The following is a 144,179-nucleotide window of genomic DNA, read 5'->3' on the forward strand; positions in this document are numbered from 1 at the left end:
AAAAAAAAAGAAGACTGAGAAAATTTGCAGGCTGCTCCAACCTTCTAGGCTCTGGGAAGCATCTTTGGTTCATTTTTTCATTTGTGGCATGGATGCAAGTCAGGAATCTGGACAGTCTCCCTCAGAGACAGTGGTGTAGGGTGTAAAAGAATAGCTGTGACCCTCTGCCTGCAGCCCTTCTGCTCATCACAGTCCCTCTCTCTCCAGGGTTCAGTTCTGGCATTTTCTGTCTTTGAAGCAAGAACTTGAATTTCACAGTTCAGATTTTGGTCAATCTGTAGCTGGAAGCATGTGAAATCCCGGTGTTTATCTTTTTCTTTTGATACAAAACAACAAATTGGCTCCACTTCATTCATAACTTGCCTCAGGTTTAATCAAAAGACTCAAACCTTTTGACAAAACATGGGCAGGATACTACATCTGTAGGAGAAGCAGCAAACAGCTGAATTTTACTTTGCTTTGCGTTTCCCAACAAACATTTCACATTGCTCCAAAGTAGACTTGTCAAGAGTTGAAGGGATCATCCTGAATAAAGGTTAAGGGCAAAGAAAGTATATGACAAGCTTTGTTACCTCCTGCCATTTCTATTTATGTTTGTATTCAAAGGCTAGGGAGAAAGGAGTAAATGATACAGTAAGAACATACGGTTTCTAAAAGGAATCCTTTTAGAAAGCAATGTATTAGCTAAATAGAACTGTATCTTGCCAAAATGACATTATTATAACATCATCCCTTACAATTACTAGCACAGCTGAATCAATAATGTGGATAGTATAAAGAAAAACTGGCTACAATGGAACTATAAATTCTGCAGAAATTATTGTAGCAATTTTCTAGTGGTTTGGAATAAGCTTCCTAAACCTCTCAGCCATTTCAGTAGATTGTCCGCCCCATGCAACAATACCATTAAAACTAACGTTTGCTTGTGGCAACATTTTTTAGCTAGTAGACATGTGCCCAGGGAATTTGCATCCCATGGAAATATAACTATGTCAGGAAAAGGTCGCTTTTGCCTGCAACTTGCATCTATTGGCTTAAAGTATCCTAGTAGACTTAATCCTGGTTTTCTATATATATATGGGTCAAATCTGCATTGTGTGACAGATCTTTAGCTTACATGAATTAGCAAAGAACAACTGAAATTAAAAAGAGTAATGTCACTTAACCCTAGCTGAGGAACTATTCCCTGTTTTGAGCTATGTGCTATTTCATTTCTGTTTTGCATGCCACAGTGAATAAAATTGTGAACATATTAAAATTAATTGCTTGAATATATTTGGTCAATAAAGTTAGACTGACAATACAGTAATTCTTTCCAACACTTCTTGCTGTTAATTAGCATGCCGGTAGCTCAAAGAAATAGTATTTTACTGCATTTACTTCTTGGGTAGATGTTGTGGTTTAACCTGGCCAGCAGCTAAAACCACCACAGAGCCTTTCACTCACTCTCCCCCTCCCAGTGGGATGGAGGAGAGAATCGAAAAGGAAAAAAAAAAAGTAAGACTCGTGGGCTGAGATAAAGACAGTTTAATGGGACAGGAAAGGAAGATTAATAATAATAATGAATATACCAAACAAGTGATGCACAACACAATTTCTCACCACCTAAAGCCGATGCTCAGCTAGTTCCTGAGCTGCCCCACCCCCCGGCCAACTCCCCAGTTATATACGGAACATGATGCCATATGGTATGGAATATCCCTTTGGCCAATGTGGATCAGCTGTCCTGGCCGTGTCCCCTCCCAGCTTCTTGGGCACCCCCCACCTTCTCGTTGGCAGGGCAGTATGAGAAGCTGAAAAGTCCTTGACTGCGTGGCAACAACTAAAATATGAGTGTGTTATATCAACATCATTCTCATCCTAAATCCAAAACACAGCACTATACCAGCTGCTAGGAAGCAAATTAACTCCATCCTTGCCAAAACCATTACAGTAAATAAACCCCAAATATAAGGGATTAAATAATAATCAGTTCCAAAAACATGAATGTTTTCAGATCTGTAAAGAAACTGATTCTGTTTATGAGATTGTATTGGTCTGGTTCATCTAATGGCAGCACACACTGGCTCATAGCTAATTGTGAACTGAAAAAAGTGACATGATTTTCAGCTAGTGCAGAACTCCACCATGCTCCCTGTGCTTCAGTGGAGTTGCAAACGCTCAGCACCTGTTTCATTAGGCCAACAGATGGTCTCAATTTAAGGACACCCATAGGCGAAATAACCTTCATTTACTTCAGGCTCTCATGATGTTCCACATTGCTGTGCTTGCCTTAAATGTTTTGTGGACGAAGAAACTATTATGTATTATATAAAATAAGCAATGTATGCTGTGTTAACAGATCAGAGCACACAGATTCACTTCAGTGCACTTATTATAAGCCTAGTTAAAACCTGTTGAAACTGACAGAAAGATTCCCAGGGTCTGTAACTTGGCTTGGATCATGATCTATGGGCAGATCTGGCATTAATATTGGTCCTTTTAGTCTGTGGACTTCATGAGACTGGGCCTTTTACACAGGTTCACAGATTGGTAGGGGATGGAAGGGACCTCTGAAGATCATCTAGTCTAACCCCCCTGCTAAAGCAAGATCACCTAGAGCAGGTTGCACAGGATCGTGTCCAGGCAGGTTTTGAATCTCTCCAGAGAAGGAGACTGCACAGCCTCTCTGGGCAGCCTGTCCCAGTGCTCGGTCACCCTCAAAGGGAAGACGTTTTTCCTCATGTTCAGATGGAACTTCCTGTGTTCCAGTTTGTGCCCGTTGCCCCTTGACCTGTCACTGGGCACCATGGTGAAGAGTCTGGCCCCTTCCTCTAGACATCCACCCTTTAGATATTTATAAGCATTGATGAGATCCCCTCTCAGTCTTCTCTTCTCCAGGCTAAACAGACCCAGCTCTCTCAGCCTTTCCTCATACGAGAGATGCTCCAGTCCCCGAATCATCTTTGCAGCCCTCCGCTGGACTGTCTCCAGTAGGTCCCTGTCTTTCTTGAACTGGGGAGCCCAGAACTGGACACAATATTCCAGATGTGGCCTCACCAGGGCGGAGAAGAGGGGAGGATAACCTCCCTCGACCTGCTGGCCACACTCTTCTGAATGCACCCCAGGATACCATTGACCTTCTTGGCCACGAGGGCACACTGCTGGCTCACGGAGAGCTTGTTGTCCACCAGGACTCCCAGGTCCTTATCTGCGGAGCTGCTTCCCAGCAGGTCAGCCCCTAACCTGTACTGGTGCTTGGGGTTATCCCTCCCTAGGTGCAGGACCCTACGCTTGCCCTTATTGAATTTCATGTGGTTCCTCTCTGCCCAGCTCTCTAGCTTGTCCAACCGCCACTGAATGGCAGCGCAGCCTTCTGGTGTGTCGGCCACTCCTCCTAGTTTAGTATCATCAGCGAATTTGCTGAGGGTACACTCTGTCCCCTCATCCAGGTCATTGGTGAATATGTTGAACAGGACCAGACCAAGCACTGACCTTTGGGGCACACCGCCTCCAACTAGACTCTGTGTCGCTTAGTCACAACCCTCTGAGCTCTGCCATTCAGCCAGTTCTCTACCCACCTCATTGACCACTCATCCAACCCACACTTCCTAAGCTTGCTAACGAGGATGTTATGAGAGACAGTATCAAAAGCCTTGCTTTTTGTTGAAATACCAGGTGATGTTTGGGCACTGTACCTCCCTCTGCTTGTTTGTGATCCCATAGTGCATACATTGTTCAGGTCATCTAACCTAAATGCAATGGCAATTGTTTTATTTTTAAAGTAGATCAATTTCTTGATACGACAATGGGTAATGGTTTTAAACTAAAAGAGGGTAGATTTAGGCTAGATATAAGGAAGAATTTTTTTACAATGAGGATGGTGAAACACTGGAACAGGTTGCCCAGAGACATGGCAGATGTCCCATCCCTGGAAACGTTCAAGGTCAGGCTGGATGGGGCTTTGAGCAACCTGATCTAGTTGAGGATGTCCCTATTCATTGCAGGGCGATTGGACTAGATGACCTTTAAATGTCCCTTCCAACCCAAATTACCCTATGATTCTATGATTCTTGATCCACATCACACTGCAGGTACAAGTACGCTGTCCAGTAAGAGCAAAAATGAGCAATAGAAATAGAGACAGTTGGCAATAGATATTAACTGGAAACAAAAATTACTATAACATAATCTTTTAATGTGTTTCCCAGTTTCTGAATGGAAAAAATTATTCATAACTACAAACTTTACTCAGAGGTGATTCTATATGCTTACATATGGTTATCCCATAATGATATGCAAATACCATGCTTTTCATTTCTTTATTTCATGAGTAATTATCTACATTATAACATCTGAAATCTGAGTTGGGGCTATCTATTGTATCATTGTCTCTACAGCTTAGAAGATCTAACTCTTTTACTTTAGAATAAAAGTCCTACTTACAATTCAGATGAACACGGGCCATCATGAATTGTCAAGGTTGAGTTCCTCCTGCTTCTTTCATGCTGTCTAATTGACGTGACTTTTGACATTGTGGTAAAATATGCTCATATTTTGGGATTGAAATAAAAAGGACAGTGGATCTAGTGGGTGGAGGAAAAGCCCTCCAGTGGAGCAAGTCTCAGGATTCATTACACTCTATAAACAGTGACATTTCCGGATCAGCAGTGCAGGAATGTTAGGGCATATCATATATTTGTCTGCTGACATGAGAAGATTAGACTCAACAATCAAATTAAAGAATTGTCAGTCCCACAGTTCTCTGTTACCCATGGATATAACAATATAATTGTTTTTTCTCTTACACATTCCCCCTAAGCAACCCATCTGAATACAGCAGAAAGATTCAAACAGACTTTTTTCTCCACTAAAATATAAAGATGTAAGTAACTGATACAGTGCTCCACAGTGTTTGATAATGATTTATATTGGTAGTAGCGGGGATTCATATTTAGGAAAGGGTATTGAAAAGCTTTCATGCACACATGAATATCAAATAAACAGTCACGACCCTTCAGGCAAACTGGTTAGGTTGGTGAAATGACACTTTATACAGTTGGACAGACCACTGCTTGCTTTACGAGGCTTCCTAGGAGTCCCAGCCAAGATGAGGATCTGGATGTCTGTGTGATCCTCCTGGGTCAGAGACACCAGGGCCCCTCTCACAGAGTTCAGAGCTGGTGGGTAGGAGGCTTCCGAGGACACTGTTGGAAGTCTACTTGCTTAATTAGGTAGTGTCTGTCATGGTGCCCAATGGCTACTGGCAAAAGGATATAGAAAGGGGCTTCAGTTTCAGTGACAGAAAGGGCAAAGAACTGGTAGGTGTGAGAAGACCCACAAAGATGCCTGAAATGAAAGAAAACATTGAACCCAAGACCATTCAATGCCAGGGCACCTATACATTCTGTTTGGCGATAAGGAAACACCTTTGACTGATGTTTGGAAAACAGGGTCCATTAATGCAAACACCAATATGTTCCAGGGGTGTCACTGTGTAGGTGATGGTCCTTCACACATAAAATTGACAGGAGTCAATATTTAAATTGCTTCAATTCTTGTGACGAAAGCTGTGTTTTACCGCATTTTTATATGATTTTATAATTCTTTAGAAGATGGAAGTTATGAAACGTTTAGTCATTTTTGCACAGACCTGAATTAAATTTCTACCACGAGGTTAAGTATTGCCTATTTGTTACTATGATGACAACAGGAACATCTGTCTCTTTAAATCATAGTTATCCAAAGGTAGGTAGCATTCTAATGCTCTGTAAAACTAAAAGTGACATGGCATTTTCTTATGAGAGGCTCTTAATGAGCATCCTAATGAGAGGCTTTTAGTGAATCTTGGATCTTAGCAGGTCACACATGGTCAGACCTCTGTACTATGTATCTATTTCTTGGCTAAATTGTACCTGTAGTTTAAGTAGGTTCTCAGTTTCAGTTAAAATTATCTTTCAGCTTTGTTCATACTCAGACTGGTCAGATGTTATGCTAAAGTTGACTCTGAGTCATGTTACCTTGGCACAGAACTGATCTAGAATATCTGTTAGGATGTAATATATGCCTTTTCCAAAGAGATAATGATGACTGAGATCCTGTGTAGACCAGGAAACCAATAGTAACGTTTCCTTCCTACCACATGTGCACCCAGACATTCGCTGAGTTCCCTTTATGAAAGCAATCAAACTATGATTCTATTCATAGTAAAAATAAAAAAGGTTGTAGAAACCTAAGGTGCTAATAAACAATAAATACTGGGTCTATCACTTATTCCAATGTAATTGAGCAAGATATAAATAGGTCTTTTCTTCAGGACTGAGATACGATATCCATTGACGCTAATAAGAAATAAAGTTGTGACGACTTCAGTAAGCATAGGATCAGACTACAGATACATAAAAAATGAGTCCTCAAAGGTAGAAAATTTGACAGAGATAATGGACAAGCAAGGCACTGACCAAGAGCTCTCCTTGGAAGCTTGCTGGCACCTTTGGGACCCCAACATTTCCATTAGAACTATTGTGATTTACAGATTGAATATCATTTCTTCCTTCCTCTAGGTCTGGGTTTGTCACGTGCTTGTCCATGAAAGAATTTTTTTCTTGTATTCAAAAGACTACTAATCTTCTCCCTCAAGATATTCCCAGACCTTTACTCATCCTGATTAGATTATTGGATAAACATCTTTCATAAGGACAGAAGGGAGCATTATGACCAGCTATTGTTATGTTATGAATAATACAGGAGACACAATATTTATCCTGCAGTTCCTGCACAGAACTTAAATATTACTCTCATGATCATTCTTAGGAACATGTCTTTCCTTAGTCCTTTCTGATATGACTTTCAAAGAGAGGTTGAAGGCTGAAATATGTCTTCCATAAGTTATGTCTAGTGCATGTAGACACTATAAAGAGGTATTTCTACTTGTCATATGTGGGAAGAAGGAATTTCACCTAGGAAAATAATTTCAACAAAATAATTTTATTTATTAAAATATGCCTCCCAAGTCAATCTCTTTTTTTTCTTTTCATCATTGATGGTTGAAATGATTCTGTTTGTCTGTACTCATTTGTGCATCAATTTAGTAAAAGGGCATACTGGTTCCTGTCCTGCCTGGCCTTTTATTGAAGTAAAATTAAACAATTTCAGGATTCAATTATTAATACCTTCCATCTATAAACCATGTCTTCATCTATAAACCATATTGACATTCAGTCTAGACATCTCAAGAGGGGATTCACTTCATGAATATCAATAAACAGGTTGTAAGGAGATTGGGAATATTAAATTATTTCAAAGTGTTTGACAGTTGACAATGTTAATACAATAATTAAAAGCTCACATCCCTTAAAAAAAAAAAAAAAAAAAAAAAGCTGCTCAGCATTTCCATGTAGGAAGCAGCAAAGTCCTTAAAAGGTGTAAATCAACATAGGTGTGTGTGCTGTCAGTACTGGATCTGTGTGGATTTCCACCAACTCCTGCACTACCTTCACAAAAAAGAAATATTCTTTATGCCCCAAAGGTGGCTTCAAGAACTCGCTTAACCTCAGTTTATGCCCAGTTTGGCATTAACTTTTCAGCCAGAAGGAGGTAAAAAATAATTTGAAAATGAAAATCCTATCCTGCATTAGACCTCTCCTTTGAAAAGGAAGCGGTAGGTAACCCAGTACACTGAAGACTTGGCTCCCCGCTCTAGATGCAGTTTGGAAAGAATTGAGTTGGAAAGCAAATGGTAAAAATTCACAGTAGAGTCTTTCTGCCTCTCTTGGTGCAGCATGTGTAAAGCTTCCCTGGGTAGGAATCCATCAACTCAGAAAAGCTAATGATGAAAGACAGCAGATTTCTGTCAGGCATTTGTCTTAGCAATGACCTTCTGTGAGAAAATAGAACAATTGACCACAGGAACACAAATCATGTCGGGGGCTTCTTTGAAATTGCTTCTTGAGGTGGCTGGAACCTAATATCAATAGTCTACGTGTTTGAAAACAGGGAAGGCAAAAAAAAAATATCATAAAGCATTTATGGTTCTTAAAAAAAGGTAATGCAATAAATATAATCCTATTCATAGTATCCCACTATGTTTTAGTTTATTCTGCTAAAATACCACTAGCTTAACATTCATCCAGATTTTCTTGTGTAACGGACTGGTGATGCGATCACTCAGTGTCTCCCTACTGTTTGGACTGGAGGCAGACTAACAATTTGGCTGTACTTTTTGGACAGGAGTTGGCCAATTATATGGATAACAAAGATTCAGAATTACTATTGTTAATACTAAATAAATCTTGGGAGAAATGCTCAGTCTTAGGTAGTGGTTAAGATGTTTCTCACTTCAGTGGGATTAAAACCTGATGACATTTAATTTGAGTGAACTGAGAGCTTTTCAGCCCCCGCTGTTGTAACCTAAACTTGCCATTATGCAACACGTTAATTAAAACTGGCTTTAATATTTGCCTTTTGGAACTTAATTAACAAATATTGAAGACAATGCCATGTGTGCTTATTTTGCATGTAAACCACACCTCCTGCAAAAGATCGCTGATAATTTCAGTTGTAACCCGTGGGTGCACGAAAATGAAGTGGGTTGTATCCCTAAACTGATGACACTTTAATAATGTGCGGAAATAGCCTGAGGTGTGAACTCACTCCCACAGAGGAGGCAGCTCAAACCCAGGATGAAAGGTGCGTTCAGGCTCACCTCTGCTGTTAAGTCAGTGCACCCCAGGCTCCCACTGCTGCCTCTTTGCCTTCCCACCAGCCACCCACCACTGCCTCCCTGATGCTTCCCTCCTCCTCCCTCTCTTCCACCCCACTTCCACCTCCCCATCAGTGACAGCAGGAATGCCAATACAGAGCCCAACCTAATCAGCTTAGCAGTTTGGGCTTTGCGCAGGCCTCTGTTTCACAAACAAAGTTGCTGTGTCCTGTGGATGAGGTACACTTCAGGACCGCCTGACCTAGCCCATGAAGTTCATAGCCAGGCTATGCATGACTTGAGGACCTAGGCTGAAAGGTTTTTAACCACTTGCCCAGCCTGATGCTTGTGAGCGGACATCAGCAGGATCTTCGTGTTCCTCTTAGATGGGTGTTAAAGTGGAGACAGAGATGACCTCTGATGTGACTCATATGAATGAATATGCGTGTAGCAGTGGCTTGGCTAGAAAAGGACTAAAACAAATGAGTGCCTGCAGCATCTGGCAGTACCAATCTCTTCATGAAATACCACTGATGGTCAGTGCAGGATTTACCATCTGCTGCAAACTACTGGGTGACCCTCAAGATCCAGGCACTCTCCCCAGTAGCCTGTGCCATGCCATGGAGCCACTGGCAATTGCCTGCTGCATGGGAAGAGCCTCTTGCAAGAGGATGGCTGACATGCCATTCCCCAGAGGGACTGGGCAGCACTGTGTGAGAGCAGCCCTGCAATGTCAGTGGTGCCCCTAGGTCTTGTCTGGGGTGCTCACCCATCCTTCTGCCTCCCCTTCTCTAGCAAAGGGATGCCAAACATGCACCACTGGCCTCTGATGCACTGGCATCTGCTTTCAGATCAAGAGCTAGATGTATGCCTGCTTCTCCAAACTCTTCATGGGGTTGATTCAGATTTCCATCTTTCCGGGGTGCTTTTATTGGTCCTGTACAGTTGAAACATACTAATTATTGTCCTAGCATCTGCCTTCACTGCCGACAAATCATTACTCATTGTGAGAGAAATGCTGCCCTCCAGCTGTCAGGGCAAGTTATTTGTAATCCTGACCAATTTCATACTTTTAACAAATGCGCTTTATAAAAAAAGTATCAGAAGGAATAATGAACACTGCTCATAAACAGTAGTCAGTCAGGATTAAAAATTACTTTCACCAAAATATTCAGGGGGTGATACCGGCTTTTGAGGTGATTGTAAGACACCATCTCTGGATACACTGGTTTTCCTCTAGACAATGAATGTAAAAGACTCTCAAAAATGTAATTGTAAAGAAGAGCTAAAGTGTATTTGAGATAAAAATTACAGTACATTTGACAAGGCACACTTCAATTTTATTCTGTCTGGGGCTGTTTTTCATTCTGGTTTTAACAGAATTTAGGTGAATGCTCATTTTAGAATCAAAGATATTTTCTTTTAAGGAACTGCATCCAGTGGAGCATTGACATAGCAAATGGTTGTATGCTTGTTGCATATATGTCTGCATCTGCACATTTATTTCAGATGTGTTAGACTAAAAAGTGCCCCTTTTTCTTGGTGCTGGTCAATGTAGGTATGTACATAGATGATGCTGAGTGAGAACACCAGCTACTGAAATGCAGAATTGAGTCAGAAACATGTGCAGCGTGCTTACTGGCTCCTTATTATTCTTCCTACACTGCTTCCCCTTTCTTTTGCATGCACTCACTGAATTACTCATGGAAAAGCATGTCCTGGGAGATATTTTGATGATTTAGGAACTTTAATACTACCCTATAATTTCTTAGCCATGTTTTTCCCACTTTGCTTTCCCATATAAGACAATAAGGTTAAGAATAATTTGCACACTTAAATCCTTTCCCCTTCAATTTACATTTCCACTTAAACAAAGCTGATAAATCACTCTGTAACCAGCAGTCAGTGTGAGTATCTTCTGCCATCAGGCTCTCCTGTGACTCTCCTATGCTAACAAAAAACAATACGTCAAGGTCCCTGTCACTCTTCTTGGCTGCTGTAGTGTACTGACAGCATCCAAATGTCTCCTTGGATTGACTGCTGGCAAGCGTGGGGCTGGTGAAGGGCTTTGCTCAGGATGCTGGGGCAGTTCAGAAATCTTTTCACAAGCCTTTTACATTCTCTCCAATACAGAGAAAATCCTCTTGTAGTGTAGATCAGACTATTTTTCTTCAAGTCAGTAGAGAACTGTCAGCTCCTCCCAGATTTCAATCTGAACCATGATGTTTATAAGTTTTCTGGTAGAAGGAAGGATGGTGTTCAGTGGTGCTGTAGGTGGTGGAAGAGTTCCTAGTTTATATGCTGCTGTAATTGAGCAGGGGAGAATTTACACACACTTTCTTTTCGACCCATTAGGAGACACAACTCTTTCTATTTGCCTCTGATACATTGAAGGACATTGCTAAAACATCGGAAGAATAGTCCTTCTCTTCTATAATTTTATACCAACAGGTAAAACCCCAAACAGGCAGAAATTCTGTGCTAGTTTACATATCTCGCACTCCCTGATTTGCCATATTTACTCTGACTAGTACATAAGATGGATGCAAATAACTTACATAATAGTTAGCTAAAATCTTACTGTGATTAACAGGTACTTGGTTTCTTCCTTGCAAAACACCTCTGAAACCAATATGGGATGATATTAGAGATAACACATCATTTTGGGAGTGTTAAAGCCTATGTGCCTATCAGTCAAAAAACTAGCACCCAATATCTTGAGATTAGGAATTAGACAGTAAGGGAAGCACATTGCCTTGGAATTAAGTAGCAATTTTTTGAAATGCTTTAATTCCCAAAGCACTTCAGAAAACTCTGAGTCGTATCTCAGTACCAACTGCACAGGGACTGGCTAGACCAGCAGACTGTATATGTGACTAAATTTTCTGGAACCCATAAACTTTTCAAAACAGTTTTAATTGCTTAAAGGAGGAAGAGTAGTATTTGGGAGAGAGAAAGCTAGATCATATTTTCTGAAGGTAAGTGTTTTCTCACAGTCTCAGCAAATCAGAGCCTTTTTTTGTTTGTCTGTTCAAACTCCCTGCCTTGGTTTGGAACAAGACAGTCAATTAGGGTAGGTAGGTAATCACCAGGGATTAGATCCACTTGTAATTGGGAACATTAATTTGACAGGAAACACTTTCTTTAGGGGAAAAAGAAAAAAAGAAAAAAGAAAAAAAAAAGGAAAGAAAAAGAGAGTGAGCAGTGCTGAGCTTTTTCAGTGCCTGGAGCAGAACATGTCAGTGTCTCGGTTCCAAGGGTGGGGAAGTCCGTAAATCAGAGGGATCGCTGCTCTCTGTGGGAATACTGAACCTGTGCTTCAGTGACGCATGTGAGAATTAAAGAATCCCAGAAGACTTCAAATTGTTTTCAAAAGGTGCACAGAGCTTAATTACTAGAGGGGTTGTTCGTTATCAACCCTGAAAGGCTCCGTGTTGATCTTTTTGTGGGATATGATGTGAATATTAAGTGTCAGACACTCTGTATATCAGACTGCCAGACCTTCTGGGCAAAACATGTTGCTTTTTAGCAAGATGTCTCATCGGAGGCAGGTTTTACCTCACAGTTTACACTTGCTGTGGGGTACCTGCTACCAACTGAGCTTTCACACTGTTCAGCTGAATGCAGTGTGGTGCGTTTTCACTCCAGGGCTTGTCTCCTGGAGAAGTTAATGGGCTGAAGGGTAGGATGAGCATTTACAAGCTACAATTTGGAAGAGGAGTAAGTTACCTCATACTTTCTGTGCACTAAGAGCATCTACAATAGACCATAAGCGCGCTGTAGCTGGCATGTGGCAAATCCCAACCCCAAAGTGCTGCACCAACTCTGAAAGAGCTCTTTATGAAGACAGGTTTGCAATGATGTATTTCTATGAAGCCTTGAGATCAAGTGATGCAAACTTTGCCACTCTGCTACAGTTCACGGGTACTTGGCAACAAGAAAAGTGGGCAGAAGGCACAAAACTCCCAAAATGCAGTGACCTTTTCATTTAAAGATATTAATTTTTTTCTCTGACTATGAAGCAAAATGAAGCTTGAAAGTCCCTGTACTCCTGGGCTGTACTAGGCAGGGCATTGCCGGCAGGTCGGGGGAGGTGATCCTTCCGCTCTGCTGTGCCCTGGTGAGGCACATCTGGGTTCCAACTTTCATCCTGAGGAAGTTATGAGCTGGGCTCACCAGTACAATAGAGACATGGATGCACTGGAGATCAAAAAGATGATTAATAGAATCATAGAATATCTCAAGTTCGAAGGGACCCATAAGAATCTTGTCTAACTCACTGCTCCTCACAGGACTACCTAACACTAAACCATATGACTAAGGGCATCATCCTGACACTCCTTGACCTCTGACAAGCTTGGTGCCATTACCACTTCCCTGGGGAGCCTGTTCCAGTGACTGACCACCCTCTCACTGAAGAACTTTTTCCTAATGTCCAATCTGAACTTCTCCTGACACAGCTTCATTCCATTTCCTCATGTCCTGTTGCTGGTCACCAGAGAGAGGAGATCAGCACCTACCCCTCTGCTGCTCCCCTTGAGGAAGTTATAGACTGAGATCAGGTCACACCTTAGCCTTGTCTTCTCCAAGCTGAACAAACCAAGTGACCTCAGCCACTCCTCAGAAATCTTGTCCTCAAGGCCTTTCACTATTTTGGTCACTCTCCTCTGGACACACTCCAATAGTTCGATGCTGTTCTTATACTGAGGCACCCAAAACTGCACACAGGACTTCAGGTGGGGCCACATCATTGCAGTGTAGTGGGACAATGACCTCCCTCAACCAGCTAGCTACACTGTGCTTGATGTGCCCCAGGACACGGCTGGCCCTTTTGGCTGCCAGGGCACACTGTTGACTCATATTCAACTTGCCATCAACCCAAACCCCCAGATCTCTTTCCATGAGGCTGCTCTCCAGCCTCTCATATCCCAGCTTGTATGTATAACCAGGGTTATCCTGCCCCAGGTGGAGAATCTGGCACTTGTTCTTGTTAAATTTCATATGACTGGTGATTGCTCAGCTCTCTAGTCTTTCCAGATATTTCTGTAACGCCTCTCTACCCTTGAGGGAGTCCACAGCTCCTCCTAGTTTAGTATCATTGTCAAACTTAATATACATTCTATTCTGTGTCCAGATAATTTATAAAAAATATAAAAAGTTCTGGCCCTAAAATTGAGCCCTGGGGAACCCCACTGGTGACTGGCCACCAGCCTGATGTAAGCCCATTTACTATAACTCTTTGAGCCCGACTCATCAGCCATTTGTTCACCCAATGTATTATGGACTTGGCTAGCTGTGTGCTGGACATTTTGGACATTTTGTCCAGAAGGATACTGTGAGAGACAATATCAAAAGCTTTGCTAAATCCAAAACTACTGCATCTACTGGCTTCCAGTGGTCAACTAAATGTGCGACCTTGGCATAAAAGGAAATTAAGTTGGTTAATCAGGACTTTCCCCTCATGAACTCTTGCTGGCTATGACCAATGACTACATTGTTTCTCAAGTGTTTTTCAGTAACTCCCAGGATAACCTTCTCCATAATTTTATCAGGCGCTGAAGTGAGACTGACGAGGATGTTCCTTCTTCTTGAAAACTGGGACAACATTTGCCAACTTCCAGTTGACTGGAAACTCTCCAGATTCCCAAGACCATTGAAAAATAGTGGAGAGAGGTCCCATGATGACATTGGCCAGCTCTTTCAGTACCCTGGGCTGTATCCCTTCAGGCCCCGTAGACATGCGCTGGAGCATCGAGTCTTGAACAAGTTCAGAGTTGGCTGGGAGTTTATCATCCCCCCAGTCATGGTCTTCCTACACAGGGCTCCAGGGGTCCCAGAGCCCATCATCAGTGTTAAAGGCAGAGGCAGAGAAGGCATTGAATGTCTCCACTTTGTCTACATCCCTCTTTGTGAGGTGACTGACCTCATCAAGTAATAGACCAATGCTATCTTTGATCACCCTTTTGCTGTTAACATATTTAAAAAGCTCTTTTATTGTCCTTCACAGTGCTGGCCAGCTTGAACTCTAATTGAGCTTTTTTCACATGAATTTTCTCTCTAGAGTGGCAAACAGCATCCCTGTAGTCCTCCTGAGTCACCTGTCCTTGCTTCCAATGCCCATACATTTTCCTTTTCTGCTTAAATCCTAGAGGAAGATCCTTGCTCAGCCAAGACAGCCTTCTGCCCCACTTGGGGTGTCTTTCATACAAAGAGAGGCTGAGAGAGCGGGGCCTGTTCAACCTGCTGAAGAGAAGGCTCCGAGGGGATCTTTTTATTTATGTGGATAAATACCTGATGGGAGGTAAGGAAGGCAGGGGAGCCAGAACTTCTCAGTGGTGTCCAGTGACAGGGCAAAAAGCAATGGACACAAAGCAAAAAATAGGAAATTATATTTATCATAGAATCATAGAATGGTTTGGTTTGGAAAGGACCTCAAAGATCATCTAGTTCCAACCCCCCTGCTACAGGCAGGGACACCTTCCACTAGACCAGGTTGCCCAAAGCCTCACCCAACCTGGCCTTGAACACTTCCAGGGATGGGGCCTCCACAGCTTCTCTGGGAAACCTGGTCCAGTGCCTCACCACTCCAACAGTAAAGAATTTCTTTCTACCATCTAATCTAAATCGACCCTCCTTCAGCTTAAACCCATTACCCCTTGTCCTGTCACTACACTCCCTGATAAACAGTCCCTCTCCAGCTTTCCTGTAGGCCCCTTCAGGTACTGGAAAGCTGCTCTAAGGTCTCCCCGGAGCCTCCTCTTCTCCAGGCTGAACAACCCCAACTGTCTCAGCCTGTCCTCACAGGAGAGGTGCTCCAGCCCTCTGATCAGCTTCGTGGCCTCCTCTGGACTCGCTCCAACAGCTCCATGTCTCTCCTGTACTGGGGGCCCCAGAGCTGGACGCAGTACTCCAGGTGGGGTCTCACAAGAGCAGAGTAGAGGGGCAGGATCACCTCCCTCGACCTGCTGGTCACGCCTCTTTTGATGCAGCCCAGGACACGGTTGGCTTTCTGGGCTGCAAGCGTTCACTGCCGGCTCATGTTGAGCTTTTCATCAACCAACACCCCCAATTCCTTCTCCTCAGGGCTGCTTTCAATCCATTCCTCACCCAGCCTATAGTCGTGCTTGGGATTGCCCCAACCCACGTGCAGGACCTTGCACTTGGCCTTGTTGAACTTCATGCGGTTTGCACGGGCCCACCTCTCAAGCCTGCCAAGGTCCCTCTGGATGGCATCCCTCCCCTCCAGCTTGTGGATGGCCCCACACAGCTTGGTGTTGTCGGCAAACTTGCTGAGGGTGCACTCGATCCCACTGTCCGTGTCACAGACAAAGATGTTGAACAGTGCCGGTCCCAGTACCGACCCCTGAGGAACGCCACTCGTCCCTCTTCTCCGCTTGGACATGCAGCCGTTGACCACAACTCTTTGAGTGCGACCATCCAGCCAATTCCTTATCCACCGCGTGGTCCATCCATTGAATCCATGTCTCTCCAATTTAGAGACAAGGATGTCATGCGGGACAGTGTCAAATGCCTTGCACAAGTCCAGGTAGATAACATCTGTCACTCTTCCCTTGTCCACCAACACTGTAACCCCATGATAGAAGGCCACCAAATTTGTCAGGCACAATTTGCCCTTAGAGAAGCCACCACTGGCTGTCACCAATCACCTCCTTATTTTCCATGTGCGTTGAGCATGGTCTCCAGCAGGATCTGCTCCATGATCTTGCCAGGCACAGAGGTGAAACTGACCAGCCTGTTCCCTGGGTCTTCCCTTTTTCTCTTCTTAAAAATGGGGGTTATGTTTCCCCTTTTGCAGTCAGTGGGAACTTCGCTGGACTGCCAGGACTTCTCAGATATGATGGAGAGTTGCCCGGCTACTTCATGCGCCAGTTCCCTCAAGACCTGTGGATTTAAATATAAGAAAAATCCTTTTCACTGTGAGGTGCTCAAACACTGGCACAGCTTGCCCAGAGAGGTTGTAGAGTCTCCATCCCTGGAGATATTCAAAACCCAACTAGACATGGTCCTGGCCAGCCAGGTCTAGGTCACACTGCTTGAGAAGGAGGGTTGGACCAAATGCCCTCCAGAGATCCCTGCTAACCACAACTACTGATTTTGTGATTGTGTATCATGATCAAAGGGAAGCCCTGCATGTCCTGTTCCCAGATGTCCAGGGCTGGTTTCCTCCTGCCTTTTCTCATCTTTCCCAGCCACAGGTCCTGGCAATGTTATGCTTTGTATCCTTACCACAATGACCTTGCAGATGCTGGTAAATGCTATCAAGTGTACTGATGTGCCCTGCCTTGTTCTGTCCTGCCTCCTCACCCTTCTTTTAAGCCCTTTATATGGTCCTGCAGGATCTCGCAGAGGTGACTGAAATGAAAAGAGTGTCCCAGCGTGAGAGAATGTTGCCTGCTCTTATAATCTTTTGCTTTGTCTTAACTGAACCTAAAAGCTTCATGGCAATCATGGAATGAGCAACAGTTATTTTTTTCCCCATTCTCTGGAATGACAGGGAAAGGCATCATTTTCCCTAAAGATAAATTAGAAAGTTATGAATTACACTGATGCAATGCTGAAACTACCATCTTTCCTTGTGCAGGTGCAGGTTGTGATGATAACAGTGCTTAACCTCTTGAGTTAAAAAAAGTCCATGTCTGCAGGTGATTGTTGCCTGTTTTGCGTGCCTGCCTGCTTTGTGCATGCAGCTGGTTCCCACTTTCTTCCTGAGGGAGCTGTGACTCAGAGCTGGGAGTGACAGGAAGATAGTGGATCTCTGAGGGAGAAAGGTGCTACCACCGAGGGGGTGGCAGAAGCTCCAGCCTAACCAAGGAAAGAGATGATAAATGACTCAGGTGAGGGAACAGCAGCCATGGCGAGCAGAGTGGGTGATCAAAACAGCAGAGAAAGAGACCATGCTGGTGATTTCAAAAGGATATCAGCGTGGTCCTGCACTCCTCTGAGGCTCGTATTAGATCTGGGTTAAGGGATTATGCCTGCAGCAGCCCTTTGGTCAGAATTTTTGTGCAAAAAGACTCTCAGCCAGCTTCAACAGCACAGACATATGTTTCATTCACTCCATTCCTGTTAGCTGTGGCAATGCTAGAAGTTTCTTCATTTCTGCTTTGGTCCCATAACTGCCTGTTAAAAAATGCTTACAAGATGTGCAGACACGCAACAGGTACTTTCAAGAGTTGTGCAAAAGGTACTCAGCGCAGGGATCGTGACTGTTCAAACATCCCTGCAGCCTGGAGCATGTGTGAGCTGCTGTGGCTTGTGCTGGCTCCACTAACCTGAGTTTTCAAAAGACATTGCTGAGGAGCACTGACAGCAGGAGGAATGCTCTAGGACAAAACTGGGACAAGATTACTGTTCCTGCTTGCTTCACATTGATTCAAAGCATTTGGCAGGAGACACAGTGAATCACTAAGCTTGCCACTGTGCAAGAATTACACTGGCGTGATGATGCCTGATGGTTCTTGATGCTATTGTTCCTTTATAAAAAGTCTCCTCCCCATACCAAATACAAAGAAACCCAAATCTGTGGTACACCAAATGTGATGAAAGCTAAGGATCGAAAAGCGGTGCCTTAACAAGAATGAGAAAGAGGTTTGTCAAGCAGTGGAGTCTGTTCCCTCAGGAAAACCTTGTGTTGCAACACGAGTTTATCTCTTGCTCCAGATGCTTCTCTGCACAAAACACAACATGCCCCTAGTGTGCATAGCATTTGCTTAGCTGGGTACAAACTATTCCAAAGGTGTAGTTAAAGTCTGAGAAAGAGGAAATGTGGTTGAATGCCTGAAGCCAGAGGACACAGAGTCCCAATTCTTTGGTGGTACAAAGAAAGAGAAATTCTCAGTGGTAATGATCTACCAATTTCCATAAACCAGGACAATTTCCTCTTGAAACCTCAGTAATTCAAGCCTCATCTATTAAAATCAAAACATTTCTATTAAGTTTTCCCCAGATTAAAATGTTTCTAATATATTATTGAAGCTAAATCAGAATGTTTCTTTTTTTAATAAGCCATGTTTTATTTTGTATCAGTGCAATAAATCATTATACTTCATTTCCCTATACTGATCGCATACTGAGTTATGTGAGGTGTAATCTAAGTCCCCCTTCAATCCTATTGCCTGGGTTCCTGGAGCACTGTGTTTCTCACAACACACTGTGGATTTCCTGTGACTCATGGGTGGTTACTCAGATTTCTAAGAAGAATGAAAAATTAAGATTCCCTGGTACTAGCTTCTTCAAGGCATTTTACCACTATGGGAAATGATAGTGGTGAATACAATACCTGGGGAAAAAAGTATTTAAAATTAATTAATTAAAAGGAAAACATTTACATTTTATGAATACTAAAACTTTTCATCTCACCCAGAATATCACAACAAAAAAGTTGATGTTGCAAATAGAAATTCTAAAAAAATATAGCAACAAAAGTTTTGAAAATTTCAGAGTTGTGCTCTGATTTGAGACAAAACCAAAATCTTGTGTACTCCAGGACCGGTCCAGTGTTCAGTTTTGATCCTTGTTCTATTTCATAGAATCATAGAATGGTTTGGGTTGGAAGGGACCCTAAAGATCATCTAGTTTCAACCCCCCTGCTATGGGTAGGGAACAACTAGACCAGGTTGCCCAAAGCCCCATCCAACCTGGCCTTGAACACTTCCAGGGATGGGGCATCCACAACCTCTCTGGGAAATCTGTTCCAGTGCCTCACCACTCTCACAGTAAAGAATTTCTATCTTTCATCTAATCTAAATCTACCTTCTTCTAGCTTAAACCTATCATCCCTTGTCCTGTCACTCCATGCCCTTGTAAACAGTCCCTCACCAGCTTTCCTGTAGGCACCTTCAGGTACTGGAAGGCTGCTATAAGGTCTCCCCGGAGCCTTCTCTTCTCCGGGCTGAACAACCCCAACTCTCTCAGCCTGTCCTCACAGGAGAGGCGCTCCAGCCCTCTGATCAGCTTCGTGGCCTCCTCTGGACTCGCTCCAACAGCTCCATGTCTCTCCTGTACTGGGGCCCCCAGAGCTGGACGCAGTACTCCTGGTGGGGTGTCACAAGAGCAGAGTAGAGGGGCAGAATCACCTCCCTTGACCTGCTGGTCACGCTTCTCTTGATGCAGCCCAGGACACAGTTGGCTTTCTGGGCTGCAAGCGCACACTGCCGGCTCATGTTGAGCTTTTCATCAATTAACACTCCCAAGTCCTTCTCCTCAGGGCTGCTCTCAATAATATTTGCTGATTTAAATGCTGGTTCAATCACAGAAAGATTAGTGGGAACTCATAAAATAGAATGATGGAAAAACATATGTGTCTAGAATAAGATGCATTAAAGCTTGATCTATTTTCAATGAACTTATAGTCTTTCTGTAATATGTCTACTACTAATTAGATTATTAATTGTTTTCCAAATATTTGGATGAAAAAGATATATCTTAGCTTAAACATATGATATTGTGACTCTTACAGTCCCAAATCTTTCTAGACTATTTTGTCAGGAGTAAAACCACTTGTCCTTTTAAAGTCTTCCACTCACTCTTGAATGGCATTTCCCAGGTACCCTATTGGAGAGAAGGTCACCTGCTTTGCTAAACTCTACCATCTACCACATTTACAAATAATTTTAATTTGGCCAGGATGTAGTTATACTAACAAACACAAATTGGGTTTTGCCTGTATAATCCAGATCAAAATAATTTCATAACTCATTAGGGAACTATATGACAGCTTTAAAGAATTGCAATTGTAGAATAGTTCCTTTGGTCATGATGTTAATACGATCTGGTCTGCTGCACACAAGAAAAAAAGAACATCTGAAGTGAGTGCACCGTAATTTGATTTGTAATTATGGTGTAAGCAAAGCCAAGAGGAGCAGAGCAGGAGTGGTGTTCCATCTATCGCGCAGGAAATTCTAGGTGAAGCTAAGGTGAACTTAGGACACCTTCAACTGTCCATTTTACATGTTGCTACCTGCTATTTGTTATATGAGAACACTCAGTATCTAATATTCCTGGCACTCTTTGTTTAAGGGAAGACAGCCACTGCACCAAAAAGCATCCTGAACAGAAAGAACATAGAATTATTTTTTAAAGATATTCAACAAGCGATCGTCCTGTTTTGTAGAACTAGAAAGTCATCTTGTAACAGAACCAGAATACTAAATCTAATTGCAAATATCTTAAGGTCATTGCTGAATTATGAAATTCAGGCTCAGCTATACCTAGTATGTGAATGTCTGTTTTGTTTCCCAAGAGAAAATGCGGATCAGAGCAATACACATTCTTACAAAAATAAGAGCAAATGCTGAAATGTCTTCATCCTTATTTCAGGTCAAGGTCTAACAGTAAAAAGCACAGGCTGACAAGATTTGTATTGTCAGTGTAGAAATGTTAGAGGAACAACTTGGGACAACTGCAGAAGGGACAAGATAATTGTTGCTGAGTTCATTTTCTGTCTCATTTACTGTATGAATGTATTATGATGAAAGCTTGCTCTTTCTATCCAAGAAATTGGTATATTTTATATGGACGATTAACTGGACTGCAAGTTATCTGCTAAAAATCAAATAACCTTGGAGGAGAATATGCTAACTTCAACAAGAGAAGTGGCAACAGCTGAAGTGTTTTCTTTACATGGACTCATTGTCATAAGACTTATTCTTTTCAGTACATCAGTTGGCTTCATTATAGTGTTCTTGATAGTATATTGTGATTAAACTGCAGGATCTACAAATGGTTCAGCAGTAGGGTTATAGAGTACTAAATTGTGAAGGACAGAGTGTTAAATCTATCAAAAGATAAAGGAGTAAAAATATCCTTTTATTATAAATTAACAATGAGATGTTAAACATTAGATCTGCCTAGAAAAGCAAATCAGGCACACTGGGAGGCATATTAAATAGATATAGCCCACTTTAACGCAGCCCTGAAACATGGCAAGTCAGTGTGTCGTCTTTGCCTGGTAGGGAGTCTGGATAACAAATGTAAATGAGGAAAATGCTAAATTTGCTGTAGATTTGAAAGCTAGATTTTATTTTTTGAGGTTTAAGACAGATAATATTATTTGCAAACTAGGTAACATTTTGTTTAATTTAAATTTCCAGTAACAAACAGGTATTGATTACAGGCTGTAGGTGTCCTGTCAGCATCAACTATGAATTCAAAACAAGCTGAAACAGTTATGTCTCTAATTTTGCAAATACTCATACACATGATTAAGCACAAGGATAGTCCAGTCCTATTCATGTCAGGGAAATATTCTCAAACACACTGGACTGATAATCAGTAAGATCTTTGTGAAGCAGATATACTGTAATGCATTCTGATCTGGAAAAATGAAGACCGTGGGTACATCTTTCATGAGAAATACTCTGAAATATGGGATCACAATGGAAGACTCACCTGGAAAGCAATTATTTTTTGTTGTCATGATTATTAATTATTGCTGTTAAGTGTTATAGGAGATGCAAAGGTCAGAGAGTTCTAGAGAGATTCCACTCTGAAAGATTATGCCTTGCTTAACAATGGGGATAAAGATGTTATATGTGTTTCACTGAAGAGGTTTTGTTTTGTGAGAGTTAATCTACATATGTGGTATTATCAAAAAAGTGCCAAGCCATCCAAAAAATATAGCCTTGGACAGTTTGTGTCCAAAGCCAATGTTAATCATGGGTAGGAAATTTCCTGTCACAGTATTTCTCACTCCATTATCTGACCATTTTATTGTAATAAGAATTGTATGAACAAAAACAATCACATATTTTAAAAAATATGTTATTATAACTTCACCCACGCACGTAATTAGACCTCACTTTATAGAGATAGACAATTTGGCTACTCCAAACAGATCACATTTTTCCCAAGGGAAAAGAAGTTTCTATAGATTTATATAATTGTTTCTAAATTAACTCAGTCATTTTCAAGCCTATAGCATTAAGATTCTCAGGATAAGGTGTTTTAACTGCAAGTTGCCGGTATACTTATAAGGCTACAAATAGCATAGCATGCTTAAAAAAAAATAAAAATAGTTGGTTTTCCTAAATAATATTTGAAATTTCTGAAGGATCTATTGCCAGACCTGCTCACAGCTTGATTTCTCTCAGTGCTGGAAAAATTCCAGCCTAATATCCACCTCCTTTTACATAGGATTGAAAATGGCTCAAGAAAACTTTTGAACATCAAATTCAGGGCTTTGAAGTGACCTGTTCATCTATCTCTTCCACACCAACAGGTAGTCCAGAGGATTAACCAGACATATTAGTGATTATACATAAAAAGGCCCATAATGCTTTTAATTCACAAGCAATTTGTGTAAGCTCAGACCTTGTCCAGGTGACTTGTTTTGATGATATCAAATTCACTATTACACTTATGCCTTATGAAAATAAGATCTCATTGGAGTTTAAATCATGATAGTTAACACTGAAGATCCATATACAAACAGCTGACAGAACTGTCTTAACAAGCAAATAAACCAAAGAAAATTAGGAAAAAAAATACATTTATAAAAAACAAAAGTGATTTTTTTCCTTTGCAGAGAAGTGAGCATTTCAACCAACCATTTCAACCAAAAAACAGAAAAAAAAACCAAACCCAATTTTGATGTGGAAGTAAACTTTAGAGGATTTTTTTTTTAACCATAATTTCCTTCTAGAGGAAAAAAAAAAAACAAACTCATCAATATCAGCATCACTGAAACAAGCTTTGGGGAGCCTATGGTGTGGGTTTCTACAGCCACAATACTAATGGACCAGGCTCTCAAACTGGGGCTGTAAGATCCCAGATTTCCCATGAATGAGAACCAGAGGAAGAGAACCAGCTCAAATGGTTTACTCAGGCAAAACGCCTTTATTTAAATAGGGCAGTTAACGTGCATGAAGTGTGGAAGCAAATGAAGGGTATTGTGGGACCGGGAGAACAGTAGGGGTGCTAAGGAGTCATTTTGCTAAGCTTTTCAGTACCAAAACTTTATAAGGATCTCAATAAATATGTTTAGGAATTGACCATCAGCCTTTAAAAATAATGTCATAGGATATTTTAATAATATCTTATATTCTAAACATATAGTATCCCCAGTACCCTCTTTGGCTAACAGGGTCTCTGAGAGAGGGGAATTGCAAAGGCAAAAGTAAAAATTAAATTTCATTAAGAAATTAGCACACCAGCAGATCCATTGCCCCCACTGGACTCTGCCTAATGCTGCTGGCATGCACAGAGCTTCGCTTTGTGCTGGACTGAAATGGTTTTTAAAATTTCTGAACAAACTACAGTTCACATTAGTGACTGACATGTTACTCAGACATGCTCTGTTGGGGGTTTCTTGTGTTTTCATTTTTGGGGGAAAGGTGAAGGATTAAATCTCTGTGGAAGGTACCGTAACTAATTCTCATACATAATTGCATATGCATAGAACAAGCGAGAATCCCTCTCACAGAGCAGAAATTGGATTGAGAGAGACACCTAATAAAATTACATGTGATTATTGAAATCTTGAGTATTTAATTACAATTTTTAACCCATGGGCTCTCAGACTTCCCCCATGGAGCTATAATGAAACTGCGTCCATACTGGGGGAAAAACCCCAGCATTCGTAACAAACAATATGACAGCAGCAAATGGTAACGGGTTTTACAAGAAATGCCAACGTGAAAAGTCTTGGGGACTCTATAGCAAGAGATAAATACCTTGCAAGACCAGGATGTCTAAATACTTTAACTATTTCTCTGCTGCAATGCATTTTACTTGGTCACACTTTCTGGTTAAATTTTGTTCTGGCACCATTCAGATGGCAGGGTTGTTAGAGCTACAGTCTGACATCGCAGTCTCAACTTTGTCTTTTTTTGGGTGCAGGCGGCTGGGCTCAAATCCTCTGGAAATGCTGGGGTGCGGAGCCAAGCTGCCCTTTCAGTCTCCAGGCTGATACTATCCAGGCTCCGTGGATACTAAAGCAGGAGAAAGGATCAATCATTTTCTCTGTTCTTTCCAAAAAATGGGAAAGAGGTAAGTGTGCTTCCTGAAAGGGCAGCATCTGCAAGGGAAAAGGAACGGTTAGCCTTAAACTGAGAAAGCTGGAGATGAAGAAATAGTCTCAGACCAGCGGTAGGAAAGCAGAGGAGACATCAAACAGACTACCCTCCAGAAATACTTCCCTGTACATGTTCCAGCATTCGGTAATCTGCAGCTCAGAGACTAGCTGAAGCAGTGCTGAGGTCTCCATGTGTAATAGACCTCACTGGATTTTCCAGCTAAGAAATCTTCACTATGTTCTTAGACTCTCTTTCCACACAGTGTCTCTTTCTCACACGACAGTATGCTACAGTTCAAAATCTGCCACATAGGGGATAAACCCAGCCTTACCTCTGTCCTTGAGGCTGATTAAATTCCAATAATCTCCTGCCTTCCAGACTCTGTACACTGCTTCAGTTGACTGAAGCAGACAGCGTATTCACTCAGCGCAGAAAAACTTTGTGAGGATCTGTCTCAATAGAAAAAACTTTGGTAAATTAAAATCTAAACAAAGAAGCAACATGCCATGCACAGAGAGGCTTTAATGAATACTTTTGTAAAGGCATTTCTAAACTATAAAGCAGGTTGTCTGATGAAAGCAGCATTGTGCAAAACAGACAAAATATCAGTTTGACATGTGGATATATTCAAAACATGGAGAGATAGAGACTTTTAAACAGAGTTAGGATTGCTTCATACACCAAGGATATTTATGCTAGCAATAATCTTCCTAACCATCTGAAAGTTAGGATGTTTTATTAGCTGCCTTCTTTACTTACATCACTTAACCCATAAAAGTTGTGTTTACTCCTTTCTTTATAATGTACACCTGCTTTCCTTCCCCTCCCTGCGCCAGACAAGAAGAAAGGACTGGTTGGGGAACTCTGTACTTAAAGTACACAAAGACTTTTCCCGATCAATATTTGACATTTCTACACTCATTAACATTTTGTATTTGTTGTTCTCAGAGTCTTCAATTGTTTGTATGTGAAATAAAGCATGTTTTACTCATCAGACTGATAAGTTAAGTTTGAGCAGCGCGTGTTACAGACTGGTACCGACTGCCTTCAGCTTGGACTGCAACATTAGATGATCACCAGATAAAACGTTAACATCTGTGTTGTGTGTATGTTTTCATTTTAAAAAATACCACAGTCAAAATATTTGCTACAAAGTAAAGGGACTATTTCAGCACATGGAGATAGTCTAAGAGTCATTTAAAACAGGGGCTAATGCACATATTGGAAAAGAATAAATTACTAAGGCAAAGTCAAAAGGAATTTGCAGTTTGATGGCAATGTCAAACTTAATTTGCCCTTTCTTTGTATGTGCTTCTGAAGTGAGGAATGACAACAATGTAGGCTTCTGACACTGGGAAATTGTGCCTCTTCACATTTTACACACCGATTCAATGGATATTCTCATGTAACAGTTATTTATAATAGTTAACTGTCTGTCACTTAGTGAAAATGGGTATGAAAAGAAAAAATGTTGGCTGTACACTACCTATTAACATGAAAGTTTTTGGTTTTCTCTAGAACTAAAACCCCGTTGTGAACAGACCAGCTTACATTGGGGGTTTATTCACAATACTTTAATTTATCCTTCGACTCCACTGTCCGTATATAGCACTGTGAATGTGAGATGGTACCTTCTCTGTGAGAGCAACCAGAGCTTAGCTTTGGTCAGGGTGAAGTGTCTCAGAATGGTCATTAAGAACATTTAAAATGGTGTTTTCCTCAATATATTTCAATCTTATAAAAAACAGAGGAAGAAGGTGACAAAATTTGCATACTAGATCCTGATGTTCATTCATTTACATCAAAATTTTCTGGTTTAACAGAATGGAAACCGTCTTAAAAAGAAGAAACAGATCTGAGTGTTTTCTTTAAGCAATTACTTAGCAGGATTATTTCTCAGACTTATTGGGAGCCTTCCAGACTTACACACAACACAACAAAGTCTGATTTGCCATCTGTTTACAGTATACAAACAATACAGTGCACTAACCAGAAGGAAGCAAACCACTGCAGCTGATTAACAGAAGGCAACAGAGGACAACCTGAAACTATTGTTGGGTGCTTCTACTCTATGTTTTTGCTCTTCTCGTTCCAATTTGCCACACAATAATAATAGCAATAAGTAACTTGGCATTTCCATAACGTTGTTCTTCCTTAGCTTGGAATGGCTCTTTTCAGGTTTACTTCAGATAAAGCAGGTCAATACCCAGCAGACTGAGGGCAATCAGGCCAAACTACTCATTCATGACTTCATTTTCAGGGGTGTTCTTGATGTTATCAGTTGCACACAACCCTACCTTCACCTGCTCTTAATTCCTCTGAGTAAATGGAGCAAGAGGAACTCTCTGGATTGGATATGAAATAGCTCTCAGAGAATATACTCCTGACCTTTTGTTGGTGTTGTCTTTAATTTACCATTTGCTAATAACTGGTCCTGTAGGTTAACAACCGAGCAAAGAGAAAGCCAGTTAAGAAGTGGAATGTGAAGATAAACAAGGTTTTAGAAAATATAAACAATTCCTTGCCCATACAAATAACATGTGTGCATCTACCACCTCATTCTTAGGCTGAGAAACCTTCTGCAGCACAGGCACACATCACATCAGGTTGTTCAAAATATATCTGATTCAACTATTTCACATGCTCAAAGTGTTTGTAAAACAATTGTGTGTTACTATAACCTCCATCTCACAAGGCGTCTGTTGAACTTTGTGGTAAAAATTTCTTTTGGCCCTGTTGGAAAAGGGCTGGGACCTACACCAAGGACTTTGGAAAACCTAGTAGTCTGGGGGTTGCATACAAGTTTTTTGTAAGCATGCAATTAAATCTGTGAGCACTGAAACAAATAAGGTTGGGCTTACTATGAATTTGTGTCATGGTCAGATGGATTCACGGGGGTTCTTGGCAGCGTGAGCTCAGACTGAAACTTTTGGCAGAGGAGTTAATGTTGCAGCATTTTCCTCAGCTGTCACGTCAACAGGCTCTCTTCTATATGGCCTCGCATCCTCCCATTTCTGTTAATCCTGTAGGAATATAACATCTCTCAGCTTGCTAATGTGCTGACAAATCTGAGGGAAACAGTGGGGCCTCTAAAACAAAAAACAAGATCCTACAAGCCTTTCTTCTTTAGGAAACCAGGGTTAAAAAGCATATCTACTGAACCTGTTCACTTCTCCTTTCCTCGGATTTCACTTTTGTCAGTATGCTCAGGATAAAATACAGAAAAGCCAGATAGATTGCATTCTGTTGGTTGAATTCCTCTTCCCTATCTAACAGAAGACAACCCAGACTACGTCTGATTCCTCAGCTGAAAAATGCCCACTTCATCATATCTAGGAACATCAGTTCTCAGGACACATTTGAAATGCCTGGACCTACTTTTGGATGTAGGAAAGGATCTGAAAATGCTGCATATTCAAAAAGGCAGCCTGTAGGAAGACATGCTGTACAAGAGCTGTGCTGCTAGCAGGGGAAGACAGTGGAGCAGGAAAGGGTATTGGAAGGAAATATAGGGCTGAGTACACGTCCCTTGCTTTAGCAGGTTGAACCCATAGGAATTTCAACAGGGCAGCAAAACCTGTTGCCCACAGTGAGATAACTTTGAAGAAACCGTTGTGAATGGAAACCCATGGGAATTTCCTGTCCTTTAAGCAGGTTTTTCCTGTGTAGGGAATAACCTGGCCCCTTATTGCTGCACTCTTTCTTTTTCTCTCCCACGTACACAGAGGACATAAATATTGTTGAAATGTCAGTCTTTATCATCATCAGCTGTTCACACTCTCTGAGCTACAGACTGCATTTTCACATGCAACCCCTTCTGATATCAACCCAGGACATTTCACTGAACTTAAATGTGTCATCTAATAACATCACAGACCATTACTTACGTGGCAGAACTGCTGGGTAATTTTTATTTTCAAAAAAAAAAAAAAAAAAGTCTGTATCTCTGTTGTTTGAATTTGAATCTCATTTACATCCCAAATAGAAATGAATTGACATTAGAAAATTTTGTTATTTCTTCTGACCTGGGCAAAAAATAGGGGGTTTGTATTCTAAAAAAAAATTGGATTTTTTTTTCTTTTTAAATCATTATTCTAAGCCATGACTAGACTATAAATCTTTCTAATGTTTTCTACTGGAAATTTTTCTTTCTGTCAATGACACTTGGAAATTTTGAAATAAAATAACACAACTACCACTTTTTTCCTAAATATTTTCATATTGAAACATTTATCAGTGTTACCTTTGCCTGTAGCTCCATCAGTTCTAGGAATTGAGATTTTTCTAATAAAAACCAAAACACCAGTCAACTGTCCACTCTCTTCAAATCATGTCATTTTACAGTTAAGATAGAGTGCAAGTTAAATCAGCCTCTCATCTCAGATTATACACCAGCCTGGCAACAAGAAGAGTTTCACTGATTCTAATGGTCTATGAGTTTGGCACGTCAAATCAAAGTTTTGGGTCCTTTGAACATCAGTGAGCCCAAAACACTGTCTAGCAACCAAATGCAGATATAAAATTTCCTAAATTTGCTCAGTTCCAGTCAAGCCAATGAGCTTTGGTTTCAAATCTTCTCTTCATGAGAATCTGTCCTCTTTTCATATTCAATATCATTCAGCACTTTCTAATAAAGAATTCAAAATTAAATTAGCCAAAAGGTTAGGAGAAAGGACCTTATATAAGCTTTTATAAAATAAAATCACAACTAGTCCACAATGTAACCGGTTTCTTGCAAGCCTATGCTCCTCCCTACTAAGATCCTTCAATCTACTTCTGTGAAAAAAACCTTGAATATTCAAAATTAACACCCATCAGCTTCATATGGGGACTTACATCCCCAGCCACATTTCAAATACTTGTTTGCACATAGTAATATGTGGTGCTGAACCAAAATTCTGCTAGGAAAAGGACTGGAAGGATACCTCTGTGTTCTTCAGGTGCAATCGTACTTGAGGGGACTTCTACAAAATGACACAGCACCTTTCACAACACTAAGGGTTTAATTGATCACTGCGATTAAAAGGTAGTTCCAGGATCTTACTACACTGAAGATTAGAAATCACTTTCTCATTTCTAGCCTTAAGGTGTTTAAGGATAACATTAAGTTATTCTGATACTGGTATTTCTTTTAGCATAAATAGCATCCTCATGCTGATTACCAACATATACTTATAGCTACCCACCTCATCTCATCATAGTTTTCATTTTCCTAAGACAAATAGTCTTCACTAGGTATCATCAAGATTTCTCCCTACAAGACGCAAGTTAAAAAGTCTACCCTCTACATGGACCACAGGGCTTGCTCTGATGGACTGAACTGTTTCATTTTGTAAGTAAGTGCTCTATCCTTAGCATTTGATAATTGAGGAATAAGTAAATCTTGAACATATATGGAAACTTGAGGGAATAATATGCTGCACATTCTCAGTGATGAAGACTTTGTAATCCAGTGCAAAAATGTATCATCTGATTTGTTTTTCTCTTTCTTCCCTCCTGCCATAGCATCATAATCAGCTGACTTTTGTATTCAAAAACTAGTGAGTAAGAGAATGAAAGATTGTCATCAGTTAAGATGATAATCACAGGAATAAATTGGGAGTATGTTAGATTGCTTTTTACTATTCCACATAATTTAAGATCATTTCTAAAATTCTTATTTATGTCTTTATGCTGTGAAATCAATGACTTCTATATCTTTTGTGTGGAGTGTGCAGTAAATGCTTTTCCCAAGTATTCACGCGACACAGCAAGCTTGGGTCTCTTGGTTGATTTCAAACACATCGTAATAGGAAAATGACTGAATTCAGAAAGATGTATTCTTCATACTTTTGATAGAGGTTGGTAAATATGACTGTTGAGAGAAGTGTTCTCATTTTCATGATCTATAGAGACAGACTATGTCTCAGCATGATAAATCAGTGAGTTTCCTTTTTAGACAAAAGAGATTTGGAAATGTATTATTGCTAAAGAACCATTTGATGCATCTTTGACATACATTTAACTGAGACAGATCCCACTGAGATCTCAGGAATACCTCTAGGTTTCATTCCTATGACTTTACCTCATTCTGATCTACACTGGTGTAACTGCAGCTTGACAGCATTTACAGCAGTGGGGCTGAGCAAAACCTCAATAAGTAACCTCTGAGCTGGATCTTTGGACATTTGCTTCTTAATTTAAATTTTGAATGAGCTCTGAAAAATTCAGACTTACTCTTAAAATTACATTTCCTGAGGTTTCTGTTCAAACAGAAAATACCACAAACGTTATGTGGTTTCACCACAAATCTTGCACCAGTCAAGCCACTTTCCACAAAATCACTGCAAATTTTTTGAAGCTTTCAAGATGTAAGGAATTTATAACAGAATAAAAATGCTGATATCAGATGGGAGCTTTGTACTCTGTCCATGTGGTGTGATGTGTCACGTTCCTGGGTCAAGTCCTGCAAGTTCTACTCAAATATGATCTCAACAGCCATCTCACTATGTTGCCCTGTTACTTGACTCCATGAAAATCATGTCAGGAAAGGGGCTAGATTGCCTAGTTGCCAAGTAGGACCCATATGAGATGGTCACAAATCCCATCCTAACAGCAGTCTATAACCTCACCATATTTGCACACTGAGGCTGTATCTTGAAAGTCTTATACCTGAGACAGAGCTTCCCCACGGTATTAATGTTTATCCAGCTGAATGAAACATCTGTAGAAACCTCCAAAGCTCTCACAGAAAAGTGAGAAATGAAATTCAAAGGCTCTCCCCATCCCTGCGTATTCATGTGTGCCTTGAAATCCAGGCCAAGGATTTGGCTCATTATTAGCCATAGCCCTGTTAGTGATTTCTTTTACAGAGAATGACACGCATTCTGAGCACACCTAAATCCATCCTGCCCTTGCCCTGAAGGTAGCTTATTCTCTTCTTAAACCTGCCTTTAGAGAGTTTGAACAAATAGTAGCTCAGACTAGTTCTGACCTGTTTTCCCCGTTTTAATTGTCTTGCCAATTAGCTGGGCTTCTAAAATTTTTCTCACATGATTCACATATGTCTTTCTTCTGCCCAGCATGCCATTTGTATGTGCGTGAAACAAAATGCATGGTAGGACTTAGCCATGCTCTTTCCCTTAACAGACAATTATGATATTCCAAACTTATATTGACACTTTTCTTTACTATACAGTATGCTGCAGTTGGTTTTATTTCTCATTTCATATTGACATTAGGTCTTTTGCATCAACAGTGTAGCTATAGCATTTATTTGGTGGGGAATTCAGTAGTGATGAAAGTTTTAGATGGCATATCTTCTTCACCCAGGGCAGTTGGTGTCTTACCAGTTTTCAAAAAGGAACTTTTTACTGAGTAAAAAAACAATGAAAATGGAACAATATCTCTAAAGAAAATCTGAGTCTAAAATTTAACAGTAATAACTATTATGATGATAATGGTGTATTAAATTCAAGGAATGAGCAATCAGCATGATTATGGACCCCTACGAGATTTCCATTAGCCATGTCATGTACAGAGGACCCATCTGAGAAGATGACACATCATTTTAAGTACTGTGCTAAGTATCAGAGTTCTTAAACCATTCTACGGCCTAAATGGAATAGACAGAGGCTCATAACTGAAGTGACTTCTCTGCCTAAAGTCACATGGGAGGTCTGTGGCAGAGCCAAAAATAAAAACCAGGTCTCCTAGATCCTACTCCAGTGGTATACACACTGTGCTGCACTGTCTTTCTGTATCGTTCAAGATGGTTTCCAGACCCCTATGTGCTGTGTACACAGCTACATCCGTGCTGTAAGCACTTCACATGTCATCCCTGAAATGCAGCATGGCTGCACAAAAAAGCACAAAAGCAACATGCAAGGTGGAGTGTCAGGAATGAAGAACTTCTTATCCAGCTGGCATTAAAAAGTCCTCAGTTTTTGCAAATAGTAAGCTAAAAAAAAACAGGGGGAAAATGCAGGGTTCCGAATGCATAATTCTTCCTCTGCAGAATATTAGTCACAAACATTTGGAAGGGGGTATAAGCTAATCAGTATGGACTATTGTTATTATACAGACACATTAACACCAATGTAGCAGGAGTATCTGGAAGCAGCAAATAATGCAACGTACTCTATTACATCGCTCTATCATCCACTTAAAATATTTACTCTAAAGGGGTAATGTCAAGTTTTCAGAATTTGTAAATATCTTCTCCTGACCTGTTTCTCAGTGATAAAATAGGGTGTCTTATCTGAAAAATCCTAGCTCAAGAATGGAGTTGCCATTAGCTTCAGGATCAAGCATTCATTAACCTTCTTCAAAGGCAACAGTCAACTCTACAGGACAGTTCTAAGAGGAGAAATAAGGATCTGATATGGCTATGTGTATGTCTAGGGGTTGCATGAAAACAGTCTGTGTGTTGGTAGATAATTATTTTGTATGAGTTCTGGATGTTGGCCCAGATAAACAAAGGCATTTAGGAGTCAAAGCTACAGTTGTTTAATGGTGAAATGTTTTGCAAAGCCTTTTCAAGAGCTGTCAACTCTTTCAGGCTGACCTGTGGCAAGCTGAAATAAGATGGTGCATGTTTTATTTATGGTGTTTCATTTTTATCTGTTCACATATTCATTGTTTTGATAGACAGTGCTATCTTTGAATGATTTTTGTGGAAAGATGCCTTTCCATTAGTAAATTGCTTTTTGAGATGCCATCTGCAGCAATGGTCAGATGTTGACCCCGCTCAGGAGAGTACCCAAGGAGCAAAAAGGCCTTCACTAATAAAAAACTCTCTGCTGTCTCTAACATTTGAATATGGTTGTCTTTTAACCTCTCCTTGTTATCCTGGGAAGAGGGTGGAGATTTTCTATAATGAAGGCTCCATAATACTAATCACAAAGTGGAAAGGAATGAAAACCCATTTTGCCACACAGAAGTGGGACAGACATCCCCACAGAGTCCTCTGTGCTGAAGAGTTGTTGGGGGAACCAGAGACCAGCAGGGACTAAAGTTTCTGATAAAGAAGGAAAGGTACTGCAGGCCTCAGAGCCCGGAAGGAAGTACACCACCTCTGTATGAACATCCTTGACATGATAGCAATCTGACATCAGGTCTACAGAGAGCTTGCCAATTCTTAAAACTTTATCTACGATAACTTGTCACTAAAAAAGAGATTTCAGACACCTCTGAGAGATTTTTTTCTAAACTATACTCACAAATGCATTCACAGTTCTGTCAACATGGATCAGCTAACTCCAACCAAGTTCTTTAGAGTGGGGAGCCTTTCACCGTGCTGCTGAGGGGAAAAACAGGATTGCTCCATTCCTTCCCATCTGGGAGACACATGGGGCAGGTGTGGGTGCAGTGGGCAGGGACAGGTAAACAGAATGCAGCACATCGCGAGAAGGGCACAACTTTCCTCTTTGCGTAGAAGGGTTATAAGGATGCAGGCTGTTTCCCTTCAGCTAAAAGTCAGATGGACCCATCTCCTCAGCAATGAAACTCCTACTATTCCTAGTACAGAATCCATCCTTTAAGGAATAACTTAGTCTTTAACGTAGTGAAACACAGTCATTTGGCCAGAACCACAAGGAGTCTGCGACTAGCTCGGAGCTATTGTGTTTTAGCTCACGCAGCAGACTCGAAAGAACAGGGGTTTATGCCTTTTTTCAATGCAGCATTTAAAGGGTCAGAGATGAGATAGGACCTCAGGCTTCCTGTCATGCATGTCAGTACTCAGACCTTGGGGGAAGGAAGCCAAGTGGTACTGACGGAGCCATCTTCACTTGGTGCTTTTGCTCTGGGACAGTCAGTTAGTCAGAATGTGCTAAGTAACAGCCAGGACAAAGCTAACGTGGAAATTTACAGCTTTGTGATGTGATCTACTTTGTGGCTTCTCCTCTCCCTTGTGTCAAGCCATATTCGCTTCTTAATTATCATGGCAAAACTCCAGTGTAACATTACAGAAGTCCTTCATATTAATTCATACATGCGTTGGTAAGAATTAAATTCGAATACAGCTCTGAAAAATTAGCATTTGCATATCTCACTAGAGCAAATGAATTGCACTGAGTCACCATGAAAATTGACTGGGTAAGCTAAATGCATAGTTTAGCTAGAGTCAGCAAGCAAGATACTTTGTCTCCACTCCCACAGACAGAAATCCACACCAAGATTTTTTGGTGTGCAAATGAGCCTGATTTACTTTGATTATAAAACAGACTCATAGCTTAATAAAGGAAACCAAATTACCTTAACTTGCATGTGCATGTGGAACCTCCATAAATTATGGTCATATATAATGAATGGAATAAAGCCGCAAAAGTTACATGAAAGCAAACGTTCCAATCAAACTTATGCTATGGTGCAAATCTGAAGTGACTTCACCAATCCCAGTTAAATTTCCCTGAGTTTACATTGGCTTAACTGAAAACAGATTTTCCTCATTAGCATTCAGCTGAAACTTTCACATGACAAGCAGCATCACAAGGCTGATTTTTAAAGGGGTAGCTTTCGCCGCAGTACATGTGAGATTCCTGCTCCTTGTGCAGCCTGAAAATAGCATCTTGGAAAAACATCACCTCCAAAGGAGACTGGTCAGCCTTGAACATTTTGTGTCATTGTATACTTCTACGGGTGTGCTAGCCCTTCAATGTATCTAACAGTCCCTTTTCACAGGAACAACGTACCCAGCTTCCAAACATTGGTAAAGATTAGATTCCACCTGGCTTTCTGCTTCCAGTATTTATTTCAGGGAAGGCACATAGTATGTCTACCAAATTATAAGTGTTGACTTTTCCTACCAAGAGTAGAGAGAGTGTCTTTCAAACTTCCTAAGACGATATAGACAGAATGAAATCACAAACCTGTTTTAAAATTCAGCATTCGTCACAGCCATTGTTCAAAGTCTCAGACTGACAGAAATGACAGAAAATCTGTGAAACTCCAGCCACCGTGTATTTAACATGCCGATGGGCTGGCACTGCAGCCTTGTGCTAGAGGTTCCCTTCCCAAAGAGAGAGTGAGCATCCCTGTACACGCAGGCAACCAGGTGCTCCGGCGGGAGCGCAGGAGGCAGGAGGCTGGTGTAAGCCCACCCTTCCAGAAAGCAGAGTTGAGAAATATCCCCTAAGATCATCACCTGAGATGACAGCCCCTCCAGTGACTGTAACTCTGCAATGGCTCCAGCTGCGACTGACACATTCTTCAGTGTATTAATCACTGGGATGGTTTGCGAAAGGTATTTATGTGCCTAGCATAGAAATGATTTCTGCTGTTGACTTGAGAGTTAAGCAAACTCACCACCACACACCGTGTTCCTCTCTTGCCCATAGTCTTTTGACTCTGACGTTTAGAGCCCTTTTGACAGGAGAAGATAAACCTTAACTCTAGTTTCACGTCTACCTATGAGCAATGGCTATGCGTGGGAGTAACTGCTGGCAGAAATTTTGGCCAGAGTTAGACCAAGTAAAGTCACTTCAGATTCACTTTTCTTTCTCACGCACAGGAATGCTTCTGTAGAAGGCTGTCATAATGAGGGTGCGACACACAGGAATGTCAGGAAGATTTTTTTTATTTTCTGGCATAGAGATATCTGGGGTAAGTGTTAAAAAAAAGTTATTGCTCTTTCCTGATGCTAGAGGTGGAGAAAACTATTTTGGGGGACCTTGCTAAACTCAGAAGAAGCCCCTGGCTCTCATACTTAATGGGAAATTTGAAATGCTGCCATGAAAGTGTATCCTGCATACCAGAGGCTGCCTTTTGAGAGATGACATTTTCACCCCATGCAGAGCTGGGAACTTCAACAGGAGGCAGGAACATAGCATGAACTCGACAGTCCCAGCCTCTTAAATAAGCAAGATGCTTTGTGGGAAACACACAAGACCTGGGAGCCAGAAACACCTGCCCACCACTGCCAAAGCGGGCTGCCACAGTTCCCCTGTGCTGTGTCTGCAGCGGGCAGCCAAAGCCAGGAACAGCTGCGTGCCCTCGAGGGAAGGCATTGTGAACTGTGCTCGTTTACACTCCTTTTCCCCTGAAAAGCATCTCTTTATTGATGTTTAAAAATACACAGTTGGAGGTATGGGTGGCTGCCACATCCTGCCCCTCTCCGAGCACTGTTTTTATCACAACAGGGGCTGTGGTTAAGGCTACCATTGCACCATGGGGAGTGCAGGGCTCAGTTCTAACGAGCATATTCGTTAAGGAAAAACACAAACAAACACCTCCCTGGCAGCGGCAGGCTTTGTGTTTACTGTTTCTCCAGAGTTTCCAGCTGAGGAGCAACTTGAACCTTACTCTGTCTTGTGGTTTAATGTTGTTTTCATTGAGCTTAGCATCATGAAGGCAGGTTTGAAGCTGTTCTCCTCTCACCTGAAGTCATGACTGAGGCCCTTCTCCAGTGCTGGGGATGGGATTGAAGTAATCAACCTACTTCCAAGTTGAGCACGTGATGGCGACTATCATTTTAATCTTCTCACCCTTTCCCAGAGCTCAGACATAAAGCAACAGCAAAGAGGAGTGGCCAGAAGGACTGACTCTCCTCAGAACTATAAAATTGCTCTTCCTGAGAAAAAAGAGAGAATGAACAAAATTCAGATGTTGAGACATTAATCTACCCTCCTTCCCCCTTTCTCAGCCCCACAGGACCTTAGCTTAGGCTGTATTGTGGGTGTCACACTTGGGAGGCAATGTGAGGGCAGACAGCAAAGGGATGGCTGGGTCCCAGGCTAATAACAGGAGACTGCGACCTCCCTTGTGCCCACTCACCAACAGAGGAGATGCAGTAAGATAAAACCACCCTCTCCAGCTGGAAACCATGCCCAAACCTCTCCTGAGCAAGCTGGTTCGGAAGAGGCAGGGGCACAAAGGAGCTGGAGAGTGGGTTTTGGGCTGAGAAAGATTTGATAAAATCAGTTTTGGATGTCAGGCCAAAATATGAGTCAAGTAAGAGTAAGGGAATTGTGAGATGAGGGACAACTTGAAGCAGCTTCTGGGATTTCTTAGTACTGTGCCAGGAAGGAGTCTGGAGCCTCAGAGCCAGCTCTGCCCTCCTCTTGGCAGTGCCAAAAAGGGCAGCAGTACACTGTGAACTGGTCAGGGGATCACATCCTACTCTGTTTCATAGTTTGAAGTGGTTGGGAGCCGCTGGATGGGGGCCAAAATAAAAGCATAGGTTCAATAAGGAGCTTTCACCTCCTAGCAGAAACCCATAGGGCTGGACAGACAAAGAGAAGACAAACATGCACCCTAATATTGCAGATTTGCTGCTGCAAAAATATCTCATCCACAACTACAAGGAGGACAGTCCATCAGAGAAGCCTTTTACACCTTCTGGAAAGTCATCTGAAGTAATTCCTGGTGATAAAAATTTTCATTTGCTCCAGTTAGGGTCCTTAGATGATCAGAGCAGATTTCATATAGATAAATTGCAGCCAGCTAGATAGAAAACAGCAAAATACTTCATTTGACACTTCCAATTTCAAGTTCAACTCAATGTCACAGAAATAGCCTTGCTTGGAAAATATCTGTGAATCAAGATACTTAGTGCTTCGAGTACATCCAACAAGATCTAGCTAAACAGCAGCATTAACAAAATGATAGTATGTCTGGCCTCTGCATGCAATAAAGCAGAAAGCACAGAGATTTTCTGCTTGGATCTGTTTAACTCTTCAATGAAAAGTTTTCTTCTGTATTTCTAGACTTTGGGATTTTTCCACTTAAATGGGTGGCAAACTGCCTCACAGAATAGAAGTTTCTGCAGCAGTTTTAGTGTGCTGCAAAAAATGAGCTTTGAAACACAGTGAAGAAAACGAGTGAGTCCCAATGTACAGGACCCAAACTACCTGCTTACAGACAAACAGAGAAACCCTCCCATGGTGGAAAATGCAACAACAACATTTTAATTTAAACAAGCACCAGATAGTAACCAGCTTGCTCTTCCAGGAAACATCCATGACTTACTGAATGGTTGCAAAAACATAGTCATTGTGTTGCTGAAAGAACATTAATGTTTGATTTAAACACAGCTGCGAAAATACCTGGGCAGAAATTTAGGGTCTTCAGTCTCATATTGTTTTCAAAATAAAGTGAGATGACAGGGAGGACCTACCACGCGAAATATTTCCACTTTATTCTCAATCACAGTTTGCAATGTACATGTAAACAATCATAAGACTTCTTGTTCTGTAGCTAAATCTTACCAAACTAATCCTAGATAAATTTACAATGTAGAAACCACTCAAATGAACTTTTGAATCAAGCTGCTAGTGAAGTTTGCCTTTCTGCAAAATGAAGCCCTCAAACTTGCACATCCATTCTCAGATTTTAACTGGGACTCTGAGTCACCCTTGTACTACAAATTATTCCACAAAGCATTTTTTTTTTCATTCAAAGACAAACATACTGTTTGCAAACTGAATTTTGTGAACTAGCTCCTATGCAGAGCCCTCTGAAATGGAGGGATTCTTCATCTGTGCCTGTGCTATCGAGTCAAGAGCAAGTGAAAGAACAGCGAACCTTGTCACTCATACAGTTTCTATCAATATTGCTGGCTTTGGCTTGGCATTGAATACTTGTGGTTTCATTTTACGTGAGGGAAATATATATGACTAATTGTAGATGTCTTGAGTGAAGGCATCTACATCTGCACAAGTCATCCTGGGCTGCTTTCATAGTGAACAGAGAATTAGTCAATGCAATTAACACACACTGCGTGCAACGGAGCTCAGGATGACTGTGTTTGGTCATGTGAACTTGACTGACTGTATTGACACAGCCCCTGATAAAAGGCTAGCAAGTACACTTGATAGGCTTGAGGGAAGGGATGCCATCCAGGGGGACCTTGACAGGCTTGAGGAGTGGGCCCATGCAAATCTCATGAAGTTCAACAAGGCCAAGTGCAAGGTCCTGCACAGGGGTTGGAGCAATCCTCAGTATCACTACATGCAGAGTCATGAATGGATTGAGAGCAGTCTTGCAGAGAAGGGCTTGAGGATATTGGTAGATGAAAATTTAGATATGAGCCGGCAGTGTGCGCTTGCAGCCCAGAAAGCCAACTATATCCTGGCCTTCATCAAGAGAAGTGTGACCAGCAGGTGGTGGAAGGTGATTCTGCCCCTCTATTCCGGTCTTGTGAGACCCCACCTGGAGTACTGCGTCCAGCTCTGGGGTCCACAGTACAAGAAAGACATGGACTGTTAGATGGGATCCAGAGGAGGGCCATGAAAATGATCAGAGGGCTGGAGCACCTCTCCTATAAAGACAGGCTGAGAGAAAGGGGGTGGTTCTGCCTGGAGAAAAGAAGGCTCAGGGGAGATCTTCTTGCAGCCTTTCAATATATAAAGCGGGCTTATAAGAAAGATGGAGAGAGGCTTTTTACCAGGACCTGTAGTGACAGGCAACAGTTTTAAACTTAAAAGAGAGTAGATTTAGATTGGACATAAGAAAGAAATTCTTTACTGTTAGAGTGGTGAGGCCCTGGAACAGATTTTCCAGAGAAGTTGTGGATGTGCCGTCCCTGGAAGTGTTCAAGGTCAGGTTGGATGGGGCTTTGAGCAACCTGATCTAGTGAAAAATGTCCCTGCCGATAGCAGGGAAATTGGACTAGATGATCTTTAAAGATCCCTTCCAATCCAAACCATTCTATGATTCTACGATAAGTAGCTCAGATGTAGGAACTACACTGTTGTCACCTAATGCTAGGAGAGATGGATGCCTTTCACAACCTCTGTGCTAGGAAGTGTCAAGACTGAGGTACCTGATAGCGAATGGGTGTATTATGTGCCGTTCAAGACTGTTCAAGTCCAGGCTGCATGAATAAGAGCTCATGTTATGGTAGTCAACATACGCAGAATTTGCTGCTCCAAGAGACAGGTTTGGTTTGACAAACGGTTATAGGTGCAGGTAAGTCTTGAAAGATTTGTTGGTCCCGTCTTAAGTGACAAAGTACACATGCTCACACTCTTCAGAAGACTTTTGAGCAGATACCAAATATACACAACCAATCAAAATAAACCAACCTTCTACCTTTTTGGCATTACATAACTGGGTGTTTGCTTTTCCACCTGTACTGTCTATGCCTGCATTAGCCTTAAAAGTCTCTTCTAATCCCCGTACATGTGAAGAGAATTGCACTTTGAAAACAGCACCACTAGAGATGATGGCCTTGGTTCCTAATGCCAAGAAATAGTAAAACTTTGAGGAATACTTGTAAACACATCTGTTCCACTTCTATGAACATAGTCACTGTCTAGCTTTACATCAGAATTAAAGGACAAAATTGCATTCAGTGGGAATGGAAGTGAGCAGGTAACTACTGAAGTAGCTTCTGGTTGTAGCGGGCAGGACAAGAATAATGAGTTCAGCTTGTGGCAAGGAAGATTTACGTCAGGCATTAGGAAATACTTTCTAATGATAAGAATAGCAAAGCACAGGAATTGCCTGAGGATGCTGTGACGCCTCTATACTGGAGGTCTTTAAAAACACATCAGATGCACATCTGTCAGGAGTGGCCTGGGTAGAGATCCTGCCTTGGGTATCTGTACCTACCAGGTAACCTCCTCTCAGCCCGATGCTGCCACCATTCATGCTAGTTCCCTATAACTTCTTTTTAGAGTTGTGGAACTGAAAAGATAAATAAACTAATTAGGCTCTTTGGATATTATTCTTAGCAGGAAGCTTACCAGGATGCAGGGTAATTTCCAGAAAGATCTCAGGATCTTGAAGACCTTATCAAGTCCTCCAGCCAGCAGAAATTTCTAATCAGATTCCCTTGCTTCACTCAGATGAGACTTAAGACCACAGGCAGTATTTCTGCGAGTAGGGTCTGAGGTAGTGGCCGTGACGCTCAGTCCATTCAGTCACCTGATGTTTGTGTTCTAGGACATTACCAAGCAGCATGCAAGGGAAAAGACTGGAAAAATCTCAGCATGTGGAGATCAGACACAAGAAGCAGTGAGCAAGACGATATGTCATTGAACAAGCAGAAAGTCAGCAGGTCAACTGACGTAGAGATAGATAAGTGTTTATTGAGCATTAACCACTTGCAAATTGCAAGCCTAAACTCAATCACACGTGGAAAATACCAAGCACACGGCAGGCACGTTTCAGCCAACACATAGGGAGTGTAGTGAGCTCTCATGAGCTATAGCACACTAGCTTGGGAGATCCCAAATTGTGATAAGCAATGCAGAGTCTAGTTGGAGGCCTGTATCTAGCAGTGTGCCCCAAAGATCAGTGCTTGGTCTGGTCCTGTTCAACATATTCACCAATGACCTGGATGAGGGGACAGAGTGTACCCTCAGCAAATTCGCTGATGATACTAAACTAGGAGGAGTGGCCGACACACCAGAAGGCTGCACTGCCATTCAGTGGCAGTTGGACAAGCTAGAGAGCTGGGCAGAGAGGAACCACATGAAATTCAGTAAGGGCAAGCGTAGGGTCCTGCACCTAGGGAGGGATAACCCCAAGCACCAGTACAGGTTAGGGGCTGACCTGCTGGGAAGCAGCTCCGCAGATAAGGACCTGGGAGTCCTGGTGGACAACAAGCTCTCCGTGAGCCAGCAGTGTGCCCTCGTGGCCAAGGCAGCCAATGGTATCCTGGGGTGCATTCAGAAGAGCGTGGCCAGCAGGTCGAGGGAGGTTATCCTCCCCTCTTCTCCGCCCTGGTGAGGCCACATCTGGAATATTGTGTCCAGTTCTGGGCTCCCCAGTTCAAGAAAGACAGGGACCTACTGGAGACAGTCCAGCGGAGGGCTGCAAAGATGATTCGGGGACTGGAGCATCTCTCGTATGAGGAAAGGCTGAGAGAGCTGGGTCTGTTTAGCCTGGAGAAGAGAAGACTGAGAGGGGATCTCATCAATGCTTATAAATATCTAAAGGGTGGATGTCTAGAGGAAGGGGCCAGACTCTTCACCATGGTGCCCAGTGACAGGTCAAGGGGCAACGGGCACAAACTGGAACACAGGAAGTTCCATCTGAACATGAGGAAAAATGTCTTCCCTTTGAGGCTGACCGAGCACTGGGACAGGCTGCCCAGAGAGGTTGTGGAGTCTCCTTCTCTGGAGAGATTCAAAACCTGCCTGGACACGATCCTGTGCAACCTGCTCTAGGTGATCTTGCTTTAGCAGGGGGGTTAGACTAGGTGATCTTCAGAGGTCCCTTCCAACCCCTACCAATCTGTCAATCTGTGAATCCCAAACCTGATACTGGCTGGGAAAAAGAAATTGCCCAAAATGAAATTTCAGTGTTTTCACCCACAAATGGGGTGATAGTTATACAAGATTAAAGGCATCATAAACAGTACTGCACATAGACATGCAGAGGCAATCGTGGGAAAAGACTGTTATAAAAAATATACATACATAAAATCTAGTCACCAATAAATAACGTGTTTCAAGTGCTTTAGCTTTTCTCCTGCCACCCCTCTGCCAGGCAGGAAGGACTTCTGGGACTGATACAGCTTAACCAGACACAGAGTTTATCTCTAGATTCTCTGTTTCCTTTTGTAAAAGAATAAAGAACAGGGCTTACATATCTTCAAATTTCTTAGTCTTGGTTATTTCCTATACACACATGCTTCCTCTTCCTCCTCTATGAGAACATAATTTCTCACATCAAGTTGCTGGAGGGCTCTGCCAATTTATAAAATTTTACAAAATTTTAAAATCAAAGAAAGAAAATTATATATAGTTCCAGTAGCCAGGAAAAACACTATACATACTGATTTCTGATTATCAGTGTCTGTGGTGAGTATGTGCCATACGTAATTGATGAACAGTCTTTGGTCTGGCATTCACTTGCACGGTAAAACATTCTTTTTAATTGAATTGAAATAGCAAATAAAGATCTAAATACCTGCTTGTTCTCTAACTAACTAGGATAAAGGGAAATGGTCTCAGTTCTCTATATCATTCATTGTAATGTCTAAAGACAAGTTTTAATTTGCTTTAAAATCTGGAATAATCCTATGAATGCCACACATAGTGAAGAAATTGCCAACAACTCTTGACTCCCTCTCACAGATATTTATAGGGAGATTATCAGAAGCACTCACCACTGACCAAATACTGTTCTACTGGAGTAAATGAAAACAAAAATTCCCCAGAAAAAGGTCTGAAAAGTCTTGACTAATAGTTCTGTGAGGAGAATTAAGCTTAAGTGACATTTTAATTATCACAGTTTCACAATGAAATAGAGTCACTTCCAGTGAGGTCCCCAGCCCAGGTTAGTGTCACAGGGAAGAACAGAATAAGACCTTTTCCCTCATACCGTATCTAGTGCTTACGGTAAGAATAACCTGTTTCTCCTCTGCCCCACACATAGGATTTAGCACACGCTACACAAACATGGCTGGAACAATTTCTGAATAAAAGGCTGTTCAAAGGCAAATGGGCATAAGAAATAAGTGTGCAAAGCAGAACCCAGAAGAATTGCCCATACTATAGCTCCATCTAGCTATTAACCCATCTTCTTTGTCAAATCCTAGAAGTAGCCTTGCAGATAGCTCACCTTGAAAGTGCATGTGGTTATCATCCAGCCAGACCAAAAGGAAACATATTCTCCTATTAATGTGCAAATGAGCGGTGTCTAATAGTGCTAATCAATGTTTCACAGGAAAAAAAGCATGTCCTTAAAAAGATAATGGTAAGTAGCTGATGGACAGAAGGGTTTTGTAGTGACTAGTTAGCCACCCCCTGTGCTGCCCACTAATGCTTCTGGACAGTTGTTTCATTAGGATAAGCTCCACATTAAGCCGTACTGCTTTTTCAAATAGAAAACTATCCAATTAAGAATCTTATTTCTTCTGAGCAGTCAGCTATGCAGGCTTAACTGAACTGCTGATGATGACTAAATCTTTTTAGCCTTTGTAATATATTTTTACTGTGTGCCTCTTGTGTGAGACGGAAATACTTAAACTGATAATGACAACAGGGTGGGCAGGTATGTGTCAGGCAAAATGCTGTGACTAAACTCCCATTTACAGCGAGGCAGCAAGCTCAGGCACTGGCAGGAGAAACATCTCATTGAATCAGCACTTCCCAAACCAGTGTGTGAAACTGAAACATGCAGCAGCATTGCCAAGTTTTGCAGCAGAGAACAAAGGATCCCTGGAAGTTGAATTGGATCCTAGTGTTTAAAACCTTGCTGTATAGGATGCTGCCCTACTTCTTATTCTTTGGGTAGCTTATGTTGCATCGGCTTGGGTATCTCTCCACAGCACCCCTCTATATAGCGCAGACAGACAGACTCCTACTTTCTTTATTCATCCATTCTCCCTCCACTTTGCTATTCCTGCACTCTTTTATCCATTTTTAGGATAAGTAAATAAACACTGCTTAGCTCCTATTGAGCAGCAATAATAGTCTAAGCCATGGGAGTGAGAACATTTCCCCATTTCTCTTGCCGTGGTTTGCAAGGCTGAAGGGGATGGTGCTTGCAGGGAACTCTGTGATCTTGGCTTTACCCAGCGAAAATTCCTTGCTCACTGGGAAGGTTTTGAGAAAAGAAATCATCCTGTGACCCTGGTACTGAGAAGCTTCAGGCTGGTGTAAAACTACACCTGCCAAATTTGAGGGGAGTCAAATCTTTTGCAAATGGCAGCCACTTTAATGCCATTTGAGAACATACTTTAGATGTTCCTCTAGGAGACTGCACATGTCCTGACTGGTGAAGCAATGCAGTTATTACAATTGACCTAGACTTAACCTTTGATCCTTGGAGAAGAGCTCTTAAGTCATTTTTTATTAGTCATCTCTTCTGGGTCATGCCTCTGCATCTTCCTCTGTCACAATCCTTTTCTAACTCACCTCCAGGACAGATGCTGGCTGGCTTCTGGCTGTATATGCCAAAGGAGAAATACACTCTACCTACTTCTGCTAATACCCCAAGGGCCCTACTTATCTTTCTGAAGGAAGCCTGGGAAAGTCTAGCAAAAGCAGGCAAGGCTGTGTTTTATACCTCTGCAGCCTCTGATGAGAATAAGAAATGCAGTATGCAGTATAAAGTTGACTTAAGGTATGCCACAAGCCGGCTGACTCTGAGGGCAATCTGAGTGAATAAAGCACTGCCTTGCTTGTCTGCTTAGACACACCACTACTATGGTAATCTCCTGGTACAGGGATGTCTACGTGTTTGCACAGCCCCTTGCAGACTGGGGTCCTTTCAGTCTGTGCTTGGAGATGCAGGTGATAAACCATTCAAACAAGGATGTCAAAGCTACATCCATTGCCATGATCTCCACGAGATGCAGAAAGGACTACCGAGGCCCTGAGCCTGTCATCAGGAGAGGTCAGTCTCTCGTGTCCTTTTTTGTGCTACTGCTAGCATTTCTTTACAAATCACAGCCTCAGATATTGCTATTTTCTTTTTGATTACAAAAACTCCACTGGCTTCCCCAAGTTGTTTTCCTTCAAAAATACTCTTGACGTAGTACAAGGGTGAACAGCCTTCACAACCCTGTGATCTACACACCAAGGTCTCCGAATAGCAAAAGACTCAGACACAGACACGAGAGCTTGGAGAGCTGAGGAGCACAGCAGCCCTGGGAATATCCCACAGATCACTTGTCCTGAGTGGATGGGACCGCGCTGAAGTGCTGCAGAGAGCTGCAAGCCCCAGCAGACTTTATTAGTTTGCTTCCTCCTGTGTTTTGGGGTTCAGCACAACCCCCTGCCAGCCTTCTGATGGTAGTCCCAGCTCAAAGTGCTTCATGACATCAGGCAGGCCATCACTGCCGTGGTCTGCCATGGGCAGGCATTGCCTTGTGTATGTTCACTTTCAGACCTTAAATTCTCCTCAGACTCTTTGACTGACTGCTCCCAGTGGTTTCCTAGTGAGACTGGCCAGTTGTTGCTCTTCCTGCCTTGGAAATGTCCTCTGGGGACAATTAAAAACATTTGTCTTGCTGCAATTTTCACATCAAAAGCATAAAGCCTGGTCAATCCCTACTAGTAACTCTGCTCGTTTTCAGGACTTGGAGATCTCAGCATCTCAGGACCGTATTTTTTAAAGGCAGCATTATCTTGACTACCACGGCACACAGCAGGGGGAAAATATGGAAAACACACCAGGCATATAGATGGCTATAAACACAAGTGTAGCATTGCAGACTGTGATAGAGCTAATACATAAAACATACAGGATTAAAACATGCAGCACCTTGAACCAGCTGTTAATGGAACTGGGATTCTCAACACTTGTGACACGGGTTGTTAGTCCAGAAGCAAAGAAATAATTCATCACTGACTGCACACCACTAGCCTTGTGTTTTAAATAAAAGGGCTAAGAAGCACTGTCAGATAAACATTAGTGTCCTACCTTGATTTTAGCACAGCAGCTTCAGCTTCCAACCCAGTCCTGCTCAAGGCTTTTCAGAGACAGAACAGAGTTGTGCTGCCCCATCCGAGAGGGCTGAGAGGTGTCTGCTCTGGCTGCAAGTGGTGGACGTGAGCGGGGATGCAGGGCTGCGCTGGGGGGATGCAGATGAAGTAATAAGATGCACGGAGAGTAGTGATGCTTTTCCTTCTCCTTTCACAGGTATCCCAACTCCTCCCATGACCTCAGCCTGCCTGTCCCATGTCCTGATGTACACAAACTAAGCACCAGCACCGTGAGCATTTTTGCACCCAGCAGTCAGATATCTGCTTTGCTGAGTACCTGACTTTGACCCTGATTCTGACCCACAGACTGTAATGGGAAAAGCAACTTCACTAGCGGAGCTGAAGCACAATGTCTGAGAAGCTGAGGTTTGATCTAGCGCCTGTTGAAATGATAACGAGTATTCACATTGGTCTTGGTGGATCAGTGAATCAATCCCCATGTGGCAACGTGCTTGTTTCGAGTCCGTCCCTGTAAGGGTAAATCACAGTGTCAGGTGCTTTGGGGTTTTTTGCTTCTTATTATTATTGTTTTGGTTATTGGCCATGAGAAATAATCTCGTCCACGTCACAAATATATGCATCAGACTGTCAAACCCACTTTGCACATTTTGTATAGTTTTCTGAAAAGCAACACAGGGCAAAGAGCTGCCCTATTTTAATGTGCTAGGTCGTGGTCAAAAGAGTCAGCTATTATTTTCCTGTAAGGGATAGTATTTACTATATGAACCAACTATCAAATTCATCTGACAAGTTAATCCATTAACCTAACCTTCCTCTAATAAATACCAGAGAGAACAGATTCCCATTGATCTCAGCTGTCACAGGGATTTTGGACCCTTTAAAGTCAGTACTGCCTGTAGCTAATGGGTCCATCAGAATTAAACCCATCACGTATGCTGTCTGTTTTCTCATGTCTTATAAATAATTCCCTGAGCTGTTCTTCTTATCTGCTCCAGCCACTTCTTCACTTACTTATTTGTTTATATTTATCCTGTGCTCTCACACTGTGTCTATCCCTGAAAAACTTCCGTGAGCTGTTTTCTGCTTCCACAGGGCTTACCTCACCTAAACTGATTGCACATTCTTAAAGAAGCCATGCCATAAAATAGCTCTACCTGTCTCCTGTGGTCACCGTTTCTGGGCTTTGTTAGTGGTGCAAGAGCCAGGCCCAAACCCCCATCAATGTTCATGGAAACCCTCTTACCCATTTCATTGGGAATTATATTTGTGGCAGTTCATCTCCCCACTAAAAGGCAGTGTAAGAAAGGCAGTATGTGCACAGCTGAGTCAAGCAGAAAGTCAAGCATCTTCTGGCCGTCAGCAAGCACCCAAGTTATATCAGAATTATACAGTTTGATTTTAGTTTGAAAGCAAAACTTGCTTTACAGGACTGCATTAGACCTTCCCTTCCAGACACAGTGTTGAACCCAGCGACAGACCCTTCTTAGCATTTGGCATGCCGGGTTTGAGCAAACAGAACATTTCAGGCAGGACTTCAAGAGTCGCTGCAATATGAGGCTCGAATTTCAAATTGGGAGGAATAGCAGCGGGTGGATTAACCCCATGTGCACAGGTTGGCTTTTAATCCCATCTCTCTATCTAGCAAACCTGTCTGATATCATCAAAACACTTTTTCTCTCCCAGGAGTTCTTTCCCCTTCTCCCACTCGATTTCTCCATGGTCACTCCCTCTGCTCCTCTGTGAATTTTGGGTCATGTTTGGCACCCATCAGTTTTTAATGGCATTTCAGATCACAGGATAAAAACACACAGTGACTATGCTCACAGAGGAGAGAACAGCTCCCTTCTGTTTCCCATGAGCCTCAAGAAACCCACGTGGGAGTTGGACTTCACATTATAGCTCTTTGAATTTACATTACTTCTGTTCCCCACAACAGGCATGCTGAACATGGTACTTGTTTCATGCAGCTTGTGGAGTGTCTCAAGCCTAAATTTCTTTTGCTCTAGCCATATAAGCAACCTTTTTATATTCTACATGAAAAAAATACCCAAGAAGCTGTAGGTTCACATTCTTTTGGGAAGACTTATCTCACAGCTTTCCTTTAGGTTAAATTTTTCATCTAGCTCTTAATTTGTAAAGACATAGTTAAGGGTTCACTATTACCACATTGACTTAAAGCTCGGTTGTTAGAACAGACAAGCTTAGAAAGTCAATGCTGACACCACAACATTTGTAAAGGTGATTAAAATCTTGGAAGCATCAACAACAGCTTGTTAATAAAGGTAATCAGTTCTTTTTTTTTTTCTTTTTTTTTTTTTCTTATTAGAAGAATGGGATTTCTATTCCGAATGTCCTTCTCCATAAACATAATCTGTCCCATTAGGTCTGCACTACTATAGAATGGACTTCTTTTCCTTTTGTTTTCCTTTTGTTTTTACTCTTTTTAAAGGAAAAACATTATTGAAAGGAAAAGGGAAGCTACATCAGAGCATAAATGTCAGGGGTATAAAGGAAGCCATCCTCAGCCACCCCTAGTGACTAATAAATGCCAGTAAAATTCATTCCACATCTGGAATGTGGTCTGTAGAAAATCCGACAAGTATAAATCACCACCCTTGATCAGAATATAAATCCTGCCGTGATGCAAATAATGCATAGCTCGTATGTTTGTGTACTTTACTGCGGTATCAGGAGGAGGAAGGAAGGGCCAGGTGACAGGATACAGGGAAGTTAGAAAATAACTTTGTCCATTTCAAGAAACAATACACTGCTTCCACCGGAAGAAGAATATTTTTTAGAAAGGAAATTTACTCTCTCCTGCTTCACCACTGCTAACTCCTCCTCCCCCACCTTAGAAGCCTCCAGCGAAAAAGAAATTAAGATATCTTGAACTCTGCAATCAGAAGGTCATGAAATACCAGCTTGGCTATGCCGGCTGCATTCACTTTTCCTTCATACAGCAGTTATTTCGGATCAGATGCAAGTGCCTCTCCTGCTTCATCTCCTTGGAATATTTGCTCCTTCCCCCCTCGCTGCAGTTCACCAGCAGGTCACGCCGGCAGCTTCTCACTGATTTTCAAGAGACCGGGTCTTGCAAAGGTGACTGTCAACCAATGCAGTCAAGCTAACACTGTCTTTCTCTATTTTTTTCCCAGGACATGGTAAGCTATGGCACACAGGCTTGATCCAAAGCCCTCAGAAACCAACAAAAATGTAAAGAAAAATCCTGTCTAAGGGTTTCACAGTATGGGTGTGTGGTGAGACCTTTTCTACTCTGACTCTGAAAACTGCTATGCAGCATGGTCACATCAGCACAGCTTTAGTAATTGACCCGGACTCAGCCTCTCTCCCACAGATTTGCTGTTTCATGTTTTCCTTATAGCTCCTGATTCACCCTCCAATATTCTAGATTGCCATGGGGGGGGGGGGGGGAAGTTTATTAAAACTCACGATTAAATGTTAAACTGAGCCTTGAGCACGTGTGAGGGAGGGTCTCACAATTCACACTATGCATCTCCCTTCTGCATTTCCCAGGCATGCAGGGCTTACCACTTGTGTAATGTCCATGCTCACAGACAGAGGGGCTTCCACTCAGAATGACAGCATAAATCAGAAAAGCTCCACTGAAATTCTTACACTGTTTCTATGTACATTATCTAGGGAGGAAAAAGAGATCTGAAGAAGCACGGGACAGATATTCTTCACACAAACACAGAGAAACAAATTCAGGACCCAGAAGAATGACTATAAATGTAGAATAATTATATTTTAGATTTATGCCATCAAAACTGTAAAGAGAATTGGGCATTAAATAAGTAAAATAATAATAATAATAAATAAAAATACTTTTTAGTATTAAAAACATTTACATAACACCATGATCTGTAAGGTAAAACTACTTTCATGCACAAGTGCAGTGGACTGAATCTTGGATCAATGCTAATTTGCAGTGATTGCTTTAGGATCTGACCCAATGATTTTTGGAGGGATAAAAACCACATCTGTAGAGAAAAGGGAGCCTACTGATATATTGTATGAAGATTAGAGATTTCCCTATCCCCTAGAGATAATTCCTATTATGCAGCAGAGAGAAGCCTCTTAGTCAAACCTTAAAAGGCTTCCCTTTTCTATCCTACTGAAGGGTAGATTACTTATCAGAATAACTTATTTTATTTTATTATTTTATTTTGAGACTCTTTAGACACAGATATCTTGACTGGAAAACCAACACAGGAAGGAAACGCTTAATTGTTTGACATCTGTGTTCGAGTGTACCTTCTAGGCTTAAGTGTGGGACATGAAACTGTCCTTGAACCAAAGGCTAAGGAAAATTTACCCACAGCTTAAGTACTGTGATTCAGTCCACAGTCTAGGTGCAGACATTGAGTCCTTGATGCAACCTGTCATGCTGTCTGGATCTGGTCCTACGATGCAGCAATAATTAGTATTGCAGACATGCCACTCTGCATTTTGACTGTATGTTCTTCTGGGAGGAGGTTCCCATATTTTACTGATAACATAAGAACTGTCTTGGTGTTTGATACAAATACACAGCAATACTGATGCATCTTGATTATCCCTACCTTAAGTTACAGCCCCCTCTCCTCCTGCAAGAATTAACCTGGGATTTTGGAGGTTGGAGGTTTTTAATTTTTCAATTAGACATTCATTGTCTGCTTTCCCTAGAAGACTATTTTTGAAGAACAAGTTATGACATTGCAGGTACCAAGAACTCTTTGTGTGCTGTAAAGCAATAAAAAGGATCTCTTCACCACTTCACAGTTCACCTTGAAGAAACACAGTGTCCAGGTCAGTCTCAGAAGTGTTCCTGCTGGTGCCAGGTGTCGATAGAAAACTCTCTAAAGACTCATTTGCTAATTAAAGGCTTCCTTTCCCTGAAATACAGCTTACCGCATCTTAACCATTCAGTGCACAAAGTTGAATGTTCTGGCAGTTACCTACCAAATCTTTCACAACTAGAGACTGGAGATTGTCTCTCTGAAAGGTTATTTTTAGACCTCTGAGGTTTAGGTTTTTAATTTATTTTTGTTATAACCACCAGCTTTCTAAAGACAAAAATGCGATGAACCTGTGAGTTGGGTACCACTGAATTTTACATTGCTAAAGCAATTTCAATTAATAAAAAAAAAAAAAAAAAAAAAAAAGGAGGCTGCATTCCAGGACTGTGGTGCTCCAGTGCCAAGGGAGAATCTGGTTAGAAAGGTATGCTGGAGAACAGGAAAAAGAACAGGCTTTTTTGATTTTGGGGGAGTAGTTAAACTGAATTCCCTATTATCTGATTTTTTATCCCTAATATACACTGCCTTGTGAGCTACTCATGCATTAAATGTGAGATACAGCAACTATAGTTTTCCTAAATCTTAAGTTTAAGCTCATAAGTTTATACAGGCTACACAGCACCATAAAATTTGGACACATGGTTTCTCCTGCAAGACTCCCAGAAATGATGCTTTTGGTCGTGAATTCAGCTATAGACAGATTCGCAGTGTTTGACTCACTGTGGTTTAATAAGCAGCCACTTCTCACCAGAGGAGTTTAAGCTATCGTGTGGCAGGAAGAAAACTCTCACTTGGGCAGCCATAGCAGTCCCACAGTCACATCAAGCCATCTGAAACAGAGGCTGGTCCTTGAGGGAAGGGTCCTCTTGAAAACACCTCTTTCATGGCATTCCTCATCTTTCTCCTCGTTCGTACCACGTTTCTTTGCCAAAATAGTTTACACTCAGGTCACTTCTTTTGACTCTGCACCTCCGCAAACACATTTGTGCCAACAGAAGAAATAGAGGGTAAAGGTGGGTAGTTGTGAAACTGTGCCCCATGGAGCTGCGACAAACTGCTAAATTAAAGCTGTCAGCCCATACACTTCTCCATCAAGAGGGACCTTAACAGGCTTGAGGGCTGGGCCCCTGTGAACCTCATGAAGTTCAACAAGGATGAGTGTAAGGTCCTGCACATGGGTCAGGGGAATCCCAAGCACAACTACAGGCTGGGCAAAGAATGGATTGAGAGCAGCCCTGAAGAGAAGGGCTTGGGAGTGTTGGTGGACAAGTAGTTCACCATGAGCCGGCAGTGTGCGCTTGCAGCCCAGAAAGCCAACCATATCCTGGGCTGCATCAAGAGAAGCGTGACCACCAGGTCGAGGGAGGTGATCCTGCCCCTCTGCTCCGCTCTCATGAGACCCTACCTGGAGTACTGTGTCCAGCTATAGGGCCCCCAACATAAGAAGGACATGGAGCTGTTGGAGTGAGTCCAGAGGAGGGCCATGAAGATGACCAGAAGGCTGGAGCACCTCTCCTGTGAAGACAGGCTGAGAGAGTTGGCATTGTTCAGCCTGGAGAGCTCCGAGGAGACCTTATAGCGGCCTTCCAGTACCTGAAGGGGCCTACAGGAAAGCTGGAGAGGGACTGTTTATCAGGGAGTGTAGTGACAGGACAAGGGGTAATGGGTTTAAGCTGAAGGAGGGTCGATTTAGATTAGATGGTAGAAAGAAATTCTTTACTTTTAGAGTGGTGAGGCCCTGGAACAGATTTCCCAGAGAAGCTGTGGATGCCCCCTCCCTGGAAGTGTTCAAGGCCAGGTTGGACGGGGCTTTGGGCAACCTGGTCTAATGGAGGGTGTCCCTGCCTGTGGCAGGGGGGTTGGAACTAGATGATCTTTAAGGTCCCTTCCAACCCAAACCATTCTATGATTCCATGATTCTATGATTCTCATCTGAATATATCCTCAAACTGGTAAAAAGCAAACCCAACTTCTTTGCTGCTCTCTGCTCCTTTTATCTTATATATTAGTGCATTCCAGAAGAAATCTCAGAAGTGGACTCCATTTTATTGGCAAATATTTCTCTTTTTGAATTTTCAAAAGTTTCCCTTTTTTCATCTAAGTTTTAAAAACTCACTTCATCTTGATGGCAGAGGTCCACCAGGAGTCTTTGAATGTAAGGAAATATATGATTAAAAAGCTTTCCTTGTTATTGAATCAAAATAAGTCTTTCAAAGAGTTTTTAAATTTTCCTCAATCCCAAAACTAAACTTGGTTTTAACAAGAACAAAACATCCCCTTCAAATTGGAAATCAAATAAAAATGTTCACAGAAAATGTTCAGCCAGTTCTACTGTTCTGGTTCTTTTACCTTGACTTGTCATTTTTTTGAGCCCTACTTACTGTGTGTCTAATCTACAATGGTATACTGTGTATTTGGCTCTCTATAAAACTAGTGGGTTTTCATACAAAAATATATGCATATATTTTCACCTACAGATTTACATAGAAGACGGTATTTAGATTAATAAACTTAAGGAAGAAAAAAGACTTTTCTGGAAGGATTTCATTTTATAACACATGGTTTTCCAATACACCTTGGGGTAAGTCTTTCAGCTACTGCTATTAATGCAAGACTGAAGGAGTTTCAAGAAGGGACCAGACCTCATTGTCCTCAAATTGCTATGGACACCAACAGAAAGGGCGCTCTCCCACTCTAAATACAACAATAGATGGATACGGATGGGTGAGTGGAGGGAAACAATAGGAGATTCATATCATGAAACAACAGCAGTGGAGAAGTTAGCCATCTAGTCTCAGCTAGTTGTCCAAGCACAGCTGTTTGCTTGGCTGTGCAGTGAACTGGAATAGGGAAGTAATCCAGCTTTCCCAAGCCTGGTCCTCTGCAAGCTGCAGCAGTTCCCAGAGCCACTTTGCAACATGACTACACAAGCTGCTGCATTGTCATAGCTGAGAAGACATAATGCTAAAATATGGGGCAGGAACACATGGTAGGAAAACAAGAATACTTCAAACTCATCCTGTTGGTGAATACTGTATTTTGAAACCAGTGTCGCAGAGCGTTTGCCTCTGACAAGGAGTCTCCTGGCTTACCACTTGACATTGGGTAATGGTGCAGCACTGCCATGTCCACCCAAGGCTATTCATGGATGCTTTCCATGGGGACGTTCAGCTGTTGAGGCAGCATTTGTTCTGTCTTTGAGATAGCTTATGCATCATTAATGACACATGCACCTGAACCTGGGAACTCCTGCCAGAGATGAGTAAGTGGGGTTATGATCAGATTTATATTCATACAGATAACAAGAATATCCAGAGCTATAAATATTGCTAACAGATACATCCTGGTCGTTCAACCTCATTCCTCAAAGTTTAAGCCAAAATCTCAGTATTATGGATATAGAACAGACCTACTGGAGTAGAAGAGGGGTAAAACAGGAGAACTATTATCCCTTACCTCCCAGCTATGAGATCCTTAAATCTTTCTCTAAGACAGCCATCCCCACACCTTGGTGGAGATTTGGAACCAGATGCTAGATGGACTTTTGCTCTGCTCCAGGACGGCAGCTCTTGTCTTCTTGCTTTCTATTGACGATATAGATTTCTGCTGGAATGCAGATCACATAATGAGTCCCATACTAATGGAGAAGGGATTCATCATGATCATTCCTGAACCTGACAGGGTCTTCAAAAATTTTCTGAAAGAAAACAGGAAGCTGCCAAAAAGAAGTGGATATCTCTGATCCAACAGTCAACTCTTTTGTTTGAAACCAAGAAAAGCACCATTCAGGACTCTAGCTGATTAAAACTGAGTGCAATTGCCAGAGCACCAATAATTGCTGGAAGAGGGCAACGGTCACCCTAACGCGTTGTCACTTCAGAGGAAGCTGAACACTAACAACCAATCAAGCAGCATTAGTTAAAAGTAACCTTTTAATGACCCCTGATTTCTCCTTCAGGAAATATTTTCTACACAATTTGTATTACATTTTCAATGTTAGCCCGTAAGTCTTTGAATACCTTATTTATTTTAAATTTAAAAATATGCTGAACTCTTTACTGCTCCATTCCGGCTGCACACTATAAATACTTTCTGACATGATTTCCAGATGAAACCCAGGAATTCTGCAGCTCATCTAAATTTGTCCCATCCTTGTCAGTCGCTTGTTTGCGACAAAACTACATCTTTTACTAATTCTTTTACAGCTGCCATTAGTTTTACTTGCCTTATTTTGCTTGATTACTTACCCCCAGTTAACTCAGACTCCCACTTGACATAGTCCTACTTTTTCATTCACTCACTCACATGTAATACACTTCTTCCTTTCCCACAATTTTGTGTTCAGCATTGCAAGAATGTTACTGGTAGTCCCATAAACTTTATGTTTTCCTTACAGCCTGAAGGTTGGATTAACATGTAAACCCTGGAATCACCACTCCTATTTACAGAGAAAAAAACGGGTATTGCACTTCAGGCTTTTTCAGTAAAGCTATGAAATGTAACACTGCTTCAGAAAACCTGGTGCAAATAAAAAGCACTCAAAGGTATTTTTTTGGAAAAGCTTACCGTTTTAAAAAGGATTTAATGATCTGTGGAAACATAGCTACTCTTGAGGTCATCTGGATTATTCTTTCTGAAGGAATTGCTTTCTCTATTGTGCTAAAACTTCTGAAAGTCTGATAGCAGCTTTATTTTATTTTGCTTTGGTGACACGTTTCCAGCCCAGTTATTCTCCTAAGTGATATATGCATATTAAAATACCTTTTTATAAACCACAAATCTATATTACAAAGAAGAATAAAACCAAGAAGACATATACATTGAACATCCAACGTTCCCATGTTCTCACATATTCATACTTCAGATTATACCTTGGCCTTGACTTTTTTTGTCTCTTACAGTGTCATCTAAAAAAATATTGTAAACGCTTAAGACCAGGGACTGCCTTCTTTATGTTGGCAAATCACCAGACACTTCTAGCATGCTGCATAAATATTAAATTATACTAATTAATAAACCATCTCTTTACAAGTGAAAAATGGAGTTCTGAGAAGTAATCTTACCCTGTCAAGGCAGAATAAAATCCCATTCAATGAAGATGCCTGTAATTAAATAGAAATGTCTGGAAACCCAGGGAAACCTTGTGAGGAAAGAAAGCATTTTAGGTGCAGAATGGTGCCCAAATTACTCATGGGGGCTTCCACCACGAGTAGGAGAGTACTTCACTGCTGCCTTTCCCAACACAAAGATCACTCTCAAAGCAGAGGTGACCCTGGAGTGAAAATGGGACAAGGAGGCTTCCTATCTAAGCAGGGAGGGAGAGGAACATGTCCCTGCCCTTGAATTAGGGAATAAGTTGAAGGCAGCTGGCACCAGAGGAAGAGACTGCATGAAACGTTTGAGAGAGAAGACAACCGATAGCCTCCAAGAGACTGATGTGATTCAATGAAGAAGGGTGGACAAAAGCATCTGGATTTGGCAGGCTGTATACTTGTCCTGGAGGAGGCAGACTCATCCAGATCATCATCTTACCCCAAACATCCTGCATGGTAGAAAATGGAGACATGGTTGTGTCCCGGCCTGGAGCAGGTAAGTTATTTCAATACAACCACACTGAAATAAGAGACAAAGGTCTCTGGGATGTATGGAGGACAGAAACACCTGAAGGGGGATTTTGGCTGGGTCTGCAGGTCAAGCATCTCCCCACCTACAACAAGAGGAGGGAATATAGTTTTTGACTCTGGAAGTAGGCTTTTGGTGTGAGCACTGCTACCACCATTGCATGTGGTGCCATTGCCAAGGCTTTTGATTGCTGCCTGTGGTTTGTCTGTAGGCAGAGAAAAAAGGTAGTGGATCTGTTAGTTTTTTGCTGGGAGGATTTTTAAAAGTGCAAAAAGATGTTTTTAGTCCTCTTAAATCCTTGTTTTCTTGTTCCAGGCTGACCAGAAAACCACTGCAGGTTGTCTCCTTTCCTCTGTGATTTTAAGATAGCATCAGATCCTTTTCCCTGTCATTCTCTCAATGGTATTAAAGTGGAGCATTCCCCTCTTCAGGACTCTCCTAATGTTTTAGCTCCTTTTGTTAGTTAAAGTAGACGATGCATTTGGGATTCATTTGTAAGGTTCAAAAGCTTTTAGATAAAACATCTGTTTTGTTAGAACAGCACACCTTTGTGTTGGGGAAGGAAGAGAATATTGGGCTACTGCAAACTCTCTATATAAAGGGGAAGCAGTCATTTCTCTGGGGTCAGAGTCCAGAGGATCTAGACTTTGTTCATTCTCTCCAGCCTGCAAACAGGGAATCAGGAAACATAAACACTTATAAATATAAGCAAGACCTACTCTAGAGAAACAAGCCTGGATATTTACCCCCACTGATCTAATTCTGAATTAGACCCATGCAACTCACACTGAAGTCTGCCAGCAGCTACTGCTGCTCATGCTACTGTGCAGGAAGGGACCTACCATGTTAGGAACTGCCTTTGCAGCTGAGACCCTAAAAATCAGGCATGAAATCAGACACAGGGAAGGATATGGGATAACAAGACAATGTTAATTTACAGTGAGAAGAGCAGGAATCTTTATACAAGACAGTGTACTGGAGAACGTCAGGTATGTACATAAAATAAAAAGTTGTTGCAACAAACACAGAATATTTTGCTAATCTTTGCTGAGAAATCAGCATGAAAAATTCATCATTGCAAAGTCAGCTGGCCCTGTCATGTTTGTTGCCCAATCTACTTGACCCAGACTATGATAAAAAAGAAGGCAAAAGAGATACTAGTTTGTGATGGACTTTCCCTTGAGAACCTGTTGCCAGAGGGGGAAGGTCTGGCTCAGCAGAGGGTTTGCAGAGGTCTGCAGCTGGGTGTCCATGGGGTACACAGAGGGAGCACAGACCTCTACAGTTCTCCCTTCTGCAAGTTTCTCTCTTCCTTCTCTTCCTTGTCCATTGCTTTGTAGGTCCATTCTGTTGGGCTTTAGCCCCATTTAATCAAAGCTCTTGCAGTGATCTGGCTCATCATAAGCCTGGTCATTCTAATTTTGGCTGCTCTATCTTCTACCAGCATCACATTGATGCCACTGAGTCTAGGTATTGACTAGCTCTGTAAGCCCTAATTTTCTTCTCCATCTCTTGGGGATGTTTAAAGAAAAACCTCATCAAGGCTGGAATGGGGAAGAAAAAAACAGACAAGCCAGGAACAAAACAAAACAAAACAAAACAAAAAAAAACCAGGAGAAAACAAAAGGAGGAAAAGTAAAAGAGGGATCACGACTGAGTCTTGAGCACTGAAGGTGAGGCTTGTGCAATGAACTCCCTCCACCTGCTCTTCAGGCTAGAGTTCACACAATTACATGACACCACACTGCAGCCTCTCTTCTGCTCAGCAACTCATCTATGAGATCCTAATTTGCCTGGGGACATGTAGGAGAGATGCTGTAGCACTTGGCTGCAGCCAGGCAACATCTCCCTGTTCATGGGACCCAATCCTCAAAGCCACGCTTCTCTGCTGCACCCAATGCCAGGCTCCTTACCTAGGCATATGCCAGATATGCAGTCTACTTTGGTACTTGCACATGCTAGGACTGATAAATTTGAGAAGTCAGAGGGCAGAATGAGCAATAGGGAGAGTAGGTAGATCCTTACATAAACATCATCTGACAGAGAGGAGAATGGTGACTTCTGCTTTCAGAGAAAGCAGCTGGAATCAAGCCCAGAAATTTTCTGCAGCTATCATAACTCAGTCACACGGCACAGAAACCTTAAGAGGTAAAAGTCATACAGTATTAAAATGAAAGAAGTGCAGCAGTTTGGGTTAAAATTGCACTGGGAATTGCAGTTTCACATTTCATAGAATCACAGAATGGCTTGTATTGGAAGGGACCTTAAAGATCATCTAGTTCCAACCCCCTGCCATGGGCAGGGACACCCTCCACTAGACCACGTTGCCCAAAGCCCCATCCAACCTGGCCTTGAACACTTCCAGGGAGGGGGCATCCACAGCTTCTCTGGGAAATCTGTTCCAGGGCCTCACCACTCCAACAGTAAAGAATTTCTTTCTACCATCTAATCTAAATCTACCCTCCTTCAGTTTGAAGCCATTACCCCTTGTCCTAACATGACATGCCCTTGTAGTTCCTCCCAGCTTTCCTGTAGGCCCCTTCAGGTACTGGAAGGCTGCTAGAAGATCTCCCCAGAGCCTTCTCTTCTCCAGGCTGAACAATGCCAACTCTCTCAGCCTGTCTTCACAGGAGAGGTGCTCCAGCCTTCTGGTCATCTTCATGGCCCTCCTCTGGACTCACTCCAACAGCTCCATGTCCTTCTTATGTTGGGGGCCCTATAGCTGGACACAGTACTCCAGGTAGGGTCTCATGAGAGCGGAGCAGAGGGGCAGGATCACCTCCCTCGACCTGGTGGTCACGCTTCTCTTGATGCAGCCCAGGATATGGTTGGCTTTCTGGGCTGCAAGCGCACACTGCCGGCTCATGGTGAACTACTTGTCCACCAACACTCCCAAGCCCTTCTCTTCAGGGCTGCTCTCAATCCATTCTTTGCCCAGCCTGTATTTGTGTTGGCGATTGCCCTGACCCATGCACTTGTCCTTGTTAAACTGATGAAGTTCTTAGCTGTGTGTGTGCTTCAGCTCAGAGCCACAGTGTATTAACAGTGACTTTCCACAGATAAGGCTGTTAGAAAGGGTTCAGCAAAGTGGTAACATGTATGAGTTCTCTCCAAGAGTGAGATCTGTAGTCCATCCTTGGAAAAGTATGTGCTTCCAACTGGCTTTATTGAGAACTTTTCTTTTGGATTCATGGACAGCACGCAGCTCTCAGGTCTTTCAGCTGGTCACTCTGACAGTGGTTTGTATTATCATATGTGATGCAGTATCACTGTATCTGAAGTCTTTATGTTCCCTGCTGTCTTAAAGAGATGTTTGCCTTCTCCAAGTGGATGTATTTCAATGGTAAGAGCATGGATCCTAATAGAAAGCAGGTGAAACTCCACTGCTCTGTGCTTTTCTGTAACCAGTTGCACTCCTGCAAGGTGGGTATGGAAGGCTGCCAGATCCCAGTGGTTGGCTTTCACACCCTTATTATATAGGTTATTACAGTAGTTACAAGGCAATGAAGCTATCAGACACATATATTAGCTTAGGGCTGTATGTGTACTTCAAGAACCAGTTTAACAATAGCGTGTGCTTATGCATTTGATTAACAGTTCAAACGTATACATTCAAAGAAAAGGAAATGCAGAATAGGCATGAGCATTTGCTGTTACAAGTAACTGTGATCCTGTTCACCGCAGTCGTGCTAGGTAAATTTACACGGAGACTCTCTGACTCCAGGAGCTGGTGGCTAGCAGAATAGTATGAAATAGCTATATTGATGTTATCTCTCCAACAATATTTTAGACACAAAAGACAAAAGGGCAGAGAGTCTTTAAGAAGATGTTTTATCAGCATGGTATCAGACTAGTGCAATCTACAACTGGGGTACAATAATATGCTTGGTAGGCAGATTTTTGCCTTTTTAGGGTGGTCAAAGATCATTTGCTCCTTGCAGTAACTTACTGAAAGGAATCTGGAAGCACAGAATACTAAATTATCAGTACAGTACAAAGTTATGTATTATTTACAAGCACAGTGTGAGCTGTCAGGTCAGTTAAATCAATTATTCACCATTTGTTCAATTCAGCTTTGTATAAATCTTCATTTTCTCACTCAGCAAATTCCAAATTTACTACAAAGCCTTATGCCATGTCTGTAATGAGAACAGACTGAAAAGTATAAAAAGGCAGACAGCTTACTAAATTTATAAGCAATTGCTTGAAAAAAATGATCAATGTCTACACTTTGCTTTATTTTATCTGGAGTGTGATTTTTGTGCATAAATCATACATGATATGTATATATAAATTTACATCTTGAGATAGAAGGATTCAATTCCACCCATGTTTTGACTGTTACACACAGTAAGAGACTAAGACATTCTCGTAAGGACTGAGTAGAGGAGGGAGTCACAGACTTTTAAGGCTAGAAAGGACCATTACAGACTGTAACCTCTTGGATCACATGCACCATAAAACTTCATCCAGGACCAATTGCAACAAGCCCATGTCTTCTGACTGAACTAGACCATAGTGGAAGAACTTCTTTTTCTCCCTAATTTGGCCATAACTTGCTGCTTCACATCAGTAGAAATATGTGTATAGACCAAGGTAAAAAAGAAAAATCTGCTTACTTGTCTAATCAGGGAGACAGCAGTCAGGCTAGATCCAAAATCTGATCTGTTGCATGATGTACAACTGGAATGCATTGCTAGGAAAAGTTATTGCATGGGAGATTTAAGTGCAGTATTGTTCAGCGAGCATGGAAACTGTGAGATTATCTACCTTACTTGTGCACTTCAGCCTTGCCCAAGAAAAAACCTTCAGCTGAGAAGTTAATTCAATCTCTCTTTTTTCTATGCCTGGCCTTTCCTGACTGGACCCTGGCACTGTCAATGAATTGGGAAAAGGGAAAAAATAATGCATGAAAACAACCGATTTATTGCTTTATTGATTAAAGATTATCATTCATTAGCTGAGAAGTGGGAGCTGGCCATATATACTACTAGAGTGTCTCACTTGTGAAGCTGAGTTGACTCAAACCACACAAAACCTCAGATCTAAGGCTAGTCTGCTTTTTCTTTTTTTTCGGTGGTCATTACCTCATTGATTTCTGTAGTAATCATTGTTTTATTCACTGAAATACGTACAGTGAGGCTGCTAGTGTACTGAGATTTTTTTTTCCTCTTTTCTCTCTGTACTTCTCTCTTGAGTACAGAATTCAGTTATAAGAAAATATTAAATCAGGCCTTCCTTTTCCCTCTATATATCCAAAATTTGAGATGAACAGAATTATTCAAAGGAGTCCAGATTCTGCTTTTTTTACCACGTTGCAGGATGTAGTTCTACGCCCAGGTCCTTCAAACCAAAAGTTTCCAGTTCTGTGCACACTGAATTAGACTTATGCAGCCAAATTGTCTTCACGGAGCACGGCTGTCCTCATGAACTGTCCTTGTCACTGGGTGCTTTGAAAGTGAGTTGTGTTGCTTTGAGTAGAAAATGGAAGTAAACCTGGCATTGAGCAGAAGGGTTATAACATGTGGAAGATACCCCCAGAACACCAGGGAGAAGCATAGCTGAAATCTGAAGAGTCTGAATTCTGGCATGTCATTTATATTTCATTTTATTAAATCCAAGAGTTTAGAGAGAATGAAACAAAGTATGCAATCTCTTTGATCATCTGGGTTTAAAGACGGATTAAGGATGACATCAGACTTGCCAAAAGAAAAAGTGATATGAGTTTAGCTGAAGAACGGATATGTATTTTCAAAGTCCTTCCATTTCTGACTATCTTAATTTCCATTGTTCCCCAAGGCCTCTTACCACTCCGAATGACATTTTTTGGAGCAAGGGTGATTTTGTTTCTGTACAGTTAAGTGGGGATGGTTGGGACCACCTGAATAGAAGTGACAGCAGTTCAGTCTTTCTATACCGCATAGCAGGTAAATATTGGCAAAGTTGAGAGATGGGCTGCCTGCTTTTGAGAAACCAGAATATAGGAAGAGCTTTCTGTGCTCCACAGCAAAAGAAAAGCTGGAGGCAAGATGTGAAGTCATTGCTCCTCCAGGTGTTTCTGTGAATTGTCAGTCTGTCCTTGTGCTTGACTGGACAGAAAAACATCAAATGTGACGAGCCATTCACTGCTACAGAAGAGGCTGCTTTCAGTGTCACACAGTTATCACCTTGCTGTGTGACAGATTGAAACCTGGATAAGCAGCGTAAGTTACAGATGTGCACTTGGAAAATATAAATCATTACAGTCCCAAATCTTTCCTTGGAGAGCAGGGTTTGGAGAGGTCTTTTGGAAGACATGTTGAATATTCAAAATGCATGAGAGCCTCTATGTTTTCTAGAGGAATCTGGTACAGAGAGAGGTGTTCACCTTAAAGCATGGCTGGTGTTCTGCATCCTACTAGGTTAGTGACTTCCCATTCCTGGGTAGCCACTTACTTGCTCTGTGCTTTTCATTCCCTCATCAACAAGGACACAGTATCTCTAAAATGTAAGGACCTAATATCTGTATTCTGAAATATAATTTAAAATTTTTACATTTCTCCGTTATTAAACCTAGGGTATTTGGGAGAAAAAAAAATAGATTAGACATCCCAACAAAATATCAGAAGCCACCCTCAGAAAAATAGGTTCATGAAATCATTAATTCTTTAAAAGCTCATCGGTTTAGTTAGTTACTGAAGACACTTGCTCCAGAGAGGCCTCCTGCAAGATTTTTGTCCCATGGAAATTACCATGTCAAAATATGTTGCAAGTCTGACATTTTTTCCCTGTGCAGGAATGTAATTGAAGAAAAAACTAAATTAAACATTTATGACAGAAAGTGTTTGAAAGCTGAGATAGTAGCTAGCACTAATGTGCCAACTTTCCAGTCTGGTACCTTGCAGACAAGCTTTGTCCCTGACTGTTCTGCCTGTTTGTTGGCTATTTAAAAAGCATTGGTATGGAGAAAACACCCCTTGTTACTTAGGTAGGAATTGATTCCTTCCCAGCCACTTCTAAAAATGACTAATTTTTTTTTTTAGATGGCAAAATCTGCCCAGCCAGGTGTTGAAGCACGGACCGTGTTGTATCACCAAAGCAGAAACTGGCCTATAGTCTCAATGCTGATTACAGGACTACCAGTCCCTCAAAATCCTCTTAAAAGATAAGAGTACCTGGCTTGTGAAATCTACAGCCATTTTTCAGCTGTTTTTCTGGGACAATATTAGTAGAAATATGTGAATTCTGTCACTGCTGGCTGGTTCCTATTGAGCTTCTTGGTGAAAGTCAGAAGAATAGCTTTTAAAATGGCTGTCTTGGATGCTGCTGGGTCAGCGGGAGAAGTGATTTCCAGCACAGTGTTTCCCAAAAATAACATCACACTCCTGACTACTATTTCAGCCTGGGTTTCTTTACTTCAAATATATGAAGCAATCCAGAAAAGATGACCCACACCATGACCCAACCCAAACATTGTCACCCTACACTGGCTCTTCAAATCCTGCTTTGCTAACCAGTAGCTTGGAGTAGTTGCAGGTCCCAAAGAGGGAGCAGAGGGGAAAGGATAGTTGTGTCAGTGATCCCATTTGAAAGGCAACTTATGGTTCTCTGCAACTTTGATGGACATAAAAAAAAAAATGTCTTGGCTACCTGGGCTCTGACCTTTAGGAAGTATTAGAATCAAGAGAGGCTTTCCAAGCAGTCTTAACAAGCAGACATTTAAGACCTTCAGTCCTCTTCCCATCCTTCCCATCTTTTAAAGAATAAGGGGTATCACTGTGAGGCATGATTTTACCAAAAAAACCCCCAAAAAACCAACACGAAACAACCAAAAAAACCCCACCGAAAACCACGCTCTAGAACAATTAAAAGAAAGGACAGCCCTGAACCATCAGGAAAAATGAACAAACAAAATTACTTTTACTGTGGGTGGTCACTGCTGAACATCTACAGCATAGCGTAGGAAATAGACCACTGTCCAATACATCATGTCCTGTCCTCAGCCATAAAAAGCTTTGAATTATCCTGGTTAGTGTTCTCGCTCCAAGTTCTCTACGGTCTCTATTAAGGCAAACTCATGTTGTGAGGGATGAGATATTTTTCCATGAGCCACCTCTCTCCTCTAAAGTATCCTCTCAGGGCATCTGTAGCTCATCCTGCAAAGGCTGAATATATAAACTCTGATGTCAAAGCATGTTCACAGAAGTGTTTAGCAACATAAAATCATCTGAAGATGCTATACAAAAATAATAAGTTGGTGATAATATTTTCCAAATAAAACCATTCAGGATAAAAATAACTTCCTTTTTTTTTTATAATGTCAAATTAAAGGACGAGCATTGCATCAGCAGACTTTCACAACACATTAAAAATCCCAGAGACACAATACATCATACAAGAAGAGCTTCCTACCAGATTCATGCAGCTAATGAAATTCTATGCAACTTCTTCCAGGAAAATAGCTTGCGTACTCTGAAGCTATATCCAGGATTTTTACAAACTGTTCTGCATGATTCATTCAGTGCTCGGTAGATTAGATGTTATTGAATTCACATGAGTTCACGTTAAATAAATAAAGTGAAACACAGCAGCTGGGGCTACTCATCACTCAAGCACATGACATCCATTGCCAAACCCAAGAGAGACTCAGTGGTGTTGTAATTACCAAACTGGGTCAGTGGTGAAATGGATTGTTATAACACCAACTCCTTCGATTATCTGTGATCAGAACAAAATATCAGAGAGATCTGTAGTATATGGCAAGTAGCAATGGCCTGCGCACAAGCAACCGCTACATGAATGACCAGCATTTTCATCCCGTACAATTTCATTACATGGAAGAGGGTAAGCCAGAGCAGTCCCATCCCACAGTGAATTGAATGGCCTGTGTTGCAAGTGCCACACATGCAGAAATTCAACAGAGATCAGGGAGCCCAAGTTTCTCTGCTTTAAACTTCCAGTGATTTCTCCCCAAATGGCTGTTCATAGCTCTGTGCTTGTCCTGTGTTTTGCCAGGGGCAGGCACAGGAGCAGAAGCAGAGAAAATGACAAAAGGAAATATGTGGCTATACAACAATTCTATGTCAAAGAAGAGCAAGGGCTTGAGACAAATGTGTGCCAGGCACAAGCAGGACCAACTTCACACTACACGAAGGAGGGTGACTACAGCTCTGGGCAATTAAAGGCCATTTTATTCATGTTAGCTCAGCCTTTATGACAAAAGTCTCAAGCCTACATACAGTGCAGGCTAGAAATGTTAATGTACATCAAGAGGAGTCAGGAGAACTATGTGACTAGTGCAACATCTGGCTTGTTTGAATTTCCCTACCCTGCAAGACCAGGAACAGCTGGAGACAAGAAGCGACCTTTGGCATGGGTCTCCTGCAAGACTCAAACTCAGAGTTTCCATCCCACAGCAAGACACCTTCACCACTCAGCGCCCCACCCCGGTGTGTGCATACTCATTCTTTGTTTTGATAAGCAAATCAGTGCATACTTTAATGTATTATACCTGGGGGAATTTAACTCAGTATGCTGTGCTGAGGTTCCAAGAGGATGTAGTTATTTTTGACACCAGTAATTTGTTTTTTGTTTCTTTTCCAAATAGGACAAAAAAAAAAAAGCTAGGGCTGGATTTTTGCCTGGTTTCCATTCTAAATCTCCATTTATCCCCTTGCTCAGCTGACATCAGTGGAAACATCAGAAAATCTTCCTCTTGCAAACTATCATAAACAATACAGATACACAGAAAACAAAAATAGCTGAAGATGACACAGGAGTTTCTGCTCAGCTCTTGCTCTCATCTTTGTCACTGCATTCTGCAATGATCACACATTTGCCCTCAGGAATGGCAAATAGCCCTGCCTCACAACCACTGAAGGATGCATACGGCTGGATCCCACCTAGGGATTCAACTCGCAGGATATAGTTTACACCCTCTGCTCAGCTGTTATCCACCTGGAAGCACCCAAAACTCTATACATGCCTCAATTTTGACAGAGGAAGTCACATAAAATCTGCCTTTGTACATACAGAAATACATTTTCTTTCAAGAGATAAGCAGCAAGGTGTCATAAACAAAATTCAAATGCTGCAGAAATAAGTTGATTCTCACTTAAGCGAGTAAAGAGTCTCACTCAGAACTCTGAACTGTGCTCAGAATGACATAACGGCCACCTCGTTCTTGTAAGATTTGCTCCTGTAGGACGCTGAGCTTTGGTGTTGGTGAGTACGACAGAGGGACTGAAGAAGTTGGATGACAATGTCAATATAAGCAGTCTCTCTAATATGCTCGAGTTTAAACAGTACAGCATAATAGTTCAATTCAGTAGTTGATAGCTGACATTAGCAGTCGTACAGAAACATCCAGACCTTTTTTCCTCCATCCAGGACTCTTTCTTTTAATGTTTGTTTGCTTACCTGCTGTTGTAGTACAGGCTTGGGGCAACTCTCAGCTCTGATTTCCAGTTATTCAACCCCTAAGAATTCAGTGCTGAAGATAGGAGACTTTAGCAGGCTCTTTTAGGCAAAATTTTGGAAATTTTGATGGCAAGGAAATTCGGGGACACAGATGTCAAATATTATATGTTATACCTTTCTTGGAGAGCTGTTTTTAAGGCAACCACCTCAGTTGGTATGAGTAGGGTAGAGCCACAGAATAGTAAGGGTCCACTTAATGCTGAGCCTGTCACTTTGTAAGGCCACACTGGGTGAGGAAAGAGGGGAAGGGAGCCTCCACAAACAGCAAACATCTCACAGCTCAAAAATTGTGACAAGTCTTTCAGTTGAAACAACTGTAAAAAGGGTGCTGAGAAGACTGAAACTTTGAATATCCCTTGTTCAGCAAGCTGCCTCGCTGGGCTGGGAACGTGTTGGAGCTTGCAGTCCTGGAGTCTAACATGCTCCCTCTGTTCGTCTGTTCACTCTTCCGTGATTTTATAGCTGCTTTATATAACGAGCACACAGGCACCTTACACTGCCGGGTGCGTGCAGTAGTAAGATTTTAGCTGCCACTCCAAACTGCAGCTGGTATTTTTTAAAAAGCTGCAACATTTTCCTTTCAGTTTTCACTATCCCTCGGGGCTACTTCTGGCTTTTCAGGGGCAGAAGAAACTGCAGAGCACCCAGATGAAGCGTTTTTGAGTGCTCTTGCATTTTTACGGGAGAAGAGTGTTTGAACCACACCCCGGAAGATTTTCACTAGAGCCAAGCGCTGTCCTCAGATGTATCATATATAGGCAGCACTCAGCTCCCCTTCAAGACCTGCAAGACTCATGTGCCAAGTGTGAGATTCACATAGCCAAATCCTCCTCCCCCAGATATTGCTGCCTGCTGGCATCTCCGTCTGTGCCTCCTTCATTTACAGCACAGCTCCTCTCTTCCACTGCCTCTCTCCTGCTTCAGGACCTGGTTAGTGCAGTTTGTGGACGATCTGGTCTGCCTCATCTCCACAATGGGGCCCCGCTCCTCGAGTGCATGTGCTGCAGTGATTTATTTCTTTTTTTCCTACTCTGAGTAGTCACTCACTCATCAGCAAGCCTTTCCCTGCGATTTGACAACAGATAGCTCTGCCTTTTGCGTCAAAGGCAAGATCTGTATTTGGTTGCTGGAGACGATGGCTGGCATGACGGCTAGATGACTGTTTTTTCCACATGTGCTGTTACTAATCCCATTTCATTCAGGTCAGTATTTGGCCAATTTTGTCAACTCCAGCTCTCCTAGCATGACACATAAGCATTATGGGTGAAACTAAGATGTGCAAGGGCCTCAGAGCTCCTTTGACTGAATCTCACATCCCAAACCACTGTGCAGTTTTAAGCCCAGAGGGGTGACTCTGGCCATCAGATCTGACCTGAATGATGGAAGACATAGAAATTCATGCAGTCATTTCCGCATTCAGTGCTGTCACGAGTCATCTGTCTGTGCAAGAAGTAAAAAAGGAACCATATAGATCAGACGATATGACCATGGAGAGGTATCAACATAGCAGAGAACACAGCGATCCATTGCTCCCACCCCTCCACCTTCTGCCCTCTGAGACTGCAGTTAATTAAGTTTAATGCCCTTGAATCTAAGCAGCTGCTGCAAGACACATCCCCCCAGCCCTCAGAGTTCAGGGGGAATTTAGGATGGCTCCGGTGTGATCCTGCTTTTGGCAGCCACTTCTGATAGAGTGGAGGGTGGCAGCAGATGAGGAAGCAAGGGGCAGGCTGGACTACTGCCCAGGGGCAAAGGAGTGCATTCCTTCGTGTTGTTATAAGCACAAATGGTAATTGCAGGATAATTTGGATTTGCTTTCAAACTGCACTAAAGCCCCTTTTTTGCAGCTTTGGCAACATAAGGTGACCTAGCCAAAAGGACAGAAACAGATCATAAGAAGATGGCTGTGGCAAGGGCATGGGCAAGGAAGAACGTGCTGACCCTCTCAAAGTCTGTCTAAAGGGAAGGGTCAGGACAAATATATCCAAGTCCAGCTGGCTGCTGCTATCCCCCTGCAGCAAAACAGGTTTGCCGTGTGGTCTAGGATGACAGGTTGAGCTGTGGTCACGGGCAAGCAAAAAATGCCAGTGACAGCTAGGAGAAGGGGATGAGGGGGAGCAAACATGTCCCATTGTAGGTCCTGCCTAGCACAGTGCTCCTTTTGCAGGGTGCAGAGTGATGCAGGACAGAGCTGATGTTGGACAGTTTTGCTCCTAGCCCCACATTGGCTGGGAAAGCCTGGAGGCAGGCGGGGGGTAAAGGAAGGTGCAGCTGCAGCCCAGAGTGCTCTGGCTAATCTCTTCTCAAAGTTGCTCTAAGATCTGGACAGCCCCAGGCTGCCTAAGAGCAAGGGGAAGAAGAAAGTGAAGAAAGGCCTGTGTGTCCTCTTCCTTCCTTCTTGCCCCAAGCCTAAGAAGCAGACTTGGACCTGCTGGGTTTCTACAAGCAGGGCATGTTTCCTTAGGAGAAACCCCGGCTCTCGGCTCCATAGCAGTTTAGGAGAAAAGCCATCCTTTCTCACGCCTGCTTGGCACCAGGATCCCCCACCCAACACAAGGTCAGGGGCTGTGAGCAATGGGGAAGCAGCCACAGGAGACCCAAGCCAGTGCTTTGAGGAGGCAGCGTCCGAAAACTTGGTACATGCATTGGCTTTTTTGTTTCATGACATTTAACGCTGAATACTTAAAAACATCTAAAGCAATTATCTTTTCACTCTGCTTTTAAGGAGGACTTTGGCAAAGGAAAACACTAACTTTTGCCTTTTTTATTCATGCCCCTCCTTCCCGCCTCCCCGGCTGTCGGTAGGGAGGAGAAGGGCGGGTGGCCCGGCTGCGCCCGCCGGTCCCTCGGCGGGGACATGCTGCCATCCAGCGGCAGCGCCGGCTCCGCGCCCGGGGACGGGGAGAACCGCCGCTCCCGGAGCCCCGCGCCGCGCTCGGGCCCCCTCTGCCACCCCCCGCAGCTTCCCTCGGGGTTCGGAAGATGCTCCGGGGGGAAAGAGGAGCAGATCTGCTGGCGGGGGCCATGGGGAAATGCCTCCCCGCCCGCCCCGCCGCAGCATCCCGAGCAGGGGGCGTTGGGGTCCGGTGCCCCGCGACTTATCGGGACTCTGTACCCCACTGCTCTGCAACCCTTGTGGCTGAGCTGAGATCCTTTGTGCCCAATTAACCCTCCTGCCCAGGTTCCCTACAGCAAAGGGGTTTACAGAAGGGAAAGGGGAGGATGCCTTTCCTGCTTAAATCCCTTTTCTGTTTCTTTTTCCTCTTCCCCTTCTGTTTGGCAAGGATGGAGAAAGACTTGATTTTTAAAGATTTTGAAGAATTTTTAATGATTATTGAGTCACACTACCCATGGTAGTCAACTTCATTTCTCTTCTTCAAAGCTGCGGATCCCCCCAAATCAGTGAGAGTTTAGCAGCCATGGAGATCCCACTAAGGGCAAGCTGGTGTATTTAAATAAAATACCTGAGAAATCACAGCCTTGAACATTCATCCACAACCACTCCCCCCGTTTATATCCCTGATACAGAATGGAGGTCACTATGCAGGACAAGCCTGGCAGTACCTGACACCATGGTATCACATACATCCCAGCACTGGAGCTGGTGATACCAGCTCAGGTATTCCTGCCGCATCCTGCTCTCCACCACTCAATCCAGCCCTTTCTGCTTCCCTGTCTGCAGTTTGACCCTTAGGTATGTCAACCTGTTTTATTTTCAAACAGTTTTCTTCCTGAATCCAGGTCACCAGGTAACTGCACTGCAAGCAGTGCCAGCTTGACTGAAGAGACAATAGGATGTATCAGAGCAGGAACCAAACCGTATCCTGAGACGCATGGTGTCAGGGATGCGTGTGCTACACTGGCTTACGTGGGAGCTCACAGTGAGGCAGGGTCTTAAATACAGGAACCTTCAAAGTGGCAGACGTCCAGCAACAGCTCAGTACCTTGAGCTATCTCCAACTTCATGATCCAACTTGCTGTCCAACAGAGCATGGCACAGGAGGAGATGCCATATTTCCTTGCTGGGAAGATGTGAGGTGTTGCCTTACCTGCAAGTGTGAGGCAATAGTCAAATGGATCTTGCATGTCCATCGCAAGAGGTCTGACAGTCCTGCATGACACGATGGATGTCAACTTTACCTGTAACTGTACATACACATGAAAACATTCATTCTTGATGGGTCAAGATCTCAAATGAAACACAAAGCAAAGGTAATTGAGGTCAGGGATTTTCTATGACTAATGAATAAAGCGAAGGGTTTTTTCCCCATCTGTGATCTCTGAACAGTTTTCAGAGCAAGACTGAACCTGGAGAGTGACAAACCATAACTACAAACTCCAGCTGATATGCTGGCAGATCTCATCCTGCAAATCTGAGTGTGCATGTAGATCAGGGAGGAAAACAGTGTGTCTCACCCAGACCAGCCAACCCACCAACTAACACACCCAATGCAACATGAAAGGAAGGAAGCCTCCATTGAGGGGAGTAAGAGGGAAGATGGGACAAGGGCATTTTGGGCCATCTGTTGTGCTGTGGGGCCCGCTGGTGTTTCACGGAGTGGAATTTGCTGGAGGCGAGCTGTGCTCATTCCAAATTCCAGACGGGTATCATGTAGACCTACGCAGGAGGAATGCTCCCCAGTGCAGGAAATTGTACCTTATTTTTCAAACCCTTCATCAGGAAGGAACCCTGAGTGCCTCCTCTGAAGGACTCAGTTGTCCAAACACTGGGTTTCTCTGCGTTAAAGGACTCATTGAGCTGCAGTCTGAGACAGTCTTTTTGTTCTGCATTTTCCTTTGCTTGCCAGTGCCTGGTGATGAGGGGCTTTGAGGCCAAGGACTGAGGACTCACAGGCACTTCAAAATGCAATACAAAGTCTTATGGAAAGTTTTCAGCTAGGTTGAATTATGCTTTGCCCTTTTTTTGATGAAAACCCCCAAAACTACTGCCCTGCTCCACAATGCCTCTGGGGGTTTAAATGCAGCACAGCCCATTGTCCTTGAGGACCCCCATAAAAGTGGGGAAGATCGAGGCCATGGGAAGACCATGTTCACAGTGGCTAAATTAGACTCGTCATCCTACAGCAATTCTCCTGTGTGCACTGTTCTCCCACTCTCGGCAGAGCAGAACTTTCAGGGAGAAAGTGCGGAACGCCTCAAAGCAAGCAGAGATCTGGTGGGATCATTTCTCTTCACAGACAGTGTTGATGGGAATGAAGGAACCAAGGGCTTAAATGTCTCCTCACCATCTATTCCCATCTGATGCTTTGGGAAGACCACACAGAATTGTACGGAAACCTCTAACCCTGCTGAATTCAAAAGGAAGAGTGAGGGCTGTGGGATTTCAGCAGCTTACAGATGGGTGATGGTTGTCTTTTAATTTCTGCTCATTTTCAAATGCATGTATCTAAAAATCTGCTGATCCCAGTTCTATTAGTTTTCTCTCTGAGGAACAACACGGTCATGTTTGGGAACAGGAGAACAGGACACCGTACACCACCTCAAAAGGACAAAGGGAGGGGGCTGTTTCACCATCATTTTTTTCTCCTCCAACCAGTTTAACTGGGGTGCTGATGGGCCTGGTGACCAAAAGAGAAGTAAATTCTCTGGGTTTATGTCAAAAATCACCTCCCTCTGCTGTATCACTCCCTCTGCCTCTCTCCATCTCTTCTGTACATCTGAATCCAGTCGCAAGCCCTTTCCACCCCACTTAATCCCCCCTCCTCTTCTCATGGTAAAATCAGCCCTCCACACTAGGCTTCAGCTGTTTTTCGGAGCTTGTCTGTTCACATCACTGAGCAAGGGATGAAGTAATGAAAATTACAAGCTGTGGAAATTTGATCTCTCTATTCTGTAATTACTGCTCTCTGAAATCTGAGAATATATATTTACTTTAATATTCTCGCAGAGGAGGGGAAGTATCCCCAAGGCATAAAGCAAAGAGACAGAGAGCTAGGAAGAAGGAATAGCATGAACCCATTTGTACTTGATTAAATGTTATATACAGTAGTGAGTGGATCTTGCCTCTAAGGCTGACACAAAATCACAGCATTTGACTCATCTTGGTATTTAGAAGCAGTTAACACTTCCTCTTCACAATGTACATTTATATATAGTAACTTGAAGGTGAGGAGACCTCATCTTCTTCTGCTTTCCCAACACATAATTACCAGTGTTCGCCATTTCATGATGTTATATTGGCATTTTGCTTAAAACCATAGATCCTAGAGTCTTGTGAACACAGTGAGAATTATAGTTGCCATTCATAAAATAAAGTAAAAGAAACTCACTTTGTTGATCTTGAAATTATCACAAAAAGATGGAAAACATGAACACAATAAACCCTAATGGGTAAAAATCTGAAATAAATTAAAAGATCTGCTAGAATTTGTTTTAAACTTGTCTAGAAATTCTAGAAATGCCATGATTTTGGGAAAGCAAGTAGGCACTTGATATGTTAATACTACTATTGTTGTTACAGTAATTTCTAAAAAGGTCCAAACATGGCTGATTTGATAGGTCCTGTATAAAGCAAAGTCAGTCTCTGCCATGAAAAGCTTAGACTCTATCTTCTATGAGTTTACTGTTCAGATAAAACCATGGAATAAACATGAAAGTCAAATTCATTGATGACTGGGACTAAAGGACTAAAGAAACTCTGGTCTTCACTAGTGCAAATCTTCAATGTTTTTCTTTGCTGGCCCTCCAAAACCTGTAGAGGAATAGGCCCAACAATTGCCTTTCCAGAATTCTGTGGTTTTCCATTCTCATAACATTCTTCCACGTGTGCTTCTATTATGTCTATTGTCTTCCTGGCTCTATTGTCCCTTGGATTTCTCTAATGAAGAAAAAAAAAATTAAAAAATGTCATAATAAAAAAAATACTGCTAACAACTGTCTTGTATGAACTGTTTCAGAGCTATCATCTGAATGACAAGACTTTCTTTTTTTTTTCTGATCTGATCTAGTCCAAGAGTCATTGCCTTCATCCACTTCATATATTTACAATAAATATAATCCTTGCTGAAATATCAGTTGAGCAACAACAAAAGTCTGGCAGCTGAGTTGGCTTCAGAAAGGCAGCCAAATCAACTTCCCAGGGTTTTCTCTACTTCTTTTTCCCCTCCAGGAGAAATATGTCATGAAGTCGTATATCTTGCAGGATTTCAGAACCATACTTTTTGAGCGCTATTGTTCCTGGTAACCTGCTATCACAAAGGCATGAGAATCAAAACAGGGAACATTCTAGAGCATGAAGATGTCTACTGAGTACAAGTTTCTGATTGTCAGCCAGTAATGGCTGATGTATTTCAGGGACAAGCCCATTGTTCAAGCTATTCCATAATTCTCTTACCCTTCTGTTCAGCATACTAGGAGGGGTAGGGGCCTCAAAAGATGCTGTCTGTCCTGTGTTCTCCCCTCATAATTTTTGTAAGTTTTGGGAAGACTTCATGAAGAAGTTTCTATGAAGAAAATGTTCTTCTTATGTTTTTCTCATTTTCCCCCACAGATTATTAATTATATGAAAGAAGAATCTGTTATCTATTTCCCACCATCCTTTCTCTCACTGTATTCGGGACATCGATGGACCTAGCCAAGTAATTAAATGCATGCAGTTGATTTAATTTCATGTTTGTTTACTGCCTGAAACAAATTTACCCCTGTCAGCAGTGGGTTATCCCTAGAGGATATAGGTTTTGCTACAGCTTTTGCTTTTATAACCCTCTGCTACTATTGAGAAGAAAGAATTTCTAAGTTATTAATTAATAAGTTTTACAGACCTAAAGTTAAGGCAGTCTAAGCAATCTTTGAAGCATTCTGCCTAACTTAGGTCTGAACCCTCAAATTGCTGCAGGGAATTTGGCCAATTGAACTACTAAACTCAAATGTCAAAAGAAGTAAACTTTTAAAAATTTTCATTATCTAGACAACAAAGCTGTAAGAAATTCAGGATTTTCCAATACTCTGGCTTGCCTATGCTTTAACGTTATCTGGAATTTGCCTGAAAATTTTGTATAGCCTTGTGCTTAAACACATTTCTTGTGCCTCATCCCACCCTCTTCCACCCTAGAATGGGAAGCAAATTATTTTAAATGCAATATACTTCTATCAGGTTGTGGGAGCATCTCTTTAGTTTGAGTTACTAAAATCTATCATTCACTTTTGAATGAAGTCTGAAAGCAAGATGTTTAATCTCTCTCTGTCATTAATGCAGAGAAAACAGACACCTCCAGAGAGAGGTTCTTGTCACCAGCCATAGCTACCTATCTCATAAGTTCTGCAGGGAGTCTAGATGACTAGGAAACTGGATGTTTAACTTGCAGATAGGTGAGATGAGTCATATCATAGGAGTTTCCTAGTGTGTCTATGGCTCATACCTAAATCCAAGCTAGGCTATACCCTCTTCCACACATCCAGCTTTTAAAGTGCTCAAATAGTAGTTCAAATAATTGGTCCTGTTACAAGTAATAAAGAAACTATTCATACCTGTATGCACCTAGCATTTTCCTTCAGCTGTGAAGTGATGGAAATAAAACCATTTGTGAGATATTTCCTAGAGCTTCCATCTGCTTCTGAAGTTCTGCAGGTGTACATGACAACAGTAAGTCAATGAAATCCAGAGCACCCCAAAGGCCCTAAGGATTTTGCTTTCACTGACTAATCCACAGTTAGAATGTTTAAAGTAATACAGTGAAGAACAAGTTTGTTGTAAACGGCTTACTACATCCTCCTGCCACTCCAGCCACAGCCCACATCCAAGATGAACCTGAGAGATAAAAGGGCAAAACAGCCGTAGGTCACTTTTCCACCTCCTAACTCCAGTCTTGTTTCTGACAGAAGTTAGATGACAATGAAAGGTAAAGCTCACATCACTGCAAGTTCCCTCCCTGCTTAGGGAACTGGATACACTTCTTTTGCAGCTGCTCTGGTCCATCAGAGCAGGGCAGAACAATTAGGGTCTGTATCTGATGTATGGATCCCTGTGTACGGAAAGTCACAGTTAATAGAAGCTTTTTTTTGCACGTAAGACTCACTAGTTTCTTCTGATCTTATTTACGTTAGTCCAACAACCGATAGTGCTTCTACCTTCAGTGATACTGCAACTGGTTTTAGTCCATACATGTGATCTCACAGTCATTGAAATCAGACCTAAAAACCACCAAATAAATCACTTTCCTGTCTAACTAGAATTACTCTTTACTGTATATTCCAGTACTCAGGCTGAATGCCTCTCCTCCACCAAGATCTAGTGTATATTAAAAGCTAAAGAGAAGTCATTCCAATCAATTGGATCAATGACACACCAACTAAAACTACATTAAGTAGGGCCTTGATACAATAAACTATGACAAGTAGGAAAGGAGTTGTTTGATTTTATTGTGACATTGATTTTGTGAACTCAAGGTTCCCTAAGTTATCTACTGTAATAGATTCTAACAGCTACGTTAGAAATTGTGAAGCTCTTCTGGGTCAGTGATCTAAAAAAGCATCTCTAAGCTGTAACCTTGAAACAATATCCTTTAGTCACACCGCCACAGCAAAAAAGGTGTATTTAGTGGACTACCTTTAGTTGCAATTGTTACTTTTCTTGAATTTACACATGTTCTGGTTGGTCTCTACCTTTTCTTCATATTGAATATTCTTCAAATACCATTCAGTATTTTTTGATCATCCTTCTTCATGAGTTCTAATACCTTAAAGCTGGTTGCCTAATCAGAGATAATTGTGAAGGCTCCCACTATTTTAAAGATAAAGTGAGGAATATCTACAGGGTGATTCATTTCACCTGCCTTAGCCACGATGGGCTGAATTGCTTTCTGGAAGTGGATTTCTATAAGAGAAGTGCTACCTTGGAGTGAGAGCCTGCCTTTATATCTTCAGTTGCTTTTATCTCTTTATAGTCCTTCAATCTATTAACTCACAGCCTTGGCATTAACTTTGGGCTGTGAGTCATTGTCCTATTATTGCCCTCAAGTGCGTATTAGAGTGTTGTTTATCCAAACCATTGAGTTGCCTTCTAGCTTGGTACACCAACTCTGTTTCTCCTATGCAATCGATGCAGTCAACACAATACTTTCAATATACCTCAGAAAACCAGATTCCATAATGTTTGCTGTGTCACGTAGTATATTCATTACATGATCAGAGATCCATTTTCTTAGCTAGCAACTCCATGCATATAACAAGGGATCTCATCTGCATGGTCAGAATGGATTTTGCAAGTTAGCTTACCCACCACGGTGACTGGGACTTTGGTACTGACTGAGCAGCAGTTCCTTGGATGATAAACCGTAGCTGCTTGAAATGCACACAGTTCTGCTTAGGTGTTAAAGTCAAAAAAGTCAAAGTGGAGGACCTAAATTTTGTCACAGATTCACAGGTGAGGGAAAGAAAGGCTGGGCAGGCAAGTCTGGAGTTACGTTTCTCTTTCTTCCCCCCAGCTTCTCCAGAACAGGGGAAACCTGGACTCCAGGCCTATCTCTTGCTTCTAGCTGGTGGCACATTCCCATAGGTGCATAACACATGGACTTGTTAAACCAATAGCAGGGTGTGCGTTCAGGAGCACAACTGCATTTATTGTTCAGTGGGCACCAGAGCAATGAGGAGGAGATGAGACAATTAAATGCAAGAGGAATGCTCACCCATTGGCTGTGCTGACACGTATCCCAGGCAATGAGTGACAAGGCTGTTTAAAACTTCACTTTATGGGGATAGATGGACTTTAATAAAAAAAAAAAAAAAGATTTGCTGTGTATGTTACACCATGATCATTTCCACAGCCGTTATTTTTCATTCTGAATGGTGTAGGGCATTCAGAAAGAATGTATAAAAGACCAACAGGAAGGGAAACTTGCATGATAAATGGTTAGAAACAGCCCAAATGTTTCCTACAGATTGGCTAGGATAGTTCACACCTTGTGACTCTATGATGATAAATCCTCACTTGTTTACATAAAACATGGAGGACAATAACATCCTTAGATCAATATCCAGCCATAGGATAGGCTTTGCCAAAAAGGGACAAAACTTTTCCAGCCACTTTGTTGTTTTACCAGCCCCCTGAGAAAAAGCAAATGCTTTCTGGTAAAGGACCCTGCAACACAACTAAGATCTAAACATCCAATATCTGACAGCATCCTACTGTCTCCTGGGTAATGCATCCATCTCTGCAGGAAATGATGCATAAGATGCTGAGAAAGAGTTTAATAAAGTAAGCTGGAGAAGAGCAGGCGAATCTCTAGACATAAAGAAGATGACGCAGAATTCATGACTGAATTCTTCTCTCATCTGTGATAACAGAAATAACAAAGACTAGAGAAATTCCAGTCAATCACTACAAACTGTAATGAAGTCAATTCACAGAACTGAGTTATCTTAGACTTTTGTACGTACAAGACCCAGAGTCCCCTGCAAGAGAATCTTCGTGTAAGCCTTATCCTCGTGCCTTCTCCACTGTTCACCAGTTGAAGAACAGTATTACAAATGCAGGGGTACACCTTGCAACTATCTGAAGAAAGATTGAAGCAGAAAGGGGTTTAATCTGGTGATAGAGAGGCATTTAATCAATGTGCATCAAAAAGACTTGTGGAAATATTCTTTTAGTGTTCAGCTTCTCTGCCTCTAATTCAGGTTAGAAATGGAAATGCAGCAATCAGCAACATCCACAGAAAAAGAGCAGCTGGACAACTCATACCCGTGTAGCTAGCACTGTTAATGATATTTAATTCAGAAAGGCTATTATTATTTTATTGTTGCTATTGTATTACAGGAGTGCCTACATATTTCCTCTGAGATTTGTCTACAAGTATGTTAGATGCTATATAAATAGGATAAGGTAGTCCCTGCTGAAGTCAACAGAAAGATGCTTTGATAGACTTTAGATCAAACCACAGATGTCTTGAAGTTTCCAAGTGGTAGCTATTCATAACTCCTTTCTGTCTCTCTTTAAATCCACATGGGGGGAACTTACAAACAAAAACACCAATACGACGTTTAACATGATGCAGAAGATCTGCTAGAAAAGATGGTGGAAGAAGGAGGACAAAGGCAGGTGTATCCTGCGAAGAGTGATATTAAGCCAGATGCTGCTTTTCAGTTTTAATGTATTTAACAGCCTGTGGAGCATCCATTTGGCCATCAAGGTCACTCCATCTTTGAACTCTGTCAGCTCAGACTTGGGAGTATTGCTTGGTTAAAGCTCCATGTTCTCTTGTACTAATAGCGTAAACATTTTCCACCCTCAAAACAGCCCCCAATCTTTGTCTTTATCATCTTCATATAAATGTCAAACACTATTTGCTTACATTTGCATACAGCCTCTCTGCTTGTCACTATGATTAAAGATCAGGTATCATGGCTGCACAGCACAACCTGAGGGGGTTGTCAGGAAGGAAGGACTCTTCTGAAGGAAGAGTCAGTCTTTTCCTCTCAGGCAGAAAATATTGTGGAATTGTTGGCACATTGGGTAGGTGCACTTGTTCTGGGGAAAGAAGGGAAAACCTGTTCATCAGAATGAGTTACAGAAACAAAGCAAGTTAAATGATAAACTATACTTGATACCCAAGGGTAGGAATCTGCACGTACTTTTCCTTTCTCTGCCACTGACTGATTTTGTAATTAGGCAAGTCACTTCATCCTCCTCCCCAGTGTTTCCCCTTCCACAATTTATTTTAATCTGTTTAGATCTTGATGTCTTCCAAGAAAGGTTTGCCTCCTGTTCTATTTTTATACTGCATCTAGCACAAAGTGACAGCAGTCATTGTTTCAGTGTCTACTTGCTGTAATAAGAAATGATCTAGAAGGTTATTAAGAAAAGGAAGTTAAGATGCTTGTGGGAATAGATCAGTAATTAGGAAGGATATGAATACTTTGTATAAAGAATAGAATAGATGTTTCAGGATCCCTTTGAATTGCTAGGTAAGGTCACTGAGTGGCAAAGGGAAGCTTATCGTCAAGTCTGTTACATTCCCCTTGCTTCTGGGAACGCTCAGAGGGACAGCACTTGCAGAGCCCAATAACAGCTGATCTAGGCCTGGCACCAGTCAATGTTTTGACAGTCTCCATCTTTTTGCTAATACCTTGCATGTGTATAGCGCTTCTTATCCGTAAACTTCAAGTGGGGTTGTTCAACCTGGAGAAGAGAAGGCTCTGGGGAGACCTTAGAGCAGCCTTCCAGTACCTGAAGGTGCCTACAGGAAAGCTGGAGAGGGACTGTTTACAAGGGCATGGAGTGATAGGATGAGGGGTAATGGTTTCAAACTGAAGGAGGGTAGATTTAGATTAGATATAAGGAAGAAATTCTTGACTATGAGGGTGGTGAGACACTGGAACAGGTTGCCCAGAGAAGCTGTGGATGCCCCCTCCCTGGAAGTGTTCAAGGCCAGGCTGGATGGGGCTTTGGGCAACTTGGTCTAGTGGAGGGTGTCCCTGCCCATGGTGAGGGATGGGAACTAGATGGTCTTTTACATCCCTTCCAACCCAAACTATTCTATGATTCTATGATTCTAAATGCTTCCCGTTCTCTGCTTAATACTTGAATACCCTGAGGCTCGGACAGCTCATGTGTGACTTGGGATGACTCCACATGCCCCAGCCAGCTAGCAAGGCAGCAAGGCCAGTAACGAAGCACTGAGTAAAAGGTAACGAGCTAGTAGCAAGCTAGTAACAGAGCACAGTGATGACAGGTTGTGCTGTAGGTGTTAGGGAACACAGCCGCATATGTAGCCAATTCTGTCCCTAAATAAATTGCTCCTTAACCCAGAACATGCTGGTTCCATATCTCAATGACAACTCTTGTCTTCTCTAGCAGAATTGTCAGTCATCTCCTATCAAATTATTTTTAGGACAGTATTTTTGAACATGGATGTTAAAAACTCTAGTTAATACAAATGCCTGAGCATGAATTCAAATGCATAATTCCAAGCATACAGGAGTCATGTGACACTGACACTCTCCCTCTAGCATTCAGTATAACTTAGGAAAATGTTCCTTTGTCAACTTCAAACTCACTGTCTTTCCATGCCATTGGAAGTCTGTGTACTGTTGACCAATAATAGCGGTAAGAAGGAGCAACCACTTTCATTTTATTCCAAGAGTCCCTACGTGCTCCTTCAAAGTCTATAGAAAGATGCTGGATGACATCCTTTGTGCATCTGTTCCTCCATCCCCGTGTGGACTATTTTCCATGCCTTTGATTATTTCTGACATCCACCTCTGCTTTTCCCCGTCTCCATCTTTTGCTATATCTCACTACAGCAGGATGTAGACTTCCAGGTGAGGAAATAATATTTTCTGTAATATTTTCTGCTCTCTTCCATGCTGTTGCTTTCCACTGGCTTGTCTTTCAGCTAGCAACCCAGAGAGGGAAGGCAATACACCAGCAAGCCAAGGCTGCTTTCTTTAAGTTAATGGTCTCTGGGCACGTGCTTGCAGCATCCTCAAAGTGCCTCTGTATTCTGTTTTATCTTTTGGACTTTAAAGAAATGGGATTCAGCCATGAAGCCCTTTCAAAGCTATTGAGCTACCGAACAGAGTAGCTTCTTTGCTTTTAACTTCCTGGGAAAGCTGAAGTGACTTCAGGGAGGAGCCATGTGTAAATGTTCTGACTTTCACTGCTATGTGTTTGTGTTAGCCCTGATTCACATAATATTATGCAGGTTTCTCCATTAGCTATTTACATCCTGCACATCTTCCTCCTGGCTTCCCAGCTCCAGCTGCTCTCTGACAGTTGCTCAAGATTTGTACATTGCTAAAGATTACTGTACTGTTGTCTCGCACTCAAGTGGCCCAACACTTCTGCTAGCAAACACTGTGCAAGGAGTGTGCCTCTGGGGAACTCCTTTACAGAAAATTAAAGTGCTCCATGGCAGGCTATCAGTTCTTGCCAGAGTTTTAATCTGTGATTGAACACAAAGCTGACAGCACTGTGGCTGCTGCCCACCAATCATCTCATGATACCCAATCAGCCTCCATAATAATCGATGGGAGCTTAACTCATCTGACTTTATCCACCTAAAACTTAACTCTCTGGTCTCAGCTGACCCATTAGGTTCTCTTGACAGCCAGTAGAAAGCTTTCAATGGTTTAGTCAGCCTGTCCATCTTTGACATCAAAATTAGATGTACATATAATTAAATATTCCAGGGTCTCTGTATTGTTGAGGCCAAATGGCACATAAAAGGCCTCGTGCCAACTCTTACAAGCTCCAGAACAGAGTAGCTGCATCTAAACCATACCTAGGACCAGTGTGGAGATTCAGTTCCCAGTGCCTGGGTACATGACTTGGCTTTCCTTCATGAGCTCATATTGATGGAGCCCTGGAGTCCAGAAGGACCTTGGTTGTGCTGGAGCTGTGCAGTTTGGCCTCTGCTTCAAGACTAAGTCCCACTAGGGAAGAAGTGCTACTTATCCTATTTTTTATGGCATAGTTTTTTCTGAGGACAACAGATCCCTCTAGCCTTCAGACTAGAGGTTATTTTGGAGCTGACATATTATTCATGCTTCCTATTGAAGCTGGCCTACTGTACGGAAGAGAATTCAAGACTCTTGGGTGACATAAAGGAAGCAGAAATAAACCTGGCACCACAGCCTTGTGAGATCACTCACTTGGCAGAGGAGTCCCAAGTTCCAGTCTTTTCTTTTAGTGATTATTGATGCTTTTTTTGTCAGTGGAGTATTCAGTGTAAAATGCATATACAAACCCATGGACCAAGCTCTGTAGTCCAGAAGTCACTACCTAGACATATGCACTATTCACTTTGACAAGTGATGCAATGCCTAAGCCTCCTCTAGGGTCTAGTCTGCACTATATTATATATCATATATATGACATATCACATATCATATATCATATATGGAGCCTTTTAATTAGTGGATAAACAGAGCCATCCAGTCACAAAAGAAGACGCTTCAACAGAAGGACCCACCCTATAGGCTACATGATAGAAGAGTATTTGGGTCCTGGGCAACTTCCCAGGCCCACTGCCACGGCACCCAGCCCTTGCCTACCTCTTGCTGCCATAAGTAAAGGCACAGTCACCCTCCTGCAAAGTATCTGTCTCTGACAAGTCAATGGGAGATGGCCCCCAGCATGATCAGCCTGACCACTGGAACTGTCAGTGCTGCAAAAATCTACCCCAATAAGGTCATTGTATCCCATTAGAAAAGAATTTTTGGCTTCTTCTTGTGGTTCGTGAATATTGATCATTTGCTAATTGTCTGTCTCTTTGATGGAATGCCAGACTCTGCCAAGAGGCATGGCTCTAGGCATTGCTTTCTACTTAATATGAGAACTCAAGGCCAAAACTGCTCCTGATAGATTCCCCATGGAAATTCATTGGCTTTAATGAGATTGGGTTATTTGCGAACCAGGAAAGATTTTGGCCTCGAAATCCTGATTGTATTGATTCATAAGCTAGTAACTATAAAGCGCATTATGCCACTCTAGGCATTAACGATTACTCAGGAAAGAAAATAAACTTCCTGGAAGTGATGATGTTGATCTGAATAGTCTTTGGAAAGATGTGCCAGTTAAAGAGAAATGGATTAGCATACATTGCTTTCTGAACTGCTGCTTGTAAGAGTCTCTGGGCAAACAGACCAGCTTGCTTACCCACAGCAGAGGAGCTGTGGCAAACTGGAGTTTAGCTTGGGCTTCTAGCATCCAGCTCAGAAGCGAGGAAAGCCAGCTTTCCCTGAATGCTGGGCCCCTTGCAGGGCTCACCACTTCAGGCTTATCTGCACTGCAATCGCACAAAGTCTACCAGTTGCCAAAATGCTGTAATTGCCTTTGCCTCACCATGCCATACCTGTGCCGTTCCCCAGTTACTGCAATTTGCTACGCATTGTTCCTTCTCCAAAATGTCCTTCCTTCTCCCAGGGTTTTCCTTTGAGAGGAGAGGCAGGAGTTGCGAGAGTGTCTGTACATATGGCTTCACTTTTCTAATCACTTACAGAATGGCTGAAGGCTGATAACTTCCCTTTTCACATCTTAATTTAGGTGAGAAGCTCTTTGCTAGAGACAGTGACCTTTACTTCTCTGAAAATACTATTCACAATTATGCCGCTGTCTAAATAATGTCTGTGGTTATATTGAGGTGAACTAGGCACCTCGTAAATAATTCCACTAAATTCCATTACTGGTGAAACAAAGAATAGAGAGAAACTTATTTACGGGAAAGATTTTCAATTTGAGACACTGCCTCATTTATTCTCCTTCCCTTGCCCGCCCCACAGTAGGAGGAGAAATATGACACTCATAGGGAAAAAAAAAAAAAGTGAGCTTTCTGAAAATATGCTATCATCTTCACTCTAAATATTCAGGAATATGCATTTGAAAATTGGAGTATTTTCACAAATTCAGTTTTACAAAAATAGATTTAGTGTATTTTAGTGTATTTCATGCATTTTAGCAGATGTATAACACCAAACTCAGAAGAGCTTGCCTATTAGGGAAAAAAATGCGTCTAATGATACTCTGCAAAAGTCTGAAGTGGTATTAATGAAGACAAATGAAACTCAAGGACAACAATGTACTTCTAAGCAAATGAAATGCTACTTATGCACATTTTTCACTGGACTTAAAAGAAAAAAATCATTAAAAACACTGGAATATATTATTTTATTGTTACTTTGAAACTTGCGTCATTCAAATCAAGCACCCTAGCTAAGAAAATGAATGGTCTTTGAAGTTATCAAAAAGACTTATGCTAAAGATAAAGACTTATCTGCAGTTAGACGACTTAATTTACTTCTTGCTTACCACCATTTTTCAGTAGTTTAATTTCAACATTTCCTTCACAAAACACAGTATAGGTTTTGCCCAGCTCCATTTCAAATGCTTCAGGGAGTGAATTAATTTCCAGGACTGTGCGGATCATTCTGAAACTTTCTGTGAGTGATAGTAGTAGTTGTATTTAGCAAGAACTGGTTTTATTTATTATTATTATTATTATATTGTTAAGGTAAGCATATCTGCCATTCAGGACAAAATAACTAAGCGCCAACCAATTTGTTTAATGACTGATGGCTAACGGTTGACTGCAACCTAAAGACTTCATAGACAAATGCTCAGTTGCAACAGTGGCTTTGTACATACTTTTTCTTTAGTTATGCCTCTGCTTTGGAGATCAAATCTGATTTTTTCAGGACCATAATCTCTGTCATGTCAGAATTCAATGATACGTACTTGTGGTTATGGATTGTCTAGGGGCAGGGGGAGGGGGGAACGACTCTATGCAATCACCTACAGCTACTATTACAATTCTGCTGGCTTGGGGAAAATAGATGATGTGGCATGGAGCAGATCTACAGCCAGGACACCACCTTGAGCAGAACCCAGGACCTTTTGGAAGAATCAAGATGATCACAAGCTGGAGTGCTTGACCTGTAAGAAGAGGCTTGCTCAGCTGGGGGAAAAGGAGATGCCAGGAGGATCTAATAGAAGCTTTCCAGTGCTTACAGGAAGGTCATCAGTAAGACAAAGCTCGACTCTTCACAGTGGTTCATGGTGAAAACACAAGAGACAACAGGGATAGGGTGAAACAAGAGAAGTTCAGACAAGGTATAAGGAAAAACTCTTCCATGATAAGAACAGTAAACAGGGGAGCAGGTTGTCTAGCAAGGCTATGCAGCCTCCTGGAAGTTTTCAAGAACAGGCTGGATAAAGGCCCGAGAAACTCAACCTGACCTTGTAGCTGACCCTGCTTAAGCAGATTAGTCTAGATGACCTTCAGAGGGCTCATTTGACCTGAATTTCCTATGATCCTACGGCTCTGTTACTTGGGGTTCCTGGTTACCTTCTATCTGAGAAGGCTTGGCCTGTAGTATTTTAGCATTGCACTCATTGGTACTTCTTCCTCCCAAATTATCCTCCCTGCTCTAGGGAAGTACTTCAAGGGCAGAAGTGTACCTGGCTATGAACTTTAGGACTGGATGATCTATCCATCTCTGCACAATAGAGGCTTCTATAGTTTCATTTAAGCAGGAGCTACATCCCCACTGTAGCTTAACAGTGACCTTGAACCACACTGTTTCCTTGCTGTAGTGATTTCCTGACCAACTCTGAAGCACTGTATAGGAGTGTACACCAAGACATTAGGACACATGCAAGTGTACACTCAATGCGTGCCTGGATCCTACTCTTCTTTGCTTGACACAGTTGCCTTTAGGTATCCTACCATCCCTTGTGTAGAGGGCATCTGACAACAGACCAGGAGGTCCAGGGTCCTTCTACGGGAGCCCCTGTATCACTTGTGGGAATTTCTGTGCAGGCTGAATTCAGATATGATGACATTTGCCGTGATTTAAAAATCTTATTTGAGCATTCCATATAAGGTCCATGAGTATAAAGCCCTCTGCTCTTCTTACACACTTCTTTGTATTTTGACACTTATCTGTCTCATTTAGGAAAACAGAGAGAAAATATTGGGAAGTGTGACACCCCTGAAACCATCTGATTGTAGTGAACAAATGTGTCAGGGAACTGTGGAAGAACATCACACCAACTTTATCATCAGCTCCCCACATTCAAATAAGTCTGGTTCAGCTGGGTACCCAGGGATCTCCATCATGTTTCTGGGAATCTGGATACACATCTAGATTCAGCAACTTTAGTCAGGAACCTTCAGAACTGCATCTAGAGCTGGAGAAGGCCCTGCCAAATGAGAAAAAAAAGCTAGCTTATCATTCTGGAATTTGTTCAAACTGGGCTTCTTTGGGGTTGAAATGCCAGACTAAATGTCTTGCTGAAAGGCTGCTTCTGTATCCAGGAGACCTAAATGCCACTGGGGTTTCTGAGTGAAATCTTTTATCCAGCATTGAAACTGATGGTCATCTGGAATTTCGTTATCCTGCTGACCACAGCCTTTGGAAAAGCAATGCAAGTCCACAGGTCCACTTCTGCTACTGTCCATTGATAACTGCAGGAAGCCATTACTGATGGAGCGTGCAGGATACATAGCTGAATTGTTCTGATTCTGTCCAATATAGAAGAATGTTTTCCATATACACAAGTTTATTTACAACGTGGGCACGGGAGTGACTAGTTAATGAACTCAGAGAACAGCATTATGTTATCTCTGAACTTGCAAAATGCCTGCTATTTTCTTCTAATATATAAAGACTAATTGTAAAAATTGTTAGAAGATATATAGTTTTCTATACTTCATTAAAAAAAGAACAAAATAAAAAGTAGTCAAGAGGACAAAATTGCATCTGGAGATATAGGCAAGCATTATGTTACCTTTCTAGGGGAGTCCCAGCACTTACTTTCTTAAATAGCGGTTAAAATGTCTCTCTCAAACAATTTCCTTATAAATGCACATACTCCAAAGGTCAAGCCAGAGCCATTGTGAAATAGGCTTTAAGAGAAGCATAAAACTCCTGTCTGACACAGAGTTGGTAGCAATTGAAAAAGCAAAGATTGGGAGGGTTAAAGGCTAATTACTAGAAGAAATCTGGCCTGCTGGCCTAAGGTCTTTTGAGTGGGAGCACAGTCAAATGGGAGTTGTGGGATTAATTGGGTGAAAGACATTGTCACCTTGACATTCATGAAAGTACTTGGGAAGAACCCTGTTTGCTGATATACTGCGGACAGTTCATTTGAACCATGGAGGTAAGATATCTCTTTTCCACAAAGACTTCACCTTTGCTTTTTAATTGGTGTCAAATACAAAAATTAAAATCTCCAGTGTGAGAAGCCCTTGCACATATTTTCTACAGTTTGTAAATGTCTCTTCCTGTTCCCACAATAATAATGAAAAGTAAATGTATATCCCAAGGACAAAATTTTCAAGCCCAAAATGAAGAGAGAACAACTTGCAAGCTGTAAGTCCCTTTGGAGCTCTTTGTGCTAGTGGGAACATAATGAGCAGTTCTTTGTGCTTCTTATAAATAACTCCAACACCCACTGATCAGCAGCATGACCTCAAGCCAGGCAATTCCACTCTCTATTTCACTTTACTTGGTAATCGTGACACCATGCAATAGGTATCTTATGGTCAGGAATGACAGTTCTCTGGCTGCAGGGGAATCAGGAAGAGTCCTATGCATAATAAATACTGTTTGCTGCAAAATTTCACTGCACTCATATTATATCAATGGATGAAATTATCCTTTCCTTCTGCTCCATCATTTAGACAGTATAATTCTTTTGCTCCATGGCATCTGTTCATAAAAGTTTACACTTTCATCCTTTTTTTTTTTTTTTCTTTCAGTCAAGAGGTCAAAATAGTTCCTGAGCAATTTGTATTCAGCCTTCATGGTACTTTCAAAGCACTGTATAGGAGATGCTTGGGCAGTTTTGGGAACTGGAAGTATAAATTAGCATAACTGACCCTTCCTTATTAATGCTTCAAAAGACCTCAAATCTCCTAATAAAGGACAGTCAGTACAGTGCAGGTGTCTCTCATTGATCAGCTTGTAATTTTTTCACCTCAGCATCACACTGTAGTAGAAAATAAAGGTGATTTCAAGAGAAATTCCCCAGCTCACAGATCTGCCTCCTGTCCAGCATGCAAGTCTCACTACAGTGCAGCAGCATGATAAGCGTGGTAGCCTGGTAAATCTTCAGCCAATAGAGCAGAGATCCACTCTGGTTCTGCACCCTTCATACAGCTGTCAAAGATTGCACCAGGTTTCTGTGTGATATGATAACCCAATAATTCCAGCAGAATCACATCAAACACTTCCAAGGTGCCAAAAATTTGCACAACTAGAAATTTAGTCTGGTCAAGCATTATGGAAGGACTGGTTGACACAGCCTCCCCAAAACTGGCCACAGCAGTTCCCAGACTCCAAAATGGAAGACAGGATGCTCGAGTCTGCTTTTCAAGCTACATAAAGACATAGAGATAAAAAGTGCTTTAGAAGAGAGAATCATCCTCTGAATCCTTAATTGAGTTATGATTCTAGAGAAAGGGACTGGTTATTTTTATGAGAGATACAATTACCTTGTGGTGTTCACATCTCTTAAACCTGCAGTATTAAATATTCACTCTGTTGAAGCTAATCAGTGTTTCACTGCCGATGGATGTGAGACCAGGATTTCAGGCACAGAATATCAGTGTCAAGTTATGTAGCTGGATAAGTGAGACATAGCCAAAGATCCTTTACTTTCTCTTGAATTCAGAAGGGGATATGCATCCAGTGTTGCATTTTAGTAAAAGCAAGTGCCTAAGAGAACATTTCAAACAAGGTGACTTTTACCTTAACAGAAGAAGAGAAGAAGCAAGACCATGACCAAGTAAGAGTCTTTCTGCCAATTCAAAATCTGCAGGAAGTGAAACATGTCTAGTTTATGCAGTCCTAAGAGGGTTTTCATTATTTACCACATAGAGGAAACCAGCAAGTTTAAAATAGAAATGAATTCTCAGATTGTCAATTCAAATGGAAGTTTAGGGTTGCGGTTCAAGTTCAAAGAAACCCTCTCTTGGGACAGAGATTCATCCCTATGAAAAGTCCTACTCAGTCCCAGCCTGCAGATCTAACTTACCATAGCAGCTCTATTGAAAGTGGGCTGTCACAAGGTGACAAGACAAAGCAAGAGTAATCTTTGATGCACCAAAAATCAAGGATGTACAAAAGCCAATACCAGAAATCAGGGAAGGACAAAAGCCACTTAGGCTAAAAGACAATGTTATAACAACAAATGCATGCAAATTGTGCATAGATATACTTAGTTAGAAAGCAGAAGCAAGTCTCTGCCATCAAAGGAGTAAGCTTTTTTAACAGCCTCCTAAGTAGGAAAATGGGAATAAACTTAAGATGGAGCTTGATCAAGATATAAATGGGATCAGGGACAGCTTCAGGTACACACAAAGTATGCAGCTGCTAGCGTGGGTATTACAGTGATTAGAGCAGCAAAATCAAATGGAGTAGATTCCCCAGACATCACTATTTCAGACTGGATTAGTAAGTCAAACCAATGCAAACCTTCCATCTTTGCGAAGAAACAGCCTCATTCCATCCACTTTGTGCATTGCCTCCATGACCCCTCCTGTCCCCGCTGCCAGGGTGGGAGTAGCTGTGCCAATGATGCCTCAGCATGAGGGAAGCAGGGTTGGACCATGGGCTGGAGGTATTCCCACAGCCATGGGCCTTTGTCTTGAACATGGTGTTGAGTAGACATGGTGCCAGCTAGCACTGCTGTGAGGTCATCTTTAGGGAAAGAGAGGTCACGTCCCATCTGTGTCTTCAGTGCTCAGGAACAGTGGTGCTACAGAGCAACTACCAATGAAAAAGCTGCCTACACTACTGAGAAACGGGGACTGCCTGTGGTGGTCTCCAGTTTTGTATTTGGTTTTCAGTCCACATTCCTGACTTCAGTCCTCATCAAGTCAGTTCTGCCCCAGCCTCTTGCATTATGAAAGCTGATTTACATATCCAAACAAACGGCCCTCGAAGGGGAAATTCAGGCTGACAAAACATAACTCATGCTCATCCTTTTTAGAGCTATCTTTGCATTAAAGAAAAGATTAACAAACAAAACTGAGGAGATAAAGACAGAAATGTCATGAAACCACTGGGAATTTTGAGAAACTATTCAACCATCCATGTACATTCATGAAGATGGGATTGGGGGAGGGAGATTTCCCAGTTGACACGTTTCTCCACTTGTGAACATGTTGAAAGATCACTCATATGTTTTCAATGAAGTCACTGACAGTCAAGAATGCTGGAGGCAACAGCTGTTGGAGATTGATTTACCCCAAGGCTATTTAATCTCTGAGCCTCTCATAAGGATGCTTGCTAAGGGGAAGGTAAAGAAGTACAACTAAAAATTGTATTGCTTTCAGCAGCTGTTGTTATTCCTGAAAGCCAAGAATGGGTCAAAAAATGTGATGAAAGTCTTGGATTGTTATCAGCTATAGGGGTGGCCAAAGCTTACTGCTTCCTTTGGGAGTTGAGTTTCCTTTGTGGAATGAAATACAGTAAAATTACTAACTCCAAGAGGGCTTAGTTGCCTGGGAGTTACCGTGAAGTGTATATGCGCCTTGGAATTTCCAGAATTATAAGTATATTATGTCAGTCTGGAGTGATACAGGTTGTGAAAGGCGGCCCTTGTGTTCAGTAACAGGAGCTGGGACAATCAGGCAGCAAGAAAAGATAACGTAAAACATTCATTAAAATGGTGGAAAAAAATGACTGAAAAGCAGAATGCAGCTGCTGTGTGTGTCACTTATTTCAGAATGGTCTTCCTCTGTGAAACTCTGGATTTTTATTAAATCACATTGTCCAACCATGCATTAGACCCCTACGCTCTAAGACATTTGCCTACTTAGTTGAAAACAAAACACATGCATCTCCCAACACAGCTTCTTTTTGTAACCATGCATTTTCCACAGTTTGCTAGCAGAACTTTTGAGAGAGGAAAATTCATATGGACTGCATTTTCAATGGGGAAGGAAATAGATTAACATCTTTGGTTCACCGGGGACTTCATTGCTGTGAATATGTAGGATGCCTTGTGGCTTCTCAGAGTGCATCATTGGGCATAAAACTTATGTCTGTTCCCTCCAGCAATGCAAGCTGTTTGAGACAGTGTTCCATCCTGGGCATTAGCTGTCTAATGCCTGACACCTCATTCATCCCTTCCAAATCCTTCCAGTGGATCACTCAGGATGTATCTACATCAGGGCTTTAGTCTGGATCAAGAATACACTTCTGAAGTAAATCTCCCATTATCCCCACTTACTATGCTTTGGTTCCCATCGTGAATTTGTCTTAGAGACCATGAGCCAGATTCCTGTCAGATGTAACTGAAGTGCAAAGTGTGCTTTAGGAGTATTCCTCATTACACTGCACAACAAAGGGCTCTGCAAGGCCAGACTAGAGCTAGTTCAGAGTAGAATAACCCTGAAATGTGAATAGTATGGACATTATGTCCTTACTACTAGCTGTTTCATCATGCAGATTCATTCCTACCAGTCCACAAACCTTGCTGATACTCACATAGCCATAGAAATGCACCAGTTAATTAAAAGTCTCTTCATAAAAAGAGAAAAAAAAATAGAAGAAAACAAGAAGAGGAAGAAAAGAAAAAAATAATGAAAATCATCAGGATGTGGGAGAAAGGATTTACGGATCTGAAAGTCACAGTTATCCTGAAAATTATAGGTCTCTCTTTACATTAGAACAGTTCTCAGGAACACCATACATGGCAGCAAAGACAGAAGAATTCAAAGATGGCATGGAGCGGACCTAAAATTGCTTTGAGTATTCTTCAGATGCTGAAAAAATGGCAAAGCCATAGAAAAGATCATAATGCTGAAAAACAAATAGTGTGCTCTTGAAGAGTATCTACATATGATTTGCTCCTATGACAGCAGTTAATCATACGGTGTTTGTAGCCACACCACTCTAGCACAGGACTGTATAGGAACTGCTCATCACAGGGCCTTGGGATTATTACTTAGTCCTGTCAACTTGACGCATACCTGAAGTTTATCCAAACTATTGAAAACTTCTGGGTCTGAGAAAACTAGTAAAGAGTCATTCTTGGTGCGTGGTTTGGGACTACAGGGAAGAAATCATCAAATTACTGAAAATTCTTGTCCCGCAAGTACTTAAAAGAACAGAAAAGTAATTTTTCTTGTGGCTTTTCAGCAGTTCTCCCTCTGGGACAAAGTGGAAGTGGGAAAAGGAGAAATGCAGAAATTAAGAAAAATGAATTATAGACTGTGTCCAACAGAATCCAATAACAGTTTTTCTGCTGATTACACCAAATTCGTATCAGGCAGTTTTGGTACAGTAGTCTTCAGAACATTTGATAGCTTCACAGTGGTCTGACTAGATATATATCCAATTCCCTTTCTTATCAACTTGCCACCAAGCTGACAGGCATTTTACACTACTGATGGAATCTGCAAATCCTGCAGCATGATGGCCACAAGAAGTGTCATGCAAAGATTATTCGATTTTCTAATTGCAATCTTAAAAAAGAAAAAAAAAAACCTAAAACAAAACAACACTAAAGCTTTTGAGCTAGAGACTAGATGGCAATAGTACTCTATGGAAAATAGAATAATGAAAATATTTGACACTTGCATGATTTTTACCCTATGGCACTCTAGCAATGTATGCTTGTATTTACCAAAACTTCCACCAAAGTGCAACTACTTCTGGTCCATGTATAACCCTTGTCCTCATAGGACCATGGGCACAGATGTCTGTGCTCTTCTTTGCAGTAACATAGGCAAAAAGCGAGGCTTGCAAGGACCTGACCAAAGCTCCTGCTAATCTCACTAACTGTAGATCACAGCCTCTTCATGGGGCTGTTCCCCAACAACTGAAAGCTAAGGGATTGTTCAATTCCAGCTCCAATGTTTATAGAATTATGATCCAACCAAAATCCATCCCTGTAGGTCTCCAGGATAGTTTTCTTTTCCCTATATATTTGAACCTATCTTTCAGCATCTTCTCTTCCAGACACCTGAAGAGGCCCTTATGCAGCTGGTTCCCCTGTCATCTTGCAACAGCAAGAAAGTGATTATGTTTTTTCAGCCACCAGATGAATACACTTCTACACTTTACTTGAAAACAGGTTTTCTTTTTTTTTTTAACTCAAATTTGTCATTTCTATTTGTTCAGGGAGGCATTTATATTCTTTCTGTAGATACACCCTAGAAACGCTCTGCAACATTGAGTATTCACAGACAAACCTTGCTTCAGGAAAGCTTTTATGTTGACAGATAATGAAGCACCAGCACTGAAAGTATGAAGATGCTGTCATCTAAGGTTGTTCCATAGCACAATCTAAGTTCATATTCACCTCACATACATGCTGTTTCTAAAGAAGCCTGCTCAAGCAGAGTACCAGAGAAGGAAAGCAGAAGCTGTGACACCCCCGCCTCAGCCTGGAGCCAGCTGTGCCAATGCACCCTGGGCACTGCCTGGGTACAGCCATGGCCATCCTGGCTGAGTCCTTTATTCCCACATCACGTCAGTCTTTGCAAGCAGCATCACATGTTCAATACAGGGCAGAGAAATGGACTGGGATCTTTCCTGCAAGGGCTCAGTGTAAAGGGAGCTGTGAGCAGCAGAGCCACTGGCCTCTTGTTGCTGCTGTAATGACACATGCAGCTCAGGTCAGAGAGCATAGTCCCAATGAGTAACAGATGTAGACTTAGCAAGGGACCCATTTGTATTATTAAATATTTTAGTGTGCTTGTTCTCTGGTAAGTTATAGTAATAGCTGATGCCATTATAAATGTGTGAGTTCAAGATGTTACAAATCAGATAAAGAACATACTTCTCAGCCCTACCTGTTTCTTTCCTTAGACCTATTTCATAAAGCTTGGTTCTATAATACAAATGCCTTGATCAGTGCTAGAGCATGTGGGAAAATATAAATCAATTTCATGTAGAAAGTCAGGATCGAGACATAATCTGGCAGGTCTCTGGTCACTTCAAAGCCTTCCCATACACAATCACCCTCCTACTGTAGATGGAAATCTTGGGGGCAAGAGACAGTTGCTTCTGTCTTGTTCTTAGGTGTGAAAATCAGTAGGGGAATGTGAAAGGCTTAGAACATACCCTCCCAGAGCAGTAAGTCTCAACTTGCAAAGGAGCCTCTAGTTAGGCAATGACAAATTCCTTCCTCTCATTAGAGACAAGTTCCTCAGCACCAGGAGCCTTCCCTGGAATGTGTCTTTGAGCTCCAAGGTCATTCTAATGATGGAAAAAAGAAATCTTGATGGTCTAAAGCAAAAGCCTGTGAAGCGGCTTTCTCATACCCCACAAGCCACACGTGAAGGAATGAGCAGCAGCCTGTTGGAGACCTTGCAAAGCTGTGAGCTGTGTTCTTACAGTGCATGGAGAGATCAGCTCCTGAGGCAAAGCACAGAGGCAGATAAGAAATCACCCACATCAACTGCCGTTTTAAAACCGGTATCAGTGCAAAACAGGGTTTTCTACAAAACAGGCCAAAAAGAAAGAAGACATTTTTGTGGCCCTTTACAGTGGTAAGGGTGTGTTGGGTGGTGGCAGAAAGTGAGGAAATGGATGCAGTTCCTGGGCTCTGTGGTACAGCGCCTTCCTGCAGTGTCTTAGGGACAGCAAGATAAACATGACAAATGAGGAAAAATACAGAAAGGGTAAAAAATGAACATTTTGATTCACACAGCCTCGTCACCCATGAATGAGAGGAACATGGAAACTCAAAGAATAGCACTAAAAATGGCTTTCATCAATCTGTCCATCCCTCTGCATCGAAAGACAATGAGCAACTCAGAGTCACCAGGTACAACTATGACAAAAAGCAACGGAACAGATAGGAGGGTTAGGAAGATAGTCTTGGTCTTGAAGTAGAACATCATCCCTACAGAAAAATGATAAAAATAATCAAGGATTCATAGGAAACATTGTTGAAGAGACTCTTGGAAACTTAAATAGTTTTATCCTCAAGGCCAAGGAATACAATTCAGCTGAATTTAGGAAAATTATCTTATTTGCACATAAGTGCCTAATTCATTGCCTATTACAAAAGTTTTACACTTCCTTCTAACACAAGAAGGCTTTGCTTTCCATTGTCAATGGCTGAGCATCAGACTAGACAACCTGAACATTTCAGGGCAAATCTAAGTTCCGAAATGTTCCCCTCATCTCGTGGGATGTCTTGGTCATAAGGGGAAAATCCCAAATCTCCCAACTTCCATATTAGCTGATCCCTTTTTACTGAGTGAAGCATTTTGCTGCTGAAAACAAAAAGCCACATTAAGTGTATGTATAAGCAGGAAGTGGAAACTTAAACAAGTGCATGTTCATTTATATAGTGTTACCTTCTTACAGTCAGCACTAGTCCCAAGCTGACAGCAATGCCCTTTAAAAACAATCAGATTGTTGTGTGAAGTTAGGTGTGGAGGCTTTCCTCCAGAATACTTCTTCGTTAAAATGTCTTGAAGGAGAGATGAGTTACAAATGTGTGTGTTTGTGTGTACGTGTGTCTGCACATGTGATTTCAGACTGGAGGAAGGGGGGGAATGCTCTGTCACACAGGGGAATTTCCGTGTCCCAGATTATTGCAAATGGGGTGAAAAATGATAAAAATTAGTATGATGCCTGGTCCTATTTCTCAATTCCTCATGGAGCCTGGAGGCACAAACTATTCAGCAGCTGAGCTGGGAAAGAAAATTCCCCCTCTATGAAACATTATAGCACAGTTGAGCACGTTTAACATTGCACAAAACTTTTCATGGCATCAGCTATTTTCTTTTGGGAAAGACAAAATACTTGAAAGCACAGCCCTGTTATGCTGCTGCAATTTTCTAAAGAAATTTTTTTCTTTTGCCTGAAAGAATAGCCAGTCATGAATATGCAATGCGTATGCAGACACTGGGCAAGCCAGGAGAATGAAGTGTCATTCCCAGGGAGCCTGCCCGCAGGATGTCCTGGAGGGGCTGCCCACTTCCAGCGCCCACCAGTTTAGCCTCCCACGGGATTTCGGCACAAACTAATGGCCTGTCGGAGGTGATCTGAAGAAACGTACCTAAGCACAATGCAGGAGTGCATTGCCCTAAAGAATAAATTTTAATACTGTTTTAAATTTCTTTTTACCCTCTGTCAGAAAAATCATAATGAGACAGCTAGATAAAAAGAGACAAAATGCAGGAAGCTTTTTGTGTTTTAATATCTAGAGACCAGAAGTGTTTTGTTTGATTGCTGTCATTTCTTTATCACGTTCTGAAACGTTGTCTATGTGGGATGTTGTGAAGAAATACATTTATTTGTCTTTCACCTTCCTTATCTTGAGGTCAGCATGATTTCAGAGTTGCTGGATTACAAGAAGGCAGTCCTCTGTCAGGACTGTATTGACTCCATAAGCAGGAGGACCGTAAATGCCTCAGCTCCTTGCATGTTCTCCAGAGAATCAAAACAATAACCAAAAGCATTTGTATAGGAAGTGTGAGTCAGGAAGGAGCAGGTATCATGGGGGTCAGAAGAGAAAGAAGCACCTTTCCAAGATGATGTTAACTCTGGGGGCTCTCTAGCCTGCACCAAGATCTTAGGAAGTGTGCCTGAAAACTGAGTTTGTCATGCTCTTCCTCATCTTAATGGGGCTTGGGTTGGGAGTCACTAGTTTATAGGATTTGTCTTTCTACCACAGTATCATCCCAGCTGAAAACTATTGATTTGCAAAGTCACAACATACCATCCTGAAGTAGGGAGTGGTATATAAGTTTTAGGATGGTTAATTGGTGAGAAGGAGATTTTCAAAATTTTTAGACAGTGCCTGATTTTGGTTACACAGCTCGAGACATTACTTTCTAGACTGCCAATAAAAGTTGCAGGTACTCAGCATTTCTGGAAATATGCCCCACCATATTTTTTCAAATTTTAGAAGCTGATTTTAAGCTTACATTTTTAGAACAGCTCCTTCAACTGGCCTCTATTTTATAACATCCACATCTTAACCCTTGTTCTATCTTACCACCAAAGTTGCTTGTGTAGAAATAAACTCCAGAGGCCATGTTCTGAGATTTCTAGCCCTAAAGTGAGCCAATCCATTGATGTCAGTTGGTCAAAGGAAATTTTATCCGCATCTGCATATGAACAAGACAACAGACACCTCTTCCTTAGCCTACAGGATTTACAAGATGTGGGGTGGGATGAGACATTACAAGACTGTCCAGTTCTGCTTTTTTTATATTCAGCATATTTTTTTTCTCAAAATGGAATGCACACAATCAGAAAAAGCGCAACCATCATCCTCCCAGGAATAAGTAAACCTGAGATACCAGGAAAAGAGTTCATCTTCTGTTCTTCAGATGGAATGCTTTAAGATACTAACTGATAGATATCATCTTCCTGTCTGAAACCAACTGTCATGTCCATTACTAGCATCTGCGTGGGTAGAGAAAAGTATTGGAAAAGTCAGAAGGTTAAAAACGCAGCAAAACAGAGAACTTAGCCTGCCTGACAAGTTGGGCAAGCTTGCAGAACTTTGTCTACCCTTAAGAAAAGACAAGCTCTACCTAGAAATGAACCCTTTTCGTGAGCACAAGGATCATGCAGCGAGGTTGCCTTTCCATCTTGCAGTGGTATGAGGAGTTAACCAACATTGTCCTTTTTTTTCTTTTTTTTTTCTTTTTTTTTTTTTTTTTTGCTAGGTATAATATTGTAATTTAGTGGACTAAGAGTTTGAAGTCACAGTGCTTGACTCGTCACATGTTGTGTGACTTTCAATATGCCAGCACCACAATTCCCACTTCTTAGTCTTGAAAGGTATTTGGTATAATACACAGAAATGGTTAGATGGCTACTCTGGGCCTTGGAAGATGTTTGGGGAGTTGAATCAACCTGACTTTCAGCAGTGTAGATCTGCTGAAGATACAATTTTTTGATAGCGTGTTGGGAAGAGAAAGAAGATGTTAGACTCAAAGCCAAGATCTACCAATTCAAACTCTTTGTTCAAGAGGTCTCTTTTTCTTTTCTTTTTTTTTTTTTTATTTTTTTCAGTTACACAGAACATTATAGCTGTAGTTACTACTCAGATCTCAGAGCTTACCAGACCCATGCAAGTGGGACCCTATCCTTTGACAGTCTGTCTTTGATTTGAATGCTGTCCAAGCACCCCAATTTAGACTTACATTTTTGAAACATCTAACCTCTCGTCATAGTATCCTTAGTAACCATCTTCTTCAGCAATGTTTTCGAAGCTACTATTTACACTGTGTTGTAAAACCAATGTATAAGAAATACTGAAAACATTTTCTAGCATTGATGGTTTGGTATTTCTTCCAAGTAAGCAGCTTCAGAGATGCTAAAAGCAGGCTTCATCAGACTAGATGTGAGTGTTCACAGTGTAAGCATCTACATTTATGTTCATTGCCTAAGCAGCTTTTGGTCAGTGCTGAGTTACTAGATGTAATTTAGGGTAGGCTTTCATAGTAAAATACTCTCTCACATCTGGTCCAGTGAATCACATCCTAAATGCAGTTGACTTTGTTGACTAGATCTCCACTGAATTTCAGAAGAGCTTAGACACCTCTCACACACACACACACACACACACACACACATTATGTATTGTAGACACCTAAAATTAGTAGATATAAATCCCACACAAATGAAATGACACTTTCTAGATAAATCTTTTATTATACTCAAGGGCAAAGCTTGTCATTTGGATTCTTGTTATTAAAAGCTAAAATGTAAATTTCCATCATTCTTTGCACTTGGGTACACTTAACTCGGTGCCAACACCATTGTATCCCATACTTTTCTCTCACCTCCTCTACACATTGTTGGTTGCAGCTTTAAGAGGAAAGCTGGTCCTTCCACAAAGAGATATTTTTTAGCACTACAAATTCAGCTGGGATTAACCTAAGTTCTTCAGAGTTTCTCAGAGATGCTCATGCAAGTGCTAGTTCTTTCTTTTTTTCCTTTTTTAAAGAAGTTGGCACTGCTTTATCTCACATACCCAGAAGAAGGGAAGCAAGGGAAAAAGCTCCCAAACACTGTGATGAGTTCCCCCCTTCAAAGAATACTAATGTCAACTTCACACTTTGATCCTCACAACCAGCCAGAAATGTTTCAGAAATATCTCTTTATTCAAATATTTAAGAACTTACAGAGAAGATCCATGGCAGGTGACATAATTTAGAGGTTGTACAACTCAGTTCTATAATAAAACACACTGCTCTCCGTATGCTTAGCTGCACCACGCTTTGCTCTGGGAGCAGAGTCAAAGGACCTTTCACCCTGGTATAGATCTGGGATAACCCTGCCAAACTCAACAGAATTAAAAGGCTGTGAAATAGAGTAAATCACAGCCACAGCAACTCATTTAATTTTAGCAGAGCTACTCCAGGTTCCCAGCAGTCTAACTAATTGCTTGGCCTTGTTCCACTTTCCCTAAAGACTGAAGCATCCATTTTTTTTTCTATCAAATATTAACAGGAACCTACGGATCGCTTGTCAGAAGATGCTTAACAAACTGAGCATCCTTCAGCAGCTCCTCTGCAGCCCAACCCCAACTGCAACTGTAGGCTTTGGCTCTGTCCTAATCCTAATTCTAAGCCTAAATCAAGGCTTTGAATGAATCTTAGCCCAAGATCCTCAGGCATGGCCCGGATGGAAAAGTTTTCATGGGAGACTTCTCTGTGCAGCCTATCCCTTCCTTTGGCAGCCCCACTCCAACTCAATCTGGTTTGGTTTTTTCCAGGAAAAAACTAAAAAGCATTAAGGTGAGCAAAACAACAGAAACAGAAAAATGCACCCAAGAGTAAGGCGAAAAAGGTAAACCACAGACAAATAGCAACAAAAGTGAGTGGTAGCTGAGAAGGGTAACTCTAAGGATAACAGCAGTAAGGCAGTGTCCTAACAGCTGTACTCCATCCGCTCCCGTATTTTTCAGTCTATTTATCTTTTAATAGGTGACATTCCCTGTCATGCCCTTCAAACCTCACAAGTTTATTGCTGTTTGCACAGTGTAGCTTCCATCCCCAAAGGCTATTTGCCTGACAGGGAAAGAAGTGTATGTAAATAAGATTTTCCCCGTGTTCCCCCTGGCAGGCAGGCAGCTGCACGTCTTCCATTCTGAAATCTGACAGTTATGAAAACTTGCCAGCTACACTGGTGGGATTTGGGGCCAAAACGGTAGCAATCTAGTGGAGGACACTGAGAAACAACAAGTACAACTGCAAAATCATTTGAGTTGTGGCTAGGCAGTTCAGGGCTCAAGCTCTGCATAGGCTGGGTACAAATCCTAGACTCACGGGCCAGAAGGCAGATTTAAAAGTGATTTGGTGCCCTCTAACGGCAAGGATGCTTTTTTTACCAAAATGCTCTATGAAGCTACTTTAACCCCCAAATGGTCACCGCCATTGCTAACAAGCTCAGTTCAAGTGGCATAGTCCTATTTTCTAGCATTATTTTAGTTGGCTCGCTTGACTGATAGGACCTCTCTCCCACTGGCTAATTTCTATTTCCATTTATCATCTGTTCTTTGTGGAGGCTGTAGCATCTCATGAATTCAAATAGTCGAGATCCTACTAAGTTTTATGCACATTGTGAGGACACGGCCACCCTGTCAGCTCTGTCACACCAGGAATGATTTCTGTTTACCCTGTCTAAGCTGCATCCTATGCTGCCAGAAAAGTCTGCTGGTGCTATGGTGGGAACATGCATGTTTCATGTGCGGTGACCAAAATAAGCACTGGGCAGTGCAGAACCTGCACGTGCCTTTTGTGCAGATGAATTTGATGAACTACAGAGTATATTTCTTAAAGATTCAGGATTTAGTGGAGTGCAGTGAGCAGTTCAGAGTTCGCTGGAGTCACTAAACTATTCACTTTCTGGAGTCAGATCATGGGTTCTAACCTCAAAGAGGCACATCAACTACCCACTGATCAGGCCAGATTGCCTGGGAAAAACAGAAAATTGGAGTGAAATAGAACTATTTATGTAAATTTAGGCTTTTCCTTCTTCTTCTGCTCTTTTACTTCAAGTTGTTGATGTTGTCTCCAACAGTTCTCTAACCATCAGGGTATACAGAGAGCTTTTTAAGGTACATGCACATGAAGCAATGCAGGTAGATGCAAGTTTCTGCACTTTCTGTGCCCTGCTTGAACAGAAGCTAACTGCAAACAGGATGCCTTTTGTTCACATGGTGTTATGCTAAAATTAACAAGCCCTGGAAGAGCTGTAGAAGAATCATAAGATGCTAAGTGGCTGGGTGATAACATAACAGATGTAATTCAGCTTAAATAAATCCAAATCAATGAACATAAATAAAAACAAATACAACTCTATCTAGATACAGTGATAGCCTCTAAATCAGATTTTACCACTCAGAAAAGTGATCTTGTAGTGATTGTTCATGCAGTGACTCTGGAAAAGGAAAATTGAATCACTGAAGAAAGACTAGATTAAACAAAACATTATTATGACATGATGTTCAAATTCTTTGGTGTGTCTAGAGCTGCCTGTGTCTTTGGCAATCGCAGCTCAACAACAGACAGTAGAACCAGAAAGCATGCGGAGAAGCGTGACAGAGATGATCAATGGCATAAATAGTTTCCATACAAGAAACAATTAAATAGTCAAAGATGCACAGAATCATGGAAGATGTGGAGAGAATAGCTGAGAGACACTCTCTGCTGGCTTTCATATCACAAGAACTATGGGCACCAAATGCTTTTAAGCCACAGTTTTAAAAACAGAAAGTGATCCTTTTCCTCACATCTCCCATCCTCCGCTAAATGTTGAAATTAATTTCCAGAGGGGTTTTTGTGTTAAAGATGAGCTGGGCCTATGTCTGAAGGATGGATCCATCAAGATCTACAGAAGCATGATAGACCTTCGGTTCAGGGATTTTCTGTGACCCATATCTGAAAGCTAGGAGGAGGAACAGAGGAGTTGTTCATGGAGGCAAGGAAAAGTAAAGGTAGCCAGAAGTTTGATTTGGACACCTAGAGCTCTGCAGAGCTTCCAGATCTTCCAACATTGTCTGCCTTTGTACTGCTGAATGTGAGAAAAAGAACATGTGAGAGAGTGACCTGTGCCTGAAGAAATAATGAAGGTAGGTCTCCCCTGTGGCTTAATCAGATATTTAACTCTTCCCCTGAAAATCCTGAGACAGAGGAAAAGCAGATGCACATGTGGTGTTTATTTTGGCAGTTACCAATAGCATAACAGCTTGGCATTGCTCAAAATATTCTATTTCCTAGAATATTCGAGCATTAATACAGTTTAAAGCTAGGAGATGTAATTTCTTCTCCTCTGGCATCCAAGTACTGCTTTTTCTTCCCATCTGTCTTCGAATTTTGTCTAGTGACTTCTTTTCAGCTTCTGTCTGTCTCCCAGAAAGATAATCAGTTTGGATTTGAGGGTATCAAGATTTGGCAGATCCACTGTTCTCTTCAGCTCATTCCAGTGGCAAATCTCTATTATTAAAAGCACTTGTCTAATTATCATTTGAATTAATTTTGGTTTTGCATTTAACCATGAGTTCTTGCTATGCCTTTTTCTACAAAAGAGACTTCTAAACCTGGTGTTTTTCTCCTCTGAGAGTTGATCACACACTCTGACCATGTCTCTTGCTGTGGTACTATGCAGTACACGTGCAGAGCGATGGACAGAAAGCTCTATGAAGTGCAACATCGCTCCCTCCCTCTTGCCTCTGCATCAGTTCATGTGTTCCCCTGACCGAGTCCTTCAGAAGGATGCTCTGCCAGGACTCTCAGTCTCCTTTTGGATAAACTAAGTAAATAGAGTTCTTCAAGTCTGTCAAGAAAAGCATCATTCTTCAGCCTTTGAATAGCATTTATGGTTCCTTACTACCTTGTCTCGCTTAACATTCTTTTTAAAACCCTGACAATTGAAATGAATGCAGGACCCCTGTAGCACCACAAGAGGGGCCAAAGGCAAAATGCCTCTAGTCCTACTCTAGTATTTTTATACTAGACTATTACACCAGAACTTCATCCCTGATTTCTTGCCTAATACCCCCTCCTTCCTCATTTTTTCCAGAGTGCCTGTTGTGGAAGATATGGTCCCTGTTTGGTAACTGTTTATTGTCCCGAAAACACTGCTACTACAACTACTGTGAAAGTCAGTTACTGCACAGTAGGTTGATCAGATCCATAACTTCCCAAAAATTCAATATACGGGCTGGAAATTATCCCAGAAAATAGATTAATTTTGCATAGTCTGAGTCTTGGTATACTTCCATGGAATTTACACTTAACCTCTGACCCAGCTGAAGGCTGTGGAGGGACCATACACAAAAGCAGTGCTCTAGTTCCTGTCCCATGTGCTTTACATCCCAAATGAATATCTGGTATCTGCAGGCACCACAAATTACAATTCAGAGAGTCAGACAGAGAAGCCACAGTGAAGTTCTTGGTGTCATGAAGGAGCATCCTCCTAAGAGGGTCACTTAGAGGAAAACATGACTGAGGTGATACTGCTCTTCAAAGAGCTTTCCATCCATGGCTAAGCGCTTTTATTGCCTTGTACCACTGCTGCAGAGAGAAAGATCTTAAGCTATTAGAGCAGAGAAAAACTTTATTATGGCTCCACAGCCTCAGGCATGTGAAAACCAAGTGCTTCAGCACCTTTCAGGATTAGGCTGATAAAGATGAGAGGAAAATACATTCTAGAGCAATAAGCTATTAAAAGACCAAATAAATAATTTAGAGAGACACATTCCTTGGTGTGGTTGAATATATTCCTGGAGCATGGTTACTTGTCTCCCCTTTGCTGTTACACACCTGCACAAGTGATATTTCAGGAGGTAAAAATCCCTGCGTGACTCTACTGCATGATAGCTTGTCAGAGTGCTTTTCTTTCAGGGTCTCTGCTTAGAGGCTCTTACACAACTTATAGTCTGAAATATAGCAACAGCTGCCTTGGTCTGCTTGGCAGCCACATCTGGATCCATCATATACAAGTGCCTTACCAAAATATTTTACCCAGATGCTCATTTGGGGGTTCATTATAACTCCCAATAAAGAAGAGATCGGGTTTGTGAGAAGGAGAGGGGGAAGAATAAGACAAGGAGCCAACAGCCTTCACTTTGTACACAAAATTAAGGCCCAACCAGAGCATCTCCTCAAAGACCAGAGGAGCTTGGTCCCTCTGCAGTTACTAATCACAAGCGAGAACTGGCAGAACTGAATGTTGCAGAAAGTTACTATAGAGACTATTTCCCTTCTGGAAGACCCTACAGATCTGAGTAGGGATTAAACCAATACTATGGCAAAAGCAGAATATGGAATGAGATCCCTCCCATTATGCAAACCAAAAGAAACAGATTGTTCAGCCTTCTGCACAGTGACCTCAGTGCTGTTTCAGAAAAGGATGCTTTGCACCCAGTCCTAATGAAAGGGGCAACATCCCTGAACTCTCCTAGATACCCCACTGGAACCTCCCTTCCACAAAAAAACCTCCTCAAAATTAATTAGAAACTCTACAGGACAGCCAGAACAAAACAGTGTCATCCTTTTCTATACTCTGCAGTACTTTCCTCTAAAGCATGTACTAAAGAATGCTTTCCAAAGAACATAATTTCTGCCTTGAGAAAAATACCCCATGCTACTCCCAGCAACAGGGGCAACCTCTTTACACCACTATGTATATATGTATGTATGTGTCATGTCTCAGCCATAGCTGAACCTACAACGGGCACATCCAGACAGGTTAAAATACTGAAGTACTGCTTCATCTGATGGTGTATGAGTGCCACCTTCTGTGCCTGGCTTTGCCTCAGACCTGGAACAAGAACTTGGACGAAGCACAGATTTTCTGTGTCGGTGTCACAGATACGTATGTTATGTGCTCATGTTATAGCAGTGTTGGTGGCCAAGTGCTGTAAGATCTTTTGTTACCACAATAACTACACATCTCCCAAGTTTTGAAACATCAGCTCAAGTTGCTCCCAACGATTCCATAGCAGTTTATTTTTCTGGCAATGACCACACGGTGGTGGTGTATCACCGTGAGTTCGATGTTCAGGTCTGACTCCCAGGAACTGACTACTTGGTTAAAGGAGCTGGAAATTTACAGCACAGCGCATTTCCAAGGATGCTTGTAGAGTGAGCCCTCTAAGCCCACTTTACCTCTGAATTTATACTCACTGCTTAACTGCTTTGCTTAGAGGGTTGTGTGGCTTTCCTGTCAAAAATATCCTGGAGTTGTTCTAACAACAGATGTATCTCTCAGCAGGTATATCCAAATGCAGCAGTATTTGGAGTTACACACAGAGAATTTAATTTATTTGTCCATCTGATTCATCTCCCAAACTGTTTTTTTTTTAAATAATCTTTCAATACTCTATCCACTCACCAGAAAAAAGCACTTCTGAGAGCTCCTTTAGAGTCAAGCAATGTTGAATGCTCATTCTTCCTAATTTCTTCCAAAAACTCTTCCTCCATAAAGTTTTTCAGCCACACTTCACCAAAGACAGGTGCTAAAAAGACTATGTACTGCATCTTCATTGTGCTTTTCAGCCCGTTCACAATATAGCCTTAAATTAGCTACTATATGTCCTTGACTGAATGTAGACAGTGACAGGCTGATCTAATACGCAGTGAAGTCAATGGGAGCCTTTCAGTTTTCTCTCATTTGGCCCTGAATCAAGTTCAAAGTTGTCTGGTTCAGGAACCAGATCTTCTGTGTTTGTACAAAGATGATTATTCTCCAATATGGATGTAGGTTACAAAAAAATCCATTAGGACTTTTTGCACAAAAGGAGCTGTATGTAACAAAGACAGCATGTCTCAAACCAACAGAGACATTAGCTCCAGTTTAATTGGTTTGAAACAAGGGCAGATCATCAACAGGGACAGAAGAACTGGTTTGGACTTAATGAGAAATGCATCATTTCCCACTCACAAACTTTCACTGCAAACTAACCCTGAACTTTTAGAGTCAAAACTATTTTAATGATCTTTTTCCTTGTATTGTCATGAGCCTTTCTACTTTGACATTCTGTCAAGGATCAGAGAAATACACACCACCACAGAAAGAGGGCTCTTTTTGCAAAAGGAGTGACTACATGAAGCAAATATAAGAAATGCCATGAAATATTGTATTTCTGGATATTTTCTAGGCCAAATGCACACGGGCTCTGACAGTTCAGATAGGCCACTCAAATAACATCCTACCTTCTGACTGGAAAATCCTTCTGTGCTTTGGAAGTGTAGTGTGTTTGGTATCACATCCCTCTCTTGGTGTAGGCAAGTTTCAGCACGCTTTCTTAAAATCTTTGGAATTGGATCAAATATTAATCCACATCCACCTATTTCAAATACTTATTAGATACTTCAAGTTCCCATGCAGCTGCTGTACACCCAGGAAGAACTGAAATTCCCTAGATATATACCTTTTTTTGCTGTTGAACATTTGTGGATCCACCCAAGGCCTCATAATACAATGGAGATATATGTCTATTTCCTCTGACTGTCCTGACTTTAGGGCCAGCTCCATTAGTGTTTTCAGAAAACACTAGATCAGGCCTCTCCTGAAGGCTGACATACAGGACGTTCTGCCCTGCAGCTGAAACTTGATGAGTTAGAGCTCTGAAGAGATCTGGGTTCTTCAGATCTGCTCTGTTTGTTTTGGAGTAGATCTTGATTCAAAATCTTCTACTGCCCAGAGCAGATGTTGAACCTGGCCAATACAGCATTTTGAGAAGGTCTTCCCTGTTAGAATGGTTTATTGCATAAATTATCTAGATATCCAGAAAAAAAATATTGGAAATAGCTCTAGAGCCTATGGTTAATATTCTCAGCTGAGAAAGCAAAGGACAAAACTTAGGCCTGCATTTCCCCAAAATCCACTGCAACTGAAGCAAGTTGGTTACTGGTACAGTCGGAAAGGAGGTATCACTTTGAAAACAGCAGTAGGTGCCTGATTCAGATCTATCAAGGCTTCTAGAAGATGGATGCTGCAAAACAGCTCAATTGTCCCTCAGCTTAGACAGAAAAGGTAATTTAGAAAGTAGAATATGGCAGAAATGACACCAGTCATATCTGTGTCTAGATTTTCTCATCCTCATTTTCTGAAAATTGATGGCCTTTCTAGAGTTTTGACATTAAGTTCATCCAGAAGCACTAGCTGTACTTAGAAAGTATGAGATGTTCAATCCTCTTTCTGAAGATACTCTGTCCTCTCAGTGTTCTACACTTGATCCTTCTCTGGGCACAATGTGACCACTGCGATGTTCAAAAAGTAACATAAAGTTCTTCAATGCTTGCACTACAGAGTCTAATAAAATAAATAGGGGTACTACCTGCAACGAATCTTTTCCTGACAGTCCCATAACACCTTACTGACAATGATTACTTCAGAGACACAGAAATATTCTCATGGCTTTCCTAGTAATGACAGAAGATCAATGTCTTGCCCAGAATTACACAACGAGGCAAGTCAAGATGGGTTGAAACACCCACACTTCTGCTTAGCAGCCTTTATAAACACAAGCTGAGACAGTGTTAACCAAAGCAGAGAGCTCAGAGTTCCTTACCTGCATAGCACCAACCCGCACGTCCTTTCCTTCTCCACCTTCCCCTGGCACCATGGACAAACTCCCTGTCTTCCAGTAGCATGCCTACCCAGGAAACACACATTGCATCTGCTTCTCCATCTTGGGTAGACTGAAGCACCCCCTTCTCTACCTCCAGTCTTTTCTCAGGCCTCAATTTATCCACTGGTGTCTGCCCAAAGGAAATCTCTTGGGGTGTATTTTGCTGCTGTCAATTATCACTGCCTATTGCACTTATCGGGAAAGGATACCAAAGGTTCCGTGATCCCTTAACAGTGTGGGTGGAGGAAAGAAGCGGAACCAGGAAAAAGCTGTGCTTTAATCCTGAATGAGCCAAGGACAATTCGCTCAAATCATTTGACCCTTTGTGCCAGAGGCAACCCAGCTGGGAAATTGAGAGAAAAGAACAATTTCACTGCAGATCAAACACAGCAACTGAGCTGAGCTCTCCTGGGCCCGTAAGTTACAGTGGCTAAAACAGCTCAACTGAGCACAAGATTTGATTAAAACCTGGGTAAGATGGTAGAATTAACAAAATTAGTTCTTCTTTATAAAAATGCTTAGCAGAACCTAGGCTCAGAGACACTGCTCCGTATGGTCAAAGCTAATCTTTTCAATGTCGGGGCCTGTTTGCTAGGCTCCTCCAGAGATCTTAGTTAGAAATATAATTTACTGCTTATCAGTCAGACCTTTTCCTGGACTAACATCCTGGCAGCTCCCTCTTTCCTTCTGCCATAGGAAGTATCCCAGACCTGGGAGTGCAGATGCGCATATATGGATGAGTATTCATGGGGCTTTTCAAATGGCCAACAGGAGCTTTCTTCTCACCTCTAGACCCAACATGAGCAGAAAAAAATACATCAGCTAAAAATGACTAGTTGACCCTCAGCATGCTTTATGCTGTCATGTGGCCCCCAGCATTTTCCTCAAAACTTCAGCATCTCTGTTAAGAAGTAGCGGTAAGCCACTAGTTCTGCTTAGGAGAAATTTTGAAGTGCATTCATATCAGCCTGCTCTGATTACAACCCATCTGAGATCTTCTTGGGCTAAACAGTTAACTCAACACCCTCTCTCACCCTCAGTATATTCCTCAGCGCTGATAATAACAAGCCTCCGTAACACTTACTTTCCACCAGAGACACACAAAGCAGGGTTCCTCTGACCAAATAGAGGTGTTTCCAGTGTATTCACTTTACTATAATTAAAATTAGAGTCAAAGAAACCCAAGGACAAATAGATCAAATTGAATCTTTAGTGAATATACATAAATCAAATCCCACGTGTTGTGTAGGACTCATCTGGCCTAACATACATGTCTCTGATGCAGGTGTCTGTATCTCAGGTAGCGTCTGGTCCGTGGATGGTCAATGGAGATGTAGTCAGTACAGTCAACAGATATTTTGATGTGATTCATCTGACCAAATGTAGAATGTAGGCATGCACAGAGGTGAACTGCATCCTGAACACCACTGAAGAAGCAACCCCAGGGTGGCTTGCTCAGCTGTAGATACCCCCATCCAGGCACTGTAAGGATGAGGGAGTGGAGAAGCTCGCGAGACCCAAAACTCTACTGAGCTCTGAATTGTCATATTCGTTCCTTTACACAGCTGTCAGTCAGGAATGATTATAGCACATTTCAAACTGCACAGGCATATTTATTGAACAAAATTTCAGCAGTGCTGAATAAACCTGTCCTGTGTGACTGCTATAGCATCACTCAGAGGGGAGCCTTTACAGCATCCAAGATGTAGTATTTTTAATGAAAATTTGAAATGGACAGTGACTGTAAACAGCATCTGTAGACCTTCTCTCTTTTTTTCTGTTGTGCTAACTTCTTTTTGACACTCTATCACATGTTAAATGTAGTATCTGGAGGGAAGAGATTGACTTTGGAGCCCTAACACAGCCCCAGCTGAGCATCATGTGTTGCTCTGCAGAGTCCCTGATTGCTCCCTGGGTGCTACTGAGTACGGGGGCTGAGCTGAGCAGTCGGTGCCTTCCCTTTAACATCCTGCTGGAAGAACTCCTGCACATCAAGCCATTAGACCGTCTAATAGGAGTAATAAAGCTGATATCAGGTACATTTATTTTAACTATACAATAAGGCACAACGTTAAAACTGCAAAGTGCCAGCCTGGTTTTCAGCAGTACGTAATATGTCTTGCACTTTTTACAGTAGCCAGCAAGGCATAAACATGTCAGAGAAACTACCCAGGATGCAGAAATATTCCTTGCAGAGCCACATAAGGAAAGGCAGACACCATTGTTTAAAACCAAGCATGCACAATTAACAAGAAAAATATTGCCAATAAAAAGGGGAAAGATGGCCAGTGAGTATAATTAGATGGGATAGTTCAGGGTGTGGGTTTGGAAGGAAAATGACAGATAAATAACAAAATGACAGATACATAACAAAATGACAGATACATAACAAAAGCACTTTCAAGAGAACCGCAGCTTCACAGAACCTTGTTGTGTGCAAATGGAGCTTTATAGAGGTCTCTTGGCTGAAGCTCATGGTGAATGTATGTCAGAGAAGAGTTGAGTGGGATCCCGGAATGGTCATGGATTTTGTTTTCTATGGGAAAGGATATCTGTTGTTATTTATCTCCAGTGAATGGTCAGACTAGAAGGTGTTTAGGTGTCAAGGTTTCAAAAGTGGGACCTAAAACATAGCTTGTCAAAGTTCCCGTCGATTCATTGCCCAAATATTTCTGAGGACCTGGACCTAACTGATTTGAAAAAGGACACAGGCAAGCACTATAGAGAGGCTGGGCATACAATATATATCATAGTGTCCAGTTTTTTGCATTACTCTCTACTCATGCACTGATCAGTTGGCACAGCTACACACAGCCCTCATCTGATCCCTGTTTCACCAGAGCCAGTCCCCTGGTCCTGACATGCCCATCCCCAAGAAACCTCTCTGAGGCAGGAGAACATGAACTGCCCCATTGGGAACTAAGATGCAAATTCATATGGCCATATGGAAATGTTGTGGCAAAACAAGCACTAGACCCCATGCCTTTGTTTAAAATCCTTCATCACCGAACTGTTCATCACCTCATTGCATTTAGGAATACAGATCATCCCTATTATCACCTCGTTAACAAACAGTTCAAACTCAGAGGGTTCGGTTCCAAAAAGCATCCATATGGGACTGTTCAATGAAATCCAAGGACTGTGTTGCAAACAGCTGGCAAATATACAGAACTGCAGGCAAGACTGCAAGCAATACAGCAGTGAGCACCACAAACTCAGTATGGATAGTGTCTTTTTATAATGTAAACGTCCTCAGTGCTTTGCAGCAAGAAGCTATAAATGTTTTATAACACTTTAATTGAAAGCACATAAAACTGAAATGATTTGAAAGAAAAAATCCATGAGTGTATAGTCAGCGTAGAAAAGACATAGAAGCAGATTTGTGTGAAATTCCATTTTAAAATATACATTGGATGGGTTGATCTGGAAAATCCTTGAATTGCACAAGATAGGCCTGGAAGAGACCTCAAAGATTCACGTAGCCTCATGTCCCAGAGCGGAATTGAAGCAGCTCACAAGATTGTCTTAACTGTTGTTTAAAGCCTCCAGTGAGGGTGTCCTGGGATGATCTCAGGTAGAAAAAAGCTCTTCTTCCATGAAGAAACTCAAAAGCTCAGGGTCAATCTACAATACACCAAGAAAAAACCTGAAATATGTGACATACCTTCACCAAACATCTTCCATCCCCATGCCTGACTTTTGCTCTTAAGTTGTGCTCAGAGCAGCCTTACTGAGGATTCATCAGCTGATGACTTATCTTCATTGGTAGGTGCACCTGGCCACAAGGCTTGCAGATGTTTTCAGTTGAGGAAACCATACCAAGAAAAGGACTTTCTATCTAGAGAGAAATGTGACTGTAAAGCTGAAAAAGCGCAGTAACATTCAAAGCCAGTTTTCATCCCTGGAGGAAGCCTGTGGTGTCCCCTGGGGAGGGGCAGGACAGATTAGGTCAGTCACAGGGGAGCGCATCCGCTCTCACAAGCAGAGAGAGGTTTTGCTGTGACAGATCTCAGATATCTGATACCTATCACAACCTATCGTAAAAAAAGAAAAAAAGGCATGAGGTGGTAAAACCGGCAGATTTTAAGATAACTTGCATAGGATAGTTGTTTTCTATTTTGGCAAATTAGTAATGATTATGTGTCAGAAAACAGTGCTGAACTACAATTAACTACTCCTTTATTATAAAAAGTGCTCTCCTTTTTTATTTAAGTAACAAGGGATAACGACTATCTAGCCAACATGCTGTGCTGTGTTCTGACTGTCAGGTTTAACTGACAGCCTGTTTCTTGCCCTGCCCCTAGGGCAGTGCAGCTGTGTTCTGTCCTGTACTAGGCTGGGTTGCAAATTTTACTTTAGCCTGCTTAGTAACTGAATATAGATGAGTTTAATAAGGGAAGTTCTGCTAGTGATTTCCCAAACTATGCATGTTTTGCTCTTTAAGCAAATTTGGTGGGTGAGAAGACACAAACTTTACTATCTTTACTATGGACACCTTTACTGTGGACATCTTTACAAAGCATTTTGCTAAGTATTTTGATTGTAGGACTCCAGGAATATCAGAACATGAGTCACTGTACTGAGTCAGATCACCTCCAGCAGTTTCCTGCCTTTGCAAGTGGCCAAGAGGGTTCCTAGGGAAAAGTTTTAAACATGGGGGGCAAATATATAATGCTACTTCCCTGAACATTTTATTATCTGCCAACAGTTAGCAGGACAAAGTCTTTGTGAGACAGCAGTCACATCTCTATGTTCAGTAGCCCTCAGTGGATTTTTTCTTCCATAAACTCATCCTGTTTCCCTCTGAATCTACATAATCTGCTAGTCAGCTCTTGAATACACGAGACACCCACAACAACCTGTGGTGTGTTGCTGCACAGCTCAGCCACACAACACCTGAAGAGCCATCTCTTTCTGTACACTTTGAACTTGTCATTCACCAGCTTCATTTGATGCCCACTAATCCTTTTCTTGGAAGAGACAGGGAATAATAATTACCTATGTACCCATTTCTGACCACTCATGGTTTTATAGACCTCTATCATATATCCCCTCAATAGTCCCTGAAGTCTCCTAATCTGCTTAATTGTTCCTCACAGAGAAGTTTTTCCATACCTTTATCATCCTTCTTGCCTTTCTCTGAGCCTTTCTCAGTCTTATTATATCCCCTTTGAGACACAGGGAGCAGAGATGTACACCAAGATGTGGTATTTATATAGAGACATACTCATCTACTCTGTTCATTATCCCTTTCCTAAAAACTCCTAGCATTAGATTTGTTTTTCCAAGTGTGTTGAGCATTGAGACAATTTTTACAAAGATACTATCTACTATACCCCAAGATCTCGTTCCTGAGTGATAAAGTGGTATCAGCTCATCATTTCATACAGAAAGATCAGGACAATTTTCTACTCATGTACATTATTTATTCACACTGATTTTCATCTGCCATTTTATTGCCACGGCAATCCCTTTTGCAGTTCTTCTGAGTTGGACTTTGTTTTCGTTATCTTAACTTTGTCTGCCCTTCTTTCCCAGACTGTTGATAAATATGTTGAGCAGAATGGGTCATAGCACATCTCCTTGTGGATCTCCACTGGTCATGTCCCTCTACTATGACAACTGATCATTTATTCCTGTCTTCTCTTTCCTATCTTTTATCTAATCCTTTGTCAGAGAGCTTATGCTGAAATTCTCATGTCTGTATGAGCATTTTTATATATTATGTCAGCCAGAAGAGTTGATTTGCATCACTAATTTCTACCTGATATTAATTTTAAGTAAAGATAGATCCAGCATTAGCTCTCAGAGGTTACTACTATCTGAATGTCAGACAGTTTGGCAGATAGCATGTGAGCATTATCCCAAGATAAAGATCCTCTGCTTTTCAACACCATCCTCCTCTCCATCTCCTTCCCATCTTTGGAAGAATCACAGTATCACAGAATAACTTAGGCTGGAAGGGGCCTCAGGAGGCCATACATCCTGCTCAAAGCAGGGCTATCTTTGATGGTTGATCAGGTTATTCAGGGCCTTGTCCAGCCAAGCTTTACATATCTCTAAGGATAGAGAGACCACACATATTGAATCACATTATACATGAGGAGAGAACTGGAGTCAGATTAACTGGAGCATATATATTTGGGGTTCCTCTAATATAAGACACAGCTACATTTCCCTTTGGTCTTCAGGGGTAATGTTCCTCTCCCATCTCACATTTGCTATTGTACTGGTGCCTCGAATGACGCATACTAGGACAAAGTTGGTTGGATGTCGTTACCTAAATATAGATATTTGCCATCTGTGATGTCCCAGGGTAGTCCTCTCAGCTTCCAGCTCAGGCTTCTGAAAAACACAGGTGTCTTCTATATCCTGTATTACATTGGTCACCCCTGGGAAGATGTCTTAGATGTCTAAGGGCATCGCAAATAACGTAGACGTTTATGTTTAGTCAACTAAGTCATCTTAACTGAGCACAGTATTTCCCCCTCTCCCCTTTCACTCTAGGCAAAATCCATTTAGGTTTGGCTCTTCATCTGAAGTGGAGAGAAGACAATTCAATCACGCCTCTCTCCTCACAACAACACTACTATCAATAGATGCAGGCCAAAGATAAACTTCTTGTTTCTCCTCTAGTGGAAGAGCATAGCTTTTCCACTGCAGTGTACCCATGCACACCACTCTCTTTTGCACCATAAAGCAATGCTGAAGTGATGGGAGTAAGCAGAAGCATGGCTCCTAGGGCAGACCAGAGGTCCCTGGCTCAGGAAGAGTTAAGATCTTGCTTGTCCCTTCCCTGTGCAGAGGCATCATTCTCAACATGAGTCTCAAGCCCAAGTCTTAGATACAAATAATGTTATAATAAGAGAAACTATGGGGAGCTCTTCCCCTTGCTTATGAGTTACCTTACTTACAAGCTAAAAATGCAAAGGCAAATGGGAAACTCAAGGACTACAAAGCAAACTGTTAATACAAAATGAGCTGGTGGGTCCAAAATATTTATTTTGGTTTTCTTCAGGAGTTAAAACTTTCATCGATGTCTTCTGCACACATTGTAAGCACAGCAGGCGTGTTCTCTTTTTTTTTTTAATTCTGACAATCCACCGGAAACTCTGTTTTACTTTACAGAAATCAAACCTTGCTGCAAATGATATGTTAAATGAAGCCTGCATACTGTGAAAAAGGTTGTATTGGCCTCTGAGCAACAGGGAAACAATTTTGCATCAAATGGATTTAATTAAATGGAAGTTTGTGTTTACTAATGTGAGTTGATCTGTGAAACAGTGAAAGAGCAGAGTGTGAATCTTTGTTTTGTTCCGTTTGGGTTAGGCTGACAGAAACTAACTTAGAAATTTCGGTCCTTTAACTTAATGCACTGAACAGGGTATTCCTTCCCATTTCTCACAGATCAGGCAACCCCTTTCAGAGAGTCACTGAATTGCCTCTTAAAACCCTTTTCTGTCCCCTCCCCATATGAAGAGAACACTTCTATTTTCCAACATTAATTTATTCACAACCAGTCTTCACCCGTTGTTTACATGACAGTGTTGTCCTGAAGGCCAAGGAACACCTATCTTCTTCCTGATGCTTGCCTTCACATTGCATGTATGGACAGAAACTGTATCCCATCAGTCTTCATGGTGCCTGCGGAGCACACTGAGCTCTCTATTTCCACAGTCCTTTTTGCCCCTTTCCAGGTGGTGTTCATCTTTTTTGACTATGGGTCACTGGCTCTTCTATCATAGAGTGTCCAAATCCCTTGGAATGAAGAGTGGTCTTAAAAGATAAGCAAATGCTTAAATCAATGGAAACAAGGCAAAGGACAGTCAGACATTATGATTGCCATATTGTACAATGTTCCCACCTTGGCAACTGAGAGCTGATCTCTGGCAGCATGTGTGTTCCCCAACCTTGCAATGCCAAGCTGGTCAACCTCTGTGGCTGCAGAAATTAAGCTTTATCCCAAGTTTTATTTCCCATTACAATGCACTGGGATCATGGACAAGGTCATTTTCTGCAACTCAGCTGGTGTGACAATAATTTTCAGTTCAGGGCCAGACTGGAATTTCCCCTTACTCACTGTGGTGAAGAAATACTCTCAGATTTCCAGGAGAAGCAATCCACCTGCATGAGGATGGGTAGGCAAGATCTATCCACAATATCTAATCCTGTTCTTAAACTCTGCAGGAGCTTACACTTTGGGGAAAAAGCAACCAGTATAAACCTATGAAATTACTGACAAAGCAGAGGCACTAATGTGGAGAAGCCTGACACTGAGATTTGTTGGGCTCTGGAACCGTTTCCCAAGGTTAATGATAAAAACACCATCCATCACTTAAGTCTTCTAAAACTAGTCAAAGCATTAGAAAAAGTACACTTTAGGAAAACAATGCTGTATTATCAGGAAGATAGGCTGGAGGACCTGATAAATCTTTTCCATCTCTTATCTTTTGTTCTGCTGAGAGCACTGGGAGGTGTTGTTTTTCCAGGGGTAGATCTGCCAAAGTTGGCTGTTTGGGAGGAAGAATTTTATTCTGGACAATTCTAAAATGGTGATTTCATAACTGGTCCCTTATAGAGAAGATTTTTTCAACATCTTTTGCTGAGATATTCATATTCTCTGTTGTAAATATTTGAAATTATCTTCAAAAATGCCAACATGTTCTGTTATCTCCTCACCACAAGACCAGCAATTTTGCTGACAAATGACAAGATTTAGTTCTCTACAATACCTGCCTATCTGTTCTTATCAGTGCAGTAAGGGGAATAATGGATGAACAGACACTTGTCAACGATAGTATCTGCTGGGGCATCAGTGCAGAGATGACTTCATGGCATTCCAGTCAGCTCCTGGTTTTAAACTGGTGTGCCAAAGTCATGCAGTGCAACAGATTTAATCCTCATTTGTACCTATGCCAAAGGCAAAGCAGGACCTTGCCATGGTAGTCATCCCATCAGCCAGCTTTGAAAACTGTCCCAGGTGCTATCAGTAGACCCAGCACAGCATAAGCCAGGTTTCTAGCAAGGGCTTTTAGGTGATTAACTACTAAAGGCAAGAGGACAAAAAAATGGTTTCAGAAGAAGAAAAATAAAATGCTAGGTCCTCCTCTTGTCATGAACCTTTGCCTTAAGAATAATTCTGAGAACGGTTCAGAATAATTCACTCTAAAACGTTGTTACGGTAATGTGATGGAACTTAACAGCCTCATCTGTAACATCTAATAGAAAATTATCTCCTTGCTGCAGAATTGTAAAGGTGGTTCAAAAGTTCTGAAGAAAGGATAATGTTTTCCATTTAGTACTTTAGATTTTTTGGAGTAATTTTGATAGATCTCCATTATATTTTTCTATTTTTTCCAAAGTGAATTACTCCAGGAATCTAAGTGGTTATTTTCAAAGTGATAGCAGTCCTTAACATAAAAGGCATCAAGAACCAGACAGGGCTGAGGTACAGCTGTGTACATTGTGACTTTTTTAGCTGGAATAAAATATTTCCCTATATGTACAGCTGTGTTTACTGATTTGCTTCTATAAAAAATGTAAAACAAACTAACAGTGAGACATCATCTTTGCCTGGATTGGCGGAGCTAAATCCTGATTTACACAGCTGGCATCCTTTAACACAGCAAAATACCCACACCAACACTCCCCAGCATACCTGTCAGATGCTTCTTCCCTGAGCATCCTTCTTTTTCCCTTTCCTCCCCTTTATAAGTATTTACCTGACACTAAGTGCCACAAATCCAAGTGTTCCTCCTCAAATGCATCAGTGAAAGAGGAAGTTCTTTGGAGTCATTTTATTGTTTGCCAATAACTTGCCATAGCTGGGTCTTCACAGGTTTTCTTACTGGCTTTGTAATCCTCCTACAGCCTGCCACAAGCCTGGTTAGAGAAAAATTGAGATGCTTTGGGTCTGCAAACAACAAAGGTCTCTGCCCAGATCCATTGATGACAGAAGGATCCCAGATCCTCTTCCTTACTTCCAAAAAGCTAAACATGGTGACTACACAGCAACACATCTGCCAGATAGGGCCCACCTGAACATATCACATCATGGACAGCCATGCACAATGGAGCTCAGGCTTAGCGACTAAGTGCACATAACCAGACAGGTATCATCAGCAAACACCTCCCCCGGCAGACAGAGAAGGGCCTGTGAATGCCATTTCTATTATCCCTGCTGGAGATACCTCTGCAGCGTGTTGTTGCTTGGTCCTCAAATAAACTACACACTAGGCTGGCAAAAAGACTGGGCATCCTAAAATAGCAGTTTCTTGATAAGAAGGAGGATTCAGCAGCAATGCTGGTTTACTGAGTTCCCAGTCAGCACAGCTTTGGGGAAAAATGTCTTTTCTTGCACCAGTCAGTTCAGTAAGCCAGTTACAGCACAGCCCCCAGTCAGGAACAAGGGATGGACAGAGTCAGCATTTTCTGATGCTGATGATCCCCAACATGCCCCATGACCTGAGATGCTTCTGTTGTTCCTAAGGTCTTTATTCCATCAACCTCAGACCGCTGGTGAAGAAATCCACTCATACTCTGCTTGTGTCTATGGTGCAGTTAAAAATGAGTCATGGGGCAGCATTTCCATGCATCTAACCTGGTAACAGGATGGACTGAGACACAGAGCAGAGGAATTTGCTCTTATGTTGCCCACAGCTCCTAGCAGGGCTCTGACACGACCGAGCACAAACAGGAGCCATCTCTCACATCAAGGTGCAATCACATCTATTACAGCGAAGAAGGAGTGAGCAGCAACTAACAGAGAATCTAAACTGCAATATATCACAAGAACCAGATGGTTTATTTATCTGAGGATCAGGGATGAATGAAAGCCTGGAGTACCAAAGCTGCAACACTCCAATACACAGTGGATCATTAACAGCAGTGACTACAACTTGAAACTACAATGTCCAACCTCATGCCAGGCTTGTCGTTACAGCTGTGACAGTACCAGGAGAAATAGCTGTTAACATCTCTGAAGGCAGAGCTGTAAAGCACTGAGATGTGTTTAATGTGACAGGGACATACTAACACAGCACTCGTAAGGGTAAATCATGCCTGCCTCGCCTCTCAGGGTGTTTTGAGAAGGTTGAGGAGAGAGTGTGTGAAGAAGGGGAATGGGGGGCTCATCACGATCAGTCCTGGCATGGATGCTTTAAACGGCTGTGATGAAGCTGGTCCTGGGCACTGTTGGCAGTTGCAGCTCCACGGTGAAGGATGACCATCAGGGCTGGCCCCGAGGGCTGCACTCGAGGCTTAGGGCAATGGTGCGGGCTTGAGTCCAGTGTTCACCAACAAGACCAATCTAATGGAATTTAAGAGGAAAAAGTGACACAACTTTTTGTTTCTTGTCTCTGGGTTGGCCTACCTTTTCCAGTATTTCCTTCTGCCTCTCTCTTGTCCTTGCAACTAGGCACAGGGCTTTACCAAAACTGATGTGTCTTAAATGCAATGGAAGTGAAAACCTTCATTCTGCTTCTGACTCTACACAATGTTTAGCGCCCTGATTCCCTTTTCTCGTGGGTGCTGGACAAACCATATCCCTGGTATGGGTGATACGCATAACCTGTAAAGTGTCTCAGCAATCATCCTTTCAGATTGTGGCTTCAGTTCTCTGATTGTGCTTGAGGGAACCTCTTTATTGCTCTGCAACACGTATTTTCTTCTTAGTTTTCATGACAACCCAGGCCACAAGATGTAAAATCCTTGATCAAGTGTAATACTACTCTAAAAATCTACTGCATGTACAAAATCCTTTTCAATATAAGTCTGCTAGTGGTGTTAAAATGAATAATCTTCATGATAAGAATGGAAAAAAAATTGTATCAGAAATAGTGTGTCCAGCAGGACCAGGGAAGTGATCGTCCCCCTGTAATCAGCACTGGTGAGGCTGCACCTCAAGTACTGTGTTCAGTTTTGGGCCCCTCACTACAAGAAGGACACTGAGGTGCTGGAGCATGTCCAAAGAAGGGCAACGAAGCTGGTGAAGGGTCTGGAGAACAGGTCTTATGGGGAGAGGCTGAGGGACCTGGGGTTGTTTAGCCTGGAGAAAAGGAGGCTGAGGGGAGACCTTATTGCTCTGTACAACTACCTGAAAGGAGGTTGTAGCCATGTGGGGGTTGGTCTCTTTTCCCAAGTAAGAAGCGATAGGACAAGAGGAAATGGCCTCAAGTTGTGCCAGGGGAGGTTGAGATTGGGTATTAAGAAAAATTTCTTCTCCAAAAAGGTTGTCGATCATTGGAACAGGCTGCCCAGGGAAGTGGTTGAGTGACCATCCCTGGAGGTATTTAAAGATGTGTAGATGTGGTGCTTAGGGACATGGTTTAGTGTTTGGACTTGGGAGTGTTAGGTTAACGGTTGGACTTGATCTTAAAGGTCTTTTCCAACCAAAATGATTCTATGATTCTATGATTCTGAGGGAGTTTTACCCAGGAGAACATGGTGGCAGCATCCCTGCCAGGGATGAGGCCGGAGCTGCTAGTACTCTGCAGCAGAGGGATCTATGCTTTGTACATATGGCCCTGGTCTCCCTGAAGATCAGGTGAGATTTGCAAACGGGCCCCGTGGCAAATTTTTCAACAATGGGTGCTGTTCCAGCTGCTTTCATCTAGCAGAGCCATGACACCATCAGCAAAGCCAAATATCTTTACACTCCCACACAAATCTTTGTCTGCACCTTTTAGCAAAATCAGTAGAAGCAGTGGTATCAGAATGCCCTTTTTTTAACAGAAGATTTGTCCCCAAAACATTGAAAATGCACATTTATTTATGCCTATTTTAGCTCCAGAGTTGACTTCTTAGCATCGAAACCTACCATTTCTCTTCCATTTCTAAACACTGTGCTACACAGCTGACATATTGCTAACCCCATGCCAAAGCACAAGCTGTAATAATGCTATCAGGCCAGCATTTCAGAGAGTTTTTTCTCACTAACCTGTGTCTGACCTTTAATTGATAAACAGCAAAGTGGATCTGATAGCAGGGTGATGTAGAAACCTTATATCTCTCTATAACTTCAATTGATTGCCCCTAAAATTGAGATGAAGTGATACAAGACCACAGTATCTGATATAAGAAAACACATTACTTAGCACATGAACAGAATGCCAAGGCAGAGCACGGAAAGGTTAGACAAGTGGAAAAAACAGGAGGATATGTGGACCAAAAATCTCTGTGTTGAGAATCTCAGTCGGTCTATCAGAATTAGTCATGCAGTTGTGTACAGATTAAAAACATCTTGTTTGATTAGTCTCAAAGCTTAGTAGGTAATTTAGCCACACAACTCATTAATTTCAATGAGCATGTTAGTGGCTAACTGCCTTTGTTGACTTTGAAAAATTTCGAGTCTTGATGTTACATTTTTCTTCCCCTGAGTTTCTCATGGACTGAGAGCAGCGACAATGAAGAAAAGTGCTACTACAGGTATGAGTTTATCCAAAGGAATGCCTAATGCAGTGATTTTTTTCAGCTACTACTGCCTTTATTAAGAAGAAGATTAATTTAGAAATATTGCTATAAATAGGCCGTGCTCATGACCATGTGCTGTTAGTCATTGCTGTTAATTATTCAGATGTCTTTTCAAAGATACCTGGGGATTCGCAAAAATGAACAGTTGTAGAATTAGAGTTAGTTATTTAGCATTGTTGCTAACATATATGTATGTATATAGTTATGTATCCATTTGGTTTTCTCCTGTTTATAGTTTCTCTGTATAAATAAAAAGAAGGAATTGTATCACATGTTAGAAGTGGCTAGTCACACGATACAGTGAATAATGAACTGTGTGCGCAAACCAGCTGACAAATCCCCCATGCTAAGCTTTATTGTATGCAAACTCTTTGTCAGATGCTTGTGACTAACATTGATTTTTCTAGAAATGATGACCAGTTAATGGACAGCTGATTAATCCAGAAAGAGATGGCATTTCTAATGCATGGTTTTAGAAATAAATTTGCTTTGACAGCTTTCTTAACTACCATGATCAAAGAGAGGGACGTTTTGTTTCTGTGCCCATTTTAGTTGTTGGGTTTGGGGTTTTTTTTTAAGAGAAGTAGCAACAAAGTACAGATAGTAAGAGCAAGACTGTACAGGGTATGGTTTCACTTTGAGGCTGGCTATACCAAACCAAGGACACTCTCAGGAATCATTACTTTATTTGAAAAATAAACAATACAGGGAATATCCCCCAGCCTAGAATGGAGTTGTCTGTGCTGTTAAATGATTACAGTGGCTCCTGGCCTGATTCAGATCTGGTGCAACTAACATCTTCCTGGACCATTCCCAGGTGCAGCTCAGCAGTTAGCATCAGCCAGAGGCCATTCCTGGAAGGTTTTATACGTGGAGCCACGCCGTTTCAGAGACTTAGGGACCAAGGCATCAGCAGCATGGATGTGAGATGTCCCACATCAGCTGCTCTCACTGCCCAAAAATACAACGTATTTAATCTACCAAGCTTGATGCAACTGCTGTCCCCAGGAAAGCTTCTCACCGTGCAATAACTCTGCTTCCCAGACAGGTGGGACACCACTTTCTTGTTATCCTCTGTCCAGGCCCTTGGGACGGTTGTGGTTTCGTTTGCACCTTTATCTGTCCTTGCCTTTTTGCTCCCTGTGGGGAAGAAGCCAGCTTGCTCTCTTGCTGAGCTGACATTCAGTCCACAGTTCAGCACCTGCAGAAGTTGCAAGGGGGACTCTGTGCAGCAGTCCATCTTGCTTTCAGGAAAAGGTTTAGTGGCTCCTCCTTCTAAAACTTTATGTCTTCGAATTCATATCCCCTTATTTCTTAAAACAAATATCCAGCACAGTTTTACAAATCAATCTGGGACCTACCAGCACCTTATCCCAGTCCTAAAGTACCCCCACTGAATGCAGGGAATCGCCAACTCATCTTCACTCAGCTCATTAGCTCCACCAGCCACAGACCACCTCTGTTTTGCTCATTACTGTCCCTTGCTACCATCCCCAGAGCAAATGCTAGGTTTCTCCCATCAGTGTATAGCCTAGTTGAGTTTTATCTCAGATGTGCCAATATCAGTTATAAATGATAAAAATCACAAATAAGCAAGAGAAAAGCTGTATTGCCTGCTATCAACTATTGTTGTGGTGTCAGATAAGTTGTGTGGGCCATGCACACAATGAATGGCATTGTTTGGCAGCACAAATTTTCTCTGAGATCACAGGACAGTCAGTACTCTTGAACATATGATTCAATAAGGTGTTTGCTGAAATCCAAGACCAATTGCACTAAAATCCTCAACTTCCTCATTGTTTAAAAAAAAATAAAACCAAAACCCTCTTGCTTTCACATTTGTAGGGAAGCTATTTAGCAGGTACCTCCAGAGGGCCAGAATTACCTTTACTGCACAACGTCAGTGGAGCTTAAGGTGAAGGATGGTGTGTAAATGCCAAATCTCTGACCCACATCCTCCCTTCTCAGCTCCACCTCTTCTCCAGAACAAGCAGAGAGGACGCCGAAGGGAAGGGATCAGGCAGCTGTGGAGGTCTCCATGCATATAAAGAAGAAAGAAAATCAGCTCTCATCATTGCTTGGACTTCTTGAAATGTCTGGCCATGCCCTGAGAGCTTTGTTAAGAAAGGTCTGATGTACTACAAATGTAACAGAGCCTTTCCCTCATACCAGTTGCCCATGTCTTCAGCAGGACTGATTTGCTGCACTGCAGCTCAAGTGTAAGGGAGACCATGGTGCTGCCCAGTACTTCCTTACCCTGATAAAACTTCAGAGAGCCTGGAAGCACGCCTGCCTCCTCCTGGTGCATGCTGCAAAATGACTGTGTCATGACTGCTGGAGATGTTGGCAAGAACAGAGCCTTTACAAAGAGCCATTGTTACCCAGCCAACACAGATGCAATGTTTTGCTTCTTTATAGCTTACGTTAGTCAACGAAATCCATCAACCGACTAATTTATGCCTTGCAATGGGTGAGGTAATAGCAAAGCAACGTGTTTTGTTTAATTCTCATCTATGAGGCAGATGCCAGTGGGTTTAGTGCAATCATCTTCCGTATATAGAAATATCAGGTGCCAGGTGTGCCACTAGCAGCAGGCTGGGGAGTGCTCTGCTCTGACTCCCTTTCCAGTGTTTGTGCAGGGCCTCCACGTTCAGAGACATAACCAACAGGAGCTGCTTGTCTTTGCCAAGGCAGCTCCGAGAGGCTCAGTACAAAGAAGCACCAATAAAAGCAGAAGAAAGGAGTGTGTGCCCCTCTTTGCCTTTTTCAAATTTTTTTGTGAGCAGAGCAACTGACCTATAAGCTGGTACTCATTTCCCTACATCTTTGAAATCCATGCCATTGAGCAGGGTTTACTTCTGGGGCTAAATTCTCATCTTGCCACCGTGGAGGAAATTTGGAAGGCCTCCATGAAAACTAAAGGGTCATACTTGACTTACGTCCTTATTAAGGAGAATAGAATTTCTCTCCTGAGGATTTTATAACATACAGAATTTTTTCTTTCCTTTTTCTTTTCTTTCTTCTTCTTTTTCTTCTTTTTTTTGTTAACTCCAGGCATTTGGAATCTTCTAGTAGTTTTTTCATCAGAACAATTTAAAGGAACCAAATCAGTCTGTAAGTTGCTACAGATTGTTGCTATGAATTATCCCAAAGCCTTTGTGCCAGCATATTGATTGCTTTAAAGTCAAGTGAAAATAGATGCACAGCTTAGAAGAGCCATAAAAAACCCTCTACAAGAGCAAAGAGATTACTCATCCATACCATTTAAAAATGTAGCTTGTAGGTACATGGGTATGATTAGTGAATAAGTGCAGCTCTGACAGTTTCAAAATTGTGACACATACACACAGTCAACTGTCTGCCAATTCCTTTAATAAATTGATTGTCTAGAAGGAAGCCTTTCTGATTAGTAACAGAAGATTCAGGTAACGATTTTTTTTTAATTTTTTTTTTTTGTGGGTAGGTATAAGGAGTTGATTCGTGGTCAGATTTTATAACACTAACCAAACCAAGGCATTGTTTCAAATATTTATTACAACTGTTACTGTGGCTGTATCCTTATTCTGCAGTGAGCTGGTTTATAATTTATGATTTATAATTGTACAGATTCTCAGTGTGCTGTAGCCAGACTGTGTTCTTCTCTCTGCCTGTTGACTCAATTGGTTGCTATCTCTTCCGTGCTAGATTAGTGCTTATTAGTTCTAATAGATGTTATCCTTTCAAGTTGTTGCTAGTTTGACTTTGTATCTGGGTTAGAAGGAAAATGTTTATCGAAACCAGAGCTGACAGCAAGCCCTTCGATGCAGATTTCTAGCTCTCACGGCCATCGCTGGTTGTTAAGCTGCTCTGCTCACCGGTGCTGTGCCGCTGATGAAATCAGCGCTGAGCAAGGGCCAGTCTGCAGTTGCAGCCTCTACAACCCAGCCTGGCCAGCTAGTGAGTTATTTTTTGGCTAACATCTGAAAGCTCTTTGGCAACCCCAGTGAAAGGAGGCCAGCCTTTTGAAGAAGTCTACTCTGCCTAGAAATGTCCTCTCAGTTACGGCTGGCATGCCTACAAAACTGATGGGGACCCAAGATGAAGAGAAGAGAAGAGGAAGGCAATCCTGTCACTACCTGCATGGTCCTTTCTGCTTGGGGATGCAAACCAATGACTAGATCTCCTCCTCCTGCAGTGGGACCTTGTGTTGGGTTTGTGTGGCAAGGTTTTGGTAGCGGGGGGGCTACAGGGGTGGCTTCTGTGAGAAGCTGCTAGAAGCTTCCCCCATGTCTGACAGAGCCAATGCCCGCCGGCTCTAAGACGGACCCGCCGCTGGCCAAGGCCAAGCCAATCAGCACCTCTGTGATAACATATTTAAGAAGAAGAAAAACACTTAGAGAGAGAGAGCTTTTGCAGCCGGAGAGAGGAGTGAGAAGATGTAAGAAACTCTGCAGACACCAAGGTCAGTGCAGAAGGAGGGGGAGGAGGAGCTCCAGGCGCCGGAGCAGAGATCCCCCTGCAGCCCGTGGTGAAGGCCATGGTGAGGCAGGCTGTCCCCCTGCAGCCCATGGAGGAAGGATGAGGGGGTGTAGAGATTCCACCTGCAGCCTGTGGAGGACCCCACGCTGGAGCAGGTGGAGGCACCTGAAGGAGGCTGCGGCCCGTGGGAAGCCCACGCTGGAGCAAGTTCCTGGCCAGACTGGTGGACCTGTGCAGAGGGGAGCCCACGCCAGAGCAGGTTTGCTGGCAGGACTTGTGACCCCGTGGGGGACCCACACTGGAGCAGTTTGCTCCTGAAGGTCTGCACCCCGTGAGAGGGACTCCATGCTGGAGCAGGGGAACGATGAGAGGAGTCCTCCCCCTGAGGATGAAGAAGTGGCAGAAACACCGTGAGATGAACTGACCGTAACCCCCATTCCCCATCCCCCTGTGCTGCTGAGGGGGGAAGGTTGAAGCCGGGAGCGAAGTCGAGCCCGGGAAGATGGGAGGGGTGGGGGGAGGTGTTTTAAGAGTTGATTTTATTTCTCATTCCTCTACTCTGTTTTGCTTGGTAATAAATTAGATGAATTCGCTCTCTAAGTTCGGTCTGTTTTGCTCGTGACAACAATTAGTGAGTGATCTCTCCCTGTCCTTATCTCGACCTACAAGCATTTCGTTATGCCTTTTCTCCCCTGTTTAGTGAATAAGGGGAGTGGGAGAGCAGCTCTGGTGGGCACCTGGCCTTCAGCCAGGGTCAACCCACCACAGACCTCCAACATCTAATGGATGTGGAGCCACCCATCTGTAGATGTAGTAATCTGGAGTTGTCTTCCACCTCCAATTTCCCTCTCTTATCAAGAGAGACATGGGGGCACCAAGGGGTGGTTCACCACAACCTGCTATCTAGGAGAAGTTGGGTGAGTCACTATCTGGAGGTACCTGTGTCTGTGCGCTCACTCAAGAGGACACCCAGAATGCCAGCTTAGACTGATACCAGTTACTACAGGGATAAAACTAGATGAGAGCAACCCTATCCCTCCAGTCCACGAGTACCCTAGCAAATCTGCAGCCAGCACCATCGGTTTCAGAGGGGAGGAGCAAGAAATTTGCCCAGAAGAAAGGTCCTTACCTGTCAATATTTGGGGAAAAAAATGTACGACTCGCATGAAGATTAAGTTTGAGCCTTTCTAAAGCAACTGTTTGCCATTAATACTGGATATTACTGTCTTCTGTACAAACAATCTGTTTCTGAATTTCATGACACTCTTTAGAGTTTATATCTTATGGTAATGAGTTCCTCAGGCTAATTGTGCATTGTCTGAGAAGAGAGTCTTGCATCATTTTTTCTGAATATATTTTTATACCAATTAAAGGACTTCAGTTCCCACGTTTTCTTTAATATTACTATTAGCTTGAATTCTGCGGGTTAGAGACAGCTGTTGCATAGATAGAGGAGTGGACTAATCACAGGACTGGAAATAAGGAATTTATGAGTTCCTTAAAGCTCGCTCCTCTAGTACCAATTGCCCAGGAAAGGCTCTTTTTTAAGCATTTGTTTGCTGCTCCGTTTTGCTCAGTTGGTACTAATTCTATGTGCACATACATAAACTTTTATGTCAGCACTGAACAAGGACAGGACCACTGGGCACTGGTGGGTGCAGATACCTTCTTCCTCTGAAGCCCATTTACCAGCTGGATTTACCCACACAGGAAGTCTGCCTCCCAGGGGTGGAATCAAACCCCTATCATTTTTTTCATCTGTGGGTTTTCTGTTAAACTGACCACAGTGACACCTCTGAAGGGCTAGGAGATCCTCCGGGGAAAGGCCCAGTTTGGTGTCCAGAGATTGCAGTGAGAACCAGTCCAGCTGGTTCGCTGCCACGGATTAAACCAACAGAGACTGGTATTTGTTTTCCTTCACATGAATGTGTTTAGTGGGGCTCAAAATCAATCAGGAAAGAGATGTTTGGAGCTAAAATACAGGATCTTTTTTTTTATTTGGTTGTATTGGGGATTTTTGTGTTAGAAAAAGCCTTTTGGCTTTGAAACCTGGCTGCCTCAGCTATATAGGTATATAAGGAAGGAATCTGTCAGAAAAAAAATGGACATTTGGCAAGGAAAATTTTTAAAGTAAGACATCATAATTAATCTTGATTAGGTTTATTAGGGTTGCAAGAAGGGTAAGTATTTATTCCATGCATTCTTTAGAGAAGTTTACTTGCTGTGTGTTCTGGTCTGGTTTTGCTTTACTTCTCCCAGCTTTCTAAGCTTCAATTTATGTGACACCAGCCAACTACCTAACTGTGCTGCCTTAACCTTTCTTTGTGCCGATCTACTCAAGAGCAGAGATAGTCACTCTGTGATAGATCACTGTGCTTCCAGAAGGGCTGTTGTAAACCAAATGATGCCGCATTGTGTGTTCCCTTCAGCATTTTCTGGCATCGCTGATAATGGGCTATCACTTCCCCTGGGCTGCCGGTATCTCTGCCATATTTAACATTTAGGTAGATAATCTTTAGGGCAGGGCCATACACCTAGAGTTGCCAAAGGCAGCGAGGAGTGGTTCTGCTTCATGCTGAGCATTGGAAACAGAATGGCAACAACCTCTGAATTTATATTTAGAGCCCACGAGTGCTGAATAAGCTTGAGGCAGCTCACAAAAGGGCTGCACCCCAAACCAGCTGGTAGGGCTGGAAGAAAGCACCTCTCAGGTCTCTCTGCGCCTGTATGAATCTGGATTGAAGAGAGCCATATCTAAAGCTGACATCTCCGGAGTGCGGAGGTGTCCAGGAGGGACATTGCCATCGCACCCCTTCCTGATGCTCCAGCCCTACAACCCTGGCTGCAGTGTGGCAGGAAAGGACAATCGCGGCTGAATTCTCCAAGCTGGTTAGGAAAGCACAGAGACAATCAAGAATCTGAGGATTATTATGGCTTACGATTGTCACAAACCCTTGAAAACACAAGTTACTTCTCATTTACCTGCCACCTTGACTTTGGAAACCTCAAAGCACATCACCCATAGGAAATAACAGACTGACTTTGTTTTGGATGTGGTAGCCAAAGCAACACGTACAGTGGGTTTCTCATCAGGACCCAGGCTGTCTCCCAAAACTCAGGCTCTGGGCTTAGATTGACACAAAGAAATGCCTGGGCAAGACCTTTGCCATTCCTGAAAGATAAGAACTGGGAAGGAGCCAGCAACTGAGTTTGTTCTGGGACCTCCGGCTGACATTTCTTCACTGTTTGATCCAGAAAGGGAGTGCAGGATAAGCAAAAAGGGAGGACTGCCTGCCCGTAGTGACTGGAGGAGGGGTTTTGGAGGAGCCTGCAGGCTAGTTTCCTCCCCCCACATTCCTGTCCCCTTACAGTTTCAGCAGCTCAGACAAATGGTTGGATACACTTGAGTGCACAGCACTGCAGTGCAAAGGGGATGCTGCCCTCGTCGTGACTCTTGTGTTTAGTTATTTCCAGGAGGAGGAGGGGACGGGACGGAGAAAAGACATAAGAATGTGTGAACTGCTTTTTTCTTTCTTTTTTTGCTTACTGAGTCTTTGTTAGAAAAGCTGTCAGCTGTGCACCATGTTATACCAAACATCTTTGCAAATCCCCTTGCATGGACAGCAAGGTCCTGCTCCAAACACTGAGAAGATCCAACTGGAGCATTATGATCAGCTTTCCTCAAAAATTGATCACGATTTGCTCAAAACCATAGTGCAGGCACCATTGCTGAAGCCCAAGTTTTGGCTTTGGTGACACACGTGATACCTCATTAGGGCTGTGTGACTGTAAATGAAGGCAGGGCTTGGCCAGAAAGGCGATCTGCAAAACAGACCACTGCTAACTTCATGTGACTGACTGCGGTCAACCCTTGGGTATTGTACCAAGACATTGCAATCCTTACACAACCCTCTGTGCGTGCTCTGAACCCACGGGCAATTTGCGAGGGGTACACTTCACAAGCCGCTAAAAACGCAGACATTGTGCGATGAAGTTTGAGTATGCCTTTGTGCTCAGCAGTGCCTGGAAATAGAGAAGGGATATGTGTCATTCTTCTTGATTTTAGTTTTCTTGGTGAAGCAAGGTAACAAGTCAGGTGTCAAATGCAAACAAGGGTTATTTCCTCATGCTTTTCCCCTTAGCAGCTGAGCGCTGGGCTGACACTTGAGTGAAAGGACAGACTCAGTTTGCCAGAGAACCAGTCAAAATCTGGAGTTATTCAGTTGAAACCAATAAAGAGACTGGGATCAAAATCTGGCCTCGTGCCCAGCTGTGGAGTCCTTTCCGAATAGACTAAGGAAAAGATAGCTGTGGATTGCAGACCATGTCTGCAGCAGAAAGTGAAATTTGCCAGTGAAAAAAACTTCTCATTTAGAAAGCTTTTGAGCAACTTGCTCTCGGATATTTGCAGTGCCTTTAAATAAACATCTAAACTGTAATGAGCTTACGTGTTAAATGAACAAGTGTGGAAATTAGGACATGAGATATTTGCATAGTAGCCAGGAGACAATTATTGGTGATAGTCCAAGCTGAAGAATAGTATTCATTGTTTCCAGCTAACTAGTTTTCATAAAACAACATCAACTTCCTGTACTCAAAACACTTACATCAGCAATGCCTGCAATGATATGCAGCAAAACTATTAACGAATCAAGTACATGGGGGAAAAAATTCAATCCTAGGCAAACTGTAAAGAATTAAACCTAATCTGCAGTATATCTGTATGTTTAAAAGGTCTCTGTACTGTGTATCTTTCTATCTAGTATTAAGTAAGTGCAAATATATGCTGGTGAAAGACACTGGATTTTCATTTCAGAATGACTAAATTTTATGCATATTTATACACATGCAGAAACGTAGACATTAATTAATGACCTCCTTAGGTCAGGAGGCCTGCAATAGCTAGGGACCCCATTAAAGGGCATGACTATGAATAGTTCAAGGTTTAGTCTAACAGGATTGGCTTGTAATGTGCACTAGGTAATATAATTAGTCACTAGCAGAGGAATTCATCCTTACTCTGGCACCGTGTGAGTCGGTTTTCTCAACATGAAATGCGGCCACACAGATACAGATCTCTGAGACTGTGTTTTGTTTGGTGAAACAATAATTAATGCTAGATAATGGGGGAAAAAAAAACCCCAAACCTGAAAAGGCTAAAAAAGCAATGATGGCAAAGTGGCAAATGCCATGGGGGGGTTTACGTCAGCAAGTAGGGAGGACCAGCCTGCCAGATGGGGCTCGTTTGTTGCCTAACTTCCTGACCGTCACAAAAGATGCTCTTCAGTTGGAAATGTCCTGGGGAGTTAAGCAAATGGAATAATGAAACCCAAATCAGTATTTATACTTTAAATCACGTGGAAGGTGGGAGAGTGTCCTGGGGAAGGAAAAACCATTTGCTTTGTCTTACATTTCCCCCCTGTGCATCTGCCCTGGGCCACTTTCGGAGACAGAGGCTCGGGCTGCGTGCACCCGGGGCTGCCATGCTCTGCTCATCCTTACGTTCCTGTGACTCATTACGAATAACAAACTGCTGCAAAAATGGTGCTGCTTGGTTTCAGAGACAGAGATCTGGAAGGCCAGGTCTGGACTTACTATTAAATCAACGTAACCAGAAGTCCATGCTCGGTGTCTTTAAACAGGTCCGTGGACACCAGGGACCCCACTGCTCCCGACATTCCTAAAACTCCTCATGAATTTGCCAGGACCTCCGTGCCAGTGAGAATGGAGCAAGGTGTTGAACGTTTGCCTGAATGCTCTTTTTGTCCTCCCTGTCAGTCTGTGTCACACCAGCAGATGCTGGGAGCAAAAGGCCAGGCCCCATGTGGTCTCAGCTACAGTAGCTCCATGGCAGCAAGCAGAGCAGTGCCAGGCTAAATCAATTCACAGACTGTATCATCAGCACTGGAGAGGGTTATTATATGTGCAATTTTTTTTATCCTGCTGGCCAGAAAACCTCCCTGATTTTTCTTTATGTTAGTTTCCTCTTTCTTTTTACTCTTCCAAGGTCATCTTTTGATCAGAAATAAGTGGTCAGATAATGATACGATACGTGTGGCAGAAGAAGGCAAGATCAGAGATGCCATAATATGACCGTACACAGAGGCAGAACATTATTTTCCAGGGAAAATGGCATTTGCTATTTAACCCTGCTCACCTACTCTGCCCGCTCCCGCCAAACACAGAGATCCTCTCCTCACAGTCTTTTCCTGTCTCTCTGGTTTCATTCACTGCCATCTTGCCAAAGCTCTGGGAAAAACACTATCCCCCTCTTTTAATCCGCTGAGAAGCGGACAGAGGTCCAGAGCCTCAGAGGTACCCAGGCAACTACTTCTACCTTTGAAGAGCCCTTGAAGAGCCACACCAGATGTGTCTATGCAGAGTGACAAAAGGGTTTGGGACAGCTCTGGGATCTAATCCCAAGTCCTCTAATACCTGAACAAGTGCGTAGTTCATCCCGCTTGTCAGCTTCTCATAGAGGTGGCCCCTTCCCTGGGACTGCCCAAGGGTCAGCCCCTCAAGTTGTAACTGCAGTGGGAAAATAATTCATTAAAGAAGGGACGGCTGCCTCACGTACAAGGTAGCTGCATGAGCAGGAGAAGGAAGGAGGGAGCAGAAGGAGTTTTTCCTCCCTGTTAAGGTTTGCAGGTTAAATCGCTTTAGGTCAGGTTGAACATTTTAGAGCCTAAGAGATATTATGACTCTCCTTCTTTTCAGATGTGAAGGTAGGAGAGTAAAGCACACGTATCCACCCAACACAAAGTTTCGGTGTTCTGAGCAGACAGGTTTCAGTGACTATTATTATGGGAAAGGTGTGTGGGTGTGTGTCTCTCTTTGCGAGTGTGCGTAGGAGAGTGCAGCACAGGAATATAATAAGGAAAACTGAACAAGCAGAGTAAGTCAGCTAGAATAAGCTGACTAGGATGGGAAGTGAGCAAAGAGGGTCCCAGAACTTAGGGGCTGGGCTGGGACTGCTGAGCTGGCCTGGAAACCGTCTCTGCTCCCATGCTCAGGGATAACAGGCTTAGTACATTCTTGCAAATACACAAACTGCATTCAAGATCCTCAGACCCTGTTTCTCCTCCTAATTAAAACTGCCTATAATAGCCAAGACTCTGGCAGTCTATACAGATCAGAATGGATCAGGCTATCCTTCATGTTTCTATTTCAAAATTAATGTATCTAAACATGTCACAGTTGGACAAGTTGGTGATTTACCATTTTATCCTCCCAGGTCATATCTAGATGCTAATTCCTGCTCTTCAGTTATTCAACCCCAAAAGAGCACTGATAATGTTTTCAAAGAGATGGTCTTGGGAGAGCCTTGTCCTTAGACCATCAGTATCTCATCTTGTGCACCATGCAATACAGTACTCAGAAGGAAAGACAGGAAATATAATCTATTCTTCCTCAAACCTCTGTGCCATAGGGAATCAAGCAGTGCAAACCTGTATGCCAGGCCCTTTCACTGAAAACCGTCTCTAGGAGACTTGTCAAACCGGGCTGCTTCTCCAGTGCCTTAGGCAATTAATGCAACTTCTTTACACTCCTAAGGATATCCCCCACAGCAGTCTCTGACACAAACACACACAAGCACACATATTCAAAGGGGTTTACTCTCCTATCACTTGATGCATAAGGATGGGCAGATGAAAAAAGACAAAGTGTTAAGAGATCACAGCAATGATGACAGAGCCACGGATATGCTGATGTCAGGGGATGATACCTGGCACAGCTGCATACAACTGCTGCATTGCATTGGAGACATGGTAAAGATACATGTACATGAAATAGCATCGTGTTATATGCAAGGATATTTCATCCCTTTGTGGTGTAGCAAAACCAGTGAACTAGGCAAACCCTCCAAACGGCTTGTAGACAGCTTTGTTGATAAAGAAAATGGAATGGAAGTGCCTTGTAAATTATTGATATCACATATTGCATGTGAACTTTTGACATGGCTGTCTCCCTGCTGTCGTTCACTGCATGCCATAATCCCTTCTTTTCCTGCCAGATTTCAATCTGTTCCACGTAACCTTTGCTATTCCTCCAGCAAGGGAATTCAGAAGCATCACAGATTTTGTACAAGAATTGCATTTTATAAATCATTCCTGCAGTTAGCCTTCTGGCAAGCAATCACTTAACATGTTTTAGCCTCTCACTTCCATTCTCAGGAGTTTGCAGGTCTCAGCCTCAGTAACATGATCCTGCCTTTGGTTAAAGAACAAGTAGCCACCGAAAAGTGGAGAAGCCAGACCTCCAAGAGTCTTCAGGTATGAATGAATTTTTCAGAAGAGCTCTGTTGTCTTTAAGCCCCTGTGTAGGGGTCAGACGTTCAAAAGTGCCCAATGCCTTAACAGTTTCCACTATAATCCTTTTAGGTAGAATTTAAAAGCCCATGTGTTGATTTATTTGGAGCCTCTGGACTTAGTAGTGAGAGTAGAGCTCTGAAAAATTCAGCTGTATTTTATCAACGAAGCCTGCTAAAGAATAAATATTACAGTCTGAAACTAAAAAAGAAAGGAAAAAAAAGACCTAACATGGAAACTTTCCTTGTTACCTTTTCTGTTTCGGTTTGCTGGGAGCTGCACCAAAATGGTACTACTAAGGAAAAACATTGACAGGGAATTTTCTATCAACATTTGAGTAAGTGCAAAAATAACTTGATAGGTTCCAGCTTAATGTATAGGTAGTTGCATTGCCTTCAAAATTTCATCTTAGGCCAAACTCAAGTATTGACTTTGTTTGAAGCAGGAATCTTAAAGGTCACCATTGCTTGTTGCAACTGGGATTACCTTGAAGGGCTTATACCCTTGCTTTGCTTCCCAAGATGAAATTATGTTGTTTCAGCTGGTTTGGCTGCAGGCTACTCTAAATCATTTGGTAAATGTTCAAGTGCTACTTAGGGTGTTTTCATTGTTGTATACAATACAGCAGACTGACCGAAAGATAAGAGGGGCTTGGACCAAAGAACAAAGTCCAAAGAACCATTAATCATACGGTATCAGTTTGAAAATCAAAAGTTCTCATGGAACAAGTTCATTAACCAGGGTTATTGCTACCCCTCTTGCCCCAGGATGCTATGCCCCAAATTTGCGACATTTATGAGTGCGAATATAAGATTTTTAGGTTATACTTAGGGTAATATAAATTCATTTGGTACAGAATTTTAATAATTTCTCTTACATGTACCATTGTTTCACATCTACACATCTTAAAATCAGCAGATGACCTTGAAATGGAATAGAGGACAACCTAATGTTATATCTCCTCAAACCAAGGATACAAGTGACAGAATAATGCTTTGGACATCAGTTGCTGAGCATCACCATGGGCCCTTATAAAACAAGAAAGCTCTGTAGGTACAAAATAAAATGACAACTTGTATCAGCACTGCAGAGAAGCTGGAAAAGGATGGAAGTGAGATAACTCCCTCACAATCCACGGAAAATGGCTGAGGCAAGAAAAACTGGTTTCTGTAAATAGCAAAAGTCTGAAACTTGGCTTTAAGTATTTTTGTGAGTAATATATCAGACAAATAAATCAAGAGGTGTTCAGCGTTGCCAAGGTTAGTGAAACCCTTTATGATCTGCTGGCTACCATCTAGCTGTACAATCTAAAACAACTTGGGTGACCTGCTCGTACAAGCACATTTTTCTCCTGAGATTTAAGTGACAGGAGAGACTGTAGTAGATGACTGGTTATATCAGGAGAGATACTGAAGTATTAATGTGGGGCTTTGCTGAAATTTGTGTGGGATGCAGTGTGTAAGTCTAGCTAACCACATTCAGAAATGCTGAATTCAAACTGGGATGGGCAGAGAAGACTCTTAACTTTACCAAGGGATCCTGACTTAGAGGAGAAAAAAATACTGGAGAGAGTATCACTGTCTCTACTAAGTCTGCCAGACAGTAAATACCACCGAGGGATAAAAAGTACCTAAGGGACAGTCTGAGGCCCATGTTAAGGCTGAGCACTGGAACTGCTACCAGTCCTTGTCAGTAGCTAAGGGGCATTGCCATTTCATTGTGGAGAACAAAGCTGCTCAGGTGCAATCCAGAGGTGGACAGAGAGCCACCAAAAGCCTCTGAAAGACTAATCCACTAGGAGACCTCAAATTGTACTGAGTAGAGCTGAGAGCACAGGATGGATGCATCTCCTGCAGTAAAGCCTGGGGTCACACAACTGACTGATGAGGTGGAAACACAAATTCTAGTCATCTTTCCACCAAAGGTGGTGTAAATGGTACTCTTCTAGGAGTGATGAAACCACCCTGTAATAATTCCACGGGTGGGGAGCATTCCTTGCTTTAGCTGATGACCAGCCACTTTGCAATCAGCAATAGTGCCTGCTTCACAAACAGCATGCGTTTTTCACCCCAAAAAGTCATTACATTAAATACACACGCAAGAACTGGAAATAGGTCCCAGAACCCAGCACCGTTCTCCCAGAGCCCCATTAAATGGGCTACAGGATTAGGATCATTCTGGCTTCACAGATCATGCATTTGTTTTTTGCACAGTGGCCCATCTACAGCAGAGAGGAGCATAGTCCCATCAAGACTATAGATCACACTTGGTGGAAAAGCATCCCTAGAAAACAAGAGCTGCAGCACCTCACTCAGGCAGACAAAGGTCTTGGTCCCAGACTTGCTTCCTTCTAGCCAGCAGGCAATAGGCAAAATGCAGCTGTAGATGATTCCTCCTCTTCCTTCTCCATCAAGTATGTTCCCTCAGACAACATGGGGTTTGTGGTCCGGTTTTTGACCCGACACAAAAGGAGAAAGGTTGGTTTTTTTCACTGATCCACAAAGCCTGAGTTGCAGCTCCTCAGGCAGCTGCCCTGATCTGAGACACAGTGAACCAGGGTGCAGAGGATCCTGAACAGGCTCACAGTTTAGAGGGAGCTTCAGTAACTCAGTCACGCGAAACACCCACATCATTTATGGCAGTACCGTGATGTCTCAGCAAGGCAGTTGTAGTATGTTGTCTAAATAAGTTCAGCTAATGACATGAAAACAAATAAATACAAACTGGATGTGAATAAATGTAGCATGCAAATAGAGGGAAATGTAAACATCGTTACCAAGGTGGACAAGATTCTAGAATGACATTTCAGAAGTATTAGGGGAAAAAAAGGGTAATTGATTAAAGGACAGGAACCAACATGTGATAACAGGAATATTGAACACGCCCTGGCCCAAGGGTTTCCTTGTTCCTTAATGGGGGCTGCTTTTTCCATTGTTCTGCTCTCTTTATGCTTTCCTCTGTATCAGTGGGAACTTTCCCCACCTCTGTTTACATTTCCCCTCCCACTCTACCCTGTTCTCTCTAGTTGGACACAGACCGTTGAAAATAGAAGGCAGATTTTTGTACTAGCCACTTCTTCATTCAAATTATCCTTAAGCTCATTGAAAACTGAGGTCTAAATAAAGGTGGAATACAGCCTGAAGAGTTGTAATAAAAAATGCCTAATAGCTTCTGCAGGATGTCAATTAACCTGGTTCATGAAGGGAAGATGGTTGATAACTCAGTGAATAATCTAACCATTTTAATCCTATAAGAACTTAACTATTTTATATACCATATTCTGTAGAAATCCCCCACTAGATTTCACCCTCTAATGTCTATAAAATAAAGGCAATACATATTCTTAGCACATAAGCAATAAATAAGAGATGTTCAAAAAGGCCAGATCTTATGGGATACACATTAGTTCCCATAATAAAAGAACACAAATCAAACCCAGCAGCTGAAGAGCAGATGAGTGAATGATTATTCTGAGCCTCTAATGATATGATACTGTAAAAGGCATTAGACAGATTGATTAGAGCTCAGCTGACTGACAAAACTGCCCACTCTGTCCACCATTATAATGTATCTACCTAGAACTATTTCCTTGTGAGTGTGCACTGGTGTGTGCATCCATATGCATGTGTGCTTGTGTGCTTTGTTGCAAAGTATTCATTGCTGCTTCTTTATAGTGTAAAAAAGAGTCTAACTTGCAGAGCTTCATGCTTCAGACTTCACTATGAATACACTTTCAAGGTAGGACTCCTCAAATGACTCATTTTCAGTACATCTGACAGTCATTTCAATTAACACATTTATCAGTGTATTTACAACATGCAGAGGCAAATAAAGATCCTGTTAAAGAACGAAGCAAGATGAATCAAGCCTCTCACTTAGATTAAAAAAGAGGCAAAACTAAATCATTACCACAAGTTAATACTGAAGCTAAAAGCACAGTAAGAATAGAAATGAAGATTGGATGTTTATACCGTTGGGGAGGATATTCAGAGAAAAAACAGTCATGATTAGAAAGAAAGCAAGATCAAGAGCTTTTGCTATATAAATGTTGTCGATTCCATTCACTTCAGCAGAACCCTGCCAACAGCCATAGTGATGGATCTGACCTGCAGTCTCAGAACCTGTGTACTTCAGATATACCTTGAGACCAAGGTTTAGAAATTGTTCCTGGAAACAAAGACAAAGGCACAGTCCTGCACGTGGGTTGGAATAATTTCAGGCACCAGTACAGGCTGAGGTCTGGCTGACTAGGAATCAACCCTGCAGAAAAGGACCCGGGGAGCTGAAGGACAAGGAGTTGAACGGGAGTCTGCCAACCAGCCTTACAGTGACAAATGCCAACTGCACAATGGGCTGCATCAGCAAGAACACAGTTGACAGTTTGAGCAAGCTGATTTCCGCCTCTATTTTGCACTTGTGAAGAGTACATGTCTGGTGTACTGTGTTCAGTTTTGGATTTCCCAGTACAGGTTCATCAAGATCACCGGAGACCCACTGAAGTTAGGGACCAAAGCATATGATGTACAAGATGAAGCTTCAGAAGCCGAGCTTCTTTAGCTGCAAGAAAAGAAGGCTAAGGGGAATCAGCTTAATATTTTCAACAACCTAAAGAGAGTTCAAAAAAGAGATGAAGCCAGACTAAGAGCTGACAGACACAAGGTACAACAAATGGAAATTAGAAATACCAATTAGCTCTAAGGGAAAAATTCTTCACAGTGAGGGCGGTCAAACATTACAACAGAGACCCAGAGAGGCTGTGCAGTCTCCATCCTTGGAGATATTCAAAGCAAGACAACACAAAGGCCCCGGAGGACCTGACCTAACATTGATGCCACCCTGTTTTGGCCTCTGGAGGTCCCTTTGAATTATATCATTGTATGATTTTAGAAAATAATAGAAATGAGGTGTAGGGAGAAAATCAGAAATCTCATGGCACACAATGAGATTCAAGAATCAAGGACTATATGAGGCAGACAGAAAAGACATGCCTAAGTTGAATACTAAGCTAGACTCAAAGAATCATCATTTGGTTATAATAGGCTTAACGAAGACAAGCTTCATCTCCCTCTGGAAATCAAAGCCCTGCAGGCTTCTTGTAGTGAGGTAAATGAAGACAAGAATAACCTTGCGCTCCAGTCACACTGTACTTATTCATTGCTTATTTAAGACATAGCAACCTATTGTATATTGCTGCAATTTGTATAGCTAATTATATAGAACTACAGTTACACATTGTGGTTAATTGCTGGAATATACATCCTCTGAAGCCGTTAGGAGTGTTACGACTGACTCATTTGAAGAGTCTAATTTAGCCAGCTGAATTATCTGACTCATCTTAGTAGGCTTATCTCAGCAGGCTCTTCTAATGTTGCCCTTTGGAGGAGCTTCTCTCTGTCCAGAGAGCTTGGGGAGACTAACCTAAGGGAGATTCCCAGTGCTCTGTGAATACTGCCCTTTCTTTCCTCCTTGATAAAGATGGGGATGGTAATAATTGCCTACCTCCACCTTTGATGTGTAAATCAGTTGATGTAAGAGCAGTTTAACAACAGGTATACTAATTATCTATATCATTTGCCAGAGCATAAAACCAGCCTTGCTGAAAGATTGGAAAGATGAATTGGAGGAAGGATTGACCATTACAAAGCCAGCTTTTCAACAATATTAATTAATATGGTGGGTTTAGGGCTTTGTGAATACCCTGGTGAAGAAACAGTACTTAAAGGCGGTCCAATTAATTAGGATTTGCAGAAACCAATGTGAAGATAGGCAAAAAAACCCTAAAAATATTGAAAAAAGGAAGCTAATCTGTAGTAAAACAGCTTCAATGAATGAGAGAGTGTGTCAAGTTTTTCTGTTTGTGATTTATGGTCACTGAGTGGTTACACAGGTACTCAGGGGGTTTATGAAGCATCAAAACTGTTTGAAGAAGCACATAAAATAAAATAAAAATTCTAGAATATATTCAAGGCACAGCAATGTTTGTGAGGTCAAATACAGCCACTGCAGCTGAGTTATATATTCTATACAATAATATATTCTATATTCTCACATATATTCTATTCTACTAAAATAGATTTGCTGCTGTACCTTTATGATAAATTAATAGGGCAGGAGGAGGGACACAAATATTTTGCTTCTAGAACAGAATTACCACTTTGGGGAGCAAGTGAGAAATATGGAGAAGAGAGTTACAGATGGGGAGAAAAGTATGAGAGAATTACATCATAGCAGATATGGCCGATGGCGTCAATGACAGTTGCGGGTGGAGTGCTGGTTGGGAAAAGATCATTAGTCACCTTGGTGAGGGCAGTGCCAGCAGAGCTGAAGGAAGGGATGAGGAAGGGTCTGGGATCTCCAAAGGTTGACTGTAAGTACTGCATTTAAAGTGTGTAGAGTTGAAAGCAATGGGTTTAGATAAATTAAAACTAAAGCAGGGCTGCATTTTACAAAAAAGATGTCACTGAGAGAAGAAAGAGCATGAAGGAGGGGATGAGAATAGGATAAAAGGAAAACAGGCAATAGGTTGGGACAGTGACAGCAAACAAACAGTAGGGGTTAGATAAAGCAAGAGTTACTGAAGGAATGAACTGCTGGTTATATTTTATCAGATATGCGATATGTGATACGGAGAGGTATTGGTGAAATCTTGTGTGGAGAGCAAAGTGGAGGCAAAGGCTTAAGAAATGACCTCTCTCCAGGAATGTGTGCCCATTCACATGAATGAACCTCAGTAGGCTTCACCAGAGACGTAAAATGAGGATAAGCAAGAGAAGAATTAAACTCAGAGCTGAAGAAGGAAACTGCCATGGGATCCTATTTAAATTACTGCTGGGACAGCAATGCTGGAGCTACCTCACTCTCCAAGACCTCCATGAATGACATATGCCAGTCCTGTGCTCTGGGCAGCACCAAAGACCAGATCCAGTTCTCATTGGGCTCCTTCTCTTTGTCTGAGGGGACATTATGCAGCTGTGGGCAGTATCATGACTTATTGCAAGCATTTTGTTCAGGCTTTCAAAACACTGGAGTCATACGGATATTCATCAGAGATGAACCTTATTTTACCTGAAGCCAGGCAAGTTTGGCACAGACAGATGGTCAAAATGATGAATAGCCTCCATTTGCCATTCACCCTCAAGCTGTGTTGAATTGCTTCTGGTTGTCTGGACAGCCTGCTTCGCTAGGGCACACTCAAAGACAGCCAAGCACAGTTTCAGACAATAAAAAATACACCTACGCTACACAGAAGACTGCAGCAGCCTAAAGGCTGTTTTCCAGCTTGTGTGCTGTCTCTGGCAAACTGTAAGTGGCTCCCATTAACTAACTTTGTTACAGTCTATTCAGATCCCTGCATTCATTTAGGATCCCAGCACCATGGTTGCCCAACTTCCTGAAGTGTACCAGGCATACACACCAGCAGTTGTCAAGACAGGACAGCTTTTGCAAAGCATCGCTGTGCACAGACTTGAACGGGCCGTTATTCATCTCTTTAAATTGAGTTGTCTCTGTTGGCTGGGTTCCCGTTAGAGTTGCTGGAGATCTGGTCAATACAGCCGTAAGGCATCAGTCAGTTTATTCTAAAGTAGACACCCACACTGAGGTCAGATGAATCATGCCCTAGGTGATATGGACAGTATTGACTGGTTCTCCGTAAACACAGCTGAAGCCCAGATATCTGCCTCAAAGGTAAACACTTATATTTTAGAAATCTCGATTCAATAAACAGCATCCCACTATTAGGTCCTTGCTACATGACCCATAATAAGAAGGAGTAAGGTGACATATGGGGATCCGAGTGATAACCCAGGTCTTAGGAGGTTCACATAAACATCCAGGAGGCAGAATGAACTCACAGCTATACAAATGGTCCAAGGGTATCATTTCAGTCCTGACCTCACCACAGACTTCATCTGCCACCTCCTCTGTAACAAAGTCACTTCATTGCTCTGCATTGTGCATCTCACATGGATGGAATGACATTCCACTTCCTCGACTGTTCTCTCACCTATGTAGATAGCAAGCTCCGGTCACAAGACATCCAATCTTGTGTTTTGTTTCAAACCTCCAGTTGCTACTATGATATGAGTAAATAATGGAGAAGCCACAGCAGCTAGTCAGGAGAGCTTTCAGTCCCAAGAGTGATTGCCATTTTAACTAAGAATACTATGTTTTCATATTGGATTTTCTTTTTTTTTTTTGGTGTGTATTATTGCTGTTGCTGCTGAAAAAAAAGGTGATTTATTTCAACATGCTTTTTCTTGTTTAAAAACCAGAAGCTTAACCCTTGCTCTTTCCGGAGTTAAAGTAACCCTACAGGGTATGTAATAAATATTTTAAATGGATAATTGAAGGAAGAAGAAAAAATATCATGTCACAGAGGGATAGCAAGAATTTTATTTCAGGGTAGTGACAGCTTCTGTTGTCTCTGCCATCAAATAACTCTGAACTCAGGAGGACTGCTGCATGCAAATGAAGTCAAATTAAATATAGGTGTCCACCTCATGTGCATCATCTTCATCAGAGTGGCAGATTGGTCCCCTCAGCACAGAAGCCAAGTGGTGGATGCAGAGTGCTCCCCCCATCAGAGATGGTCCCGTGAGGACAAGGTTAAGGCTGGTTAACGGCACAACGGGGAGAGCCTCATGTTGCACCTTCCCTCACTGTCTTAATTTTGGAGTGGATTTCCTCCCTCGGTGCTGTCAGGCCAGTATGCTCCTCCAGTGATGGAATTTATTTTATCCGTGTTTCAAATCACAAGAGAGAGGAACTGTATGCTGATTAGGTGAATAAGCTGTCACCATCCTACCAGGCAGATACTCCACACCTGTCTTGAAATCAAACATTGAGCCTGAGCACTGGTTGCAGCAGAGAAGTGTGACACCACCCTAGCAGGAGAGAGCATCCTTCCAGAGCTGCTGTTTTCCACCTTTGCTTCTCAAGAAAAAGGCAGGAGTTTGGCTGTGGTTTCCCTCTGCACTCCTGGTTCTCAGGAGAG

The 144,179-nt window shown here is 42.1% G+C and overlaps 1 long non-coding RNA gene across 1 annotated transcript; it reads right to left on the reverse strand.

Annotated features, from left to right (window-relative positions):
- Positions 1–21,726: 21,726 nt before the first annotated feature.
- On the reverse strand, positions 21,727–109,026 carry LOC129202829 (uncharacterized). Its single transcript, XR_008575844.1, has 4 exons — positions 108,888–109,026; positions 27,576–27,737; positions 25,046–25,163; positions 21,727–24,716 (listed from the first exon to the last, which is right to left on the reverse strand). It is a non-coding gene; the product is annotated as an uncharacterized LOC129202829 (long non-coding RNA).
- Between the last annotated feature and the right edge of the window lie 35,153 nt (positions 109,027–144,179).

This window comes from Grus americana, chromosome 2, assembly GCF_028858705.1.
Source record: "Grus americana isolate bGruAme1 chromosome 2, bGruAme1.mat, whole genome shotgun sequence".
Taxonomy (NCBI): domain Eukaryota; kingdom Metazoa; phylum Chordata; class Aves; order Gruiformes; family Gruidae; genus Grus; species Grus americana.